This window comes from Gossypium raimondii, chromosome 4 (genome assembly GCF_025698545.1).
Source record: "Gossypium raimondii isolate GPD5lz chromosome 4, ASM2569854v1, whole genome shotgun sequence".
NCBI classification, from domain to species: Eukaryota; Viridiplantae; Streptophyta; class Magnoliopsida; order Malvales; family Malvaceae; genus Gossypium; species Gossypium raimondii.
In genome coordinates, this window is record NC_068568.1 from 44,671,172 (window position 1) to 44,815,350 (window position 144,179).

General features: G+C 33.3%; 8 protein-coding genes, 2 long non-coding RNA genes, 2 other non-coding genes and 1 pseudogene across 23 annotated transcripts; 6 read left to right on the forward strand and 7 right to left on the reverse strand.

Annotated features, from left to right (window-relative positions):
* Nucleotides 1–2,398: 2,398 nt before the first annotated feature.
* Nucleotides 2,399–4,564, reverse strand: LOC105780821 (probable microtubule-binding protein TANGLED; annotated as a pseudogene).
* Nucleotides 4,565–21,369: 16,805 nt separating this feature from the next.
* LOC105779664 (lysine-specific histone demethylase 1 homolog 3) lies at nucleotides 21,370–29,922 on the forward strand. Of its 4 annotated transcripts, none has more exons than XM_012603518.2 (9): nucleotides 21,370–21,516; nucleotides 21,650–23,576; nucleotides 23,915–24,056; nucleotides 24,196–26,496; nucleotides 26,625–26,718; nucleotides 26,843–27,210; nucleotides 27,711–28,391; nucleotides 28,480–28,554; nucleotides 28,910–29,922. In XM_012603518.2, the coding sequence occupies exons 2-9, from the start codon at nucleotides 21,880–21,882 to the stop codon at nucleotides 28,988–28,990; spliced, it is 5,439 nt and encodes a 1,812-aa protein (XP_012458972.1). In that variant the 5' UTR covers nucleotides 21,370–21,516; nucleotides 21,650–21,879; the 3' UTR covers nucleotides 28,991–29,922. The 4 variants fall into 4 exon arrangements, 3 of the variants coding, with proteins under 3 accessions (XP_012458972.1, XP_052485660.1, XP_012458971.1); XR_001129096.2 differs by having other exon boundaries at nucleotides 21,414–23,576; nucleotides 28,910–29,399; nucleotides 29,492–29,922; XM_012603517.2 differs by having other exon boundaries at nucleotides 21,414–23,576.
* A 2,522-nt stretch (nucleotides 29,923–32,444) lies between these two features.
* Nucleotides 32,445–46,926, reverse strand: LOC105779748 (serine/threonine-protein kinase EDR1). Of its 7 annotated transcripts, none has more exons than XM_012603660.2 (17): nucleotides 46,776–46,926; nucleotides 46,590–46,686; nucleotides 45,448–45,846; nucleotides 43,068–43,271; nucleotides 41,900–42,088; nucleotides 41,433–41,692; nucleotides 40,565–40,654; nucleotides 39,890–39,985; nucleotides 39,223–39,321; nucleotides 37,136–37,250; nucleotides 35,531–35,831; nucleotides 34,233–34,356; nucleotides 34,110–34,129; nucleotides 33,718–33,874; nucleotides 33,126–33,414; nucleotides 32,937–33,009; nucleotides 32,445–32,836 (listed from the first exon to the last, which is right to left on the reverse strand). In XM_012603660.2, the coding sequence occupies exons 3-17, from the start codon at nucleotides 45,694–45,696 to the stop codon at nucleotides 32,754–32,756; spliced, it is 2,349 nt and encodes a 782-aa protein (XP_012459114.1). In that variant the 5' UTR covers nucleotides 45,697–45,846; nucleotides 46,590–46,686; nucleotides 46,776–46,926; the 3' UTR covers nucleotides 32,445–32,753. The 7 variants fall into 7 exon arrangements, with proteins under 7 accessions (XP_012459114.1, XP_012459112.1, XP_012459115.1 ...); XM_012603658.2 differs by having other exon boundaries at nucleotides 46,587–46,686; XM_012603661.2 differs by having other exon boundaries at nucleotides 46,590–46,683; nucleotides 46,776–46,909.
* Nucleotides 46,927–68,632: 21,706 nt separating this feature from the next.
* On the reverse strand, nucleotides 68,633–70,437 carry LOC105780357 (uncharacterized). The gene is made up of 4 exons (XM_012604639.2): nucleotides 69,947–70,437; nucleotides 69,621–69,832; nucleotides 69,211–69,388; nucleotides 68,633–69,097 (listed from the first exon to the last, which is right to left on the reverse strand). The coding sequence occupies exons 1-4, from the start codon at nucleotides 69,978–69,980 to the stop codon at nucleotides 68,928–68,930; spliced, it is 594 nt and encodes a 197-aa protein (XP_012460093.1). The 5' UTR covers nucleotides 69,981–70,437; the 3' UTR covers nucleotides 68,633–68,927.
* Nucleotides 70,438–76,090: 5,653 nt separating this feature from the next.
* Nucleotides 76,091–77,347, reverse strand: LOC105778835 (uncharacterized). The gene is made up of 3 exons (XR_001128900.2): nucleotides 76,962–77,347; nucleotides 76,719–76,856; nucleotides 76,091–76,328 (listed from the first exon to the last, which is right to left on the reverse strand). It is a non-coding gene; the product is annotated as an uncharacterized LOC105778835 (long non-coding RNA).
* Nucleotides 77,348–87,283: 9,936 nt separating this feature from the next.
* On the forward strand, nucleotides 87,284–92,755 carry LOC105779509 (plant cysteine oxidase 5). 2 transcript variants are annotated; one of them, XM_012603289.2, is made up of 6 exons: nucleotides 87,284–87,572; nucleotides 88,070–88,386; nucleotides 89,633–89,778; nucleotides 90,012–90,159; nucleotides 91,772–91,975; nucleotides 92,469–92,755. In XM_012603289.2, the coding sequence occupies exons 2-6, from the start codon at nucleotides 88,284–88,286 to the stop codon at nucleotides 92,534–92,536; spliced, it is 669 nt and encodes a 222-aa protein (XP_012458743.1). In that variant the 5' UTR covers nucleotides 87,284–87,572; nucleotides 88,070–88,283; the 3' UTR covers nucleotides 92,537–92,755. The 2 variants fall into 2 exon arrangements, with proteins under 2 accessions (XP_012458743.1, XP_012458741.1); XM_012603287.2 differs by lacking the exon at nucleotides 92,469–92,755 and adding an exon at nucleotides 92,089–92,451 and having other exon boundaries at nucleotides 87,287–87,572.
* Nucleotides 92,756–115,317: 22,562 nt separating this feature from the next.
* On the forward strand, nucleotides 115,318–117,054 carry LOC105779505 (peroxidase 47). The gene is made up of 4 exons (XM_012603283.2): nucleotides 115,318–115,610; nucleotides 115,727–115,915; nucleotides 116,279–116,441; nucleotides 116,547–117,054. Exons 1-4 carry the CDS (start codon nucleotides 115,371–115,373, stop codon nucleotides 116,924–116,926), a joined length of 972 nt encoding a protein of 323 aa, XP_012458737.1. The 5' UTR covers nucleotides 115,318–115,370; the 3' UTR covers nucleotides 116,927–117,054.
* A 3,187-nt stretch (nucleotides 117,055–120,241) lies between these two features.
* Nucleotides 120,242–121,029, reverse strand: LOC128040593 (uncharacterized). The gene is made up of 2 exons (XR_008195371.1): nucleotides 120,966–121,029; nucleotides 120,242–120,596 (listed from the first exon to the last, which is right to left on the reverse strand). It is a non-coding gene; the product is annotated as an uncharacterized LOC128040593 (long non-coding RNA).
* LOC128040849 (small nucleolar RNA Z199) lies at nucleotides 120,801–120,883 on the reverse strand. The gene has a single exon (XR_008195655.1). It is a non-coding gene; the product is annotated as a small nucleolar RNA Z199 (small nucleolar RNA).
* Nucleotides 121,030–121,624: 595 nt separating the features above from the next.
* Nucleotides 121,625–121,698, forward strand: TRNAI-AAU (transfer RNA isoleucine (anticodon AAU)). Its single transcript has one exon. It is a non-coding gene; the product is annotated as a tRNA-Ile (tRNA).
* Nucleotides 121,699–123,853: 2,155 nt separating this feature from the next.
* On the forward strand, nucleotides 123,854–124,755 carry LOC105779510 (zinc-finger homeodomain protein 4). The gene has a single exon (XM_012603290.2). It carries the CDS (start codon nucleotides 124,077–124,079, stop codon nucleotides 124,665–124,667), a length of 591 nt encoding a protein of 196 aa, XP_012458744.1. The 5' UTR covers nucleotides 123,854–124,076; the 3' UTR covers nucleotides 124,668–124,755.
* Nucleotides 124,756–127,258: 2,503 nt separating this feature from the next.
* On the reverse strand, nucleotides 127,259–129,525 carry LOC105779506 (extradiol ring-cleavage dioxygenase). The gene is made up of 3 exons (XM_012603284.2): nucleotides 129,109–129,525; nucleotides 128,211–128,578; nucleotides 127,259–127,645 (listed from the first exon to the last, which is right to left on the reverse strand). The coding sequence occupies exons 1-3, from the start codon at nucleotides 129,346–129,348 to the stop codon at nucleotides 127,453–127,455; spliced, it is 801 nt and encodes a 266-aa protein (XP_012458738.1). The 5' UTR covers nucleotides 129,349–129,525; the 3' UTR covers nucleotides 127,259–127,452.
* A 6,701-nt stretch (nucleotides 129,526–136,226) lies between these two features.
* Nucleotides 136,227–141,178, forward strand: LOC105779508 (plant cysteine oxidase 4). Of its 2 annotated transcripts, XM_012603286.2 has the most exons (7): nucleotides 136,228–136,500; nucleotides 137,010–137,112; nucleotides 137,262–137,326; nucleotides 138,584–138,729; nucleotides 138,962–139,109; nucleotides 140,503–140,706; nucleotides 140,820–141,178. In XM_012603286.2, the coding sequence occupies exons 3-7, from the start codon at nucleotides 137,320–137,322 to the stop codon at nucleotides 140,936–140,938; spliced, it is 624 nt and encodes a 207-aa protein (XP_012458740.1). In that variant the 5' UTR covers nucleotides 136,228–136,500; nucleotides 137,010–137,112; nucleotides 137,262–137,319; the 3' UTR covers nucleotides 140,939–141,178. The 2 variants fall into 2 exon arrangements, with proteins under 2 accessions (XP_012458739.1, XP_012458740.1); XM_012603285.2 differs by having other exon boundaries at nucleotides 136,227–136,500; nucleotides 137,010–137,326.
* The last annotated feature ends 3,001 nt before the right edge of the window (nucleotides 141,179–144,179 follow it).

Consider the following 144,179-nt stretch of genomic DNA (forward strand, 5'->3'; position numbering starts at 1 on the left):
ACCCGTACCTTAGTTTTTGAAATTGACAAAGATTTTAAATGTTGCCATTGATGAATCCTTGTTACTTTGGATGTTAAATGATAAAATTGAAGTGTTAGTTGTTGATTAAAATTAGTTTATTAAGTAATTTTGTTAGTTTTTAAATAAAGGATTAATTTGATTAAATATTAAAATTGACATGAAATTCTTATGAATTTTGAATAATTAAGGATTTTTCTAGTTTAGAATAAAATTTGGCTAGCTTGGGATATTTGGGAATTTTATTAAAATTGAAATTTTGTGTTTAGGGACTAAATTGTGATAAATGTAAAATTTAGAGAAATGTGTAATTAATGAAAATTTAAGGATCATGTACATTAAATTGAGTGTGAAATGTATGTGAAATTAATAGATTGTATCTAATTATTATATAGATCAAGACTTGAGTCAAAAAGACAATAATTAGTGAAAATGGAAAATCGCTAAGTAGTCCCTGCTTTGCAATCGGAAGTAATCGTAGGTAAGTTCATAGTGAGTTGGTATATAAATGTAAGTTAATTGTGATTATACTATTGTTTTCTATTTAGTTGTTGGTATATATGTGAAATTCTTTTAGTTATTTATATATATTGGAGTATTGCAAATTAGTACATATGAAGTCGATAAATTAATAGTAGTTCTTCTTGAGGTTGCATATTATAGATATGAAAGTAATGAATTTATGGTATGTGTACAGAAATAATGAAGTGCCTCTGGTTGATGGAAATGTATTTAAGTAATGAATTTAAGTGTAATGCCTGGTTGAACTTAGTAATCGCGTAAGATACAATTGGCATGCCAATAGGGTTAATATGCGCTCTTGTTCGGGAGTTGCACTTTGGTGCCTTTGTTTGTACTTCAGTGCCTCTGATCGCACATTAGTGCCTCTATCTGCACTTTGGTGCCTCTGTTATGCATCTATAATGCCTCTAGTGTGGTGTAGTTACCCAGGTATCCGAGTCGAGTTATTTAGTTCATCGGGCTAAATGTTAATGGAATTCATGGTTTACTTATGTGCTTAATTGTTTATGCATATTCAAGATATTAGGAAGTGTTAAATGTTCAATGAACTACTTGTTTATATGAATTATCATGGTATGTTTTGAAATGTGAATAAGAACTAATATGGTTTGTGATTGTGTTTGATTATTAGGAATTGTAAATTATATATTTAGATTTTGATGTCAAGTAAGGTAAGTTAGTTTAATGTTTTAAACTATGAACTTACTAAGCTTTATTAGCTTACTTGTTTCATTTTTGGTTCTTTGGTAGTAACCAAATTTGCGGATTGACCGAACGGATCGATAGGAAGCTCACATTATCCAACCATTTTGGTAGTTTTTATTTTTCATTTTGGAATGTGGCATGTATATAGGTGTTTTGTTGTGAATATGTAAATGCTATGTTATAAAGGCATATTTAGTGAAATGATTGATTTGAATGTGTATGGTTGATGTGTTTTACTTTGGTATTCTTAGGGCACGTTTGGTTCGCTGTAATGGAATAGAGATGTAATTGAATAGAGCTGTAATGGAATAGAGCTGTAATAAGTAATTCAATTGTTTGGTTGAATGGAATGGAATAGAGCTGTAATAATATTCTTGTGTTTGGTTAATGGAATGATGTTGTAATAGCATAAGGAAAAAAACTAAAATGACTAGAATACCCTTAGCAAAATTTTTTTAGGTAGATGATTATTGTTATTATTATTAAATTTTAATAAGATTATTATTAAAAATAATTTAATAAAATAATATATAATTTAATAAAATCCTTAATATAATTATTATTATATGAATTAAAAAATCATAATATATAATACTATAAAAATAATATATAATCTACTTTAATTTCTTATTAATAAAATTTGAAACATTGAACTCATCCTCTTCTTCAACATCAAAACCGCACCAATTATAACAATAATCCAAATTGATTTCAAATTTTTTTGCATTTAAACCATTCCCTCTTACTAAACCTGATTTCACCATGAATTCGTCAAACTCTTTGTTTCATCTGGGGCAAATTATAGGTTTAATTTTCGTCCTTTTTCTCTTCAATTCTGAGGAGGAATCTCACATTTTTTTTCTTCAGTTTTATTATGAAGAAAATTTAATAAATAAATTTGATGAATTTTATTAGATTTGGAAAATGGTGCTTTAAAAAATTAAATGATACACTTTTAGACTCCACAAATAGAGTCAAAAGATTGACAAGTGTTCTATAGAGGTATAATAAAATATTAACCTAGTAAGATTAAAAAAGAAAAAATGTGAAATTGTTTTCTGGTAGAATCTAAATAGAATTGAAGAAGAAATAAAAGGGAAATGTTACAGGCTAAATTAACCAAAATGGTAAAGATTGAGGGTTGTATCTATGGTTATACAATAATATAGGGATTGTGCTTAAAATTTACGCCATAAGTTAATAGGCCTTAAAACGTTTGAGATAATATCCAAAATCTTGTCCCTATAAAACTGGGTGATGATGTTACACAAACCATGCTGGCTTTTAGAGACCTGAGTGCTAATACCTATCAAAATTCACTCAGTCCCATATACATATATATAACACACTCCATCTAATCCAATTTTACCTCATATACAAACACTTTTGTCTCTCAAGTCTCTACAGTCTCGTTTTTCACTTGCGTCCTTTGGATCGCTGCTTCCGAGTTGTTTTCAAACCATTCAAACCTTCTTTTATTGGCTTCATATCACCATTGCTTAATTGGTAGTCAAATGTTTTAACATTCGTAACAATTGCATGAACTATGGTCTCACTTTTCGGGACTAATACGGTTTTCCTCTCCACCACCGCATTCTGCCCGCATTTCGAATAATCCTTTTCCATCAGAGACTAGAAGCACCAGGAACAATATATTTTAGCAGAACAGGGAATATATCATGGTACGACCAGAAAAAAAACAACGGAAAAATTTGAGTTTTAACTCAATTGGTTCATGCAATTACCTTTAAAAATTGATATCTTTGCTTCCTGTGTTCAATAAATGGAGTTTTAGGATCCTTAGAAGTATTCTTGGTTTTGTTATCAACAACAGCTAGGATCTGTCTTGCAAATTGATTTGCTTGAAGTATTTCACCCACCGTTTCCCCTACTAACATTGCTGGTAATGACATTCTCCTACATTCACCTGCATCAAAAAGGTTGGATAAATCCAATTATTTTCCATCTTAGCTTGCTCAACGAAGTTGAACTTTGAAAAAGATCATTTCATCAAAAATTAGCTTATAAAGGAAAGCTAGTCTAATTGGGTTTAGGGTATATATGTATCTAACCACACTCAAGTGCAAGAGAGTACAAGAGGTAGACAAATATGGCATTCTAAAAGTTACCTTGTAGTGGATATTTATATAGGAAATTCAAAATGAATGATAAATTCAAGAAACAATGCTCAAGAGAGGGAAACTAGGCCACAAAATTTAAAAATATAAAGAAAATAATAGGGATATACCTCCTACAGTGGCTGGAAACTTCCCGACTGGTGATTTCCTTGGAGAAGAGTTCTTCATCCTTCAAATTGAAAACCACCTAATTTAGTATGCAAAACAAAAAGATTGAACCTTTTGGCACAGTTGAAGACAAACCAAAATTTGATCTTACCTCAAGGACTCTTGCTTGCATCTGAGACTAGTCCTCGTATAACCCCTAGTACTTCTTGGACTTAAACTCACCCTGATATAACCTTAGACCCTCCTGCAACTGTTAACTGCAACTTTTGCAATCTTGCCATACATTTCTCCACCTTCAAAATCCCAATAATAATTTAAAAAAAAAACCATATAAGTAAAAAAAAAAAACACTTTTTTTTTCTCATGATTTGATTAGAAAATGAAGTGCCCAAATTTACAATATGGGGGAGGATTCGTTAACATATACGTTAAATACACAGAGATTCATTTTCTAAAATAAGATTTTGTGTTTTTAAACCATAACATACATTGCACATTGACTCGATGTCCGGATTCTGCTCTTGAAATTCCTTACGAAAATCCTCCCTTCAGTATAAGAAAATGAAAAAAATCTGTTAGTTTAATGTCTCTCACAGGACATTCAATTTCTGCAACAAAACTAGTAGGCAAAATCCTTTGATTTAAGAACCAAAGCTCACTTTTCAGAACACACAGGCACATACATATATATATGTATATATATTGCATATACATTTGCTCCATTACAGGCAAGGAAACACAATCCATTTGCAAGCCTAAAAAACCAACTAAAATTTTACATAAAAAAGATAGTCAAGAAATAAGCAGATAGATTTTAGCTTTTACACGACAAGGGCACACGAATAAAAGCATGAAATTTCCAGGTAGGGGAATGTTATAATCAACAAAATTACTATGAACAAAAAACGATTCATAAGCAATACTCACAAGAAGTAAAAGAAAGCAGTGGAGGGTTTCTTAGGCATTTTATCTTTGATTTTTGTTTTCTTCTTCAGCTTCGATTTGAGTCTTGACTTTGACTCGGGTCTCTTTTCTCTCTCGCTAACAACACCCTCTTCAGCTGTCTTCTTCATGTTCTCACTTGATTTTACCCTTAACGCCGTTTGACTAACAATTTTTTTCAAGCAAAAGTGTCTATTGTTAACCCCAAAAATTCCTTACAAGCAAAACAAACTAAGAAAGCCATAATTTATTCTGCAAAAAAATACTATAAAGCAAAGGGGTAAGAGAGAAATACTGATTGGAGGCTGTTGATGGGTTATTAGCGAAAGTAACGTAGGTTGAAGATCAACGATCATTTTTTGACTTTGAAGCTTTCTTCGCCATTTTTTTCGCCTTTCTATTTCTAAGACAGGTAGGAGATGGAGACAAAGACCCAGTGTTGGCTGGCTCTCACCAGTGAAGCAGATGCCACCATAACTCGACTGTTTCCAGTGGGAAGGTGCTGGGATTTAGACTTCCACGGGAAAGGGTCAATGTCAAATTGCTAACGTATTGCTCTCAGAGGAAATGGGAAGAAAAATGAGAAAGAGGAAAGCTTCAGATGTGAGAAAGAAAGGGTTATCAGAGGAAATTTTTCACCCACCCATTCGTTGAATAGATACTCCCAACCCAGACCACTGAATTGTAAACGACACTTTTGCCCTGAATAAACCCGTTTGGAATAGGGCTGTAATAACTCATTACAGCCAACCAAACAATGGAATAGGCATGGGCCACTGAATTGGGGGAAATACATTCCTATTCCCTCCAACCAAACATGATGTTAATGTTAAGAATAAGGTTACAATTCTTGGATTGGTATTTGGATATGTGTGTTCATATTTGGTCATTTTGGTTGAGGACTGAGTATGAATTGTTAAATAATGATATGTACCTTTATAGTTGAATAGTTGGTTTGAATGGCATATTGGTTAGGTCTTATAGGTGGATTGAAATGGTATATTTTGAGCATGAAGTTATGTAGTTTTGGTATGTTAAGACTTATGGAAGTAGGATGTCTTGGTATGCAAGGGTTGGATTTGTTTTGGCCTATTTTAGTGGTAATTATAAATATACACGGCTTGGGACACGGACTGTCACACTACCGTGCGCCACACACGGTCACCACACACAGCCGTGTATATTTATTGATTTTAGGTGCAATATCTACACAGTCTAGCACACGGCCTGCGACACAACCGTGTGAGCCAAAATAGTTTGTCACACGGCTTGCGACATGGTCGTGTGACCCTATTTCAAATATTCACACGGGTGGACCTGGTACATGGCCCTGTGTCCTTATTTCAAATGTTTGCACGATCTGGGCTATGTCACACGGCTATTTTGATTCGATTTGACCCTGAATTGTTCCTAAACTATTTTTAGGGGCCACGTAAGCCCAATTTTAAGCCCATAAGTGTATTTATACCATAAATTGAATTTGTTTGCAATATGTTTATTAATTATTTGTTTAACTATTTTGAAATGAAATGAAATGTCATGTTTTGCTCAGTAACATTTCGTAACCCTAATTTGGTAAAGGAGACAAGTTAGGGGTGTTACATTTAATGGTATTAGAGCTATAATTTAATCGATTATAGGACTAACGTAACGTGTAATGAATCTAGGATATACGTGCCATATATACCCTGTGATAGTTTGATGCTTTTGATCCGTTCTAACATTATATTTTCTTATATATAAAAGATGTCGGTCGAATCAAATCGGGCTGTAGTTAATGAAGCTGAGAGTAATGTTCAAGCCTTCAACCCGGAAGCAAGTCCAAGTGAGTCAGTTTCGTAATCATTTGGTGATGAGATTAAAAGCGTATTTTTTGGTATGATGAACCAATGATTCAATGAGTTTAAACGAGCCAATACTCCGCAACCTCCACCCCCTACTGTGCCTCCTCCAACACCTCCATGTCCTCAAAATCTTGTGACTACAACTACTATTTGCCCTTCAATGGATAAGATTCAAAAATTTGGAGCTGAGGAATTTAGAGGTAAAGTTAACGATGGTCCTGCAAAAGCCGAGTACTGGTTAGTGAATACGAAGTGGGTCTTTACGAAATTTATATGTACACTTGAAGGTTGTCTAAGATGTGGGATTTTATTGTTGAAAAACGAAGAATACTCGTGGTGGTATACTTTAACTACAATGACATCCAATGATCGTATTAACTGGGACTTTTTTCAGACAGAATTCAGGAAGAAATATGTTAGTCAGTTGTATCTCGACAAGAAAAAAAAAGTTTCTTGAATTGAAACAGGGAAATCGATCAATAGCTAAGTATAAACGGGAGTTCGTATAGTTGAACAAGTATGCTCATAATATCGTATCAAATAAGGAAGAGATGTGCGTTAGATTTGAAGATAGTTTGAATGATGAAATTCGGATGTCTATTGTAGCATTGAAATTACGTGAATTTGTTGAACTATCAAAACGAGCTCAAAAGTTGAAAAAATATATAAGAGTAAACATCAGTTTGATTTGAGATCTCGAGATTTCAACAAAAGAGGACCATTTAAATCAGTTCAGACTTTTCCATTGAAGAATTTCAGAAATGATGCAAATTGATCAAGTGCTTCTTCAAAGTTCACTGACAGAGATAGAATGAGGCAGAGTAACTTGAAGTTTGTTAATTCTCCGACAGCTAGTGTTGGTAGTGTGAGAAATGTTGAAAAGACTGTTTTTGATGAACACGGAAAAAAGGTATTTTGGCGAATGTCGATCTAAGTTAAGAACTTGCTTTCAATGTGGATCTCCTAATCATTTTCTCTAAGATTGTCCAAAATGACATGGTGATTTGGAGGAATTGTTTACAGATAAGGTACGGAATATTTGGATGACGTCATCAGGAGATTTGCTAAATAAAATGGAAAATTTAAGGAAATGTCTAGTGAGATGGGCTATGTGAGTTAGGAGAGGTAGATAGGGTCAAAAAGGGCACTTGACGAATAAACTGCAAGGCTTGTTGGATAAGGAGATGGATGATGATAATTTGGCTGAAATTATTGATACTAAGTTATAGTTGAATATTGAGATTGAGAAGGATAAACGATACTGGGAACAGAGGGCTCGCGTGAATTGGCTGAAGCTGGAAGATAGAAATACTACTTTTTTTTACAGTTAAGCATTTCAACATAGGAAAGGTAACTTTATAAGTAAGTTGAAGTATGACAATGGAAGAGAAACGAGTGTGGAGGGTAAAATAGAAGAAATAACTCGATCTTATTTTCAGAAGCTATTTTTATCAGGAGGTATGAGGAATTATGAGCATCTTCTATTGGGCATTGGAAGGTGTGTTTCAAATGAAGACAACCAGAGGTTAATAGAGAAGTATACGAAAGAAGAGGTGAGAGTGGCGTTTAACGACATGGAGCCTACTAAGGCTCCCGATGGTAATGGATTTCTTGCTCTATTTTCCAAAAATGTTGGCTCATAGTTGGATGAGATGCCACATCTTTTTGTTTGAGTATTTTAAACGAAGGTATGAATTTCGATTCGTTAAATATTACCAATATTGTGCTAATTCTAAAGATTGCGCATCCTTCGAATATAGGAAATTTCAGGCCTATTAGCTCATGCAATGTGCTTTATAAATTGATAGCTAAGGTGATAGTGAATCATTTTAAAGAAGTTTTAGAAGTTTGCATTGATAGTTTGCAAATCGCTTTTGTTCCTGGAAGGTTAATTTCAGATAATGTGCTGTTGGCTTATGAAATTCTACATACATTTAGACAAAAAAAAAGGTGGGGAAAAAAGGTTTTATGGCGGTGAAACTTGACATGAGTAAAGCTTATGATAGGGCCGAATAAAATTTTTTAAAAGAAATGATGTTACGGATGGGATTCGATTTGGGCTGGGTTTCATCTATAATAAAGTGTGTTACTGCCGTCACATATTCAGTGATCATAAATGGGAAGGTTGGTAAAGTTTTTTCACCATCTAGAGGACTTAGACAAGGTAACCCTTTAAGCCCATTTTTATTTTTAATTTGCAGTGAGGGACTTTTTGCTCTTATGAGACTACCAATGAGGGATGGTTTATTAAGAGGGCTAAAGCAAGAAGAAATAGCCCACAAGTTTTTCATTTATTATTTGACAATGATTGCATCATCTTTGTAGAGGCTACTGCCAGAGAGGCCCACACTTTGGGAACAATTCTAAGGGAGTATGAGAATTATTCAGGCCAGTGTGTTAATTATGATATATCAACCATCTATTTTAGCTCTAACACATTGGAAGGGGAGAGGCAGACTGTTTCAAGCTCTAGTGATCCTGAAAGGTACATTGGTCTTCCAAACATGGTGGGGAGAAATAAAAAAGTATCTTTTCAGGTTTTGAAGGATAGATTTAAGAGGTGCATCGATAATTGGAGTGTTAGGTTTTATCTTAATGAGGAAAGGAAGTTTTTATTAAGGCTATTATTCAAGCCATCCCAACTTACACAATGGCATGTTTTTTACTCTCTATGTCTTTTTGCGGTGAATTGGAAAGCATAATTGCTAATTTTTAATGGCAGAAGGGATATCGTAAAAGGGGCATTCATTGGTGCATGTGGAAGCATTTGTGTGACCTTAAAGAGAATAGGGGTTTAGGTTTTAGGAGCCTTGATAAATTTAATGTTGCTTTGTTAGCGAAACAAGGGTGGCGAGTCATTAATTATCCAGATTCTTTATTAGCTCGTGTGTTGAAAGCAAAGTACTATCTGAATTCAAATTTTTAAATGCAGAGTTAGGAAATATACCTTTGTATACCTGGAAGAGTGTGGGGGCAGCAAAAGGTCTCTTAAAAAATGGATTGTGCTGGAGAGTGGGGTTGGGAGAAAGGATATCTGTTTGGGGAGACTTGTGGATTTCGGGGTTTATGAAAGAAAGGTTGAGTAACAACAACAATAAGGAAGACACTCAATTAGTCTCAGATTTAATTGATGCAACAGATAGAACATGGAAAGCATATTTAATTAACAATACATTAAATGTGTGGATGCCGCAAGGAAAATTTTGTAGATTACCTTGGCGAGGGCAATTCATGAGGATATCCAAATCTGAAGATGCGAGTATTCTAGAGAATTTACAGTTAGAAGCGCTAAACTATTACAAGAGGGTAATTTTGCTTCTAATAATAACTTTATACAGGTCGAGCTAAAAGGAATTTTATAGGAAATTATGGAATCTAGAAATTCCCTAAAAAATTAAAATTATAGTATGGAGGATTTCTTGGAATTACATTCCTACATTAACTACTCTCAGATACAAGAGAACCGTAGTGGCAGTATCTTATCCTAAATGCCGCGGGCCAAAGGAGGATAGGAACCATATTTTTTGAAATTGTCCTACAACAAAAGAGGTGTGCCAAATGAGGGTTTTGTGCAGAGAAAAATGGTAGCAGAAAGGTTTTGAGAGTTTTGGAAACGGCTACTTTTTCGATAGCTGGAACATTAAAGGGGGAAATGAATGCTGTCATGATTGACTGGATATTTGTGTTAGAGTTTCTTTAATCTATTTTGTTTTTAAGGACCTCGGGCTGAGCCCATTTTGTTTGTTTGGGCCAGCCTTTGTTTTTTGTTTTTTACTGTTATTTACTTAAGATATTGGGTTGCGCCTAGTTACTTATAGGGCCAGCCTTTTTTTTTCTTTCTTTTTTGTAATAAAATATCCAGTTCACTATTTATCAAAAAATATATAAATTACATAAAATAATTATATACCCTAAACTTTAAACTTTCATATCAATAATATTACAAACTAATATATATAATTTATCTAAAATTATTATCATTAAAAATTTTTAACACTTACTTAAATATTATTATAAATTAAAAACATTTACAGAAACAATAAAAACATTAAATATATAATAATTATAATAATTTATTTCCAAAACTCTATCATATAAATTAAAATAAAATGAAAAACAAAAATAGAAATAACCCTAATTATATATATAAAGGAGTGGAATTGGACCCATCAAAGGTGGAAGAGACGTTGATAGAATTAAAACCAAGCTTTGATGATTGGATCTGCTAGAGTTTTGCATTGATCAAATCAAGTTTTTTGGGCCGAGATTTTTCCTTAATTTTTTGACAATAGTACCCTTGTCAAGTTATTTTTTTTACAATGATACCCTATTAATTCCTAATGCCTCATGCATTCTGAAGTTAATTTTATATATTATATCAATTTACTTTGGAAATGACGGGTTTTTACCTAAATAATATTAAAAAAATACTAAAATGGCATGTTTCAAAAATTATGTACCAAAATAGTACATTCTAAGGGGTGGAGGGTGGTGCATAGGCAGCACCACCTTGGTATTCTGACAGAATTTACATGAAAACAAAAAAAAAATGGTGGAGGCAGCTTAATAGGCGGCACACTGGGTCAAAATGGGTCGTATATGGTAAAAATCAGACCCAAAACCTGACCCGCTATCACAGATAGGATAGCACACTGGGTCATGCCTAGGGAAGAGGCGGCACCTTGGTCACGCCTTTGGCAGAGGTAGCATCACCGGTGTCAGGCGGTGGGTGGGATGGGACGGGTCATGCAGGCGGTGTGTTTGATATGTGTGTTTGGGGACCTTTCCCCAATGCTCATTTTTGGCCAAAAGAGAGAATTTTTGAAGAAAGAAAAGAAGAGAAGGAGAAGGAGATTGAGAGGGCGGGAAAGGAAGGGAAGGGAAAAAGAAAGAAAAAAAAAAAGAGAAGGAGAAAAAGAAGGTAAAAAAAATAAATAGAAAAGGGAATGAGAGTTTGTTGTTTAAGGAAGATTAGGTGTTTAAGAAAAGGTAATTTTTTTGTTATAAATTAATGGATTACTGTTAACTTAATTTGTTTTTGTTGTTATTATTGTTGATTTAATTCGGATTTAATTTTTAATGTTATTTTGTAAGGTATGTTACTATTAAGGTATTCGGATTTAATAAATTAATGCTTATTGAAGTAAAAAGCCTATTTATGTTATGTACAAAAATGTTTTATTTTTTATGTAATTTATTTGTTATTTGTGTTTTAGGTTGATTAGATTTATTTTTATGTAATTTATTTGGCATGTTATTTTATTATTTTAATATTATTTTTATTTTTATGTAGGTAAAAGATGAGACCATTGATATGGAATTTGGAATTTATAAGATAAATTAGGAATTAGTTTATATGTTCTAATTTTTAAGATTTTATAATTGAGAAAAGAGTTTATGTTTTTAAATTTTATTTCATGTTTTTATAAATATTATAAATGAAATTTCTTTTGAAGTTCAATGCAAAAAAATTATATTTTTGACAATAATTAAGTTGGCATGTTATTATATATATATATATATATATATATATATATATTAAACCAATACATTTTACTTATTATAATTTTAAAATAATATTAAAATATTCATATTTATTATGTATCATTTATGTTATGTTTTTGTTATATTTTTTATTGGCATGTTATTTTATTATTTTAATATAATTTTTTATTTTTATGTAGGTAAAAGATTAAACCATTGAGATGAAATTTGTGAATGGGACCATTGAGTTGGAGTTTGAGTTGGAATTTATGAGATATAATTATTTTGTTAATATAGTATAGCAAAAGATATGATGTGGACAAAACTGTTTGGTATTTTTTTGTAATTAAAAGTAATATATAAAATTTAGGTATTTTGATAAATATTTAAAATCCATCAAACTTTGAAATTAATAAGCGAAATTTGTTTTGAAATTGCAGGTATCGCAATGGGTTCATTAATTAAGAACGATAGTCACATATCAAACATAGTTAATAATATGGTAATATATTGTTATTTGTTAATCACAGGTTCCCTTAAAAAAAGATCTACGTAATTTACGGAAATAAATTATGTTATTATACCTATTTTCTGTAATTTAATACTGTCAGGGTCCATATCGCGCATTAAGAGGTCGATGAATGGTTTAGGATATTCCTTGGATGAACGACTGATGTCATACTTGGAGTTAGCTGGATTTGGGTCAGCAGCGTTGATCCAGACGTTTGATTTGCAGTACGATTTAATATCCGCATTGGTCGAGCATTGGCGCCCAAAGACCCACACTTTTCATTTGCCGTGTGGAGAGTGCACTGTCACTCTGGAGGATGTTGCATTGCAACTTGGGCTCCTAATTGATGGAAGTGTCGTAACGGGTGTAAGTATGATAGCTAAGTCGGCTGCCCTTTATTATAGCCTACTAGGAGTCTCTCCCGACAATGCTAAGTCCAAATTTACGGGTTTGAGATTTTCATGGGTGAAAGCCAATTTTGAACATTTATCAATTAATGCTACTGAGCAGGAGATGATGTGCACAGCTCGAGCATACATTATGCATATCATAGAGGGTGTACTGATGCCGGATGCGAATAACAGTAGGGTTCATTTGATGTATTTACCCCTATTAGTTGATTTGCAGACGACAAAGCCTGATGCCGTAGACATAGGCGGATGCCTTTTATTGTTGCAATCATGGGCTCTTTATCGGATGTCATTCTTAGCATCGGTTAGGCACCAACCATACATATTTCCACTAGTGAACAGGTGATAAAATTTAACTTGTTATTAATTGAAAATTTTTTTGTAATGATACTATTCTAACGATACTATTCTAACATGTAATTTATTTTCGTAGATGGAGTTTTTATCCGGGTATCGAGAGGTCGTACACTGTCCCGATATATCGTTTGATGATTGAACAACATGCCGGGGAAGGGGTAAACTATTCCAATATTCATGACATGTAATTACTTTATATATCTTACTCGAACAGTGTTAAATTTTAACCATGTTATTAATCTTACAGTTTATTTGGATGTCGTATCGGAGATAAAAAATTGCAGCTGTTATACCCTCGTCTGCCCACATTCATTCTCACCTGTGGTGATTAACGCACCAATTATCAATTTCCAGATAGTCGAGTGGTATAACGGGGATCGAGTACTATGGCAGTTTGGTTGCATCCAGTATATCCTAGATCTGCCAATGTAGTTGGGGAAGATTCACGGGATCAACAAGAGAGGAAAACATGGAAATAATTGGGGGGTTGTGCACCAGAAATATATTGCAGTGTGGGATAATCGGATGGCGCGGAGACCTTAGATGGATATTTCTTCCGATTTGCAACCATTGTTAGAGTACATACAATGGTATTCTAGTACGAGAAAACCATATTTACTTGGTGGGCAGTCGACTGTAGTCCCCCATACATGCATCGACTTGGGGCATACGAGCCAGTGCCCGATATAGAGTCCGAGCCAGAGCCAGAGCCCGAGCCACAGTCGGAGCCTAAGCCTGAGTGGTCGTATACACATTTTGTTGATAGTTCTTATCATCCGGAGTTACGAGTCAATGACTATTTCTCGGGATCGTTAGGACACGGATATCATTCTGGGTTTGATATATTTAGCCCAGTACCACCGCAGTATAGCACTCCTCCTGGCCCGTATCCACCGCATTACTCCACTCCTCCCGGGTCGTATCCATCGAAGTACAACACTCCTCCCAGTTCAAGTTCATCGATGGCCTTTGGGGCATATGATTTTTCTTCCATGTTTCGCACACCCTTAGCTGCGACTGAAAAGGATGTTGATCGCGGCAATTACTCACAACGTGAATGTCGACCCCCGCAGAAATATACCCCTAGGACCACACCATTAAACCATCAATTTTAGGAGTTTCTTTCAATTTAAATATTACAAAGTTTGTACTTTCTTATTCTAAAAAATATATAAATCAAGAAAAATACAATCTTTGTATTTATTTAATTAGATTAATTACAACATTAAAACTTGGAACAAACTTTGTGGTCATAAATTAGATTAATTGCAACATTACAACATTAAAACACTAAAACTTGGAACAAACTTTATAATATAAATTTTGTAATATAAATTAAATACATTACAACATTAAAAATTGGAACAAACTTTGTAATATAATTTTTTTATATAAATTAAATACATCACAACATTAAAAATTAGAACAAACTTTGTAATATAAATTTTGCTATATAAATTAAATACATTACAACATTAAAAATTGGAACAAACTTTGTAATATAAATTAGGTACATTGGATTACATAAGCTCAATTCCTACCCGATCGTGACGATTGTCCAATATGGTTGTTTCTCTGCGGGCGTTTACTCCGATTATGACCATCTAATCTGCATAATCCATAATGCTTACCGTCGAATTTCTCCCTAATATCCATTTCATTACGAATTCTGAATGATTGTGGACGACCTTTCGAATTCCTACGCAACCATTTGTCTGGGACAAGCTCAAAAGTCGTCGGAGGCACCTCCCACGTAGACAGGTCAGGCAGGACGAGGGACTTATTCTCCCATACACGCAACGTGCGCTCGAGGGTGTATACTTCATCGACAAATTGTTCAACATTGAGCGAGACTTTAGTACACGCTGCCACGACATGCGCACATGGATAATGAAGTGTTTGAAACCTCCTGCAATCACACCATCTGTTTCGGAGATCAACTCCATAGGACCTAGGTGGTATACTGGGTCGACGACCGATGGTCTCTGTAACTCGAAATGTTTTAACACGTCGTAAATATACTTCTACATTCATCGACCTCGCCATCTGACGGTTTACAACCATTGCATCCCTGACATCTTCGACAAATACGCGTCCCTCCTCTATCTGGTTGACTTGTTGCTGACTCATTCTTGACATCAAGGTAGCAAACATGTAGAATGTAGCCGAGAAGACAGATGAAATCGAAAGATGTCGTGTTTTCAACAACACATCGTTAATCCTCTCCACCAAGTTTGTGGTTATTTGACTATAATAAAAGTCCTCGTCAAAACTTTAAGCCCATTGCCACGGCTCCATGGTACCCAACCACTGTCGAAAAGATGTGTTCGTTTGAACCTCCATGTCAGTCTCAAGTCGAGTAATTCTTTGGCAGAAAATGTGTGGCTCTAACTCGTGTGTTGTATATGTATTAAAAAAAGATAAGTTACAGTATTGCCCTAAAACATTAAAACTTATATTGAAAAAATAATGTTATCCTTTACCCATTCTCACAACTTGTCTCCGCTAGTCTGCATTATTCTAATCTCGATGGAAGTTAGCAGCGATGTGCCAGATGCAGTAAACGGATCTCCATGGCACACCGGAACACCTAATGGCGGTAATTAATCATTTTTCTCTATCGGAGATGATACAAACATTAGTGTTGCTAATAACATACCTCTGCAGGTTAGTAAGGAAGAATTCTCATGATTCCATTTTCTCCTTATCTACGATGGAAAATGCTATCGGGAGCACGTTCTTGTTGTCGTCTTGAGCAACTGCAAGAAGTAGGATCTGTGTATATTTTTTGTATAGCTGAGTCTCATCTACTTGCACAAACGACTTGCAGTGGGGAAATGCGCGCACACATGGATCAAGCGTCCAGAACATCTGATGGAAAATTCTTTTTCTCGATTGTAGTTGGTTATTCGGGCCGTAATAAGGTCGTGTCTGTAACTTAATAACAGTCCCCGATACTTACTCCCGCATAACGGCTATCCATCCCTGTAGCTCATTATATGACGCATCAAAATCCCCGTACAATTGCTCAATTGCCATCTGTTTAGCTATCCACACCTTTCGGTATGATACTCGATACTGGAATTGTGACTGCATTTCGGCAATCAGTATCGAAACTTTGATGGTCGGCATGTTCTTCACCATTGGCATGATACACGTACAGATAGTTTTGGAATCAAGTTTTCAATGATATTTTGTCATACGTGTTGATATGCATGTGTGAGGCCTAACAAATTTTCGTATCTCTCACATCTGCGAATTTTGAATAAATACAGCTCGTACCCGCCAATTGCAGCCTTCCGCCGACTTTCAACACTCCCCAATATATAATGTCAGTTTAGACACTATGACTTTGTAGTCTACTGATATATTCATGCTATACAACTTAATAGCAAATACGCACTCTTCCTTACTTTCGAATCTCTAGCCTACGAACAACTTCTCGGGATTAGAATTTACAGCCAACTGGTGTGCAAGTAGTATTTCAGGGTACTCCGGGAACTCGACTATGTGCGCCGCGTCAGGGTCTATGAGCGACATGTGTAGCCCAAGATTATTGTGTATCATAATACGTCGAATCTGGTTCCTGACTGAAGACGAGTTAATGTTTCCATTGTCATTCACATCTTCATCGTCAATATCATGGGGGACCTCATCCACATCGGGATCACTATCACTATCGACTTCTTAATCACAAAGATCACTATTATCGTATCCATCATCACCAACCACATCAATATTAGGTGCAACTTTAAGATCGATATCGGTCTCACGTATAGTCAATTCACTATCAACGTACAATATTGGAGCCACCTTATACGGTTCTTGAGCTCCATGTTCTTCACCATATGCAGTGAGATCTTCAGTTGGCTCCACACCAGCTAACTCAGAAAATAAGTGAATCACTGCATTTTGGTCACTCCGATTCCCACAATAAAGAGCGATCATTGTCTCCACGTCTTCATCGTCTACAAGTTTCATTTTGGTGAATTTGATGGGATCTGCCGAAACTGGAAACTTGTAGAAAAGTTTTGAGATCCTTCTCTCACAACGTCTAATAATTTTTGCGCTAATCATTTCCTTCATATCATCGAACGAGACATTTCTATTAAATCTCATTACTATTTGTTGCCGACATTCAAATATACATCCAATGGTTGTTGTCAAGATGATTCCATCAAAATAAACGCATACGAAAAACTGATTATCCATCTTCAATACTCAATCTATTAAAAAATAAATAAAAATTCTCAAAACAATTTGAACAACATAAAAATACTTACATGAAAATTTTAATGAATGAAAAGAGACCATTTCTAACAATATTAAATTTATTGTCATTTCTAACAATATCTATGACAAAATATTTTCAAGATTTATCTATTTTTCTGTTGTTATCACTAACTAACAATTACTTTATAATAGTTACTAACATAAAACTTTCAAATATATTAAATAAATTTAAAACATAACATTCACAATAAACATGCCATTAATCTAAACACAAAACTTACTAGCAAATCACAATAAAACAAAATAATTTTAAAACAAAACATAAAAATAACACTAAACAAACTATATAATACTAACAAAATATTTTTTTTCTTATCATAATCTATTATATTTGAAAATAACAATAAAAATAATAATACATTTTCTTTCGTCTCTTTTCTTTCTTTCTTCTTTTCTCCCTCTCTTGTTCTTTTTTTTTTAACTAATACTTTAAAATGAGCCAGATGGGAGAGTGGGGGAGGAAATGTTAGGTGTGCCGCCTATCAGATAGACACCATACCCCCATACCCTTTCCGTATTTTTATACCACGTATATACCATAATGAAAAAGTGGTGACGCCTATCACTTTGGCACCACTACTAAAATATTATTATATTTAACTAAATTCTGTCAGAATCCAGGGTGGTGCCGCCTATGCACCACCCTCTACCCCTTTGAATGTACCATTTTGGTACATAATTTTTGGAACATGCCATTTACGTATTTTTTTAAATATTATATAGGTAAAAACCCCCCAAAAATGACGACCATCAACCAAAAATTATGTACAAATAACCAACTTAGATTTACTTTGTTTATCGTCCACTGAAAGTATGAATGGATTATACAGTGAAAAGTTGTACAATGAGATTTTCAGCATTTTTTTTTAGAAATTTATGAATATTTAATATATTTTTTCTACATGATTATAATTTGAAAAGTAATTTTCATAATATAAAAAAATTTTAAATTTTCTTTCAAAAAAATCCGATAATTTAAAGATTCTAAAATTGCCAAATTGATATTTTAATTACAATTTAGTGACTAAATTAACTATTAAACTTTTGAGTTAATGCAATCGTGTGTTCAACTCGTTAGTAAGTAATTTGTAATTTTCATAGTTAAATGATTGGAAAACGAACTTACTAATAATTAGGTAATTATTATATCCATGAGTCAATGTCCACTTTAAAAGAAACCAGTCTCAAGCTTGAGCTAGCTTGGTTCTCCCATAAAACTCATTTATAATTTAAGAATAATTAAAAACATATAATTTTAACATTAATGTTTATATATTTTTATAATTAATTTTAAATAAAAAATATTATTTAATTTAAATTCGGAGCTCAATCGACTCGAAGATAAAAAAGTTGTTGTCCAAACCCAAACCAAAGTCAAGTCAAGCGGAAGGAGCCGAGTGGGAACAAGACTATTGGTATAGAGCTTATCTAAATATATTTTAGGAATACTAATTTAATGGTTCATGTGAATGTGTATTTAGGTAAAAGTATTAGGGAAGCCTATGTACTTAGTGGTGGATTGCATTTCGGTTCTTCTATTGAAAAAATGGACAAATTAATCTTTATACATGTAAACTAACCCATTCGTTAAAATTTTCTATTAAACGATAACGTGGAACGTTAATTTAAATGATTAATTACTAATTTAGTTCTTGAACTATAGCTAAAATATCATTTTGAAACTTTCTTTAAAAATTCTTAACAATAATTCTAAAAATTAAAAAATCTTAAAATAAAAAATGATTAAAAATATTAAATAGAACACATTTTAGGTTACAGGCGCCTTTCATGGTGGTTCTACAACATTTTTAAGGGGATCTATTGGAAATGCAGTATCTTTTTAGTGTGTATGAATATGTTCGCTATTATATGCACTTACAGCTAAATATGTGGTTCATCTGACCATAACAATTTGGAAGATATGGGAATTGGAATTCTGGGTGATGTAGCTGTAAACATTCTAACATTTTTGTATATTGATTTTTCAATTTTGAGTTACAATATGGTCTATTTGTATTTAGTCTTACTTTTATTTTTATTTTTTTTAGTTCTGATCAACTATTTTAACTTCAAACGTAACAAAAATCATTATTGAGATCACTTTAAAAAAAAGTCTCCGACAATTATTTTTCAAGATTTAAATTTGATAAGATGTTATAAATTAGCACAAAAGGATAGATAGCAACATGGTGGAGGTTTTATAACAATCAAAATAATATTGAAAGTAGAGTAGGATATTCAAATTGTTTCCTCTACAGGTAGGGGTGAGCATTCGATCGAATCGAATCGAAAATTTTCGAGTTAATCGAGTTTTCAAATCTCATTTTATCATCCTAACTTTATTTGAAGTTTTCTCGAATCGAGTCGAGTGAGATGGAATTCGAATCGAATCGAATCGAATATATTTGTTCGAGTTAAATTTTTAAAAATAATTTTAGGTCCTTGTAACCATTGTCACCCATCGTAATAAAATTTGTCCACCTTAATCAAATTTTTATTAACTTTCATCACTTCATAATTTATTTATTAATTTTTTATATACTGGTTAGCTTCTTTGCTTGCTTAGTTGTTTCAATTATCTTGATTCTTATCACTATGTATTTTAGAATTAAAAATATATTAAATGTAAAAATATGATTTTTAATAAAAGTTATTTTAAAATAAAATGTGAAATTGATATCAATATACAATTTTAACACGAATATTTTATGGCATAATTAATAATTCAATTTTAATATAAATATTCAATATGACTAAACAATTCAATAATATAAATAATATAAAATGTAAAATTTAATTTAATAATATAAATAGTAGATATAAATAAAATTATTACTATTTATGTTTAGTGATTTTTATTTGGATATTTTGATTTTTATTTGGGAGTAAAGGGTGAGAAGTAAAAGTTTAGAGGAAAAATAAAAGTTTTGGGGAATAAAAGTTTGAGGAAAGTAAATAGGGGAGTAAAATTTTGGAGGAAAATATTAAAAAAATTGGAGGGGGGAGGGTTTGGGATAGATGGGAGATGAGATGGGAAGAGAATAAAAGTTTTAGGGGAAAAGTGGGAGGGAGTAAAAATTTTGGGGGAAAATAAAAGGTTTTAAGGGTTTTTGGGAGTAAAATTTTGAGAAAAAATAAATGGGAGAGTAAAATTTTGGTGGGAAATGGATTTTGGGTAGATCGGAGGGTTGGGAGGGGAGGGGAGTAAAAGTTTTGGGGAGAAAGTGGGAAGGAGTAAAAGTTTTGGGGAGAAAGTGGGAAGGAGTAAAAGTTTTGAGGAAAAAGTAAAAAGGTTTGGGAGTTTGGGGTAAAAATGTAAAATATTATAGTTTGATATTCGAATTATTCGAATTATTCGAGTTATTTGAATTCGAAAACTCAACTCGATTCGAACTCGAAATTCGAAAAAAAAATTCGAATTGATTCAAATAACCCAATTAACTCGAATAACTCGATCGTTTAACTCGAAATTCAAATTTTTTTTCGATTTTTTGGAGTCGAATCGAGTTTTGTTCACCCCTATCTACAGGATGCCTGGACTTAGAGGATGCTACGCACGCCTGGGTCCTACTATAGTAAAGAGCTTTTCTTGCTAATGCAGTTGTGATTGTCACTTGAGAGCTTTTCCTACTATACTAAGGAAGCTAATAATTAATTCATCTAATCACAACAAACTTTTTAACATTTTTGAAGTTATATAATTAGTCACCACATAATTTTTAATAATTTTTAAGTTTTTTAGTTGTTTAGAATTATTATTAAGAATTTTTTAAAAAATAGAAAATGATATTTTAATTATAATTCAGGGACAAAATTAATAAGTAACTATTAAAATTAACATTTTACGTCATTATTAAGAAAATTTTAATGGAGTGGTTAGTTTACACGTTTTTAAATGTATAAAAATTAATTAATTTATTTTTTAATAAAAGGGTCAATTATAATTTACTCTTTCTCGATACTTTTAAGTGTATATTTACAATGTGACTCAAATGGTTAATTTTAAATAGTTACATGATTAAATTGTAACTTTTTAGAATAGCGATGAATGCGTAAATTTATAAAGGAATGAGCATGGGTGTCTAAAAGTCTAATTCCAACAACAGCGACCGTTAACTTGCGCCTCTCAGTCTCCTCGACAAATTCCATTATCGCCAACATTTTCACTGCTATTCGTCCCTCAGGTCTGGTTTATTCTCCAATCTCTGTATCTTTACATATTTCTTCAGGCCATATTAGTTATTTTGAAAACCCTAGATTGTCCTTTTCTTTTATTCTTTTTGAAATCTTATTTCCTCATTGGGTTACGTGCACTAGAGGGAGAGTAGGGCCTAGGCATTGAGGATACTTTGTGGAAAACTCATTAATCGGAGGAAACTCTATCCATATTTAGCTGTAAATAGAACATTTTGGTGAATATTTAAGGATTTGCTGAGGCTTGGAACTTTTTGGTTTTGGCTTCGGGACTTTTGGCTTATGGCTTTAGTTGCTTGAATGAAGGAATTTTTATTCGAAATTATGAGCTTCGGGCTTTTGGTTATTGAGACATGGAAAGTGATGACGGTTCAAACTCCAAGGCAGGTCCACAATTGCAATTTGATTTGGGGAATAATGTTGAGCTAGGGCTAGAAAAGGTTACATTACAGAATTCTTTGAAACTTAGGAACAAGAAAATGGACGGTGGTGGGGGCTCTAAGAAAAGACTAAAAGTAACAGCGGTTGAGGTTGATGTTGATTCAGATGATGATGAGCCCATTTTGTCCTTGTTGAAGTTAAGAAAATCTAAGAATCCTAAAAAGGATAAGGCTGGATTGGAAGGCAGCGCTGGGAAGTGCAAGAAGGTTGAAGTTAAAGCAGTTAAAACTGAGGGCAAGAATGAGGAGGATTTGGGGGGAATGAATGATACGTTGGCCAGCTTTAGAAAGAAGCTAAAGGATCCCAAGAAAGATGTTGATCTAGGAGCAAAGAGGGAAAGGGATTATTCTTTGAATAAGTCTGTGGAGGGTGGTGGAGTTTTGGATGGGAAATCTGTGTTGAACACTGGTGTGAAAGGTCAGGATATTGGTGAAGACAGGTCTGATGTGGTTACTGATACAGTTGTCGAAAGAAAGCATAGAGGGAAAGTAAGGAGAGCCAAGTTTGATTCAAAATCCAAGCCCATCGAGGTTGATGATGAATCCAGAGCTAAGCTAGAGGAAGATCAGAATGAGGGAGGTTTGTCGCCTGAGAGTGGTTTGAATCAACATTCTCACGAGGCACAATCTGATTCAGTGAGGAAATCTTGCCCAATTTCGAGTTTGAAACGTAATTGCAAGGGTTCCTATCATGCTTCTGCTTCAAAGAATCCTAGCAGAAATTATGGTGATAAGTCTCATTCAGATTCTAGTTCAAGCTTCTCACATTCATCCTCCAAAGAATGCAACACAGCTGAGAATCAAGGATTTGACCATAGTGTGTGTCAACAAGAAAGCATTTTGGAACCAGGTGACTTAAATGTTGAAAAGGGTCCTACAGAGGACCCATGTAGGTCACCTAAAGTTTGTGACAAAGAAAAATATGGGCATTCCAACATTGAGCTCAGGGACAATTGTTCAGCAGTTGACCAGAGGAATAAGCCAGAAAGTGAAGGTTCACGACAAGCTAAACATAATCTGTTACCGTCTGTTGTTGATTCACTGAAGATGGAAGAGACTTGCACTGATGTTCCAAATGCTTGCGCTGAGGAAAACTCTTTAGAAAACTCTGTTCATCCCAATGAATTTGTTGCCTCCATTCAGAGGTGCAACTCTGCTCTCCGTCAACCTTCTGAAGATGCATGCCATGGTGCTTGTGGTCCCACCCATGATACCCTTTTCATCAGCAAAGAGGCCAATGTTGATTCTCCCACATCAACACCTGATGAAAATGAAAGTTTTCATGAAGATGCAGTCTCTCTCCCCAGTTCTGAAATCAAAGACAGTATGTCATCAGCTGTCCAGCGAGGTGGGCGCAGTATTAAAAAGCGTAGACATGGAGATATGGCTTATGAAGGGGATGCTGATTGGGAGAATTTGCTAAATGAGCAAGGGTTTTTTGGAAATCAACAGTTTGCAGACAGTGATCGTTCCTTTAGAGCAAAAGAGAAGTTTGATGAGGCAGCAGTATCATCTGGACTGAAAGCTCGTGCTGTGGGGCCAGTTGAGAAGATCAAATTTAAGGAGGTCTTGAAGGGTAGAGGTGGGCTACAGGAATACTTGGAATGCAGGTTTGTGAATATTTATATAATTTTGTTTGCTGTTTGTAATTGTTATGAATGTTTATGAGTATGGATTCCTTTTTATGCTCTCATTCTGTTTTTGTTTTAAACTATAACCATTAATTACATTGAGACCCTGGGTGCCAGGTAGCATCTTTTTGTAGTAATTTTATTTTTTGTGATCTGCCGTTTGGCATCTATAATATTCATAAACTTTAAGGATTTGTACTGGTCACTTTCTTTGATAGGAGCTGGTATGATCGCTAGTTTCCATTGTGCTGCATTCAGATTTTCTGTTTTAAAAAATTATGTTTTCTTCTATGGAATTTAATTTCTTGATGCTGCAGGAATCATATCTTAGGTCTTTGGAGTAAAGATGTTAACCGCATTTTGCCTCTTGCTGAGTGCGGTGTTAGTGACACTCCTTCAGAGGGTGAACCACCCCGAGCTTCCCTAATCAGGGAGATATATGCATTTCTTGATCAGGGTGTAAGTGTTTGCTCTTGAATGAGTGAAAATTTATCCATATGTTTGTTGATGGATACTTTTTTTTTTTTTTGAATTTCTCTTATTTTAGTACCTTTGCAAAGTATGTTGATCTTGAAGTTTGGATAACCTCTCTTTGCAGGGTTACATAAACTTTGGAATTGCTTCAAAGAAAGAAAAAGCTGAGCTTAGGGTTAAGGATAACCACAAGCTTCTCAAGGAAAGAAAAAATTATGGCAATTCTGTGGCCTCTGTTGCTGATTCAGAGGATGGAGTTGCCTTCATCCTTGGCCAGGTCAAGAATTCTGAAGCCTCTTTGGATGCAAAGGTCGGTGTTAGAGTTGATGATGAAAACCAGGCTTCTGAAGCCACAATACCTGAAGTGTTGGTTGATTCGATCACATCAGAATTACCTTGCGGAAAAGAACAAAAGGAACACCCAAGTGATAATTGCCAGCAAAATGGCAGCATCAGTGCAAAACTAAACCCTTTATTGATTAGTTCGCAGGTTCCAAGTGCAGATCTATCTTGTGATGCTATTGACATGGGAATAGCCCCTGTAATAACTCCAGAAGAAAGAAATGACTCACATTATGTTCAGTCTGCAACTTATGATAAACCTGATGGGAATCATCAACTGCAGGGTGATTCAGAGGTCAGAAAGAACATCATAATTGTTGGAGCTGGTCCTGCTGGATTGACTGCTGCACGCCACTTGAAACGTCAGGGATTTTCTGTAGTTGTACTTGAGGCTAGGGATAGGATAGGAGGTCGTGTTTATACTGATTGCTTCTCTCTTTCAGTACCCGTGGACCTTGGGGCTAGCATTATTACTGGAGTTGAGGCCGATGTGTCAACTAATAGAAGACCAGATCCATCCTCATTGATTTGTGCACAGTTGGGGCTAGAGTTGACCGTGTTGAATAGTTCCTGTCCTCTTTATGACATTGTATCTGGTCAAAAGGTTCCTGCTGATCTGGATGATGCTCTGGAAGCTGAATACAATAGTCTTCTTGATGATATGGTGTTTCTTGTTGCTCAAAAAGGTCAAAAAGCAATGACAATTTCTCTTGAGGATGGTTTAGAATATGCCCTAAAAAGGCATCGGATGGAAGAAATAGGAGCTGATATTGAAGAAATAGAATCACATTCTTCAGTGGATGCTGTCTATGACTTGAAAGCAAGCAATGGAAAAAAATGTTCTGAAGGGGAGATTTTGAGTCCTCTTGAGAGAAGGGTTATGAATTGGCACTATGCCCACTTGGAGTATGGCTGTGCTGCTCCGCTTAAGGAAGTGTCTCTTCCCAATTGGAATCAAGATGATGTTTATGGCGGCTTTGGAGGAGCCCATTGTATGATTAAAGGAGGTTACAGTAAGGTGGTTGAGTCTCTTGGAGAAGGACTTCTGATCCACTTGAACCATGTAGTCACAAATATTTCATACGGCCCAAAGGACCCTGGGATTGATAATAGTCATCATAGGCAGGTCAAAGTTTCCACATCAAATGGCAGTGAGTTTTCAGGAGATGCTGTGCTGATCACTGTGCCACTTGGTTGCTTGAAAGCAGAAGCCATAAAGTTTTCTCCTCCATTGCCCCAATGGAAACATTCTTCCATACAGCAACTTGGTTTTGGAGTACTTAATAAAGTTGTTTTGGAATTTCCAGAAGTTTTTTGGGATGATACTGTGGATTACTTTGGAGTGACTGCTGAGGAAACAGATAGTAGAGGCCATTGCTTTATGTTTTGGAATGTCCAAAAAACTGTTGGGGCTCCTGTTCTTATAGCCTTAGTGGCTGGTAAGGCAGCTATTGATGGTCAAACTATGAGCTCATCAGATCATGTAAACCATGCTGTACTTATTCTCCGAAAACTTTTTGGTGAGGCTTCAGTTCCTGATCCTGTTGCCTCAGTTGTGACTGATTGGGGGAGGGATCCTTTCAGTTACGGTGCTTACTCCTATGTTGCCATTGGAGCATCTGGAGAAGACTATGATATGTTGGGCAGGCCTGTTGAGAACTGCTTGTTTTTCGCTGGAGAAGCTACCTGCAAGGAGCATCCTGACACAGTTGGTGGTGCAATGTTGAGTGGACTTCGGGAGGCTGTGCGATTAATTGACATATTTACCACTGGAAATGATTATACAGCTGAAGTAGAGGCAATGGAGGCTGCACAGAGACGGTCAGAATCAGGAAGGGATGAAGTTGGGGACATAATTAAGAGACTTGAAGCAGTTGAACTTTCTAATGTCTTGTACAAAAACTCTTTGGATCGTGCTTGGGTTTTGAGCAGGGAAGCTTTACTACGGGACATGTTCTTTAATGTGAAAACCACTTCAGGACGATTGCATCTAGCCAAAAAGTTGTTGGGTCTCCCAGTTGAATCCTTGAAATCCTTTGCTGGGACAAAGGAAGGGCTTAGCACACTCAACTCATGGATGCTGGTATTATTGCTTTTCATGATTTATTATCCATCCTTGGGTCCTAATATGAATTTGTTCTACTAATGCATATATTTAGTGGCACTAAATAATGGCTTTGATGTTTATTGTGTCCATATTGAAATTTATAGGATTCGATGGGGAAAGATGGGACTCAGCTGTTGCGCCATTGTGTTCGTCTTCTTGTGCTTGTTTCAACTGATCTGCTTGCAGTTCGTTCATCAGGTACTTGTTTATTGTGCTACCGTATATATTTTTCCATAATGTACTTGCACAGTATGTGTGAAGTTTTTCTTTGTATGTTAAATAAAAGTGGCTACAATGACTTTTTTATTAATAATTTTTCTAGGCATAGGGAAAACTGTGAAGGAAAAAATTTGTGTGCATACAAGTCGTGATATACGTGCTATAGCAAGCCAGCTGGTTAGTGTTTGGCTTGAAGTTTTCCGTAAGGCAAAAGCTTCTTCAAAGAGAAAATCCCTTAAAGATACTGCTTCAGGAAAGCCGCCTCTACACTCACAACATGGTGCTTTTGAGAGTAAAGCAAGCTTGCAGGATCCGTTTCCTGCTGGAAAGCAGTATCCTTTCTATGCGAAAGAGAATGGCAAATCAGTTGATATGGAGGTGGAATCTGTCAACCAAGGGATGTCAGAGGAAGAGCAGGCTGCCTTTGCTGCTGAAGCAGCTGCCCGAGCTGCAGCAAAAGCAGCTGCAGAGGTAGGTCTTTCTTGTACCCTTTCTACAGTGGCATATTAATATTGATGCATTGTCCTTAAACAACTGTTACTTGAATACCACCTTGTAGAAGGCTTATCTGTGTTTTCGGATGTTTGGTTTTATCTTGTTTCTCTTCAACACCAAAAGATTTATAGAGCTTATACCTGTTTTGGTGTTAGCTTTTTCAGCATCAGCCTTCTCATATAACCTTTTAAGAGTATGTCATGAAGGCTTTTCTACTGTTAAAGAATTGAATGAATGCGTTTTTTTCACTTTTGATCAAGTTGATATCAAAAGTTGATAGACTGATAAAATATGGGATAACTTGTGATAGTATTTGACATCAATTTGAAAATGCAAAGAGTTGCCCAGCGGTGTAGTATAATCATATTATTCATGTAAATTTTGATTTTCATCTTCAATAAAAAAAATTCCTTCTTTCTTCCCTACTTTGTTCATGGACTTGTGCTCATAAAGAGATTAACTATAGTACTTCGCAGGCACTTGCATCCACAGAAGCCAACTGCAACAAATTGCTTCAGCTTCCTAAAATTCCTTCTTTTCACAAATTTGCCAGAAGGGAGCAATACGCACAAATGGATGAAGGGAAATGGCCTGGTGGTGTTTTTGGAAGACAAGATTGTATATCAGAAATAGATTCTAGGAATTGCAGAGTTAGGGACTGGTCTGTTGATTTCTCTGCTGCTTGTGTCAACCTTGACAGTTCCAGAATGTCAGTAGATAACCTGTCTCAGAGGAGCCACTTGAAACTTAGAGAACACTCTGGAGAAAGTTTGGCTGTGGACAGCAGTATCTTCACAAAAGCATGGGTTGATAATGCTGGTAGTGAGGGGATTAAGGATTGTCATGCCATTGAGAGATGGCAGTCTCAAGCAGTTGCTGCTGATCCAGATTTCTTCCATCCTACAAATTTCAAGGATGAGGAAGATTCAAATGCTAGTTCAAGGCAAACAACCTGGAAGCATGATGGACGAGCAAATGAGAGCTCCATCTCCCAAGTTTCTGTAAACAAGGAGCGATTTGAAAATCATCCCCATGGTACTGATCGTATTAAGCAGGCTGTCGTTGATTATGTTGCATCATTGCTAATGCCCCTTTATAAGGCAAGAAAAATTGATAAGGAGGGATACAAATCGATAATGAAGAAAACTGCGACAAAGGTTTTTCTTCTCTTTTCTTTTCACTCATTAGTTCTCAACTTTTTTTGCCTCTTTCTAGCCTGGTCATAGGCTTTTGTTCTTGTACCAGGTAATGGAGCAGGCAACCGACGCAGAGAAAAACATGGCTGTTTCTGAATTTCTTGATTTCAAGCGCAAAAATAAGGTATGCATATGCATTTCAAATGTTCTGTTTTAGGTTTATTATTTACCCCGTCTGCCTATAGACCTGTTGGTTCATCTTTTCTTTTTTGTTTTCCTCCCCAATTTCAAAGATTCTCTGAGACACGCTACTGGCTTTATAATTGCTATTGAGATGATACAACCAGGGATTTATTGCTTTTGTTAGGCTTCATTTGTACATTATATTTGATTTATGATTCTTATTATTCTGATTTTCTTTTTCACATCACTTTAACAGACTTCCTAACAAAGTTGCTAAACTAAATAGTTCTTGCTTCCCCTCTTTTAGATAGCTAACCTTGATGCATCATTCTTAAATAAATGCTTTTGACATGCAGATTCGCCCCTTTGTAGACAAATTGATTGAGAGGCACATGGCAATGAAGCCAATCATGAAACATGATGGTGTTAAGGATTGACTGACTGGTTATGCTTTATTGGTTGCTTCTCTGCAAGACCTATAAAAGCCTCTCTCTGCTCAAGTTCACTGCCTTAAATTATGATGATGCTGGAAAAGAGTTATACAATCCACAGTTCATGATTCAGGTGTCCCTGGAACCAAAAAACATGATTCAGTGTTTTACAATCTGGATTGACCCTCAAAGGAAAGAAAAAGTCGCCCAAATTAAAGCCTTGCTGCAAACTAGATCAGAAGCGGTACCAGAATATGGTAGAAGCATTTTGGATGCTGAATTGGTTTCTTTATTGTAAATGAGATCAATGAAAGTATTATGGCCATCATCTCTTCTGGATTGTGGGAAAACTTAGTGGCGTCGAAGATGACATCAAGATCCTTGTATTATTGGCACAAAGACATAACTTCAAAGGGTGGTAGTCAAGATTCGAAATTTTATTATTGGATTCCCACAGATTAGATATTACTTGTCTTACTCGTCTCTTTTTTATTTTGATGTTTACAGCTTAGAATGATGACAAGGATACAGAGATCGTCTATCTGGGAAATACTTCAACATTATCCTGATTTTTTAATTAAGCATCAGTTGCTAACTTCAATTTCTTTCTTCAATTCTTTGTTGAAGGAATGATGTTTACATGGATGGAATGAATCTGAGGGGCAGTTGAACTGCATGCCATCAGCACACATGAAATATATATATTTTCTTCATTCCATGATAGAAGCCTTGGAGCTATTTCCTATATGACATTTACATTGAAAATTGCTTGTATCATCAGTTTTGAAAGTGTAAAGCAATTAGCATATTAATATTGTATAGCGATCGACTGCTGGGTAAGTTATTAGTTAGAGAAATGCCCAATGGAATGCTATAGCTGGCTGTTTCAATTGATATACGTTGTATGCAGAAGGTGAATGGAACATCCTTTCCGTTTCTGGGTTACTTGTTCATTGAATGCATTTCAGTTGCTCATGCAAGCCTTAGATTCTGGTTTTCGCGGCTACATCAACAACAAATACTGCTCTCTCACTGCAGAAAGGTTTCTTCCCAACCGGGTATGGTTGTAGCCAAGGCCAGCCTTGTTCGATCCTCATCATCATTTCGACAGAGGATGCTTTATTTTCACCGCAAACTTTGGCAAAACCTGCTTAAATGTGTCTTCCCCGTTGCTTCTTTCAATATTTAACACAAACCCTATTGCTGAAAGCAAGTAAATCTTACTGAAAAAATCGATTTCAATAGCAGGATGAAACATCAAGGGAGGTTCTCGCCTTTTATTATTTGGCTTCATTTTCTGTTTCCTTCATTAATTTTTCTTAAATTACTACCCTGAAAATTGTTAACAATTGATTTCTACTTTCAAAAAAGAATATTTATATGAGCTTGCTTCTCTTTTGCCTCATGCTTGTGAAATCCGTCTCCTTTTTTGAGGTGAATCATCTGTCTTTTATGAGCCCATTGTTTTGTTTTCAATCTCTGTAGTAGAAGAACAAGTGTTATTTCTTTTAGGGTCTGGGTCTATTCTTTCACTATACATTTTTTAAAGTTTAACATCCTTCCTATTAACTTTATTTTAATAATAGATAAAATTCATAATCGAGTCCAACTTTAAATCAAAATAAATTCTCTTAACATTATTTTCTCTATCCACAAAATTTGTTGAAGTCTTAAGAGCACTAAATTTCTTACCCATTTGACACAAGAAGAATCCACAATCCTCCTTAATTATGATTTGCTTTCATACCCAACATTATTGGCAAACCATTAAGGTTAGTCTATATTTTGAAGTATTAATTATGGTGGGATTTTTAATTCTATAATCTAATCTAAAATAATAATATATGTAAATGAGAATTGAGTTTTTCACTCAATTACATTTTGGTCTATTATTATCCAATACATGTTTAACTTGATGATTATTGTATTTGATAGAAATAGATGAAAAGGTAAGAAGTAAAACTCAACTCATAACAATCATGGTGTTTTCCTTGACTTATTTCTGAAGTTATATTAAATAATAATCCTTAAATAAATTAAATTATAAAATAAATAAACAGGAGATACAATTCTAGTACATATATATTATAAAATAAGCAACTGCTAAATTGTAAGAAGAAAAGGAAATGATATAGTAAAAAAAAAAAAACACAGTGCACTAGAATATCTGCAAAGGAGGCTATTCGTTCTATGAAGCTGCTTTTTCCAACACTGACACTCTCTTTCATCATTTTCCTCTTCTTCAACACCACCCTGACCCTCCATGCATTCCTTCTTCCTCCAACCAACTTTGATGCTTTTGAGTTGCTCACAAGCAAATGCAAGCCTCAACGCCTCCCCTACTGATTCAGGTTTTGGAGGAATTATCCACTCCTGAAATTCCTCCTCAGTCCATCAACAAATATGTCTTTCATGAAAATTTCTGAGATCCCACGGTCAGGCCATCTCTGTAAAAGCGCCATTGCAGTCTTAGGAAATACAGGCGAACACACTCCTCACTGCCTTGATTCATCATGGCAAGTTCATTCCTCAACTGCTCTTTCACTTGGGTTTTACGATACGCCTTCAGAAAAGATGCCTTGATTTCTTCCCAACCCAGTGAAGGGTATGGTTCTATGTGTAGATCATACCAAAGGCCAGCCTCGTTGTGTAGGGTGACTGGGAAGACCCTCATCCTCATTGCAACAGATGATGCATTATTTGCACGGCAAACCTGCTTAAATGAGTCAACGAGCATTGCTCGGGACTGCCATGAGACCTTAAAATATGAAGTGCCGGAATTGGAGAATGAATTCAAAGAGGGGTAATCTTATTGGCGTTAGTAATGGATTGTGATTTAAAGTCGGAAGCATGATCATCATAGTCATAGACACAGTTCTCATTCTCTGGTTGTTCCAACTCATCTTCAGTGGGAGAATTGTTGTGTGGTGGGTACAAGTGGCCTAGAGTTGGGTTGTTGTTTTCTGAGGCAATTTGGTTTTGCAGACGGAAAAAAGTAGTAACTGCCTGTTTCAGTTGGCAAAAAAGGCAACTTCTAATTGTGAGGATCTCTATCTATTTTCCTCTTATCAATTCAGTTTAACGTTTAATTTACTATATAAAAATATACTAATATTTAAGAAGAATGTTATCTTTTAAGGAAAATTTATTTGGCATTGCAGTCTTTTAAAGAAAACAAATTGCATTTTGCATCATGTGCAAAAGATTGTAGATTCTTATAAGATATCAAAGTAGAATTGTGAGGAGTTCCTTTTTTTCTTTTACTACTATAATACATATTCAAATAAAACCCAAACTAAAATTTTAAAATTGAAACCTCACTCACATGATATTTAAACACATTTGGATACTCAAGTGCAGGGCCGCCAGCCATTGAAATCATATAAGGATCAGAAACTGAACCCACATTATGCCCAGTACTGCAGGATTACTTTCAACAGTCGCCGCAAAGCATAGCATGTACCCAAACAAACAAAAACTAATTATAAGAAAATGGCAGAGATTCATAGCTGGTCTGGATTTCATCTTTGTATACTGCCAACCCTCTCTACCGGCAGGAGAAGATGTAAATTACAAAGTTTTTGACTTTCCTCTTCTTTTTTTACCACACCACATGAGAATGAAAAACTCTAAAAGAAAATCTTGTTTTTAGAATGACCGGGAAAATTATAGAAAGAACAAAAAGAAAAAAGTATAATACAACCAGAAAAGCCGACAACACTGTTAACACCTCTACCAGGTTTTCTATACAAACAGAATGGTAATGGTATCAGCAGAGAGAGTACTCGCAATCGAGCAAGCGCGATAGTATTTCCCCACAACTCGGCCGCTCTTCCGGTTCTGCCCAACAATCTGTGTACCCAACAAATTCAACCACCCCCCAAATGTGGTCCATGAAATCAATAAGTAAAAAAAATCCGGTAAAAATGAATGAAAACATTGTCTTGTGTACCTGAAATTAGCCTGCCTAGTGGACCTTCGGGAATCTCCAACCGTGATCCTTCGTTTGCAACAGCATAAACTACCTGAACCAGTATAGCAAAATGAATAAGTATATATCTTCCAATATTGGAAATATATATATATTTAAGGTAAACTCATGTTTTGAGAATGACCGAGTAACAAGCATACAGCATCATACCCTTTCTGGTGGTACACCTTCCCATGGCCTATTTAAAGTACAAAGTTCCCACATTATCACTCCAAGGCTAAAAATATCACATTTTTCAGTGAAAGGTTCATTTCGAATGAGCTCAGGAGCCATCCATTCAGGCGTTCCAGCAGATGCGGAGTCTCTCATAGGTCGGCTGGTCATTATTCTGGACAGACCAAAATCACATATCTTAACAGTCCAGTGCTTATTCACAAGGCAATTTGCACTTTTCAGATCACGATGAACAATTTTCATCCGATGCATACACATCAACCCCCTATATAAACAAAGAGAAAAATCTAGTCAGCATCACATTTTTTGTTTTACTTAAAAAAATTTATTCATGCAAATACCATCAGTTCATTCCTCCCAACATGACCAATTAACCTAATTATACAGGTCCAAATATATTTGAAAATAAATTGTTTTGCTACGAACTCAACAAGCTTGAGTACTTGAATGTTCAGACTCTAGGTGTAAATATAAAATTTCTGAAAAAATCTTCTTAATTGCACTATATTCCTTTCAAATATGAAGGAAAAGAAAGGAACTTTGTAATTGATGCACAGGCCTAACAAACCTGCAGATATCACGCAACATTTTCAGTCTCCTCCGCCAGCTCAATCGTTTTTTCTGACCACTCAGATGGATCAAAAAGTACAACGATCCTATCTCCATGTATTCAGTAATCATCGACAACTGTGGTGGCTTTGTGCATGCACCCAGAAACAAGATAACTGCAACAAGCAGAACTCCTTGATTTACTTAATGATGAAACAGAGCAAACTTGCCAATGTTTCTTATGGTTCAATAGGAATCTTGCATATATGAGGTAACTTACTAAAGACACACTGCCAGTGTTCATCTATTTATTTTACTTCATTTTCCGTTTGTTTTATTTCCGGTTGGACTACAAGACAATCCCAGACAAACCTAAAAATTAAAATTCTAGAGAAGGCCATAGAAATGTACCATTGGGATGTCGAAGTCGGCTTGAATCACAAACATGTAGAAACACAGTTGAATCAAGGATTATCAGAAAGATATTTAAACAGGAAAACATTAATAACTTTGAACATACGGACAAAAGGATACCTAAGAATGGATATCTCATTGCAGAAATCTTCCATGTTTTCTGCAGTAAGATCTTGCTCCAAAAACACCTTGATTGCAACATCTGTTCCATTCCATACACCCCGAAAGACTTCTCCAAAAAACCCTGGACGATAAACACAACAAAATGTTGATAGAAATACAACCTGCTCAGTGAGAGTTTTCTAGAAAGATGGTATTTCTATGCATGATTAAGCACAAAATATTAATGCTTTGTCAGGCAAATCAATAAAAGCAGTGTCCAATGGCTTTTCATATGGTTTTCTGATATGGTTTGCAGAGGCTATTAAAGCATATGATTAAAATTTGCTGTTTATATGGTCTCATATTATAACCTTCACAACTGACACCTCAAAAAAGGGGGTAAACAAAATGAACAGAAAAAATTAGATGACACTCTCTTTTTTGTCCAAAAGCATACAAAAATTAAAAATACATACATGCATAAATATACAAAGACAAAACCCAATTTGAAAATTAATGATGTACAAAATAGCCTCTCTTATGCATTCAACTGGAGAAAACAATTGACAATAGATGAGAAGGCCCAACTTGAATAAAAAAAGCAACCAGAAAGAAAAGAAGAGGTTCAGGACTCAGGATACCACCACATAAGATTCAAGTTCAAGTGCAATACCAATTGAACAACTAACCTAACTAGCGAAAAAACAAAAAAGGTCACATATTAAACAATTGAGAGGTTAACAAAGACCATGTACTTAAATATCATACTAAGCATCCAACCTAAAATGAAGAGTGGAGATGTCCTATATAAATATAAGGCAAAAAAGATTAAACTTCACTAAAGTGAGGTAACAGCATTTAGCCTATAACTCTGAAACATGATAAAACCATCAGTCTAATGGTTTCTCTAATATTCGTCTGATTCAAATGCCTAGTATTTATAAGTTTAATTCCTGACCATTCTCGTGAAATTGATTTTGACAATCAGTATCTTCTCAATCTAATTTTCTGTAAGCATCATATCAATGTCACCATTCATTTCAAAGTTAAACTAAAGAAACCTTTAATTGGCATTATCGTCTGATTCAAATGCTGCTGCATTTAAAGTAGCATTTAGGACAGCCAGTGCTTTAGCATTTTGTTCTATACCAGTCCCCCACAAACAACCCAACAGAAAGAAAGAAAGAAAGAAAAAAGAAAAAGAGGCAACTGTTCTGCGAAATATGAGAAAGAAAATGTAATGCATTAATCTAAATGAAGCAGGAGCAGATAAGTTCATAGCAATTATACCATAGAAAGTTGAGAAGAGTGCTTACCTATCCCAACACGAGTTCCGACAGTTAATTCGGAGAAATCAATATTCCATTCAGTGTAAGGTAATAAAGGGTTATTGTTGAACATCGGAGATTCAAGAATTTTATTCCATGTTGCTACCATTTCATCATTCGCTACATAGCCTGAAACTCCAATTCTCTCTGAAGTTCGACTCCTATAGCCATGCGGAGATGATGGCAGTGATATAGCTCTTTGAGAATCTATTTCGTCCCTAGAAAGGTTATACAATGCAGAGCTCCCGCCAGCAATTTTATTGTGGCCATCAAGATGGAAGTTTGATGCCTAAGAGAACAAGAAGAAAACTTCAATGACCTATTAATTGTATTAGGCAACCACATCCTCTCAAAAGGAAAGCATGTTCCACTTTTCTGTTTTAAAGCCTTGCCACTAAACAAAGATTTTGTGGAATTAAGACCAAAAAAAAAAGAAAATAACAAAAGTTAATGTAACTATTTTATGGCAATTTGCATATAATCTGTGCATAGATTAGTTCTATTGCAATCACTTCGTTTATGGAATATTCGCACTGTGCAAATGGTAAAACAGAGTAAAACTTTCTTATTTTAAAACCAGTAGCACAAATTTATGACATTAGGGAAATAAACATGTGCAAGAGGAAAAAGTTTCCTGTGTTGATGTTCTAACTTTACAAACATTAGAAACAGATAAGAAACAAACAAAAATCAGGTAAGGCATCAGAGCAACAATCATCAAAATGTGACTCTTAACAGAGAAGATAAAAAGCACTTCTTGTCCCTCTCCACATTTTAAGGTAATATAATTCATGTCGAAAGGAATTTTCCAACATCTATAGCAGCAAAAGTAACTGCAAGCTTCCCTATAACTAAGGAGTCCCAAACTGATTAGAGGTCTAAGCTAATACAGTCAATTTCTTTTATATGTGCGTGTGTGTGTCTATATATATACAGAGAGAGAGAGAGAGAGAAAAGAGATCCATTTACACTAATATGAAACTGTACTTGTTTTACACACCTTCATAACTTTTATACGATTAATATTTTAACAAATCAACTGCTGGATTTAGATATTTATCATGCATGTAAATTTCAAATCAATTAGATAACTCCATAATATTGATTGAGAAAACTACATATACTTAATGGTAGGAATCTATTACATCAAACACAGACATTTTATTTACTCAAAACTCGACATGCATAATCAATGTTAATAAAACATGATTCATATAATCAATTATGAGAATGTGTAAAACTACTTCAATTTTACACTAATGTCAAAGGATCCCACCAGTCATATATAAAATTCTAAACCCGAAATGATTATATCAGAAAATAGAAACAAATACAATATAACAATAGATACAATCCCCAAAAAAATGCAATTATTTAAAACAAAACCAAAACTGTAATTATCAAGTGAGATTCATATTATGTCCATTAAACAACATCTCCTGAAATGATTGACCGTGGTGCGAAATAAATGTAACTGTATGGGCATAAATGGTGAAAGGCATGTTTGCCTTCTTGAAGGGCTAGGGAAAAAGACTTGTGCAAGAGCAGAACATCCCACCATGATAAAGTAAATTTTTTGTAAAAAAGACGTACATTTTCCTGAAGATCTGGACTCCTATCAGTTGAAGAATGGGAAAAAGATCTATCTTCCTTGCGCTCTTGCAAAAGACGATTTTGCTTCAAGGTTTCATTCATAGCTCTTACAGCCCTGAAACAATACAGACATAATTCAAGTTAAATAACTACATAACAGAATGCATGCCCTGCCACAAAAAATATCTCAAAAGTTTCAGAAAATATGCAGCAAAATGCACGTTCAGGTAACACCAAGGAGCAAACAAATAAATATAGGCATCACTTGGTATGCTTTATCAAAATATATTAGTGGATTGAAAACTAAAAGTCTACTAAGGTAAACAGCTAGACAAGGTCATTTTAAATATTAATTGTTCAGTTCAATATCTAAAATTAATATGAACAAAAGCAAGAAGCAACCTTCATATGAAGCCTATAAGAGACTAGTTTTTTGGTTCATTTGATAATAGGGGTTAGGGATGCTAGGGTTTGAACCCAAGCTCTCATGCCACACAAGCCTCTCGCTACTAGAACAAAAGGTTGTTGACAAGGATAATTATGATTAATTCCAAAGCTATTACCCATGAATAACTTTTTAAAAGAAAAAGATAAACTAGATTTTTCTATCCATTACATAGGGTTCAAAGCAATAAAAATACTTGATGCAATTGACAAATTAATATCTTCTATATAAAAGAAGAGAATAAAGGAGAAAAAAAAAATAGGAAGATTAGAGTCTGTTTAGAAAATGTTTTCCCTTTGACATCTCCAGTTTTACCCAAGAAATAAATCAAATAAGGGTATAATAACCAAATATGAAAATTTTTGTTTACCAATTTTCTGCAAAAGAGGAGATTTACATAAATTTGCTCCAACTATTTGACCATGTTGGAAAACCAATGTTCCAATTTGCCAAATGTAGTTATCTACCTTATCTTGTTGACCAATGATCATACTAGTCTAACGGGAAACAGAAAGTAGAAAACACTTTCTAAAGCTAAAGGAACCCTAAGGTAAGAAGGTTTATGACAAGAGCGAACTGGAAAACATGAAGAGATAAATTCAAAGTTCATAGCATTAAATTGGTTGAATATTTTCAAGGGCTCAAAAGTTGGAGAATAACTTGTTTAACTGGCATAATTTAAAACAACTCTAGCTGTAGAAAGTAAAAATTATGCAAATTGAAGGGTCAATCTAAAGAGATTGGTAGCACTAGATTTAATACTTAGTAGACACATTGCATAAAAAGAAACTGTGTAACTTGCATGATAATTACGTAGGCCATAACAGCAAGACCCATGTGCCTCATTATACTACTAATTTTGTTTGTAACATAAGCCTGAGCTAATGCAATACGCAAAGCAAATATGTTCCCAATACACTGGTTTAAGACTGCAAGAAATCAGCAATCAATTAGATTTTTATTTGATCAAATGGATACATACTATTTTTCTTTTTCTACATTTTGGAGAAAAAAGAAAGAAGGGTCAAAGGCAGGATGGCTTAAATTTTAAGATTTATCACTGAACCATCTCTCACAATTGTAGACAAGCAAACCAGAGTTAAGGAAATTTGTGCTCCCTCCCCACTAACAAAAGAATTGTATATCCACATTTTTTTCACTGTCCCCACCTTTTTTTGGCTGTAAGAAAAATGTCCAAGAGATTTCCAGTTTGCACAAACTATATGACCCGGAAACTCTAGGGTACATGTTAGAACCTGACAACCTTAATCACATCTAATTACTCACAGCAAGAATCCTGAGTACATCAATTTATGCAGTTCAGATGAAGTTCATTTAAAAGATTTCCAACATATTAGCACCTTTAAGGAAGTTATTGATATTCAAGGCTCCAAAGAAACTTCTATCTGTTGGCCCTTCTTTTTAGTGAATTGTAAATTAAAAATCCATTTTAATTAAGGCCCAGAATGGTTGAGCTAAACTAAAAAGAAAATCTGGGAAGGCACCTTGGAAATAGAAATGAGTTATCTTAATACTAGAACCAGAAGAAAAACAGAAATGCTAGGAAAATGAGTGGGAGAAAGAAAGTAGATCAGTCAAGCATAAGACAAAGTCATAACTCTTAACAAGAAAAATAATCAACCTTACGATATCATCACTGATCTCCGGAGTCATGCTAATGCTTCTTCTTCTTATTCTACGAGCTTCAGATGTTGATGCACCATCTGATCTATAGCTAGATCTACAGTTCAAAGATAGCACTAAAATTTGTCAACAATTTGACTTTTAATTCTAAAGTTAATTTACAGAACACGGGAAAGGGAATGAAAAGAGATTAACATTAGACCAGAACATTCTTTTCATTAAAGCAAAGGTAAGCATGTTAAACTAAAAACAGACATTTGAATTCAGAACATCACCAGCTTGCAAAGCAAGATAACACTACCAGATTACCTGAACAAATGCCTCTACACAGAGCACAAGTATTTATCTTGAAATACTGGTATGATGAATAAAAATACAGTTATGGTAAGAAATCTGTTTGAAGGAAACTCCAAACTCAGCTCCACATCCTCTCTACATCCAACTCTAACACCCAAATGAAAGAAGTTTTGCAGCAACGGAAGAGTTTGGGGGAGGGAGGATGGAGGATGGAGATTTGCATGTTTTGACATCAAAGACACAAGCATACTGCAGCCTTATCATCACTACTGATGGCAAATATATGTTTTTTAGGAAACATGAGAACCAATTTCTGAATATAAAAAAGTAGATTATATTTAATGAAAAAGAATCCAATCAAAAGGAACCTTGATGCAGCAATATCATCACCAAAATCTCTATGTGAATTCCTATCGCCGCTTAGCTTGGACCTTGCACGTGCTCGAAAAGATGGATGCTCTGGACTGCAAAGCCATTAAAAATTTAAAAGAGCAAGAATTACTTAACACATACTCTAATACAACTTACTGCCAACATGATGCAGGAGAAAACATGAATTAGCCTCAAATTCTGTTATAAACGTTCAGTTCTATTGTCCTCCTTATATAGATTTAGGTTACCTTGTCTATTTATATAGTTATTAGTTTTAATTATTTTCCAAGTATCAGGATTTTAGGGTGATATTGGTATTCTGCTTTGTAATAGGGTCAATTAGGTTTACCATGACCAATGTTGAGATATTCTCCTATTGAGTTTCTTCCCTATTCTCTAATTCTTCTATTCCTCTCCCATTCCATTCATTTCACCTGATTTGTTGCCACATACCTCCGATTTTCCCTATACATTACTATTGTATTCTCTTTCTCCAACCTGTTCTACACCACTGCATTGCTATGGCATCCCATCTATAACTATTTAATAAAAAGTGCAGGGACCAACAAGAATATCCGGTCATAATAAAACACAAACCATATAATAATAAGATTACACCATTCACTTTTAGCATATATCAAATCCAAAACACAAAAGGGCATGAGAGGAACCTGGAACTGGCGGTCCGCTGTTCAGCAATAACCTTTCTTCGGCTTCGACGCCAGAAAGTAGTAGCAATGTTCGGTTCACTATGTGACAGACTAAGGAAGAAAAATAAGTAAATATATAAAATTAGAAATTATCAGAAATGCTATGGCACATAAAATATTCAATCAAGCAGGTATCTTATCTTGTGAGCTTGGAAGCAAAGGCACACAGATAAAACGGGTATGACATGACACAACATAGAAACAGCAATATTGCAATTTCTAAAAATTTAAGACACAGGTATGACAAGACTCGGAAGTAATTTTTTTTATCTAATATTATACAATAAAATAGTAAAATTGATATTTTTCAATTAAACATTAATATGCAAATAGCTTTTCAAAAATTTTAAATTAAATTCCTTCAGAAAAAATTGCTCATTGTAGTTCCAAATTTGGGAAAATTGCAAAAAGAAAAAGATTTTCATCACATTTCTAGGCATGTCAAGCCAAGTCCAAACAAGTCCAATTGTATCCTGACATGTTTCTGCCATTTATTTTATTTTTATTTTTTGATGTGTCCTCGCATCTGATATGTATTCTATCATGCTGTTGACAATGTGTCCGATACTTGGATGCTCACTTGACAGAAGTTTCTGTGCTTCATAGATTGTGAGATGTCACAAGACCTGATCTAATTTTGAATGGAACTGAAGGTTCTCAATTTTTCAGCACTGCAGCAACCCAAACTAGAATTATAATATTTTACTTATCAAAATATATTATCTTTCTAAACAATCTCACAAACACTTCTGACCTAGTACATTATGTCAAACACGCTCAAAAGGATAGTATGTGCAATATTGGAATGTGTCAAATGTCATCTGCTGACCTGTCAGGCTCAACTTTCTCAGAAAGTCCATAGAGAGGACTATTTGGCTCCAATGGTGAATCACAGGAATCATTTTCAGCAGAATCACTCTCCCCTGCTGCTGAAATATGGGTCATAAAAATAGCCTTTGTTGATCTAGGTATCAACTGACCCGGAAACCGCATAAGATCAACTAATAGCTCCACAGAATTTAACACAACTATCACAGACATGTGTTTATAAGAATCTGCGCACTCAATAACCCCATCATTTGGCAAACCCTGAAAGAATGACACAGGAAATTGGCACAGCCTTTCAGTCAAAGATCTGACAACCAACAATCAAGAATGCCTTGGAAAATCTTCTATATTATTCAACCTAATTTCACACAGTCTGAAACTTGAAACTGATATATGGTATATATGGAAGAGGAAATAAATCATTTAATCTAACCAGACAATTGAGAGGGAGGAAAGAGAAGAGCTTACCATCATGAGCTTACTTTCAAGCCCTACAGTATCTGCTAAAACTTTAAACAAAATGGCTCGTGGGCGACACAAACCATGTTTTATTTGCCCCAGCAACTGGACACCTTGATTTTCAAGCATGTGGGAGGTTTCATCTAGTACAGCTTTTGCTGGACTCTCCACAGTGGTACGTTTATAAAAATCAGAAACCTAGGTAAATAGCAGGAATCATTATAAACAACCAAATTAAAACTGAAAAGAATAGGAATACGCTATGTTGCTCTAACTCTTCATTTTTCCCAACATATATACACATCCAACATCCATATCTGACACATATCTGGACATGGGTATGGGTATGATTCTAACTATGTGGAGAAACTTAGAAAAAAAAAAAAAGCATTTTTGTATCGGATGCATACCCATATCCGACATTCACCTCCAAGTCAGAATAACATAGGGAATATGAGTACAGAAGACAGATTAACAAAGAACATGACATTATTACCTTGTCCCATTGTTCAAGGGCAAAACTGGCCAGCATTGACTATAGGTTTTATCCTATTTATTTCTCATGTTAACGCAGAGAACTGAAATTAAACTATATAAAGACCTACGAAGGTACTTTATCAACATCTGGAATTACTGAAATTTCAAATTTAGAAATTTGATTCCATGGGCAAGCACAAACAGAAACAGGCATTTTGTTATGTACCTTCTAGCCTACAAATTCCCTTACAAAATCTTTTCATGCATGTTACAGGCCATATTTATTTCAGACTACTTAACATTTAGCAAATATCAGTAGCAAATTGCATGCAGTGCAAGGGATATAACACTTCTTTTTGTTACCAATATCACTAGAAGAAGCTGAAATATGTTAAAAGTGGTACAGTAGGAAACTTTTGTACATAATATGTCAAATAGCAGGCACCTTAAAAGCTCACAAGATAAAGGTCATTCATGAATGACTGACATAGTGTGCTTCCAAAAAGAAACTTTATTTTCAAAAGCAAAGAAAAGAAAATTTATCTGATAACAAGAACAGCATTAAATAGATGCATCTAGCCATATATTGCTATTGACAAGGCAACAAAACAATCTGAAATACAGTCAATGAGAACACTAGGTGTCGTCGGCCAGAGGAAGATCGGCTAAAGAAGAAATGAAATAATAAAACTATTCTCACCAGTCCGGCGATCTTTTTAATCATTGCAGCTGGATTTGAATTCAATCCTTTAACCAGTGCCACAATCAACTGCTTCAGCATGGATAGCTTTTTATCTTTCTCAGTATCCACAAGAATAATATCAGCTCTATAACCTTCTCCACCCAATGCCTGAAGCTCTTCCAATGTAGGAATAGTGTCAAAATGCTCCTTAAGTCTTTTATCCTGTGAGTAGTAATACTTGAACTTTAAGAACAATCATATGAAACAAGACCAAATGAAAATCTAAGTGCAGAAATCGTGCATTTGTTATTGCCAGTATACCATATGAACCATATATCATCCAAGTAACAGCATTAAACAGGCACAAAATATATTCTGATTTTACATTTCAAGGAATTTACAGAATCCTTTGTGGAGATTCCTAGCCAGATTTCTTTGCCAGGATAAAAAGCATTTCCTGAGTAGTGTAAAGAAAATATCTGCTAACGGAACAATAAAGGACAAAGAGGTAGCTACTCTTTTTTCCTTCAATAACAAGTTTTTATCCAATAAACCAATTGCAATTAATTTCTATCTTTATGCCATTACCTTTTCCTCGGCAGAGTACAGTTACAAGTAAATAACCATCAAATCTACAAAAAGAAATAATTTCCTTTCTTCAAAATTCCATCACATTTCTCGGCATAGAAGCATTGAAGTGCTCTGTTTCATTATTTGATGATGCAAATGCGCTCTTTCATTCTTAAGAAAAACGAAACCTATTATCATCACACACTAACAAGATTTTGATATTAACATGTGCTCTGAAAATGCTTACAGCCCTCCATATTCTAGTCTATCCAATGTTGGGCATACAAGGACCTGAAAAATTATCTTTTCCTTCTGTGTATCTTAAGGTGTATGATTCATGTTTGATTTTTTTCATTAGAGTGATGGAGACTCAGTTGATCTAGGCCAGAAGCTGACCTACATCACAAGACGCCTTCTTTGAAACACTTCGGAAGTGGCCCAGTATCAATAATGAATCAGAAAACACAAACCCATCTTATTTTACTCGAGAAAAAATGGTAATCCAATCAAATCCATCCTGTTCCTCATAAATAAAGTTTAAATCCTTATAGATGAAAACACTTGAGATCAAAGGTACCATAATAATTTTGAAAAAGCTGTTATACTTTTCTTCATTATCGGAAATTCTTTAGAGATTAATTATCAGATATAGATGGCTCTTCATAAACTTTGAAGCAAATGTCACATCAGCCCCCCCTTATCTTTTCCTTCTGTGTATCTTAAGGTGTATGATTCATGTTTGATTTTTTTCATTAGAGTGATGGAGACTCAGTTGATCTAGGCCAGAAGCTGACCTACATCACAAAACTTTCTTTGAAACACTTCGGAAGTGGCCCAGTATCAATAATGAATCAGAAAACACAAAACCATCTTATTTTACTCGAGATCAAAGGTACCATAAAAATTTCGAAAAAGCTGTTATACTTCATTATCTGAAATTCTTTAGAGATTAATTATCAAATATGGATGGCTCTTCATAAACTTTGAAGCAAATGTCACATCAGCCCCCCCTTACCTCAATTGATCCTCACAACATAAAAACCAGAGTGGGGAAACTTGCAGCAAAAGCCTTCTTCGTTAATGAATGAATTTTAACCACCTCAGTTAAAAGTCAAAAACCTTACTTGAGTCAACCTCTCTTTTACATCTCACCTAACCCAAAATCTTTATATCATTGCTCTGTCATTTTAACACAGCATATTCCTATTCCAAAACATCAGCAAACAACATCACTAAATCAACTTGTGTCAACTAGACAAACAAGTGGTTAATACTTGAGTAAATGTATCTATAGTGATAATCACTAAGCATTCCCACAAATAAGTGGTAATACCTTAATGAATCTATCAATCAAAAAAATCCATTCATTTCAAATTATATCATTGACTCATCATGATATGCTTGAGGAAATTTGTTGAATCCAACAATAGATATCCTAAATAAGCCCATCAAATGTCATCATAATATCCTAAATAAGACACAAAATGAAGATGAACATCTATCTTTGAACAAGGAGGGTGGAGAGCAATAGAAAGCGCTTTCAAATTAACAAATAGATTAAAGTGAAAATATCTACAAAAGAAACAACTATTAAAAATCAAAATAGATAAGAAGCAAATAATGAGGGGGAAGAAAGCAAGAGCCGTTATCATATGAAAATATCTACAAAAAAAAAATTAACTATCAAACATCAGTATAAATAAGAAGAAAATAAACATGGGGAAGAAAGCAAGAAGCCATTATCATATGAAACTCAATTTCAATCAAAGAACAAGAAGAGTTGAGCAGCTAGTACAGTGCAATTAATCACAAAGTACCATATCCTCACCGGAATGACAGAATAGAAGCCGTTTGGAATTGGTTCAGAAAGCACTCCAGAGCTCCACAAAATCTGTGATGCTGTCTGAGATGACAATCCATCTTGCTCAAAAGTTCTAGGCGATTCCCTATTACTTGAACTCTCTTCATGAGAACCTAAAGAAACAGAACCAAATTTTTCAATAAAATCTGAAGACCACCATGTTGCATTAGAATGCCCTTGCTCTTCGGGACCAGCATCATCTCGTGTCTCTTCCATGTCCTTAAGTATTTAAAATGCAAAACCATATTCGCCCCTACTTCTCAACCCATAAAAGATATTTTAAATCTAGGAATAGTTCGCAGGAAACAAATCATATGATGACAAGCTTCTTTTGTACTGACTTGCTCAAGCTGGAGGCCATCAGACCTGAAGAGAACAGATCATTAGACGAAATGGGCAAAATTCTTTGCTTCTGAATTCAATAAACATGCAAGATGTAGCACCTATTATTAAAGGGGAAACACCTACAAGCAAATGAAGCCAAGACAAAGCAGAGTACAATGATAATGTCTTCAAACTTCCCTTAAAAGGCCTTTGGTCTTATTAAAATCCAAAAAATTATTATTTCACAAGCATATCAGCCAGCCTATCCAATAAATCATTTTATACCAATATAAAGATCACCAACCAACAAATATTCAGCATAAAATAGTCGATCCCCACTAATTCCTACCCACTAAAAAAAAAATATTCATTCCAACTTGGGAAAGCAATTGGAGTTCTCAAATGATTAATAATCTGATAAACAAAAATACAAATAAAGCTGATTAACGAAGAAAAATTATAAATCAAATTAGAAGATCTACTAACAGAAAAACCCAATTAGACATATACTTGAAACGAATCAAAATAAGCATCGCATTCTCAAAAAAAAAAAATTACACTTGAATCCGACTCTCTTTTATCACCGATAATCGATAATACCAAACGGTTGGTCTTTCCCTAATCGACTACAAAATCTAATCCAGCTCCAGCCCAAACACGGAAAAAATAGATTATTCAATCGCAAATAGCTCGCGTCTAAATCTGTAAAACTAAGAAAATAAAAACAGAAACTGAACGGATGTGAAATGAAAGGAAGGAAGAAATTGAAATGACGAAGTTACCACCAGCAGATCCCTGCATTTGAATCGGACACCGACGGCATTTGAATCTCAACCCATCCGTTTGTGAATTAGCCCCATCTTTTTCGAATCACGCATTCTTCTACACAAACTCAGCACCAGCCAGAAAGATACTGATAATTTATTTATTATATGTATAAAATAATAGAGGGTGAGAATAAGAATGCAAACCTAAAGGAGAAGGGAACGAGGAAATGAAAGAGAGAGAAATGAAAGAGCGATGGATGGGATTTTTTGGATTTTAATATTAAATAAGCGATGTGTAGTCGTTTATTAATTATTTCTTCTTCCTTGCTTTTGTTTGATCTATTGAAGAAACCAATGGCTTTTTTTCTTCTGAGTTTTTAGGGTAGGAGGAGAGAGGGTGGGGGAGGTGGTCAGTCACGTGCTGGGAATCTGGTGACCCCTCCCCGACAGCCAGCTGGCAATGGGGTTGGCTCTCATCTTCCTCCGCGTGAATCACCCCCTCCTTTTTACCTTTTCTTTATTTATTTCTACTCAAATTCCTAACATAGTCCCTTTACTTATCAATTTCTTCCTATTTAATCTCCTTCTTTTATTTGCTTAAATTTATTACTTCAAAAGTCATAAGGAGATGGCTTTCTCGTTTGGTTGTTAGTGTAATAATATTAGAAAAAAATTATTGCATATTATTATAACAGTTAGACATAAAATATAGAATAATCTATATAAATTTAAATTTAAAATTAAAATATTAGTAAAAACTCTTATAAAAATAAGATCTCTTCAAAGTAGAATTTTCTCTCTTTGTTAAAAATAAGTCATGAGAGTAGTTAAATATTACCAATTGCATTAGTTTATTGTAAACGCATATATTAAAACATGCGTAAAAATAATACTCCTACCAAACCTAAAATAAATGTTATAAGTAGTTTAAGAACTGTATAAAGAAATTACTTCTAGAAATTGAAACCCTATTAAAATCCTTGAATCACTCGTCCATGGAAACTTCCATATCAACCCATCCATTGAACCTCTTATAAAGTTATTAATTTTCTCTCAACATTGTAATGTTTACCCCATTTATAATTTTGTAAAGAGTTAAATATAATATTAGTACCCCAACTTATCCACTTCTCTTAGATGTATTTGGTTTATCATTTCCCCTTTATGGCATCTTACTTAATATGTTTGTTAGTGGATTCTATATTTAAGATTAGAATTTGAATGTTAAAGAAAGCCAAACATGTTTTTTTTAAGCTCGATTTCATGGAGTAAACTAGGGATTTGGAAAAAAAAAATTGGGGGTGGGGGTTGACAGAAGAAAGATGTAGAAGAATACCCAAAAAAAGAATAAAAAAGAAACGAAAATGAGAGAATAAAAATAATAAAAATGAGGTATAATAGGATGCCACATGGCAAGGCGCAATTGGCCAGTGCTACCACGTCATCAAAAATTTAACGGCGTTAGTGTCAAGTACCAATATAGTGGACGGAAAAAAGTTCGAGTATCAATCTGGGACAAAAAAAATCATAAATACCAATCTGGGAGAAGTGAACAAGTTCAGGTACTAATCTTATATTTAACCCTTTTGTAAATTACCTTTTTTTTTTACAAAATTGTTGAATTTCTTATAAAATTGTTGAATCCTTACATAATTAATGAATTTCTTAAAAAACAAGGTGCTACATCATCATCGATAAGAGTTGTAACTTGTGGAACAACATAGAGTTTTCCAAGTATCCTTGATGGAGTATTCATGAAGGTTGAAATTTTTTATTATGATTTATACATGTTATAACCTTATAGTTCACTCGAGCATCAATCTTTTGTTGGTCTTCATAACTGATATGTGATTGATCTTTTCTTACCCACACTTTCTTATAAGTTGTTCTACTTGTGGGTTGCCTTGTTGGAACACCTTATGCAACATTTAAATTTTGCTTCAATCTCAAATCATTGAGGAGCTTATAACATATAGGTCTAGTGTGTCCTATAACACCACTATAATGACATACAAAATTACCATTCTTCTTGCTCCATACTTATTGTTGTCAAGATATTATTATTATTTAAGATGTGTCAACATGAGATGGGACATCCCTGGTATTTCTCCCTCTTCGATCATTATTCAACCTATAGTAATGCAGTCTAATATGCCCAGCCTTTCCATAACAGTGGCATGTAGGCTTTCAAGATTTCTTTAGTCTTAACGAAAAATAGTTGCGGAAGAAATTTTCTCACCATTATCAATATATCCTAAACCTCTATCTCCATTTCCCATCTTACAATAACTAAGATCTCATCAAGTTTCTCACTCTTATAACTCATTTTCTTTATGATGGTTTAAGCTTCTATAAAATCCTTCTAAACAACAATCAATTTTTTCTTTGTGTTTCAAATTGACTTCATAATCAATAATAATGGCATCAATCTCTTTGAAAGCCTCATCGAGCTTCACATTTGTCTTTTCAAAATTACCAACCACAACATCTTTTTCTTTAACAAGCTTCATGTAACACCCATTGCCTGGTCCAGTCACCAAACCAAAGCTATAGGGAGTTACACAATTAATGGAACAATTACTTGCAAATTTTAAATCCAAAATTTAAAATTAGAGTATCGAATAAACTCACACAACCTTCTAATAAAACAAAGACTTTACATATAGTTGGGCGATTTAACCTCATACATTCAAAACACTAGTTTAACTAAGATTATAAGAGTTATTCCCAAGTACAATATGAGAATTTAAACCCAATGGGTCCCCTGATATCTATACATGTTACAACAAAAGGTTTTAGGCTCACGCTAGGCTTGAAGACTCTGGCTTAGTCTCTCTGAACATCGCACAACGATGTTGATTTCCTAAAACCAAAGAAGAGAATCATGGTAAGTTCATAAGGAACTTAGTGAGTTCAAAATAAGTTATTTTTTTATGGCTAGCTTTAAGAGTCTGCCACGGTTTATACTCAGATAAAACTTGCGCATACATATGGCGTTCATGGAAATACAACATGTAAAACAATTATCACAATTAAAACTTGGACTTTATTTTATAACTACATAGTACACGACGCATGAGTGTTCCTTCCACTTATGATTAGAGCGCTCATAGTCTCTACGTACAGACTTGTTGTGAATAACCTTGACAGATAACCCACCATGTGGATGGATACATTTCGGATTCACTTGGTGAATAGTCTTGCGGATTCTTACAAGTAGATTCGTAAATGCAAATTTATATATGTGGATTCGTACACCTGAGTTATCCCGTAAATTTTCATATGGCGGAGTCCCACGTAAAGCTTTAATATGAAAACTTGAAGACAAGCCCACTTGACTGTCCTAACTTGTGTATGCCCATGCATTTACATCTCTACTCTGCCATAACTCCTTTGTTTTTATCATTATTCTTCTAAACAACTTTTTTAAAGTTCCTTGTAAGAAGAGGCAATTGTTCTTACAACCAATCAATACAGGCCATGGTGTCATCAGATGTGTTGATATCGACTTTCACATTAAAGGTTATATTATTATTTGGCTTGATTTTGGCTTTTTGAACTTCCTTTAGATTCTTTTTTAAAAGTTTGTAATGAACCTGATCAACACACATAGTGTTGGTGTCCTTAGCCTCTTCAATGGTTGTCGCATTGACTACAAACTTCTCAGGCAACGAACGTAGTATTTTTTGAACTCAGTTTTCCTCAGAATATTCCTCACCAAAAGTAGAAGCTTCATTAGTTATGTTACAAGTCTAGCATAAAACTCAAAAATATATTCATTTTCACATATTCTTACAATTTTAAACTTGGTAGCATCTGAAGTCTTTTTCTCTAGAGGTTCCTTTGCGAGTAGTTTCCAAAATGTTCTAGGCCTCTTGTGTTGAGACACATCTAGAAATTCTTCTAAACTCTTGTGAATATACACCAATAAAGATAACATGCAAAGCTTTAAGTTTTAGTTTGCATTGCAACTTTATCTTTTTTAGCTGTCCAGCTTGCTTCAGGTTTTAGCGTTTTTTCAGTAGTTTGAGGATGATTCCATCCATTCAAAACGACTTTCCATGCTTTTTCATCAATTGATTTGATCAAAGTTCTCTTTTGAGCTTTTTAATAAACATAATTAGATACATCCAATAGTGGTGGATGTATAGTTGTGTCGCATTCTTTCATAGACTCTATTATCGATTACTAGACACAATATCTCAGTAGTTATATTAGGTGGGAAACTTTGATACCAATTGAAAAAATGTCTAGCTAGATTGTGATATGAGATACGACCATAAGCTTTGGTATAAGTATTGACACAACTACACAAACAAAGCAAAAAATACTAGAATGAACACAAGCAAATTGGTAACTTAGTTTGGCACAAGTTTTGTGATTTAAATTTTTATTTTATAGTGAGAGTTAATGAATTAAATAAAAAAGATTTTGAGAAATTTTGAAAAAAACACAAAATTAGTTGTTTTTCTTTTGAAATTTCATATAATTTTAAAATTTTGTTTTATTTTTACACAAAGAAGTAAATTCGTTTTGGAACTTTGAAAAACTTAATAGAAATGAAATTCCTCTCCCAAATCGCTTTTAGACATAACAATAAGAAATTTAAAATGAAGGGTTTTTTTCAAAATACTAGTATTTCTATTTATTTTGTTTGAACAAATAATTTTAAAAGAAAATTTAAGTTATTGAAAATTAATGAAATAAAAACAATAATAAAAGAAGCATAATAATATATAAAAATATAAAATGAAAAAAAATAAGTGGGTACATCAGATTTAAAAATATATCAATAAATTTTAATGATAATATGGGAAATAAATGTTAAATTTAATAAAATATTATTATGTATAATGGAACCATGTAAATTAATGACTTTTTTATTTAATTATTTATTTTTCCCAAAAATATGAAACAACACCATAATTATTTATCGAAATGTATTTTAACGATCTCAACTTTCATTAGTGTCAAGTTTACTTTAAAATTTAATGAAAATAAATTCCAAGCCCTCACCATATGAAACCACGTAAAGAGAGTCAAGATTTAACTAAATTCAAGATTTTTTTAATTGCTAGAATCAATGTATATGGATTGACATCAACATTGTATAAATGAGATCATTTGTACTGCAAGCTATTCAAATTTTCTAAAAAAATCTTCACCAAATTCGTTAATTATCAAGCTAATCTCTATCTCAAGCAGTTCAAATACTATAATACATTATTCAAACGACTCATAAGACTAATAAGCTTTTCAATTTTATATATATTTGAAATATCTTTATATTATTAAATTATATATTACCCTTATCATTCGAAATTTTGTTCTTCTTTTCTCAAACTTCATCTTTACCCATTCAATTCAGTCTATGCCTTATCGTTTTTCCCTTTCAAGTTTAAGGGTTTTTAATATTGTTTTCACAACAAATTTAGTTTTTTCCAAAATCTCTTTAGTTACAATTTTCATACAGTTGATTTGGGTTTTCTTACTAGTTTTTGAGTAAATTTATTTAATGCTTAACTCGAAAATATATTTGAAAAATGAGAGGGTTTAGATAAAATTATAGGCTCGAAAATTAGACTTCAATAAAAAAAAATACTCTTTTTTAAATGGGCTCTGATAGTTTTTTTGCTAAGTTAAATTCAGATTTAAACAAAAATTTAGGCTCATTTTTCGGGACAAGCCCGAGCCTATCACTAAAATCTAAAATTCTGTTATGGTCTTGCCATCCCTATTTTTTAGGAGATTTTAACCTTGGACCTTAAAGAACCCAAGGTGGTTTGGCTTCCTTGCTTGAGGACGAACACTAGAAGCAGTAGCTATAGTGCATCAGATACACATATTATTACAAATTTTTGGTTTCTAATTCTTTTTACAGTATTATTGGTGAATTCTTCTATTGTAGCTGTGAAAATTTTAGCTTTTTGAGAACAATATCAATGAAAGTAGTGAAGGAAAGGGAGGGAGTTTCAGTGGAGTATTGAAGAAAAATATAATAAAAATGGAGTATTTGGAGTGTCCTCCTCTTCAAAAGGGGTTTTTAGAAAAAATAAATATAATATATATATAGGGGGGTCATTGGGTCAGATTCCAAATTGAATTTCGGGTCAAAGGTCAAATTATAATATATTTTATTTTATTACAATTATCTAACAATTTGTCTCCCACCTTGTCCAAAAAGAGTTATAAATTAACTCTACTAAGATAAATTTACATGCATGGGATGTGTAATTGGGAGCTTACTATATAAGTTTTAATTTAAAACTTTAATGAGCAAATTTTGTTGTCCAATAATGTAATTCAGGAACTAAAAACTGTATTATAGAATACCGTGAACCGTACTTCTCGCAAGTAAAAATTTGTCCCTCACTTTATCGAAAAAATTAACGAGCTTTAAAAATGATGACAGTTGCGATATTAAATCAAGCTAACTCTTAGATTGCAATTTTAAATGAAGTGAACAGTAAAAATGACAGTAACATATTAAATCAAGTGAACTGTTAAAATATCCAACGTCGCAAAGGTCGTGATCGTATCTTCTCTACATGGTTATGATATGCTGAAGGCAATTGATGGGATAAGAACTATCTGGCTTAAGCATCAATGATCTACAGAACAAAAATCACCGAAGTTGGGGTGATTGTTCCATTCATTGCAATTTTCAAAGTTTTTTTATGGCTATGTTGGCCAGAAAACCTCGACCGCCGCTTCTTAACAGAGCCATCTGAATCCCAACCTTCTGTCCTATCAAATTTCCATATTGGATCTTCATCCTATCATTAGCCATTTCTGAAAGCCTGCGACCTCACTTTTTCAATGGTCTAACTAAAACCATAGACTTCTTCTATAATCAGAGCTTGAAATGAAATAGTTATCGGTATTGAAGAGAAAGGTTTCTCAAAGCTCTTTTTTGTTTCAGCTTGCTTTTGATGCATTGGACATCTTACGTAACTCCTTAATCATATGCATGTGGAAGTTTAAAGTAGCTTATTCCGAACATAGCAGCAACTAGCTGTTATCGACTTAAAAGGATATGCCAAAATGCAATTATACACATTACTTCAGTGTCCAAGCAACATCATGACTGCCCTTTGAAGCTCATCTATCATACATCAAACTACCTAATCATCAGCTTTCAAAATCAGAACAGACTGAACATCTAAAGAGCTCATCATTGAGCTAGACCGGAAAGATGAACGCCGAGCTAAGGTCGCAATAGCCCGAGACTTTAAGGGGGGCGGAGAATGAGGTAAAGGTCTCTGTTTCTCCTCACAGGTCATGGCAACAAATTCCATTTCCTACATATATACAAGACAAGCAAGATACACCTCGATAATGATAAAAGTAGTCTGTCAATCAGAAGTAAGAAGTCAATGCAAACAATTGTATAGCTTTTGAGTTCAAAACTATAAATATGAACATGTAAAGGTACTCCAAAAGTCGAGGACAGATAGTGAGGAAAAGACACTTCAGCATTCCTATATAATCTGAAACTGTTCGTCCAAAATCATAATACTTAAATGACAGTAAAAAAAAAAACTTATGTCAATTATAGCATGTTTTCACACGGCAGCTTAATGACAGGATGACAGTTTTGTAGCATGACATGGGAAAACATTATGTACCTTAAGAGAGCAAAATGCAGGCCAAGATATCATAAAGCAAATACACAGTCCTTATACTCCACATGATAGTATAGGGGGAAAACATTGATGAAAAGTGTGCTGGGAAATTATATTGTTTGGTTCATAACGACAGTTATTTATATGGAGATGATAACAAATATATCACCTGGTAGTAGCTCAGTTGCTCAGATATCCAGATATGCACCCTGCAGCCATTCATGCCTCTCTTACTAGCGATAGATATGAAACCGAAAAAGCTTCAACTATAGTTCACATCATTCTATACTCGAACACTTCTAAAGTGTTCCTACTACATCCTTAAACAGGGAAGAATATAGAAGTGGTAATGAAATAAACCAAAATGAAACAACATCCAAAAACAGTTTTCTTGCCCCATGTATTAAAACATCTGTAATACTCTGGTTCAAGCAAAACAATCTCTATCCAAAATTAAGCAAAAATTCCAAGCCTAGGGCCAAATTCTAAAGGCTAATGCAAAACAAAGATAAAAAACCAGACTAGCTGATGTAATAACCACCCACACAAATATGGTCCACCAAGCCATAAACAAGGATGCTTCTTTAATAAAAGCAGAACAAGCATAAACCTAGAACTCCAATGTGACTATAGCTCAGCTATTAGACTTGGACTTGCATTTAGTCTACTAAAAGTTACCATAAAATTGCTTTATCTTCCTTTTTATTATTTTATTTTGGTTAAGGGAGATTCGAAAACTGCTCTTAGCACACCGAAATCATGCACCGACTGAGCCCAGCCAAGAACAATATCAATACTAAGACACACCTATCTTAATATCTTACACAACAGGATCAAGAAAATTAAGAGATACATGCACAAACAATTCCACAAGTATTAAGGCTCCAAAGCTGCATACCTTAGTTGGTTGTCGAGTGCTTCTTTCATCCAAGCCAGCAAATCAGTCGATTTGAAGCTGAACCACATCCTTTCCTCCTCACCGTTCTTCACCTCAGCTTTCCCGAAAATTCCGCCAATAAATGGCGAACCCCATAACACGGATGATAGGAACCAAAATCACAAATGTATCCATAAATAGCTATGAAGCACTAAAGAGGCAGAAGTATGTGTTGGATATAGTATTGCCGGAGCCCTTCCCCTTGCTTGGCGCGGCTCTTGGTCGGTGCATGTCTCTTCTGCCGATGCCGCTCGCTTCCTCTCGATATCCACCGTTGCCATTGAATACTACTGCTTCTCAGCTATTGCTTTTGAACCAGAGCTGGAAAACCCAAAGAATTTGTCAGTACTGGAGAAAATGATGACAAGAACCTTAGCATCACAGAGAACGGCAAACTCTTTTGACGGGTTCAATCAACGCTCACTGCACCATTGTTGATACACAGTATCAATGAAAGTGAAGAAGGAGGGGAGGGAGTTCTGGGAGAGAAGAAAAAGATACTATTAATGTTTTTTCATTAGAACTGATACATGATGATACCAATTCATTTCAAATTTATCAATATGTTTTTAAAATATTTAATATATAATATTAATTAGATTAGATAAACTTTAAACATAAAATATTTATAATTTATTAGCTTATTAAAAATGTTCAAATTTAAATATTTTGTATAATCCATTTAATTATAATAGGTAAGGCAATAAATTTATTCTTATAAAATATATTACCATTATTTTTCCCAGGTTTTATTTTTATTGATGAATGATAATTTTAGAAATCCTAAAATGTAGTTTGGCAGGTCACTTTTAATTTGTTTAAACATATTTATTTAGTAGTTTTATACATTTCATTACTACTAACTTGTTTATTAGTTTATTTCTCTTCTATTGGGAAAATATATATTCATATATCATTTTTTTCACAACTTACCAAAAGCTGAGTTAATTTCCTACAAATTTATTGTAATTAAGATGGAATTTTAGGGCAAAACACCATTAAAGGCCCCTTTTTTTTAAATTTACCAAAATGAGCCCGGTATTTTATTATTTACCGGAATGGCCCTTTTTCCCGAAAGCGCATCCACGTCAGCGCGATGTCAGGGGACGTGGCAGAAAAACGCGTCCCTGAGGGCGTGCTTTGCCTACGTGGACATAAATCGCTCCCTCAAGGGCGCGTTTTGCTGCCACATAAGCGCTCCCCTGGGGACGCGTTTTGCCCGTTTCTCCCACGTTAGGTTTTGGATTTTTAGGATTAGGGTTAGGGTTTAGGGTTTAGGGTTTTTAGGGTTTTTAAAGAAAAAATTAAATGAATAAGGGATTAGGGTTTAGGGTTTCTTAATTAAATTAATTATAATTTTTTCAAAATTGGATTAGGTTTCATGTTTATGGTTTTTTAAGAAAAATCAATTAAATTAGGGTTTAAGGTTACGTGAGTAATTTAATTAAAAATTTATTAAGGAAATCGCTCCAACGTGGACAGGTTTTTGATACAGTAGGTCCTGAAAAAATAATTTCGAATTGACGTTTCTAAATAAAAACGCTTCATGCAGGATGCTTTATCAGAAGAATTTTTGAAATCGCTCCCACATGGACGCGCTTTTGCTACAGTAGGTCCTGAAAAAATAATTTCGAGTTGACGTTTCTAAGCAAATAGTATAAAAAACGCTTCAAGCAGGATGCTTTATCAGAAGAATTTTTGAAATCGCTCCCACGTGGACGCACTTTTGCTACAGTAGCATGTTTGGGCTGAGGCTATAAATGAGGCAAAAAAGTTCTCAGATTGCATAAGTTACAGCAAAAACAATTTAGAGAGGCTAAGAAGGTTAGAAATTAAAGATGAGTGAACGTATTAGTGCTGTTATTTACTATGATGGTGAGGTTTGCCACACCGAGAACGGTGTTGTTTTTTTATCGGAGAATACAGTGCGACTGGTTTTTAACCAGAACTTAGATTTGACAGAACTTCGTAAAGGAATTAGGCGTAAAATTTTCGGAACGACGCCAATGAAAGTTCTGTCTATTACGTATCGATTTTGTTCTTCTGTTGATCTGTTGACATATGACTCGTTCGACATAAAATGTGCTCGTAGCTTAGAGGCAATGGTACAAACCCATCTTGCTAGTGGCACCTTATATTGAGTTATATGTACAATTTACATCGCCAAATGATGTACTTGCGACTGGTGTTCGAGAGGTATACACGACCCCTGGCCGACACTTGGTTAGCGGGTTTGGTAGCGGTATGGAATGCACATCCCTTGTAAGACACTCTATCGGTGGATGGGACATGTACGTCGGTGGCTCGATGTATGATGCTGGAAATACGTACTGGGAAACGGCATCAAGTTCTAGTGGTTGGCAATCTACATCTAATTGATGACATTATGAAATGCCCAGAAGAAGGGATGATGTACTCCCTACGACGTCTACTAGTGAGGGGACCTCGTACGTTGCAGATCATGCTGGTTCAGAAGATGACTCCGATGTAGATCCACCTTAAGAGCCCGGGCCCGATGGTGCAGAAGTTGGCTTATTTTCTGAACCGGAGCCTATTCCAATAGAACCTGAAGATGCTGAAAGGAGTTCAGATGAAGAAGAAATTCCATGATTCAGAGCATACTCACCTCCAGCCCACATGCATAATGTCGATCTGTCTACAGATAATGCGTTGGAGTTTCCAGAGCTACCATACCGGTTACATGATCTTACAAGTTCGGGGCTGGATTCGGGTGAATTTGAAATTGGTAATCAGTTTTCCAACAAGGATAGTTTTATTGGTGCTTTGAAACAACATAGCATCACCAACGGCGTTAACTACCACGTGGTTAAATCCAAATCTGATAAGTTTGAGGCAAAATGTGTTGTGCAAGACGGCACATCTTCATGGAAAATCTACGCCTCGTTGAGGAAAAAGACAGGGTTGTGGGAGATAAAAAAGTACAAAGGTCTATATACATGTGTTGCAGGTACAGTATTGACGGCTTCTAAATAATACTGTTATTATGTAATGTTGCATTATTTAATGTACTCCATTTATAGGTGTTTCACAAGATCATCCTAAGATGGATTCAGCTATATTAGCTAGCTTGATACTACCCACGATGAAGGCAGATCCCAAGACTTCAGTCTCGGTCTTAATTGCCAATATTCGTAGCCAAATGGGGTACACGCCCTCTTACCGCAAGGCTTGGATAGCTAAGTAGAAGGCGTTGGAGAAGATGCATAGCGAGTGAGAAGCTTCATATAATGAAATATGGCAGTGGTGTCAAGTGCTAGAGAGATACGTCCTAGGTTGCATCACAGACCTTGAAACGGAAAATGCATACTACAACGACCGATTGCTACGTGGATGCCAAGTGTTCAAACGCCTGTTTTAGACCTTTAAGCAATGCCGAGATGTATTTCCATACTGCAAGCCATTAGTACAAATTGACGGTATATTTATGTTTGGTAGGTATACTCATCGGCTATTGCTTGTAGTGGTACAGGATGGCGGTGGGAGAATTCTTCCAATTACGTTTGCAATAACACTGGGGGAGTCATCTGATGACTGATATTTCTTTCTATCTAGGTTAAGGAGGCATGTGTGCCCCTAACCTGGTATCTGTGTTATTTTAGATCAGGGTACAGGTATACTAGCTGCATTTGATCGACAGGAAAGCTTATTGCAGCGCATACACCATCGATATTGCCTAAGGCACGTTGCTTCCAACTACTACAAGCAATATCCATCTAAGAGCGAATGACGACAAGTGACCAACATGGGTATTTAGTCTCTATTAATATTATTTTGTTTGTCATTTTAAATTTATTGTAAACGAAAAAGTGGTATGTAATATTCGCTATGAACTTATATTGGCAGGGTATGAAATAAATAAAGACCGTTTTCACGAGATGTTGGCAGTTTTGCGTTCAAGTAATAGTGAAGGCGCGGACTACCTTTGCAACATACGTTTCAAACAGTGGGCACAAGCATACGACGGCGACCTACGATATGGTCCTATGACCTCAAACCTGGCTGAATGCATAAAATCTATTCTAAAAGGAACGCGTCATTTACCGATAACATCAGTTGTGCGAGAGACATATTTTTGTTTGGCGGCGCTATTTCCAAAACAAGCAGCGAGTTATGCAGGCCAGATGCAGGGAGGCCATGTATGGTGCAGTAAGGTAGTGCAAGAAATTAACAAGGCCAAGGCATGGACAAATACCATGCACACAGTGGGACGATGAGCCACCTTGATAGAATAATGAATGTGGAGGTGTTTGCATCACCAACGGCGAAGGTGTTTGAAACCCATACGGTGATGGTGTTTGGTAAAAGGAAGAGCTCTCCGATGGCCCCTCATGCGATCCCTCCTACGACGATGACCTATACATCGACAATCCAATCGGCGTAGTCAAAAATGAAGATGAACTGGGACATTGACTCCAACCTGCCATGGGACTAGAAAAAAGAAACATATAAGGGTTATGATACATAAAAGGGCTAGGATATGCACCTGGCATCATCTGAAAAGGTTGTGCCGTGGTTATCGTCGGTTGAACTACTGGGCGGGTGATTGTATTGGTACTGTTGCTGGGCCTAATGAAGTTATGGGTGCTGATGATGGGCCGGGTGAATTTTTGGGCCTCGTTGATGGGTCTGCGTCGTCATCCCTTCTTCTTGGATTTAAAGGGCCACGTCGTTCCCTTTGGACACGCAATTGCCACAGTCTCTTCTCTGGCGAGAGTAAATTTGGCTTCCCATTGATCCTAAACCATGGCATGTATTCTGGCACGCACGCTAATTTTGGAACGATGATCGGTTCCCGAGTAGGTATATAGTCATACCAATCTTTCCATATTTGGATATAGTATGACCAGAATCTCGGCCAATCCGTATGCAATTACTGTAGATCAATTTTGTGATGATCATCCAACACCTCAGGTGCCACGGGAATTGGTTATCGAAATCCAAATTACCGTAATACTCTATCCGACTGGTGCATCTCCACAGTCGCAAAGTTGACCAATGGGACTTTCACATGCCAATCGTTTCGATTTTGGAAGTACTTATCCGGAATTACTGCCCGAATTACCGGATCCTTGTATGGTGTACATTCAAACTATATGACCATGATCGAAATATTAGTTATGTACTAAATACTAAATACCAACCGACTATCTCATTATGGAAATATCTATTTTATTTAATACTTATTTGTGCTTCTGACCGTTGGTCCAATAGAAGCCGTATATCTTCAAGAGAGGTAGGTAATCGAGCATAACTTGCCTGATTGTTCCACCTAATTAAATAAAATTTTTAGCATACTATTATTTTTAAAAATCTATGTAATAATTGTAAAATCTAATATAAAATTTACCTCGTTATGAGTGAGAATATATATGGGTGGTCCATTCGAGGACATAAAAATGGAAAGCGAAACCGTGCCCATGACTGCAGTAGTGACAGGCAACCTGCGATTTTCACTTTACTCGGTCGCGTCACCCCGCACATCTCCCGATATAATGTTGTCAACACGGTAGACCCCCAACTCAATTCACCAGCTGCTCTAAAATTAACGAGTTTCAGCAGCCATCTTAGATGTACGAGGTTCCGTGACAAGTCCGACATCAGATAACCTCTAATTATCTGAAGAATGTATGCCCGAGCATATCAGATTCTTTCTACTTCGGTTGAATCATCATCCGGATCCGGAATATGTCTCGTAACCAGCCCATCTCGATCCGACCTCCGTTAATTTTCTCCGGAATAGCGCCCAAAAGCTCGTAGCACACTGCTCCCCAATCACCAGATTAAACAGACTCGGTGACTGGTACTCGTCCACCGGTAATCTCAATTGCAGATTGACATCTTCCAAAGTGATAGTGCACTCTCCACATGGAAGATGAAATGTGTGCGTCTCGGGTCTCCACCTTTCAACCAACGCACTGATAAGTTTCGGGTCCAACTTGCATCCCCAGCCTACCGTCTCCACGTGCCAAAAACTTGCTTTCCGCAGGTAAACGGTGATGGAGGACCATGTATATTCCGGATATAGCATTCCAATATCCGATCTACAGACTTTTATAACAAATAATAAATTAATAATTATTTAAAAATGCATAAATAAAAAAATCTTAAATAATATTTAAAAATTATATTAAGACTTACCATTTTTATTTGTTCGACGGATATGTGCTTGTTATCAAGACGAATCAATTCTCCGGCCATTGCTAAATTCGTACAAATTTTTACGATTTAAAAAAAAATTAAAAAAATTAATTTTTTTTAAAAATAATTAAAAATAGGGATTTAATAGGAAATTGAGAGCAAATTGAGATTAAATATGGATTTGAGAGAAATTTGAAAGGAAATTGAGAGCAATTTGAAAGGAAATTGAGAGGAAATTGATAAAATAATTGAGAAATGATTAATTTGTGAAAAAATATGAAGGGGTGGGGGGTTTTATATTTTTTTACCGTTGGGGGGCCAACGGTAAGAAAAATGATTTATTAGCCTTATTCACGCTGGGGAAAACGCGTCCCCAGGACGCTATTGATGTAGAACGAAACGCGTCCACGTCAGCATGCTTTTTGTCCACGTTGACAAAGCGCGCCCTTGAGGACGCGTTTTCTTGTCACGTACCCTGGCATCGCGCTGACGTAGACGCGTTTTCGGGGAAAATGACCCATTCCGGTAAATAATTATTTACTGACCCCATTTCGGTAAATTTTGAAAAAAAAGGGCTTTTAATTGTATTTTGCCCTGAATTTTATTCTCTGAAATAAGATTATTTTCCCGGCTTATTAACTTTATAGTTAAAATTTAAACTATCAAATTAATTTTTTTTTAAAATTCTATGATTTATAATTGTTATATATCAGTAATCACCAATTCGAGTTTTATTAGGGATCCGGATTTCTGACCAATGACCCGGATAGGTCCCACCAGAAGATTAAGTGTAAAGCGAGCCACGATAGGACAACAAGGCGAGTTTGCCAACCCTGCTTGCAGAGCAAGCTCACAAATTTAGCTCGCAAGGCAAAGCCAATGACCTAGCTTATAACACAAGGCCATAGATTCAGCTCGCAATGGCCCAAAGAGCCCACAGAAAGGGGCCGCATGCTCCGCAGGCCACTCTGACACGTGTTCAGCAGGTACAGAACCCGCCCAAAATGACAGTCTCAGGAACAGAAAGGATTGCGTGTTCCATAGACACGTGCCCAACAAACTTGGAGTTCGCAGATAATGTCAGTATTAGAGACAGCAGAGCTAAGACAAAATAGTAAGGCCCTATCATGAGCTGTAATAACATCTGTAATATCATGTATAAATACCCAAACACTCCTGTCAATAATATACGAGAAAATATTACTCAACAAGAATAGTTGTTGATATGATATGTTAAGTGCATTTTAGTTTTAAATTTTTAATTTTATATTACATGCACAAACTACTTTTTAGTATTATTTACATAATTTATAAATAATGAAATATTTATAATTCAATTTTGTTTTATTATTATTATTTTTGAGTATAAATATGATTATTTTAAAATAATATTAAGTATCATCAAATTTATCATTGATTAACATATATCTTAAAATTAATTTGATTTTATTCTCAATGCCATATGACTTATTTCACCATCTCTCCAAAAAAAAACTAACCAAATTAACTAGAAATTAGCCTTGAAGAAGTGGCACAAAATTTGCCTTTGATGCTTTGGTCACAAATTGGAATTTGAGGATCAACACAATCATATCGATTCTGCTTCTTCACCTGCTTGAAGACATGAAGAAGTTAGTACACATTTAACCAAAATAAATCTAGTTTGGGATGTACTTGAATTAGACATAATAATTACATAATTATAATTTCAAAACGTATTTGATCGATAAAGTATAATTACATCTTAATTTCTTGTATTGATAATATAATTGTAATTAAATGTATAATTCTCTTAATTCTTAAATTAAAATAAATAATTAAAATGCTCAAACTACACTATAGTTATAAAAAATATTACAAAAATACTTGAATAAAGATGAATGAGTATAACATGAGTAAAAGACATATTGTCTACATCTAATGATCACCTATAACATATAAGCAAATTGAGCATCTAAGAACATAACAATCATTTATCAACAATACACTACCAAATTGAGGATAGAGTATTTGAGTTAATCATTTCCCGTGTTTGGAATTTGAAGCTGGGCAAACAATCAAACGATAATTATTTTTACTAAATTTCCAATCAACTCAGAGTGAGATATTATGACTAAAGGTGATTATGAGTTACGTTTGGGTCGAGTCGTAATAAAATTTTAAATTCGTTTGATAGGTTCAGGTTCGGCTTGAAAAATGGGTCTAAAATTTTGTTCAAGTCCAGTTCAACCCACCCGTATTAAAAAAATTTATTTAAAAATAAATTTAAAAGATATAATACATCAAATACACTTAAAAATATTAAAATAAATATTTCCCAACACAGTGGAAATAAATTAAAAAATTTATACTTAAATAACACTTAGATAGATACAACTTAATAAGCAAATGCCTCTAAAATAGTAGCAAAATTAACAATAAAATAAGAGTTATACAATATACAAATAATAACAACAAAAGAATGATAATACACTAGTGAAAAAACATCAAAGCAGTGAAAAAAATAACAGCAAAACAATAGCAATTTTTTTTGATAAATTCAAGCCGAGCCAAAAAAAAAAGCTTAGCTGAGGTCTGATCATTTTCTAAATGAGCTCTATTTTTTTTTCTCTAAGTTCATTTTTCAGACCTATATTTTTACCCAAACCTTCCCACTTTTCGAGTGAACCTTGAAGCCAGACTAAATAACCTAACCTATGATCAGATATAATTACGACAAAGTTAATCCATTAATATAAGGTAAGTGAGAAGCAACAAACAAGCTTCATCAATCCATAATTGCGCCACAGCCTTTTTTAGACTTATTAAGTTAGTTTTGACTCGCATCCAAATTAAAAAAAAAAAAAAAACTATTCAACCCGAACTTAAATTAATCAAATAAAAAGTATTTAAATTAAAATGATTCCAAGAAGTAAATTAGATAATCAAACTGGGATTACCTTAACCAATAAAAATCACCCATGAAATTAAAATCCCAAATTAATTACATCCAATTGAAGGTTCAAGCCCTCTACCCTTTCCTCGGTTTAGAGTTGGAATGAGTAAATAATTCAAAATATGGTGACAGAAAAACAATACCATTTTAGAAACTCTTTTAAAAACATTACATTCAAATTAATTTTAAACTCAATTTTGAAATATATTAAATATAAAGTCTTGTATCGATGTTTCTGTTTTGAATTTTAGTAATTTTATATTACTATTTTCATTAACGTAATAAATTTAACATTATAAATAATATTTATGATTTTACTAAAACTAATAAAATGTTCTACTAATAAATGTATTTTTAATATTTCATTTAAATGTTAAATTAGTATTATAATTGTTGATACACAATATCAACATAAAGGGAGTTTTCAAGAGTAAAGAGGAAGGGATCTAAAAAATGGTTGTTCGACCTTTTTTTTTTTTTTTTTTTCCGGTCATGAAGATGGATTTCTTTTTTAGTACTTGGGTCATGAGTATATTGGGTCAGATTATTTTATTATAATTATATATAACAATTTATTCCCCAGCTTGTCAAAGAAGAGTTATAAAGTGACTCTTCTGGGTACAAACTCACACGTGTGAAGCGTATAATTGTGAGCTTACCACATGAGTTTTAATTTGAAATTTTATTGAACAAATTTTTTTGCCCAATAATGTGGTACATGAGTCAAGGATTGTATTGCAGAATACTACAAACTATATTTTCCGTAAGACAAAAATTGTAAATTAGCGAACTCAAAGAAAATTGTTTGATATCAGTTGTGATCTTAAATCAATGAGCTATTCGGAGGCTGCGATCTCAAATCACGAGCTTTAGTAATATCAACTCTGAACGTATGTCAGCAAGTTGTTAGGAATTGCGATCTTAAATCAACTAACTCAAATAATCGGAAACTGCAATATTAAATCAGCGAGCCTTAGTAACATCAGTTGTGAACATAAATCAGCGAGTTGTTAGCAGTTGCGTTCTTAAATCAGCGAACTCAAATAATTGGAGGTTGCCATCTTAAATCAACGAGCCTTAGTAATATCAGCTGTGAACGTAGGTTAGTAAGTTGTTAAGAGTTGCGATCTTAAATCAGTGAACTTAAATAATCGGAGATTGCGATCTTAATTCAGTAAACCTTAGTAGAATGAGCTGGGAACGTAGGTTTGTGAGCTGTTTTGAAGTTACGAGCTTAACTCAGCTAACTTGAATAATTTGGAGGTTGTGAGCTTTAGCTTAACTAACCTTTAAACATCAGCAGGGAACGTAGGTCCGCGAGCTATTTTGAGGTTGCGAGCTTGACTCAACTAACTTAAATAATCTTGAGGCCAGCTAACCTTTAAACATTAGCTGAGAATGTAGGTCTGCGAGTTGTTTCGAATTTGCGAACTTGACTTAGCTGACTCGAATGATCTGGAGACTACGAGCTTAACTCAGCTAACCTTTAAACATCAACTAGGAACATAGGTTAGCGAGCTATTAAGAGTTGCGATCTTAAATCAGCGAACTCAAACAGTTGGAGATAAATCAGCTCGCCTTAGTAGAATCAACTGGGAACATAGGTTCGCGAGCTGTTTCAGAGTTGTGAGCTTAATTCAGCTAACTTGAATAATTTGGAGGCTGCGAGCTTAACTCAACTAACCTTTAAACATCAGTTGGAAACGTAAGTTTGCGAGTTGTTTTAGAGTTACAAGCTTAACTAAGTTAACTCGAATAATCTAGAGGTTGCGAACTTAATGCAACTAACCTTTAAACATCAACTGAGAACATAAGTCTGCGAGCTGTTTCGTAGTTGCGAGCATAACTTTACTAACTCGAATAATCTGGAGATTATAAGCTTAAGTCAACTAACATTTAAGGCAAGCTGTTTCAGAGTTACACTTTAAAATATTTAGAAATAAATGATTTCTTGATTGAAAATATTTACAGCAATAAAGCAATACTATAAATAAACTGAAATGTTATAATTTTAGAATTCAAAATATTATAAACTATGAAAATTTTACTAATTTTAGTACTCTATTTTGTTAATATTTTAATCTGTTTGTCTAAAAGGAAAAAATGAACATATAGTTATGACTACCATGTTACACATATTTCGGAAATTCTAATAATACATCATATTTTCCCGGTATATAATATTTTGGATAATTTTTTAATAATGGTTTTGGAAGTACACGACATGATGCTTTAGAATGCTATTTATTTTATAATTTTTCAAAATCCTTTCTTTGTTTTTTTTCTTAATACTATCAATGTACATCTAATTCAAACTCACCCTTCTCTAAACCATTGATATACATCAACACACTTTAATTTTTCTAAAAAATAAAATTGAAAGGAAAATCTCTAAAATTGTACGAATCAACTTCAACGGACAATATTATAAATTTTTTGATAAAGTTTCAATTTTGATTCAAATGGATTGAAAACAATTTTCTCAATTCTTTTAATAAAAAACTGAGGTAGAACTAAAAAAGTTTTATCTAAAATTTCGCCCGTAAACACACCAAGCCATTTAAAAAATAAATTATATCACCATTTTCTTATTAAATATAACCAATTTAAAGCAATTGGTGGTGTTTGAAAAATAATCAGAATAAAAATTCCACACGTAAAATTACACCAAATTATAGTGCAGGTGTCGAATCAAAATTCAAATTTGACCCTGCCAAAGATCAATTCCTACAAGAAAAAGAAAGGAAGAAAAATTAATGCATGCATTCTGGCCATGAATTTTGGTACCTAATTTTTAGTTTTTAGCATATATTTATATGTTTTTATAAATTCTTATAATTTATGTTTTATATATATTTTTTATATATTTCAGAATATTATAGGCTCTTTACATATTTTTAATTATATTTTAAAATTTAAATTTTATATGTTTTTCAAAATAACGATAACCTAGAAAACTGATAAAAAAAATGAACATGTAAACTAAACTATGATAAATTCCAACCAACAAATGACTGTCCAAATCTAAATATTTCTGCTCAAGTTAGTTCTTAATGTGAAATTTTGTGAACTTTTTTTATGAGACTGACATGTTATAATCGAATTTACCATGCCACATCATCACAAATGTCATATCATCACAAACTAACCACGTTAATGCATAAATACCAAACAGTGATTTTACTTGAACAAAGAGTCTGATTACGACTCAAACTCTCCTAAACCACAGTTGTTGAGTTAAACAAGGACAAAAGAAGTTGATTGAGGATCAAAACCTTCTCTCCTTCGGTCAAAGTGTCAATGAATGTGGACATGATATTAGATAAGTTTGGTCATAGTTTTAACTGTTAAAGATCTGGTTTAATGAAGTAGAACTAGAGTCGAGCTACCACCCATATTCCAAAGTCCATCTAAAATTTGAGAGAATTTCAATAAAAATATTAAACCCGAAAAATGATCTTGGACAAAAAAATTAAACTCGATATAAGCTGAACTTAAGCTTTTAACATTCAATGCTCAAACCCAACCCAACCCGTTTTTAATATAATACTTTGTATTATGTAATTTATAATACATTAAAAAATAAACCTATATTAAATGTATAATACCACTCTAATATAAACATTAAAATAATGTTAAGATACCTATATAAAAAATTTCAATGAATAAAAAATATAAAAAATATTAAATATTAAATAAAAATAATATGAATATTTTTAAAAAATTCTAAAATAACATAAGCGGACTTAAAATAAACTTGGGTTAATCTTTTGCAAATAAAAGCAGGCATGGACAAAATTTTAAGTCCATATTTCAGGTCAAGCAGGGATTGGACAAATATAAAATATATTAATATCATGTTTAAACTCGGCCTAGCCCATGAACACCTTTATGAAAGAGTTTCTCCTCAACTAGGATTTTCATCTTAAACAAACTCCTAACATGATTATCCTTGGTAGTAAGATGTGATCTTCATATTGGGAAGGTTTGACCAAGCTTTTAGAATTAGAAGTTGAGGCAATGCTTGACAAGTATCCAAAGCAATTAAAATTATTACCTTAAACCATTTAGTGAAAAAATGAGGCCGAAATTCGACACCCTTTGCCAGCAAGAAAAACTAAAATAAATAATGACTAAAAACATCCCATCAGTTACCAAGCACCTACAAGAAAACTGAATATCTAATGCACCTCTAAAATCATTCTTGCTCACTAAGTCACTATAGATTATAAGTTTATAACTAAAAGAAAGAAAACAAAATTAAAAAGAACCACATGCTCCAAGAGTAAGAGTAACATATTATATATGAGACTCCAATTCCTTCTACTCAAAAGGAAGGATATATATATATATATATATATATATATAAGATTCACATCCCACTTGTGTGAACTTTTTCAGTGAATTCAGCCAAGAAAATAATCTGCCATTCAGTTTCAATCTACTAGCAAATATGCAGTCATAACCATACAAAAATACAATATTTGAAAGGTTGTGAAAATATGAAATAGCACCACACAATGAAATTGTAGTATGATAAACAAACAATGCTGGGCCCAAAGAAATAACTTACAAAAAATCCTAGCTTTACCCCTTCTGACTAACAACTCTACAGCCTATCTTGTTTGAATAACTACAACAGTCCAATTTTAAGTGCATCATGTAAGAATTTTACCCTCATGTAGCTGTCATAATAAATATCAGTAAAAGGGATATGAAATTGGGTCACTTGTGTCATAGCGACGTGACCTAGGGCGACTAATGCTATCCCATGTTGCCCCAAAAACCCTTCGACTGTATTCATAATCGATATCATTGATATGTGATCCATACCCATTAAAGTGGTGAGAAACACCAGGAGGAGGTGGCGCTGGATCAAAACAAACTTTTCAGCACTCAGGGAACTAAATAGTTCAATCAAGTGACATATCTAAAAAACATACTGAGATAATAAAATAAACAAACAATAGAAGACATAATCACCTTGGCTGTAACGCGCAGGATAATCCGGAATCCTAGAAGGGGTTGAAGACTTCTTTGGCTGCTGAGAGGTTTCCATGTGGTTAACTACTCCATGGTAATGCCTTGATTTGTAGGATGAATTTGTAGCAGGCATGGCTGCATTGGCAGGGTTTTGAGAAGACTTGTCTTGCCCGGAGATCTGTTGGGATTACAGTCAATATTAGATTCTTATACAAACGAACTCGGAAGTTGGACATTATGAATCACGGAGGAAGGCAAATATTTCCATTTACACAGCTTAATTGCCAATATGTAGTATATTTGGTATGTGCTTGTTCAGAATAAGAAAACAAGTGAAACTTTACCCTCCGGCTATAGAAGAGGTCGCATAAATTCATAATAACAATAATAAAACAGGGAAAAGAGCTTACCGCAAATTTCAAGGTTCGGTTATAAAGAGTAACAAGGCCAGAAAAGAGCCTGACAGCATAATCAGCAACGTCCTCGGTTTCGTATTCAACAAAGGCAAATCCTTTGGGCTTATCGGTTTCCTTATCTCGAGGGATGTACAGGTCTACTACTCTTCCTGCTTGGATAAGAATATCGTACAGAACTCTGTCGCTTACCCTCTCATCCAAATTACCTTTTATTTCAATAATTAAGAAAAAATCAGATCAGAGAACAATCTAAACTAAACAATTCCAATCATACATAAATAAAAAAGAACAGAGATATTGATTGTTAAAGCACAACCGACCTATGTAGACACTGCAACTAGAATTCCCTGACATAGTTGCTGTTAATACCTACAGAATCGACGGCAAGCAATTTCCAACAACAACAAAAAATAATTATACTTCAGCCAGCAATTTTCAATCCCAACCTCGATCAAAGAAAATCCCGTAATAAAAAATCCCAAACCAGAAAAGCCAAGAAGGTTTAGCAGCTAGGAGATGATTTCCAAAAGGAAACGTAGCCTTGAGGAGGTGGCAGTACCAATTTTTCAATCTAGATCGAGGGCTTCTTAGGGTTTTTGTTTGGGGAAAATTTATCTAGGTAATGTGAAAAGAGAAGGAAACGGGATCCCCTAGATGGATTGGGATAAAGATTTCAGCTAGGGGCGCCCCAAGACGGAGAACAGCGGTAGACGGCGGTTCCGGTGGCCGGTCTATGGGATTTTGGGCTGGTTTTAGCTAGGACGAGACTAGAACGAGTGAGATAAATAAAAATAGAAAAACGAAACCGTCGTGTTTTAATGTTTCTAGAGATATCTGCGTATATATAATTTCCTTATTTTATTATTTTGTTACTAAATTTAAAATTAATTGTTGGGCCTAACAAAATAACTAAAATATATTTTTATAAATCTATAATTTTATAAATATTTTTATTAGTGTATACATTAAAAATTAGGTATTGAAAATATAAATATGGATATAAATAAATAAAAAGCAAAGTTTGAAACTATAGCACATATCTAATATTTACGAAATAAAAATAAAAATAAAAATAAAAATAAAAATTAATTTAAATTAATAAGTAAATATTTTTAATTTATAGTATTAAATGCATTGCAATAGTTTATCATTACGTTAATTTGTGAGAGTAGTATAATCCACGACATTATTGAGATATGCAAATAAAATGGGCAAAACAATTTGTGTAATAGAAATGTATAAATATATTTAAAGAAAATTTTGGTTAAAGTGATGAAAAAAGGATTCTATTGGTAGCATGGGTTCAAATATTAATATTTGTAAATTATTTATTTATTCTTTTTAAATAATAAATAGACATAAATACCCTCATAACAATATAACTTATTTAAAATATGTAAGATTATTTTATTAATTTTCTCAACTGATTGAGAAAAGAAATCGAAAATTATTTCAAATTGTTTTAAAATGAACTAAATTCTAATTTTTATCTAATTTATAATTTATTTTATTTTTATAATGTAAAAATAAATATTTTATTTTAAAATAATGAAAATAACTTAAAAATAATATATAAAATGTTATTTTCAGAAAATACTATTGGAATGTTATTGATTATTTTTATTTATTTGAAAAATTAAAATTTATTAAATAATATCTATAAGTCATAAAATAAAACTTATTCTGTCAAAAATAAAATTAAAACATCAAAATTAAAATGAAAAATCGAAAACCAAATTAAATTATCACAACTAATTCAAAAATTCAAATATCCTGAATGAATTTGACTAAATTTAACTTTATATTTATTTTTTAATTTATATTTAAATCTTATATTTAAAAATATAAAACTTAAAGTAGCATTGTAAATATGAAATAGGGTTAATTTATTAAATAGGGTTCATTTAATCAATTTAAACTTGTCTAATTTAAAGAATAAGTGACGAAACCCATCTACTTGAAGTCTTGGTTGCCCAACGAAGCACTCATGGAAAATTAAGGCTACTTTAGTAAATAGAGAAAGTAATCTCGGAAAATTTGTAATTGTAGATATGCTTCAATCTCGTTTTTCGATATAAAGCTAGTTGTACCATTGGATTTGAAAGAGTTCAACTATAAATAGAGGGTCTCCCCCTTATTTGCAATCATCTATTGTATCCTATTTTTTTGAGTTAAAGGAAGTATTGAGAATATTTACTCAAATACTTAGCGTGCTTTGCGTTTCTGTGGCTATTCTGGTTTTTTGAGCTTTCTTTTATCTTTGAATTGCTTTTGTTTATTTTCGGTGCATTGGAGAATTTCTATAAATAATTCTCACTTTGTGAGAGTTAGGTGAACTTAAGTACATTTGAAGCAAAAAAATCGCTTAAAGTCGTACGAATTGCGAGACGAAAAGTTTAGCCTCGTGATACAAGAACAATAGTAAGGAGCAACTTTTTAACGAAACAATAGTGCGATGAGGGAGGGAGGGAGATGATGATAAAACATGGGGAAGAGAGAGAAGAGAATAATTACATTTATTTAATATTAAATTTATTTGTTTTAGTTTAATTAAAATTAACATGTGGAAATTTTTTAAACGAAGCAATTAGTATGGACTTAAAGTAATAACTGAATCAAAATTTAGGTACCACTTCTTAAAAGAAAAAAACTTAGATACCTAAATAGTAAAATTTCTATAAATTGAGAGCCAATTTTAATTTAAGCCATTATTTATATATAATCTAATATATATAATATTCTATAACTAGTAACCAAAAAGGTAAACTTATTCTGTTGGCTTAGTTCTTTTATTGCCATTTGTCACAAAGTATGTGACACGTTTGACAGATTTTTATGCGTAATATTTGCAAAGTAAATATTTACTTCTTTATACATAGGAGTGACAACCATTTTTATAAATATATATATATATTTATATACAGCCTGATTATAAGTTTTAATAATATCTGCTATTTTTGACATAATACTTAGAATTATTCATAACGCATTTTCAACTTATAAATAGGAGGAGGATAATATGTTTCAGCATGCTCGAACTCATGTTCTCCTGTATTTTTAACAATGCCTATACTAATCGAGCCAAAACTCAATCAACAATTATAATCAATTTTTATTCTTATTTTACATTGATTATATCAAACTCATATCATATAATAATAACAATAATAAAGTAGAGTTTTTGAGCAATTTAGGTAAGTTAAAGTTCTAAGTTAGTCCTCTACTTGCCACTTGATACCAATTAAAATATGTCGCTTCATCAAACTAGATTTAAGCAACAAGTCAAAATACAAAAATTTATTCAGTGTAAAATAATTTTTTTTTAAAAACCTTAGTCTTAAATATTTTAACAGTATATAATAAAGCATGACAAAAATTTTGTATTGATATAATAGAGTGTTTTTATTAATTATCTAATATATTTTGATAGGTTATGCGTCAAGTGGTCGAGTGGTGAGAAACCATCTTGGGAATGGATTATGGGGTTTAATCATTTCTTGAGAACTTGCTGTGTTTTTGATGCCGAATTTTAGAGTATTTTGGATGGTCTTACCCTTCTAAAAGAACATCTATTGGAGAGAATTTTGATTACTATAGATAATCTCGAGGTGGCCTAGCATTAAGAACGGATACTGTAGCTATATCAACTTCCACTCTGGTGAGGCGAATACGAAAGCTTCTACAACATAAAGAACATTGGGTGATTAAACACATCTCAAGGGAGGCTAATTGTGTTGCCGCAAGATTGCTAAATTGGCTCTACTAATAAGGTGGGAGTTAACATATTGACAACAACTCTTACAGATTTATTAGATCTCATTGATAGAGACAAATAAATTAGGACCAATTTGAGTCCTAATTTTTGTTTTACCAAAAAGAATTAGTCGAAAAAATTTAAAAAAATAAACTTTACAACCCAATTTTTGAATGATAAAATGAAAATTAAATTGTATATATCATATATATATATATAATGTATAACAAAGTTTTACATAAATATGGTAACATTTAATTTTAAATCAGTTCTAAGTTGAACAATTGACACCAATAATGTGTTGGAAAATTAACAATCACTTTCAATTTTCAATTATTAATGCATGGTAATTTGTTATTTTTAAAAATTATTTTAGGGAAAAATATGAAAAATTAATTTTCTCTGGGTTGGTGTTATATGGTGTTATAGGAAAAATATTTTATGGAACTTATATAGATCTTACATGTGATAAAAAACATATTTAAAATTTTTTAACCATATTTCCATAATAGGATATCAGATCTAAAAAATTTCCCTTAGGGAAGAAACAATAATAAATTAATTTTAAGATTAAATAAAAATGAGTACAACACTTGAAAATGATAGACGATTAAGGAACCTTGCATATAAATCAGAAAAATCTCTAAACTATTAAAAAATTATTATGTATGTTTTTGGATAATACTTTAGATCAAAATTTGATGACTCTCAAATTCATCAAAAATAAATTCTACACCTAAAAATAGAATATAAAATTCGTAATATAAGGAATAGGGTTGATCCACAGGGATGGGTCTGATAGTATTCGAATTTCTCACAGGACATTTCGTGAGCAATTTTGTGCTCACAACTATTGCAGTAAATAAAGGAGAATTAAAGTAACACAAAATTAAATAAATAAAACTTGAAGAACAATAAATAAAAAACAATAAATAAAAATTGTTTTCAAAATAAAATAAAATAAACCCAATTAATGAATGTTTCAACCTTAGGTACGACGTCAGTCTCGATCTCAGAGTTGATTATGGATTATGGATGTCTTCTCGCTCATTGGTAAGCCAGTTATAGTGATCGATGATGCCTCAACCACCAATTCTTCCTTAATCGTAAATTAACTACGGGAACAACCCAACAATTAACCTTTACCTTACCAAACGAATAATTCTAAAAGACGCTTCCACGATTTAACTTGTCGGCAGCCTTACAAATTAAAAGAACCTGACTCTAATTAATGATCTCAACCGCACGAATCATTTAAATTAGATCACTTAATCCCATGGCGTCACCAAATTGCACTCTCACACCAACTTGTTCTTCAGTAAAGTATTTCGACGCCAAATTAATTGTACCAATTATGTATTGTTCCCAACACCATACAAAGGATCCTTCTTGAAATGACACTAAAAACAATACTATGAAATGATCCTATCTATCTCTTGAGCTGGAGAAAAAACGAATACACAAATGAAAAAATTTTAAGTATACTTTTGTATCTCATAAATGAAATAAAATAAAAAAAATAAAGAAATTAATGGAATTTGGCAATAGTCTTTACAATTCAAAGCTAAAGGGGCGTCTATGTCTCTCTTAATTTTAGCTTTGAAGCTAATCTTTTTCTTAGTATTCTACTTCTAAAAAAACTTGTTTGCTGATGATAGCATTATTTTCAGCGAGACCAATGTCATTGGTGCACGTAATGTTCAATCCATTTTTAGTGAATATGAGGCATTCTCGGACAAAAAGTTAATTTTGATTAGTCTCTGAAATATTTTAGTGCAAATGTTGGTGATGCAGATTGTTCTCGGACTGGCATTGTTTTAGGGGTTCAGATTACTTCTAATTCTGAAAAATATCTGGGGCTTCCGACTATGGTGGGGAGGCTTAAAAAGGAAGCTTTTTAGCATTTTAAAGATCGTTTCAAAAGGTGTATTGACAGTTGGAATGTTCGATTTCTATACCAAGGAGGTAAGGAAGTTTTTATTAAGTCAATGTTGCAAACAATTCCAACTTATGCGATGCAGTGTTTTTTATTACCGTCCTTGTGCAAAGAATTAGAGTCTATCGTGTACAAGTTTTTGTGGCAGAAAATTGGGGGAATGGGAGGTATGCATTGGTGTTCTTGGGCAGCTCTTTGTAATTCGAAGTTGAATGGGGGTATGGGGTTTCAGGATTTGGCTAAATTCAATATTGCTCTCTTAGCTAAATAGTGTTGGCGTATCTTGTCTAATCCTGATTGCCTTAAGAGTCGAGTAATCAAAGCTAAATATTTTCCTTATTCGGGTATTTTATGTGCTAGAGTGGGATCTTATCCATCTTTTTCCTGGCGTAGCATCTGGAGTTCGCGAGGATTACTGGAAAAAGGATTGGGTTGGCGTGTTGGAAACGAGAATTCTATCTCCACCTGGAATGACTGCTGGCTTCCGGGAGCTGGTAGATGTAAGGTTGTAGACACGAATGTTAATGGTTCTGTTTCTTGGGTTAAGGACCTTCTGTAGCTAGGTTTGAATAAATGGGATATAGATAGGGTTCGTACTCTTTTTGTGGACGGTGAAGCTGACAAAATTCTGTCCATATCGTTATCTGAATTTGCTCATGAAGATGAACTTGTTTGGAAGGGTGATCCAACTGGTGTATACACAGTGTGTAGTGGATATCCATTACTGTTCTCATCTACGGATATGGACCATTCCCATGGTTTACATGATGCACATAACCCAAATAATGTTTCTATACAAAATTGTGGAAAGCAACAATGCCTCTTAAAACCCGTATTACAAACTGGAGATTCTGTCAAAACTATATTCCTGCTCTTTCTAATCTCTTCAACAAAAGGATTTCTTTTACTATGTTTTGTCCTAAATGCAGTATAATTCTAGAAACTATTACCCATGTAGTTCGCGATTGTATAATGGTAGCTGCGGTGTGGCAATCTCTAAATATTTCTTTGCCTGCGATACACAACAATACTGATGTTATTGATTGGTTATCATTTCTGTTCAACAAACATTCTACGATTATTGTTAATCTCATTCTAATTGCGATCCAGGCTTTATAGTTGTCGTAGAACAAAGGTTATCATGAAGGGATTGTTCAAACGACCTCAGCTTTGGTGGCTCTGATCTATTCCTATTACAGAGAAGTTCAAGTTTTGGGTGAAACTTGTAGTCTTAGTGTTGGACATCACGAAAGGAAATGGCGTCCGCCGGCAGAACCGTATGTTAAGGTTAATTTCGATGCAACCTACAGGGTTCATTCCTGGCAGTCTTGCTCAGGAGTTGTGGTGACAAATCGAAATGGCCTAATTTTAGGGGCAAGTAAACAACTCCATCATTACGTACCTAATGCTTTTGTTGCGGAAGTAAAGGCGTTTATCCAAACAGTTTCTTTTGCCGATGATCTGGGCTTAAGGTACGTGGTGTTTGAGGGCAACACTTTGATTGTAATCAAGAATATTTGCTCCACGCATGAGGACCGGTCTGAAATCGCGGCTCTCATAAAAGAAGGTAAGCATAAATTAACGATTTTTTTTCTCATATTTTATTGTCAAACACTGTTATAGAGAAGAGAACATGGTTTCTCACCTTCTTGCTGTCGTAGGTTTTAATTTGGGGATGTATCATTTCTGTGTGGAGGAGATTCTGGTGGAGGTCGAAGTTGTTGTTGCTGCCAACATATGATGGGTGGATCCGCCGGATTAATCTGTCCTCGGGTTGGCTTTTGGAAGCAGGAGTTTATCGATTTTATCCTGCTTAGCATTATGTTTTTCTCCTTTGGTGTTCGCTCAATGTCATATAATCCAAATTAGGAGATTTTCCTGGCTTTAGTGTTGTGATTTTCAGTAGGGAGAGGCTGTGAGTTTTTTCTTGGTTCTTCTAGCGTTTAGTTTGCTTTCTCACCAATTGATTTTGGTAGGCTTTTAATTTTCTTTTGTTTGTTCTCTGTTTGCTTTTATTTCACATTTATTGTTGTTGTCTCCAATAGTTGTATGTTCTTTCCCCTTTTTTTATTGAATGCCAACTTTCATAAAAAATTATTTTAATTCTATTTTAACTCCTAATAAATATATTTACAAATAATATTTAAATAAAATAAAAAATCCTAAATTCTAATAAGCCTTGTACTTCAAATTAATACTCTTATACTCAAATCTTCCACGTCACTTCATATTTTCACTTATTCTTCAATTTTTTTGGACTTGCACTGCACCTACATATAAATTAAGCAATAAACAACAAAATTAGTAGTATCGTGCCCAAACATTCATCAAAATAAAGCACATAAATATGTCAGTTTGACACACTATCAAATTCTCCCTACTTAGTCCATGCTTGTCCTTAAGCATTTCATGCATTTATCATTCCAATCATACTACGATCATTCAAGTCAATGAAATCACTACAATCCTCAATCCGATCAACCAAATATACATTACTAAAATCTTGATCACATAACCGTCTCTCTCAAGCTAACACGTCGATTCACAATTCAGTTAAGCACACAATTATCAAATATTCTCATAATAAGGCTCCATAAAATCAATTCATGCTAAATTGTCAAAGCACCAAAATTAAACAAAAAAATTGCAACCATAAATAACCATTTGTCCCATTTCTTATCTTCGATTTTTTTCTTTTTTCTTTTTTTAAAATAAATCTTTTTTTCTAGAGTGTCACTAAATATTTCTATGCGAAGAAGGATAACAACTCAAGCACCCCACCCCAGTTACTCAATTCATCACATATCTAGATGGCTACTAGCTCCACTCATAAATTTTAAAATTAGCGGAGTAAGTGAATAGCTTAGAACGCCACTCAATCTTTTGACGCAAAAACAGATGACAACCCAAGCACCTGACTCCAGTTACTCAACTAGTCACAATTCTAAGACTTTACTTATAATCTAAAACAATTATTGGAGTATTTATTGAATTTTTTTTTCTTTTTTTCTTCAAACACAAGATAAAACAAAAGTTTATTTACGGCAAAAAAAATCATGCAAATAAGGTGTGTTGACCAATTTAGCGCAAAATTAACATCATCTCACGTTCAATTTTGCACACACATTTATCTCAAATAATTAAGTGAATCTGTAATGACCTAAAATTCACGGGCATCGAAAAAGTGTAGTATCGGGCCTCCGTCTTAAAAAATTGAACCTGTAGATAATTATTAGAAATACCTATGCTTTTAGTAGTGTGTTTAATTAGGTTTTAATTGAGTGAATTTAGCTTAATTAGGGGTAATTAGTAGAAAGGACTGAATTGAATAAAGTGAAAAAGTTAAATTATAGATTAAAAGAAAATAGGAAGGACCAAAATGACAATTTTCCAATTGTCCTAATTGAGGTGGCATAAGATTGTAAACTTTTTACAATGATTTAAATTTATAAATATATAAATTAATTATAAAGTATATTATTAAATTAATTATATTATAAATATTATATTAATAAATAAATTGAATTATGAAAATGTAGGGTGATGATAAAACACATGTGTAATAATTATATTTGTACAATTGTAATATATTTATTTAATTACTTTTTATTTAAGTAAATAGATTTTTATTATATTAAAATGATGATAATAGATAAGTGTATGGTAATAATAATTACATGTGTAAAAATAATATACATATATATTAATAAAACATGTATTACTTAATATTTAAGTATATATGTATAATATTATATTATTATAATAATAACTAAAAGAATAAACAAAATAAATAAAAGAAAAAGAAACAATGAAACAAAACAGAGAACGAAACAGGGAGAAAAGAAAGGAAAGAAAGAAAAGAAAGAAAGAAAGGAAAAACTAAAGTTTAAAGGTTTAAAGCTTTAATAGGTAAGTCAATCAAGTCCTTTTCTTTTAATTTTGATGTTTTAGAAGTCTTAAAACAAAGTTTTGTTGAATTTAAGTTAAAATTTTGAAAGTTTTAGATTTTTGAACATGATTCATGTTGAACAAATTGTGGAATTAGGGGTTTGATTGATAGAATTTCTAGTTAGAATTGATAAAAGAATTAAATTGTAAACTAGGTTATAAGTTTTACATAGTAGGGATTAAATTGAAAGAAGTTTAAAATTTGAGTTTTATTATGAACATTGAATGGTTAAGTTGAATATGGCAAGATATTAAGTAGAAATGAAGTGTGAATTGAGTTAGAAAATTAAATGAGTTAATTAGGATTAAATTGGAATTAGGGTATAAATTGAAAAGAAAATTCAATTAATTATGGTAAATTAGTGCTATAATTAATAATGTAAATTATTATTATTATTTTCGTGGCTAACAAAGAACCCGAGGCATTAGCATCGAAAGGAAAGGAGAAAGCTATTGAGGACTAAAACAGGAGATTTACGGTTTGTATTACTATAATTCAAATTACTTATTATTAAATGCTATATTTAAATTTATATGTATGGTAAATGAAATATAAGGTAAGTATTATTATTAAGTTGAAAGAAATTCAATTGAATGATGAATATATGTGTGGAATTGAAATGAATATTGACTTGAAAATGGAAAAGTGAATTTTGAATTGAATTGTGATTGAAAGTGAAAAAGTGAAATTGAATTGAAATGTGATTTTGGAGACCCTATTAACTAATCGGGCTGAGTCGGATATAGTTGGCATGCCATAGGATTGGAAGAGTTCAAGGATACTTCGACCTTGAGTTGATGAGACACTGGGTGTCACTATATTTCTTCGGATATATTCGATGAAATACTGGGTACCAACTTTCTTCGGCTTTACCGATGAGACACTAGGTGTCACCTATTGCTTCGAACTATCCGATGAGGCACTGGGTGCCATACTGGAGTGTTTGGCTGGATCCATGTATCCGCCAAGGTCCGAGTTTTGTTAATAGGGGTAAATAATGAAATGATAAACCGAATGAGTTGATCAATCGAGCTACTGAAATGAGATGAAAAAGTTGAATTGTGAATTGAAATGTTATATGAGATTGAGGAATGAACCTAAGGTTCATGATGTGTCCAAGTTCAAATTGTGGATATATGATACCAATTGAAGAATTGTTATTGTTGAAATATGAAATTTGAGTTCAAATTTGTATGTATGATTTATGCATTACATGTTTATTATTGTTATAATTTAGATTATGGTAATACCACTGAGTATGAAATACTCGGCGTACGGTTATTTCCGTGCGCAGGTCGATAGAAGTCAAAGGTCTCGGTTCAGCATTCAGATCAGTCCCAACAACAACATAACTTTGGTGATGTATTTTTCTTTTGGTAAATGTGGCATGTACTTTGGTCTTATTAAAGAGCCTTTTAAGTTTTGGTTGAAAATAATAAAAACGAAGTCAATTAGTAAAACAAATATTTATATGAATTTATGATTGTATTATAATATGTTTGTTATTTATTTAAGAATTATTTGTAAATTGTCTGATATGTTCGGTAATGCCTCGTAACCCTATTTCGATGACGATTTAGGGTTAGGGGGTGTTACAGAATCTACATGTTTTTTTATCATAATCTAATTATAGAATCAACATTTTCCTAACATCTAGATGCATCAAAGAATTGACAAAGTAATTTTTGAATTTTTCCGAATAAAGTTAGCATGCAAGAGCGAAAACACAATTACTACTTAAGGACAAAGCAAACAACAGCACAATTTACCACAAACAATTAGAATATATCAATTAACGATTCAATTTAAACTCTCCTACTTAATTCATACATTATCCTTAATGTATCACAATAAAATTAAATGAATGAATCAAGTATGAAGAGGAAACTTCCCTGTGGCTGTGTAATGTGATGGGACGGTTATGCAAGGGATCACATGAATCCAATCCTATTGAAGAAAAGAAAATAAATTAGAAATAACTAGAACCAAAAACAAAAATAAAGATAAAGAAGATTAATGAAACAAATAAGAAAATAAAATAAAATTGGGTTGCTCCCAAAAGAGCATTTGTTTAATGTTGTTGACTTAATATTTTTTATTTTTCAACTCAAGTAAGATATTTAATCCAAATTTCTTCCAATCTTGAGGTAAAAGATTTTGATGAACTCTTGACAAGAGGTAGTTGAGATAATCACGTATCAATGCCTTTTCAAAACCAACCTGCTTCTTTCTTATAGTGCACAATCCCTTTAAAAATTCTGCATGGCGAGGTACTTGTTTAATGACGTCTAGTAACGGTATCTTTACCTCTACCTTGTGAAGAGTTTAGAGGTTCTCATTTTCTTCCTTCATTTTCTCGTTTCTAAATGGCCCTTCAGGAGATGGAGATGGTACAAAAATAAATTTTGGTAGTCCAGATTCTTTCTTAGTCGCTAGTTCGTCTTTCTACTTTTTTCGCCGAACGTCATGCCCACGACTCTTGCTAGGTGCAGGTTCCAAAACTGTTCCGCTTCGTAAAGCCATTGTGCTTGCATTTTGCCTTGAGTTTGGTTTTGTTTGGGATAACAATTTGCCTTGGGATTCGAGTCCACCAACCATCACGGAAAGCTTGCTCACTTGATTTTCCAAATTTTGAAGTGTTGCTTTTGTGTCCTGTCATTATTGAAGAGTATTAGAAGCAAGTTTATTGGCAGTGTCTTCTAGAGACATACTAGAAGGTTTAGGTAGTTGAGGAGGAGGCCTCAGTTGGTAATCTAATTCACACATTGAGATGAAAAGCTGACTCATTAGGGTTCCCAATTTCACCATACTCGTCTTTTTTTCCTAATAGAATTCAAGAGTGTTTGCTGCTAAGGCATTGACAAGTTATTTTAAAGATATACCTAAAGATTGTGGTTGCTGCATTAGTGGATTAGATTGATAATATGGATTGAATTAGGGTCTTATTCCATAGCCTAAATCAGAGTGATCTCTCCACCCATAGTTGTATGTCTCGGAGAATGAGTTGTATCGTCCTTGAGGTGGTTCATAGAAATTTCCAAAGGTGCTAAATTGTCCAGGATAATCGTCCTCCCAGACAAGACACGATTCTGTCGTATGGTTGGGTGCAATACATATACCACACACCATGATCAGTGTCGTAATTTTCGTACAAATATGATGAAAAATATTAGCAATATTAATAAGTTTATTTCCATGGAAGATACATTTACCTATTATGTTTTCATTGGGTAGTTAGGCATAAACCCAAATAGTTGATAATTCGTAGCAATAGTAGAATCCATTCGATCGTTCATCAAATTTTTTTTAGCCTTCTCTATTTCTAGATCATGCTCGAGCAGTCGGTATGTCTAGACCTGGTTATAAAGAGAAAAAAAATTCGAGTTAAGCCTATGTTTAATATGCTTTACAAACAAATCCGAGTATCAAACAAGCTTACGAAAGCCCTTAAACTGACTTGAAACCAAATTGGGACCATTTTGAAACTTTTACAAAAAAAAAGGATAGACAAAAAAGTAAAACATGGGTCACACGGCTGTGTGGCCTGGATGTATGACAGTTTGAAGTTATGCGGGGTTGTATTACACAACTGTGTCCCCAAACCGTGTAATAGATTAATGTTGTGTTATCCAAGATCACATGACCATGTAACTAATTCTGGCCATGTGAAACCAAAACCAACCTGAATAAACATAGCACACGATCGTGTCACCTACTCGTGTGGGACACACAGCCGTGTGGTAGACCATGTGCAGCATAATTGACCATTTTGTGCAAGTTTCATACCATCCATTCAAAATGACCTATAATGTCATTTTATACCATTCAAAGCTACTCCAAAACATACACATTTCAAGGCCAAAACATCATTTCATATTCCTAATTAAACATACAACCAATATGCCCTCATTAACACCATTAAAACATTAAACTCAAATCAAATCAAATACAAATCATGTTTTAACCATCGCATACCACAACTAATTCATATGAATAACATCATTCAAACTTGTCAATTTCATTAACTTTATTAACACTATTTAGCAACCAACCAACATCATTTGACAAACCACTGACATGAGCTTATATACAAGGCTATTATACCAAAACACATTATATTAGATAAGTTCATCCATCCTATGTGCATGCCACAAGTAACCAAGTTGAAACATTAAAAGTTTACCGAATTGAGAGACTGTAGGTGTGTGCTTCTCATTGATCCGATCGACACGTTCTGGACGTCCAAAATATATAGAAAAGTAGTAACACAAGTATTTCTTAGTAAGCTCATACAATATAAATATTTACTTACCTCAATCACTTGCGATAACTTTTTGGATGAGATTCAGGTATTTATGGGTTGAGATGTTTTCATGGTGTTTAGAAGATCTATCTTTTAGCTTCGAAACGCACTTTAAATCACTCAATTTTGAGTTTGAGAGCTCAAGTTATGACCGTTTTAGTGAAGACTGCACGAGCATAATTTATGGATGGGATTATGAATTACGAGTTTCGAGCTTTTAATTCAAGTTTAAGGCTTAATTTTTATTATATATGAGTCTAATATTGTATTTATCATCTCTTATTATTTTATTATTCCGACTTTTTAATAATTATTAAGTAGTTTAAGTTATTTAGAAGTTTTATGTCAACTACTTAAACTACTTAATAATTATTAAAAATTCGAAATAATAAAATAATAAGAGATGATAAATATAACATTGGGCTCTTATATAATAAAAATTAAGCCCAAAACCCGAACCCAATATAATTTAAACTCGAATTAAAAGCTCAAAACTCGTAATTTTCATCGTAATTCCCGTTATAATTCCGTCCAAAAATTTTGCTCGCGCAGTACTTGAGCTCCCAAACTCAAAATTGAGTGATTCAAGGTACGTTTCGAAGATAAGAGATAGATAGATCTTTGAACACCATGAAGACATCTCAACCCAGAAATGCCTAGATCCCATTGATAAAGTTGTCGTAAGTTTGGTAATTTCCCAAACTTGAAAATTGGCAACTTCGGTGAATGGAATTTAAGAAATTTCACCTTTTCCGTGCATGTATCATTCCCCCTTTGCTTTAAAAGATTCGTTCCCAAATATTTTCTTTGATCGAATGTTGGTTTGATTTGCTTAGCCTTTAACATTGTTGTTGGGCCTTGAAGTAGTGTGAGCCCATCACATTGCATCATGAAAAATTCATCTTTGATATTTAATATCAATGTACATATCATTCCACCAATACCTCCTCACTCTGGTTTAAATACAGAGCTTATGCACCAAGGAAGGAGTACTCATACTTTATATATATACTAGGTCATTAAGTCCTTTTTATTGTGTTTGACCATGCATGAAACTAACTCTATGAACATATTCCTCTGGAAATGAACACCAGTGACAAGGGACAATGCCACTTACCTTGTTGAACGACGAAAATTGTTAATTGAGACAATACAAACTATAACTTTAAATACGGAGAAACTCACCAGAATACTTTATTCTAAAGCTTTATCTACTATATTGGTTCCTTGCCCTTTGTACTAGGGCCTTCTTTCGTGTCTTTAGCTTAAAAAATGAAACAACTCCTTTAATTATCAAGAACTACTACCAAAAAGGCTATGACCTAGCAAGAATCTATAGACATGCAAATAGTAGAAGTTTCTGTCATACCCAGTATTCAAAATATACTACCACCTTTTTTATGTTAGCATCTATCTATCTATTTGGTAAAAATTAAAGAAAGGTTTAAGAATGTACCAGTAAACAACTATCGTAAAAGTTATCTTAAGCTTTAAAAGTTAACACCTTAGTCAGTAATGAAGAATTCTAGTTTCTTTGATGATAATAAGGTCTAGTGGAGAAGATGATTCAGAAGTCTTCTCTCCACTACTACTTTGTCCTATTTATAGCTAACTCACAGACTAATACTAATCAAGATTATCTCCAATCATCATTAACTTTCAAACGCTTTCACTAATTAATCACATCCTACGTTACCTCCAATAGGACGTTAAATGAATTAAACGTGTTCTTCAGGCTATTTTACTTACTCTTGCTACTATGTAAAAACACGGGTGGTGATCTTATTAGCAAAAATGTTCGCTTAATAAGGTCTCTGTCGTAATCTCTACCTCGCCATTACACCAATATACCCGTCGTATTAGCGAAGTTCTACGAAGTACTTCTCCATACAGTCACCAACTTTCATTGGGCTAAGTCCAGCAACCTAGGCATTCTTTACTGGCATAGTCTTCCCAATCTAACCCAGTTCACCAAATTACAGTGTTACATTGATAATAGTAAATGAATAATCATATGTGCCTATAGATGACAATGTGAATTGATTAAGTTGTATAAATTTGAATGAAAACGAGATTAAACCTCATATTGGTATATAAATGAATATGCAAGTAATTGAATTAGATATGTTACATCTTTGCTAATAGAATGGATGATATAAATGTGATTATCAAATAGAATATTGTAGGAGAATGATATTCTTGTATTGAATATGCAAATTGATTTAGTTGATTTGTAGCATTTTTGGATTGAATTCTTATATTGCTTATGCTTATTTTGTGACTTGTAATATGGAATTACCATTGAGCGTAATTGCTCAGCATACTGTTTGATTACCATTGAGCATAATTGCTCAACGTACGATTTGTTTTCTTTGTGGTAGGTATAGTAGTTTCCAGGTAGTTCGAGCAGTTGGTCCAACGTCCAGCAAGCGATCATTGACTTACCAAAGTTTGTAAATTCCTTTTTGTTTTAAGTATGATATGTACTTAGGTTGAGTTAAATTTTGGTATTGTATGATACTTATAAACCTTAGGAATTGGAATTGGTATTTTGAAAGTGAACATATGCTTGAATTGTGCAAATTAAGTTGTCATAATATTTGCTAAGGTATAAAGTGTGGGATGTTGCTAGTGTATATGGTAATGTATGTATATATGCATATATACTTATGTCAAGTAGATTATTGGTTAGTCAATGAAGTTGCTCGTGTTTGGATGAAAATGATTAAATGAATGGAATATATACATGTATGAAATGTATTATGATTCAAATATGAACTCATTGGGGATGTATGTTTGGTTGAAAAATGTGTTTGGGTATGTATATTGGTTGTTTGGAACTTGTAAGTTGATATCTATTTAACACTATTCAAAAATAATGTGTTATGTTAGGACGTCAAGTAAATGTCGTCGCGACAAGATCAGGTCACCATGCCACGACGTGTCGTCGAGCAAGGGTCGTTGCAACGATGAGCCAAATCAGCATGTTGTGTCGCAATGAGAAACCTCTTGACGTCGCGGTGTCAACTTGAAATTTTTTAAACATTACAGTTTAGTCCTCATTCAACTTCGGGTTAGCATTAGAGCTTTCATAACCTCGTATAAGACTTGGAAATGGTTATGTATAATCGTATATACTTGTTTTTACTTATAATTAAATGTTTAATTTTGTGATAAAATTATGATTTGATCGTAGTTGCTCTGGCAACGAATGTGATACCTTATAACTCGGACTCGAAAATTGGGCTGAGTAATCGGTGTTACATTTGAACTGGTTAAATTGATTGTTCTGAGAACCAATTGACTAGACCAATTCAAAATCGGTTCAAACGATTTTTAGCTTGGTTCAATCAATCTGTATCGATTCATGGGTCAACCATTTTTTACCTCTCATCGGATCAATGCCCTAGTTGGTTCCTAGTCCAATCAATTTGATTTAGAGAACAATGAATATTGGAATTTTTTAATTTTTTTGAATTGTAATTTTTTTATTTTCTATACTTTTTGAAATTATAAATTTTTATGTTTTAATCTAAAATATGGAAAAATAATTTTTAAAATTTTTAATATGTTTTTAAAGGGAAAGGACCAAATTGATAAAAAAAAATGTAAATATTAAGGGTTGAAAAAGTTAATTTACCTTTGACATAAAATTAGACGGAGAGAAACTCAATGTAGAGATTAAATTTTAGAACTTGAAAGATTACAACCTTTAAAAAATAGCGTATCGAAGATTTAGGTGAAAAAAGAAGCAAAAAAGCACGAGAATTTTAGGCAAAGGGCAATTTATGTAAAATCAAGCTGATATTCATTCATATAAGCTAAGCGCAGCCCCCCAAACTCCCCCACGATCCTCTTCCTTCCTATTTCTCACTGTTGTGTTGCTTTCAGCGATCCCTTTCTCTCCTTACTCTGTTTTCTTTAAACGAAATAAATCCCTCCTTTGTTCTTTATTTTGACTCTTTCGAACATTTCTATCATCAGTTTGATGGATCTCAAATTGGGTTAGTTCCTTTTTTATCCGATTCTCCATCTTTTCTGGTTTTTTCTTTTAATTAATTGCACACATATTTTTCATTTTATATTTTTGTTATCCTATCCTATTTTATGTTTATCGTAATTTGGATTCCTTATTGTTTTTTGTTTTCATTTTCTGCATATCTAAACCCCAGAAATTTAGATTCAACTGTAGAAAATTAAAAACCGAGAACTAATGGGAAATTTTTCAATGTTTTAGCATTTGTTGTATTTGCTTGCATTTTCTGTTTTGAGTTAGCTAATGTTATACTAGTAGCAATATTACTGGCAAATAATTTGTGTTGCTTTAGTCATTGTTGATATCAAGTTTTGGGTTCGATAAAAAAAAGTAATATTAGCAATAAAACTGTGCATTGAACTATTGAAATTCGTAAGAAGGGAGGCTGTGATTTTTATATTCATTTAGTCTCTGTTTTTGTTGTAAATGAATTATGTTGATTTACTTTGGGTTCTACCTTGTCAGGTGGGGTGGTTGTATGTGAGATTAGCAGGGAGGGATGATGAAATAATTGCCATGCAGATATACTACCGTCGGGTTACTTCGCAGATCCAGTTGTCTCCGAATTGTATCTTTTATCGTACTATCAATTAGTACCTTACTTGCAAAAAGGCGTTATCAGCTTACTGATATAGAGGCTTTTGGTCCATTCAGTTAAGTTGGTATCGTCTTTTCAAACATGCCATATTATATACAGAGGCTTTATAACACTTGCAAAGCGGCATTTTCGACTAATGGCCCTGTTTCTGATGAAGCTCTTGAAAGAGTTCGTACTATGCTAGGTATTCACTATTTGATTCTTCTTTCTTCATGTTTGTTCTTTGAGCGTATAGTTGAACCAAGTCTGCTATGCTTTATTAGTATTATAATTGAGATAAAATCATGTTGAAAGTAATACTTAATTTTCTGCTTGTTTTCGAAATTAGTAGTTAGTAAATACTATGGAAGCTCTTTTTTGTAGAATTTAGCTGTTATTTATTTTTCAATCAAAATTGAAACATATGAATTTACTCTTAGGTTAATTAATTTAAATAAGTTGTATCTTTCTTCGGATGACATCAGCTATTGGAAGTTGCCTCATGCTACTCCTATTATGTTAGTTTCTTGGCAAGTGCATGATCTACCAATAAATAGTGCCATGCCTTTTGGCTGATCTGAAAACCAAGTTTCCAAGTGGCCTGATTGTTAAATCTGAAAGAAGAAGAAAAATTATTATCCTTCATTGTTTGGGATGTAAAGCTCATTTTTGTTTAAGTTCAACTTTTTGTCCTGTAGGAAGAGACCCTGACATTATTTAATTGGCAAAAATTTTCCAGATTTCCACCAGCTTTAATTACAAAAGCAAGAACTTCTTTTTACAAAGTGAGTTTTAGTAGAACAAGAAATTTGTTATCTGGCTCACCAAGACCTATTTCAGTACTTCATTATGCTAGTTGCCCAATGCCTTTAGCCTTTAAAAATCAACCTTCAAAATAATAGCTACTAGTCATCTTTGAAGCACTTTTATCTTGAGCATAAAAGCTTGCTGTATGATGAGTTAAAAGTTCAAATTGTTCTGCTTTCTCCCCATTGAGCTGTTGCTCCATTGTTGTGGAACAGTCTATGTTTTTTACTCGCTGGATGCCTTTATAAGTCTTTAGCATTTGGATGCCTTCTAGATATAAAATAGAAACCAATGATTGGGTTTCTGTATTTTCCCTTTTTTCTTATGTGGTCTTAGAATCTATCTACACTAATTCCAATTCTTTTTTCCTATCCTCGTGAGTATTGAAACCTATTGGTATTCTAATGGTTTCGGATCAACATATCATTGTGAGTGGTTACAACTATTCTAATTTAGAGTACTTAGTACAAGGGTATACCATAACATTGAGAAAGTGCTTTTCTTGGTAGAGGTGATCATTACAACTTTGGTGTTATTTGATTAACCATGCAAAATTTTAAACCACTGTTTTCACGTGAAGTGAAGAAACCAAGTTTCATAGCATGTTTGCTGCATTTTAACACAAAATGTCAATTTTATTTCAGAGAAAATGAAGCCTTCTGATGTAGGTCTGGAGCAGGAGGCACAAGTGGTACGTAATTGGTCTGGTCCTGTAAATGAGCAGAATGGAACCCATCATTCATTGCCACCAATTAAGTATCTGCACTTGCATGAGTGCGTCAGCTTCTCTGTAAGCAAAAACTTTATATAACCTGTCATTTTTATTACTAAAGATATCACCTATCTTGAGGACCTAAAATTTTAGAGTTTTAAAGCAAGGATGTTGAATTTTTAGCTGAAAGTCTCCTAGAATTTATTAAAATAAACACTTCCATTGAAATCAAATTTGAACTTTTGAAAATTGTAGTTACATTACCAGCTACCATCAGGCCTTCATTTTTCTGATTTCCTCTTTCTCTGCAGATAGGAATTTTTTGCTTGCCACCTTCCTCTCTCATACCTCTGCACAATCATCCTGGAATGACAGTGCTGAGCAGGCTTATCTATGGCTCATTACACGTTAAGTCATATGATTGGCTTGACCCAACAGAGCCTGAAGATCCACTACAAGGTGTGTTTTAACATTTCCACATTTCTTTGATGAATGCTAACTAAACCATAATAAGGATGTTCATAGAAAAATATGTTCTTCCGTATAAATTTTATAACAAATCAATATATTTGTATCCTATTGAACCAGTAATGGGATCATCCTTGTTCCTTGAAACCTCATGAGTCCCATTTTTAATTATTTTCTTTTCCTAATACCTTTCTTTCAGGAGTTTTCTCTTTTAATTTGTTCCAGAAGATCTAGTACCTTTATAGAGTTCTGTTAATCTTCTGATGTTAGAAATCCTATGCAACTGCTGTTCTTGCCATTTATATTATAGGATTAGCATTCTTGTAAGACAGAGAGAAACGGACCTCCTTTTAAATTTATATTTGCTTTGTGACATACAGTTTTTTGTGTTACTGCATTTAATTTTGTTATGAATGTGCTGGTGGTTTGTTTAAAAATGACAGAAAATACTTTTAGTATGAATTTACTTGATCGAAAGTTGATGAGAATGGGACAAAGAAGACCTAGGTAATACTAAATGTACTCATTGGTGGATGTCTCTATGTTACAGCTAATGACTCTTTCAATAGGGTAGATGTAAAGAACCTTTTGGCTAGCATCTGAGGAAGTGAGGTCTGTTCAATTTCTCATCTTGTGTGGATGTAGTTTAGGTTATCGAGAATGCTTGGGACATAACTGATTTGCTGAAATATTTGGAGACTACTGTACTTAGCTAGGGAAATGCACAGTTAAATTTGAATGGAACTTTTGTCACCAAAAAAAAAAAAAAGTTTGAAAGCAAACCAGACAAAATGAATGGTCATAGAAGCCAAGCATATCTTTTGACCTTTGATGAGATTTTAATCGAGTTCAGCTTGGGGTTTTATAATAACATAATAACAAATTTTTATTGGAATTTGATCCCATCCAAATATTTTGACCCTCATTCAAATAGGAATTATTCAGGGAAACAGGGATACAGACTTGTTAATGAAATAAAGTAACTATACAATCTAGGGGTTTTATGGTAAATTTAGGGATCATTCAAATAGGAACCATTAACTGTAAATTTAGAACCGAAGAATTGTTCATGGGGTATAATTATTTGATTTCAACTTGGTGCTCACAAAGTAAGTGGAGGAAGTTAATCAACAAACTTGTTAATGAAATAAAGTAACTATACAATCTAGGGGTTTTATGGTGTAATCTGACGTTTCAGGGGTGTGCTAAGGAGGCTGCTCAGTGAATGCTTCTTTTATTTTTTTATTTTTATTTTTATGCATTATGTCTGGCTTGCCTGTAGCATGAGCAATGAAAAGGAAGCTATTGCACATATGAGGTCAGATAAATACGACTTACTAAATGTGGATTAGATTTTTTCTGATTAACAGAAGTGATTTTTGGTGGCCTATGGCAGATAAACCTGCCTATCTGTCACCAATCACAACTGAAGTAGTTGCTTGTTCAACAGATGTAATAGTATTGATAATTTATTCATAGACAAAGTGGTGATGTATCAGATTTTAAATAATGCATTTTCTCTTCACCCTTCCTAGGGTATAGGGCTCTTATTATATATTCTTCGATCTTTGACTTTGATTTGCTTATTCTTGGTGGTTTGTAGCAAGAGCTGCAAAACTTGTCAAGGATACTGAGATGACAGCCCCTTGTGCAACAACAGTACTTTATCCCACAAGTGGAGGCAACATCCATTGTTTCAGGGCACGGACTCCCTGTGCTATTTTTGATATTTTATCACCACCTTACTCCTCAGAGCATGGACGACACTGCACTTACTTCCGGAGGTCCCCAGGAAGGGATTTACCTGGTAAGAAATGTAATTTTGAACCTAGTATTAGATGGTAGCTTCTATGATATGTTGTAACCTGAAGAGAAATACTGCATGCTATTTTCTTATTCGTTTCCTCATTTAAAATGAAGGTGAGATTGAAATGAATGGAGAAATGTTCTCGGAAGTGACTTGGTTAGAAGATTTTCAGCCCCCTGATGACTTTGTGATTCGGAGAGGGCTGTACAAGGGTCCTGTTATTAGAAGATGAAATATTCTTGTAGCATCCATCCAATATTCTAATGAATAACAAGGAACATGCATGGGGTTGTAGAAGTTAGGCATTTGGCGTTGTACATATTACTACACCAATGTAATCCTGTGATTTTACTAACCTCACATTTTATTAGTGGGATAGAGAGTGGGAATTGAGAGGAACTACTCGCATAATGACTTACTTTTCATTTTGTTCTTTTGGATTTTGTTTGCTGAATGAAAATTGGGAATTCATAATATCTTGTTTGTTGCCCAGGTGTGGTAATTTTGGATACTTTATTCATTGTGGAGCTTTTATTTTCCTGCAATGTGTCAATGGCATAGCCGCTGCCTAGGAAATGTAAATGCTTGTCAAAATGCAAAAGATTGGGTTATATCTATTTATTGTTCAAGAGTTGCCAATTTATTATTGGGGAATTTTAGATCCATTCAATGGGATTAAATGCCGATTTGAGGGCATGTGAAGGATATTCTTGAGTTTGTAGCACTTTGTGCCAATTTTGATGCCCCAAGTAAAGCAAATTGCATAGTCTTTAAATATCATCAAGGGTTTTTTTATTTTGTTTTGCATTGTTGGCAACAAGGATTTTTAAAGCTGAGTTTTATTGCCTCATCCTGGCCATGGTAGAGGATGTCAGTTACAAAAAAGATGTGAAATTCAACAGATAAGCAACCACTGACACGCCAATTAAGATTGAATCTTCTTTTAAATCTAAGTAAATTTTAGACCCAAAGGGACTTGTATGTGTGTCCAATTAACTTTAGTTGGTGTGTTCCAAGAAAAAAAGTCTCTTGATGAAATTACGCAACTAGTCTTTTTATTTGTTTTCATTTTTATTTTTATAATCCTTTTAGATACAAACGTAGCTATGTTAACAGCTCTTAATGCAAAATTCCCCTCAATTGAGTTTTAATATGCTGTTTGAATATAGCAATTGAGGTGAGACTAATGCAATGCGGCGTTTATTTTTTTCACTGAAGTTGAAGCCTCGGTGGATGTTCAATTGGTTTATCAGTTTTGGCTCGTCTTTTCTTTGATATAAGAGTTTTTATTTTTTAATTAGCAAATTAGTAGACTTTCTCATTTATTTAGCAAATTAGTAAGTTTGTAGATGGTAAAGTGTAGTCAGCACCTTGAAGAATCGACTATTGTCATGGGTTGCGGATCAAAGTTTGTGACGAATGCATATAGAACTCCCCATGGAGTCTATTGATTAAATGAGGCTCATTCAATCCATTTGAACTGACCCGATTCGTGAAATATATGGAGAAATTCATCCGCTTGAAGCTTTGGTGGCCTAGTAAAACACACCAGTAAAATTAGAATTATTATAGTTCATATAAATCCTAAGGGATAAGATTGTATGGAGTTTAAATCTGTTAGGACTCTTATATAATAGATAGACATTAATCCTAATCGTTGATGTAATTTGGTCTGTACCGTTGGATTTGGGAGAGCTCAGCTATAAACAGATGCATTCTCCTTTATTTGTAATCATTCGGTTGCAATATTTGAAAGTAATACTTTTGAGAGCACTTACTCAAACACTTGGTTTGTGCTATTTTTCTGTGACTTTTCTATTTGTTCGTGGCTTCTTTCCATTTCAAGTTTGTTTCTGCTTTACTTTGGTGCTTTAGAGAATTTCTACGAGAATTCTCATTTTTCAAGAGTAAGGTTGACTTAGGCGGATTTGAACCCAAAAAATCGCCTAAGGTTGTGCGGTTTGCTAAACTAAAGCTCTAGCTCCGTGACAGTTGGTATCCGAGCTATTATTTGAAAGCATTGATTGAGATGTTGAAAAGAGGAGATGAGCAATTGAGCCGATGGAGACCTATGGGAAAACTAGGAAAAAATAACTAATTGGGGGATATGTTGTCGGCTTTAAAAGGTCGGGTGATCAATCTCGAAGAATCCATGAGTGGTGTAAAGGAAACACTTGATGTAGTTGAGGGACAAACCAATGAGTTAGATTCAAAGAGAGAGCAACTCAAGGACTATGTGGCAAAGGTTTTCAATTCTAATCGGGATGTAATGAGAGAGACCTTCAATGCTGCCATGAATGACAAGACCAAGAAGCTGACTAAGAAGAATAATGCTCTCGAAGTTGTGGTCGTGGCTTTGAAGGAGGAAACTGATGGCATGATGTCAAAAATTGAGAAGCTTGAGGGAGAGCTCGCTGTGTGTAGATCTGCTGTGGGAAAGTAGATGTTGGCTTTGGTCCCTAAGCAATGTAAAATGGATGTCTTAAAGCCGAAAGAGTTCAAGGGAAGGAGGTCCGTAAGGGATGTGCATAATGTTTTTTGGGAGATGGAATAATACTTTTGTGCGATAGGCATCGAGGATGATGCCACCAAGCTAAACACTATTGTAGTTTATTTTATTGACGTTGCTATTTTGTGGTGTTGTTGTAGGTCCACTAACGAGGTGAGATCGCAATAGTTCTAAAAGCATTTTTTTTCTACAGTATGCCGAAGAGGAGGCTCGGGCTAAGTTGCGTCGGCTTACTTAGTAAGGCATTGTTCGAGAGTATGTCAAAGACTTAAGTAAATTGATATTTCAAATCTCCGACTCGAGTGAGGAAAAAGCATTTTACTCGTTTGAAGATAGGTTGAAGTTGTGGGCAAAACAGGAGTTGTGTTGACAAGGTACCACTGAACTTACCATAGCCATTGCCGATAAGGGGTCTTTCGTCGAGCTTGATTCGAGAAAAGACAAGTTCTAGTCTTCCAAGCTCAAAGAGACTGATAATTGTGGGGAAACCATGATGAAGAGGGGCAAGTTAAAAATGACAATATGGGAAATGGTAAAAATGGTGATAATGAGAAACCACATAATGGGAAATGAAAACCCAACAAACCAAAAGGGCCAGTGAAATGCTTCCTTTGTGATGGTCCGCATTTAGTGAGGGATTGTAAAAAAAATCTACATTTTTATCCATTGAAGGGGATGATGTGTAACGTCCTGAATAATTTAAGTTTGCTTTTGGTGAAATTTGACGCAAGTGAGTATTTGCTTTAGTGGCTAAGTGTGTTGAGTGTATGTGAGAGGTCTTAGGTTCAAGTCCCATTTATGAAAAATTTTGTTATTTTTATCCTAGCCTTATCCCTACTGGGCAGACTTATTTGATATTGTTTGTAACTTATATCAGAATGAGCCTGCTAGTTTGAATGGTAAGGAGTTAGCTTGTTGAAGGTTTTGTGTTCGAATCCCGACGTAAGCATGAGTGTTAATTTTTGCTTTAGTTGTCAGAGAGAGTTTGGATGGGTTTGGAAGTCTGTATGAGTGAATGAGAGAGTGGGTAGGTGAGATTGGGTTAGTAGGAGATCAATGCCTAGATTTATCAAAATTTGTTTCTTTTACTTTCAAAAAAACTGACGTTAGTTGTGCTCCCATTTTCTCTGCAGTTTTGTTTTTTTTCTTTCCGCTTTTTCCTTTCTATTCTTTTTGGTTTCGGTGGTGAATTCTTCGTCCAATCGTTGCTGCTAGGATTTCAAGTTCTCTATTTTAATTTGGTATGTAGAGTTTTTCTCGTCGTTAACGTTTAGTTTTTGGAGATGTTAGCGATGTTTAATCATAGTTATTAATTGATGGAATCTGTGTTTAGGTGAAGGTGGTGAGGTAGGAAATTTCACTTTAACGGCTTAGTACGCGTTAGCGGGGGTTTTTCGTTGGCAGTAAGCTCTTGGAAATTGTTGAATTCTATTGTGAATTTGTATTATGGTAATTAAATCGATGTTTGGGGTATTGGTTTTTAGGTTTGGAAGAGCTCGGGATTGTTTTCGCATCAAAATTAAACCAGGTGTGTACCCTAAACACGAAAAATTAAGGTTCGGTGAAAGCAGAAAATGGACAATATCAACGCCACACGGGTATGTGCCTGGCCGTGTATGAGACATGACTGTGTAAATGTCGTAGTTGTGGCCGTGTGCAAGATACAGCTATGTGGGCCACACGGGTTAGGCCAGATTAGGCGTGTGAGCCCACACGGGCATGCCACACAGGCGTATGGATTTTTGGCCAAGCTATGTGGGCCACACGGGTATGTGGGCCCAGAATTTTAAAATTTCCCCTAGGGTCGCACGGGTCGTTCTGATCGACTGTGGGCCTATCGCAGGGTCGGTAAGGGGCTAACCAACCCTAATTCATGTGATCTGATATTCTGATAGTCTAATCTAAGTAGGACATTGATAGATATGTCTGACTGTTCTGTTTGAGCATATATGTTATCTGTATACGAGCATGTTAATTCTGTATTTGTGTTTGGGGTGGGATTTGCATATGTAGAGGAAGTGATCTCTACGGCGACCTTTTGCCTGAATTATGGAAGCTTAACTACATATTATTTTGTTACGTGTCGCATCGACACTATATGGTGTGTTAGGATGGGTGGTGTTTTTAACCCTATATGGTGTGTTGGGATGGGTGGTGTCGCATCTGTTATGGACTTAGGTCCGAATCTATATCTGATTGTATATAAAATTTTGTGTATGTTGCATGACTATTTCTGTTGGGTTACACATTGAGTTTACGAAACTCACATCTGTTTGTCTGTTCTGTTCAGGTAATCCACAGACTTAGGCGGGTCGGTACGATGGAGGCTCAGCGGTGACCACTGGACAGAGAACTGTTTTTATTTAGTAATAATGGTTTAACTTTAAAATTTGGTTTTTCTTGAGAGTTTGTAATTTTTGGGACTCTCTGGATTGTTTGGTTTTAACTTTGGATTTGGATTTTTTTTTCTTTCTTTTTTGCAACATCAACAAAAACACTTTACGCAAACAAATGGGCTTTTGGAAACACGAGCTTGGTTTTGGTTTTAAAAGAATTTCAAACTTCCACTGCGAAATAAATGGTTAACTTTAAAGAACATTATCAGTAATGTATATGTATAAATGAATATGTTTTATAATACGTGGACGTTTTATCAAATAACTAAACATGGTTTTATCGAAGTATCATCGGTTTCAAAACTCTTCTTCGTAATACTCTTAAATTCGACCATAACGTCTAGGCCGTGTTTGGGGTGTTACATGATGAGCTAGTCAAAGCATCGATAAAACTTGGTTTGATCTTGAGTTTTGTCGAAGCTAAGAGGGTTAGAGAAAATAAAATAAAAACTAAAGAAGTGTTTCTTATGTTGTGGCTCGCATAGGATACGGGACTGTCCAGATCAATCTAAGCTATCCACGATCTGTAGAGAAGATGAAATAGAGCCAAAAAGTGAGGCGTTAAAGCTTGTGTGAATAATACTCAATTTTGAAAAAGTGAATAGAGATCACAAGTATGAAAGGTTCATGTTTGTGGACATCAACATCGCAAGCCGAAAAAGGAATGCTCTTGTTGATACATAGGCGTCAGACTTGTTCATATTGAAGAAAATTGTCGGTAAACTTGGTCTCCTAGTTAGTAGATCAACTAAGATCAAGATGCTAAATTCCAATGAGATCCTAACTGTGGGAGTAACATAATGAGTTGAGAAGCAAGTTAGAAAAAAAAAGACAAAAAAGACTTTGAGGTAATTCAGTTGGATGATTACAAATTTTTGCTTGACTTGAATTTTCTTGACAAGATTAATGATCAAATAGTTCTTTTTTCTGACTTTATATGTATCTTGGATACTCGACAACAACAATGTGTTGTGCTGGTAAGTCGGTACATGAGAGGTGGAACCAAGATATTGTCTATAATCCATCTAACTAAGGATGTTCATTGTGGTAACAACATTGACTTGGTAGATGAGAGTGCTACAAAGATCCCCTTGAAAATGCTAGAGGGGTAGGTAATTGATATGAAGCCTGGTGAATTATTAGTGGGCACTTATAAGAAAGGTGGATTATGCATCAGACTTTATGGGAAAATTAGTGATGCAAATTGGACAATTAAATTGAGTAAATGCTACAAACAAGGTACATCTCAAACACTTTCTTAGTGTTTTACATTGTGACATACCATTGTCTTGGCAAAGACACAAGGGTCCTTTTAGAATTATAAAGTGGGTAAGTCGAGAGGCTTACAAACCAGAGTTAGTGGCAATACCCAAGGTTAACCTGGTGTTCAATATGCGTGTGTCAAAGCCTATTTGTGAGGATCAAGGGGATCTCGATCTAGGAAAATCACAATGAGGGCAAGTAAGAGCAGTGACCTCTTACGATTGAGATGTACAACAGAAATACAATTCAAGTTAAGCGACAACGGAGACATAAGTCGAGGTAAAAGTTTCGAGGGAGAAAAACTACCTAACAGAGAGACTAGTTGGGAACCTGTCGAGGCATTATGATAGTTTCTAGATGAGTCAAACTAGTGTCATTCCGAGGACGCAATAAGGGCGTCGTGACAATGGATGGGGGAGAATGTCACGGGCTGCGGATCAAAGCTAGTGAAGGATGCGCACAAAGCGTTCCATGGAGGTCAATTGATTAAATGGGGCTCATTCGTGAAACACATGGAGAAGCCCATGTACTTGAAGCATTGATGGCCTAGTGAAACACTCCAGTAAAATTAAAGTTACCATGGTTAATGTAAATCCTAAGGGATAAGATTGTATAGAGTTTAAATCCCTTAGGACTCTCATATTGTAAATAGGCACTAATCTCAGTCGTTGATATAATTCAATCTGTATCGTTGGATCTAGGGGAGCTCAATAGAGGTCTTCCCCCTCATTTGTAACCATTTAGCTGTAATAAAATACTTTTGAGAGCATTTACTCAAACACTTAGTGTGCGTTATTTTTTGTGGCTTTTTTGTTCGTTCATGGTTTTTTTCCTTTTCGAGTTTGTTTTTTATTTGCTTCAGTGCCTTAGAGAATTCTCATTTTTCAAGAGTAAGGTTGACTTAAGCAGATTTGAACCCTAGAAATAGCTTAAGGTCGCGTGGTTTGTCAGACTAAAGTTCTAGTCCTGTGACACTATAAAGTCATTACTAGAAGGTGTTGACTTTGAAATCGGACTCTCAAGTGCAAATTTCACATTGTATAATTTCTTTTTTGAATTTCAGTCCCCAAATGACATGCATGCAGATTGCATGGATTCACATGAGTATTGTAAAATTAGTTCAAATTATGTTAAAGTAGGTTTCGAGTGATTAACCAAGAGATGTGGTGTTGTGGTTCTCACCTTATCCCTTAGCCACAAGGTCGAGGGTTCGATCCCCACCCATGAGAATGGAGTCGTTTACCTCTTCAAAGAGCACATACAGTGTAGGGATTAGTAAATGTCAAAATGAGTTTATGACACATTTAGTTAAGTAAGTTTAAGATTTTTTCAATTAAGTCTCTTTATTTTGTGTGTAGATATAGTCACACGCAACCTCTCATTCTCTTTTTCTATAAAGCTAATTTTATTCTTTAAAAATCCATCCATAATTTTCAACAACCTCTTAGCAAACAGAGCATGCATTCATTTTGAAACTATTTTAGATAATTAAGTTTATTTTCTTTAAATTGAGAGTTATGTTTTTAATTTCATGTATGATTTATTTATTTTATTATTTTTCACATGTAATTATCTTATTGGGTTACGTAAGTAATAAATTACATCTCATTAAAAATATTCCACGTATGAAATTCCACATTATCCCGTTAACTTTTTAATGGTATTTTCATCAAATCGGTTAAAAAAGCAACTTGAAAAAAAGAACAAAAGTTGATGGCTAAAAAAGGCTCAAAAATACAATTAAGACCATTTTGACAAAATATATAAACGTTAGTGGCCAAATTTATCATTAAGCGAACTAAATCTATAACAATCTACCAATATAATATTTAAACAGACAATAATCTAAAAAGTTTACTAATACTTTAAGAAAAATAACAAAATACTAACATTTAAGCAAACAATAAACTAAAATTTTACACACCTACAAATATTATAACAATATACTAACCTTTAAACAAGCAATATACTAAAATATGTCGATATAACAAAGTAATGTTCTAAAAAGAAGCTCAAGATCATATATGTTTTTTTTTATACAATGCTTAAAATTATCCATAGCCCCTCTCCAACCCATAAATAGAAGGATAATGCATTTCAGCGTACTTGAACCCACATTCTCATGTATTGGAAGCAATGTTTATGCCAATCAAGTTAAAACTCAATCGACAAACTAACTCTTGTACTTGAAGAAAACTTGCATATATTTTATTAAAACACTTTAATAAAACTACAAATTTAACCGAGTAATAAATTATAAAAATTAATAATATTTAAACTAATAATAAATTAAAATTTTACAAATCTAAAATCTAAACTTACTTTAATGATTTAAGGAGGTTGAATATTATGGATGAGAGAATAACAAAAAAAATTTGATTCAAGAGTTTTATGTGCCGTTATGAAATGCTAAAGCACTTATATATATCATACTTTTGGGGAGTAAACTGGTTAACATATGAAACTAACTTGTCCAATTTTTTAATTAATACTTTCACAAGTTTGCACATACTTATCAGGCTTCTTTTAAATTCATTTGTTGTTTCTCGATAGCATTTACAAATTGATTTGATTTATGCATGGCAAAGGGTAGGGGTGTAGCTAGGGGGCTGGTAGGCGCCCTGTGCCCCCTAAATAGAAATTTAGGTCTTTTAAAATTTTTAAAATTTTAAATTAGTGAAGGTAAAATTGTACTTTGACCCCCTAAAAATGATAAAATTATATTTCTACTATTATAAAAATTACAATTTAATTTCGACTCCTAAAATTCTGATTTCACCTCTGACAAAGGAAGATGTGCCATAGCTGCAAGTGTTGAAGTCATTGTTGTTTCCCAATAGCATTTTAGGTCGCCAAAGCCATTGAGAGGGACTGAGATTGCCAATGGAGAAGTTGGCACCTAGGAATCAACTTCAAAGTCAACACTTTTAACTAATGGCTTTTATTGAATTCGATTCTTAAAGACGCCAACTTTGAAGTCAATCTCTCAAAGTACCGACTTCAACTCGATAACTAATTAAACAACAAAATTAACTAATTTGTTATTTTTTTTTAAATTAAAATTTTCTAGTGAAAAAGTTGTGTTTTAAAGGTTTACTGGAAGATCATGAAGGGACCTTATTTCCATGCTCAAGTAGTTTCACTAAATAATTAATAATTTTATATTTTGCCTAATACATGTCTTCATCTTTCTATCTAATCATTGTTAAAATTCTTTTAACTGTGTTATATCCCTTTAATTTTGAATTTTTTTAATTAACATGATATCATTAGAAATTTATATATTAATGTAAATAATTATTTTTATACAAATTTAAAGAATTATTTAAATAAAATAAATAATTACATATTATTATTTCATTAATAAAATAATATTTTGATATATTTTAATAATTTCATAAAATAAATAATTTAAAACCTCTATTCGATACAACTTTTAGTCTAATATCCTTAGTAGTATTTTTTTTATTTTTACATTAATTTTACAATTGTTTCGAATCTAAACACTTTTTTTACTATTTATTTCAATCTTATCACTATAATAATTAATTTTACCATTTCCTCGAAATTAATCTCAAACATTAAACTTTTATTGGATTAAAAGAAAACCTATAGTGAAAGAATATACCTCCTGCTATTATTTTTCACTTCACTAGAGATTGAAATCTTGACATCAATCATATAGGTTGGATATGTAACAGCCCGTTTTCAATGAAATCGGAACAGTGGTTTCGGGACCACAAATTCGAGTCTGTAATAATTTTTTTTAATATTATTTTATTGTCTGAATTATGATAGAAATATCGTATAAAAAATTCGTAAAGAAAATTTTACCGATTATATGCTTAATTTAATAGAAATAACCAAATTGCATAAAGTGCAAAAGTTGGATTCTAGTATCTATAAGTATCAAATAGCTATGAAATTCAAAATTTGAGGTCCTTATATGGAAAATAGACCATTAAGAGGAGTTAGTGGATAAGTATGTTTAGTCATCCATGGAAAATTAAATAAAGGAAATGACTAAATTGGAAAGTAAAAATAATAAAAGATGACAAATGATTAAATAAAAGAAAATATCATCATATTATTATCTTTACCAAATGAAAATCCATGGAAACCCTAGCTATGGGTATTGAGTTCTAGCAAGCTTATTTTACTCAATTAGGTATGTTTTCTTGTCTTTTTTAGTAATTTTTATATTTTCGAGATCTTAATAGCTTAATTTAGCTATCTCAAGATTAATTTGTAAAGTTATCAAAGTATTAGGGTTTTTCCATGGATGAGTATGTATGACTTATGAAATTTATGGTAGAAAATGAAAGGTTGTTGATAGATAAACAACTTTTGTAATGTGAATTTTGATGAAATTATGATTTAGGGACTAAATTGAAAAGTTGTAAAATTTATGGAAAAATTCTAAATTTTATGAAACACATGGGCTGCTATTGTGACATGTAAAAATCGACTAGGCTTGGAACAATGATTAAATTGCATGAATTTCATTTTTCGAGCCTAAGGATAAAATCGTAATTAAATAAAAGTATAGGGGCAAAATAGTAATTTTTCCTAAGATGTAAATTGGATTGGATTGAATATGAATTGTATTAAATTGAGTTAAATTCATTCGTATAGATCCGGATAACTCAAATACGAAGTTAGATCGTGGAAAAGAAAAAGTTTCGAATTAGTAAATTTTACGTACATAAACAGTTGTCAAGGTAAGTTCATGTAACTAAATTATGCATATTTATATGTTTGAATTAAACGTTGTATATGTGAATTTTTTAATTGATATTTATATGAAATTGATTACATGTCCGACAAATCCCGATAACGGTTAAGTCCCATTTGAATAAATGAAATTCGATGGATACATGATTTCTCGTATTGGTTGTAGTCCTGCATATGTTACGGACACATCATAGCTCGAAAGAGTGACCCTATATTAGTCCTCTCGAGCTTCCCGTTAATAGCTCTTCGAAGCATCCCAATCGGTTGTGATCTTGCATGTGTTGTGGACACATCGCAGCTTTTATGAGCGTCCCGTTATATGGTTCTTCGTGAGCTTCATGATTAAGGGCTCTTTGTGAGCTTCCTGATTAAAGGCTCTCCGGAGCTTCCCAATATATGATTGTCCAGAGCTTTCCAATTAATGGCTCTTTGGAGCTATCCATTATTGGCTCGCATGAGCTTCCTGATTATGGCTCTTATGAGCTTCCCGCTATATAGTCCGGATAAGCTTCTCGTTTCATGGCTCACATGAGCTTTCTGTTATATAGCTCGAGAGAGGACTTTCCGGTAATGTGCTCTAAGGAGCACTCTCGAATATTAATTGATAGATTATGGATTAGTACACTTCATGTGTATTACCCGTGTGTCCATCTATATTTCAAATAAATTCATCAGGCAAAGTTCCGACATGGAATTATTTGAGCTTGAGATGAATTGTTATGGAAATATATATGTTATATGAATATGTGATGAGGAAAAACATATGTATATGGAAATTGTTACATGATGAGCTCATCCTGGTTTCTTGATATTCACATGAATTACATGACTAACATGTTTCTTGAGATTATATGTGTTTAGGAAAATTGACAAATTTCTTTGGATGAATTTTGCATGCTTACTTTAAATGTAAATGAATGGTAAGTTGAATTCCCGTTATACAAACTTACTAATCATAATATGCTTACCCTGTATTATTTTTCCTATTTTATAGTAATTTGGAAGCTCAAAGTGGTTAGAAGCTAGTCGGAGTATTATCACACTATCCTACGGCTCAATTCGGTATATGTAACGAACTAAATTTTGGTATAGTGGCATGTATAGGTTCAATTGGGCCATTGATGGAAAATATGTGTTTGGTTATAAATAGCCATTGGAATGGCTTGAGTTGGACATATTTTTGTTAAGTATATATATGTGTGGTTTCTTCATGTTTGTTGTGTTTGATGTGGTTGAGTGTTGGATAAGTTATGGGCATATTGATGTATGAGATGAGATAGTATAGTTGATATAATTATGCAAATAGATGTTTTCATTAATATAGTAAATTTGAATGATGAGAAATGAGGATATATGACATGTTTATGACTTGATTTTGGTTAGTTTAAATGTCTTGGATTGGTTGTTGAATGTGTTAAAATGTTAGTGTAGGTGGAAGACAAGTTTGGGTGAGAAATAAGGCTTGGAAATGACCTTATTTTGTTCACACGGTCAGAGACATGAGCATGTCTCTCAGCTGTGTGTGACAAATGGCCTAGCACACAGGCGTGTGACGCCGTGTGACCCAAGTCACAGTTACACGGGTAAGAGCACGAACTAAGAGACGGCAGTGTACGCTATTTCAAATGCCTACACGGCCTGAGACATGGGCATGTCACTTGGCCGTGTGAGCTATACAGCCTGACCACACGGGCGTGTGTACCCTGCATCTAGGAAAAATTTTAAAATTTCACAAAAAATTCTTTGAGTACCCGGTTTAGTCCCGACTTATTTCTTTTACTTATTTTGAGCCTGAGGGCTCATATGAAGGACAATATGATTGAATATGATCGATTTATGATGTGAATGCTAAGTGACATGAAATATCTGTGTTTGATCTGTAAATCTCGGTAATGCTCCATAACCCTGTTTCGACGATGAATTTGGGTTAGAGGTGTTGCATTCATTGGTATCAGAGTTAATGTTTAGTCGATTCTTGGACTAACATAACAAGTACGAGTCTAGCTAAACATGTCATTATATAACCTATGATAGTGTGATATCTCCTGACCATTTTAAACATGTTTTTCATATAGTAATGTCATCCAACCGAGTTGAATCTGAAGAAGCTGAGAGCAATGCTCAAGCTTCAGTTCAAATAGCAGTATCTAGTAGTAGAAGGCTCGTATCTGAGGGTCGAGGAGGAGAGGCTAAACAAGCCTTCTTTCAAATGATGAACGAGTGGTTTACAGAATATGAAATAACAAACCAGGTTGTACAACAACCTCCACCCCCTCTTGTCTCTCAATCGGTTCCCAATATGCCACAAGGTACAGAACTTGTTAGAACTGGTAAGCCTCTTGTAGATAAAATCCGTAAATATGGGGCAGAAGAATTCTGAGCTACAGCTGAAGATGATCCTGAAAGAGTTGAGTTCTGGTTAGAAAACACTATCAGAGTTCTTGACGAACTATCTTGTACACCAACTGAATGCCTGAAATGTACTGTATCTTTCTAAAATACTCAGCATAGCAATGATGGAATACACTGATTTCTGTTGTACCGAATGAAAGATTCACATGGGAATATTTCCAAACTGAATTAAAAAAGAAGTATATCAGTCAGAGATTCCTTAATCAGAAGCGGAATGAATTTTTAGAGCTTAAACATGGGCATATGACAGTATCTGAATATGAAAGAGAATTTGTTCGACTAAGCAAATAGGCCAAAGAATGTGTCCCGACTGAAATCGCAATGTGCAAGTGGTTTGAAAAGGGTTTAAATGAATACATAAAGTTGTTAGTTGGGATTCTAGAATTAAAATAATTTGTGGTACTGGTCGACCGAGCTCATAAAGCTGAAGAACTGAGTAAAGGATAGAGACAGGCTGAGATGGAAGTCAGAACTTCAAGTAAAAGATTTACGGGAAAGTCACAACAATTGGCTTCAAAGAAATTGAAGAAATATCATGACCGTTTTACCACTTCTACGGGGTATTCTGGGAAAGACAAAAGTATTCAACGCTTTAATTCTAGATCTTAAGCTACATTTGTAGCGAGTCCAGGTAGTGCCGCATGAGAAGTAGGTCATATTTTAGATGTGGTTCTTTTGACCACTATCTTAGAGAATGCCCAGAAAAGCCTGAAAAAGATACTGTACAAACTACAAAGCCAAGTAACTCCGCTATAAGAGGTTGACCACCTCGTAACCCCCACAATATTAGTTGTAGTCGAGGTACGATAAAAGATTTAACTGTCAAATTTGAAGCACAAGCACCAGTAAGGACATATGCTATTCGTGCACGTGAGGATGCCTCTGCACCCGATGTTATTACTGGTACTTTTTCTCTTCTTGATACTGATATAATTGTTTTAATTGATCTTGGTTCAACACATTCATGCATTTGCACGAATTTAGTGAATAATAAAAATTTACCTGTTGAGTCCACTGAATTCGTGCTTAAAGTATCGAACCCCTTGGGCCAGTATGTGATGGTGGATAAAATTTGTAAGAACTGTCCGTTAATAATATGGGGTTTTTATTTTGTGACTGATTTAATGTTATTGCCATTTGATGAATTTGATGTGATTCTGGGTATGGATTGGTTAACTCAGCATGATGCCGTGGTAAATTGTAAACAAAAGTATATTGTATTGAAATGTCAGAATGGTGAATTGTTCTGTATTGAATCTGATAATTTGGATGGGTTGTCTAATGTGTTATCAGCCATGTCAGCACAGAAATATGTCAGAAAAGGGTATGATGCTTACCTTGCCTATGTGTTGGATACTAAAGTATTTGAATCAAATATTAAATCAGTGCTAGTAGTCTGTGAGTATCCTGATGTGTTCTCAGAAGAATTACCTCGATTACCACTAGCCAGAGAAGTGGAATTTTCTATAGATCTTGTTTCGGGGACGACATCGATATCAATAACACCCTACAGAATTGCTCCGACAGAATTAAAGGAGCTAAAAGCACAGTTGCAAGAATTGATTGACAGAGGCTTTGCTCGACCTAGTTCTTCACCTTGGGGTGCACTAGTTCTGTTTGTTAAGGAGAAAGATGGATCCATGAGGTTATGTATTGATTATCGATAACTCAATAAGGTTACAATTAAAAATAAATATGCACTACCTTGCATTCATGACTTGTTTGACCAGTTAAAAGGTGCTACGATATTTTCAAAGATTGATATTTGTTCTGGCTATTATCAGTTACGAGTGAAAGATTCGGATGTGCCAAAAACAACTTTCAGAACTAGGTACGGACATTATGAATTTCTTGTGATGTCGTTTGGCTTAACAAATGCACTTACGGTATTTATGGATTTGATGAACAAAATTTTCAGACCGTATCTAGATAGAGTTGTTGTATTCATTGATGATATTCTGGTATATTCCCGAGATGAAAATGAGCATGCTGATCATTTGAGAATTGTTCTGCAAACTCTGCGTGAAAAACAGTTGTATGCTAAATTTACCAAATGTGAATTTTTGCTTCGAAAAGTTGGTTTTTTTAGACATATAGTATCTGCTGAAGGCATCAGGGTGGATCCAAATAAAATTTTAGCAATTGTTAATTGGAAACCACGAAAAATGTGTCTGAAGTCAGAAGTTTTCTGGGATTAGCCGATTATTATCGGATATTTGTACTAGGGTTTTCGATGATAGCTTATCTGATGACAAAGCTACTATAAAAAGATGTAAAATTTGAATGGACTGATAAATGTCAGAAAAGTTTTGATCAGTTGAAAGCCCTATTAACCGAAGCGCTAGTTCTGGTTCAACCTGAATCGGGTAAGGAATTTTTTTTTTACAATGATGCATCAATGAATGAATTAGGTTGTGTTTTGATGGAAGAAGGGAAATTAATAGCCTATGCTTCAAGACAACTAAAGAATTACCCGATACATGATCTTGAATTAGCAGCTATTGTATTTGCTTTGAAAATTTGGCGACACTACTTGTTTGGTGAAAAGTGTCATATATTCACTGATCATAAAAGTTTAAAGTATCTAATGTCGCAAAAAGATTTGAATCTGAGACAACGCAAGTGGCTTGAATTGTTGAAAGATTATGAACTGATTATCGACTATCATCCGAAAAGCAAATGTAGTTGCAAATGCTCTGAGTAGAAATTCTTTGTTTGCTTTCCAAGCAATGAATACTCGATTGTCATTGTCTGATGATGGTTCAATATTGGCTAAGCTAAAAGCTAAACCGATGTTTCTGCAACAGATCTGTGAAGCTTAGAAAAGTGATAGTGAGTTGCAAGCTAAACGAGTACAGTGTGAATCGACTTTTGATTCAGAGGCAGAGTTTGTGTACCGAAGAATTCAGAGCTTGTATAGAAGATTTTGCACGAAGCTCATAATGGTACTATGTCTGTTCATCCGGGGAGTAAAAAAATGTACAATGATTTGAAACAAATGTATTGGTGGTCGGGAATGAAACATGACATTTTTGAATTTGTATCTAGATGTTTGATATGTCAACAAGTTAAAGTTGAACATCAGGTACCTTCGGGACTTTTACAGCCAGTAACGGTACCGAAATGGAAATGGGAAAAAGTTACTATGGATTTTGTATCGGGGTTGCCCCTATTTCTGAAAAAAGAAAGATACTATTTGGGTAATCATTGATCGTTTGACAAAATCCGAACACTTTATTCCAGTATGTATGGATTACTCTCGAGACAGAATGGCAGAATTATATGTTTCTGAGATTGTCAGATTAAACGGTGTGCCAGTTTCTATTATTTCTAATAAAGATCCGCAATTCATATCCCGATTCTGGAACAAGTTACAAGATGCCTTGGGTACACAATTATATTTCAGTACCGCATTCCATCATCAGACTCATGGTCAGTCAGAATGGGTAATTCAGATTCTTGAAGATATGCTTCGATGTTCTATTTTAGAATTCGAAGGCAGTTGGGAGAAATATTTGTCGTTAGTCGAATTCGCATATAATAATAGTTATTAGTCAAGCATAAAGATGGCACCGTATGAGGCTCTGTGTGGTCGTAAATGTAGAACCCCATTGTATTAGACCGAGCTTAAGTGAGAAAAATTTTAAAATTTCGCGAAAAATTCTCTGAGTACCCAGTTTAGTCCCGACTTATTTCTATTGCTTATTTTGAGCCTCGAGGGCTCATATAAGGGACAATATGATTGAATATGATCAATATATAGTGTGAATGCTAAGTGACATGAAATATCTGTATTTGATCTGTAAATTCCGGTAATGCTCTGTAACCATGTTCCGATGATAGATTTGGGTTAGGGGTGTTACAGGATATAGAGCTCATAATGGACCGGGTCAGGACTCAACATAATTTTAGTCTTGTTTTTTAAGTTCAGGCTCGGTTTGATCTAAAAAATGGGTTTAAAATTTTATCCAATCTCGACCCGGATAAAAATGTTAAAACCTAACCCAGCTTGCCCATATTAATTTTTTATATTATTATTTTTATATAAAAATAAATTTAAAAATATAATACATCAAATACACTAAAAATATTAAAATAAATATTTCTCAACAAATTAAAAATAAATTAAAAAGTATTGAAAATAAATGTTATTGTTTGGATATTGTATAACTATTTTTTATTGTTAATTTTGCTACTTTTTAGAGACATTTGTTGGGAATATAATAGAAAAATTAACAGTAAAAAAGGGATAAATACCAAAACTATACATGAATTTTGATTTTGTGAAATTTTATACATGGGATTTTGATTTGTAAATTATTAACACAATTATTAATATAACATCATTTTATGTTTATATATTTCATACATAAATAATTATATTTATCCCATATAAAATAAATTGATGTATTCATTTCTTTAAATGTGAATGATTAAATCAAAATTAAAGTTTCAAGTATACATTTGAACCACAATTAGAGTTTCATGTGTATAATTGCACTAAATTAAAATTAATGTATACAATTGCAAATTAAATCAATATTCATGTATAATTTTAAGATTTATCCCATAAAAGAATAGTTATACAATATCCAAACAATAACAAACAAAATAGTAACAATGTAATAGCGAAATGACAGTAAAACAATAATAAAACAACACCAAAAAAGTGGAAAAGGCAACAGTTGTTTCTTTTTTTTTTCTTTTTTCTTTTTTTTTTGCAAATTTAGGTTAGGGCAGGTGTGGGTAAAAAACTTACGTGAGGCCTGGTCCGTTTAGAAAATGTGCCTCGTTTTTTTTGCTCAAGCCCATTTTTTAAACTTATATTTTTGCTCAAACATTCTCACTTTTCGAACAGACTTTCGGGTTAGACAAGATAACCCACCCTATGATCAGGTCTAGTTGAATAGAAATTTAGGAATTTTTTTATTCCCCTTTTAGCTATCGTATTATTGTTTCTTTCTTACTCTTCAGTCAACGTTTCTTCCTTCTCCTTTTTGTTATTTTAGGATTTTGTATAAAAACTTTTAATACTATAAATAAAATTATAATTTATAATAAAAATGACTTTATGTATAATTATTTTATCAACAAATTTATTAATTTACATAAAAATAATTTTGATAAAAAATTAATTATCCATTATATAATTATTTGATATAAATATAATTTTAAGGAAGAATGTTTGATGCTTTGTTAGTGTATAAGTTTCATGTGCTATCGGTGAATAATAATATAATACATCACTATTAAATAAAACAAAAAATAAAGGAAGACTTATAAATAAATATTAATAATTTTATTTAAACATAATTAAATATTAATTAATTATAAATAAATACTAAACCCTTAAATCTTAAACATTTAAACCCAATATCTTAAATTCGGAGATATTAATATTTATTTATAATAGTTATGATTAATGTTTAAATAAAATTATTAGTATTTATTTACAAGTCCCCCAATTTTTTTCAACTTAATGATGACGTGTTATATTATTATTCATTGATGGTGCATGAGACTTATACACCAACAGTGCATCAAATATTTTTCCTAACTTTAACAACATATAATTTATTGAGCCCCATGTAATAACCTGATGGTCAAGGGTGTTCATTGCCCCAGATGTGACCTGAGTTCGAGTTGTGCTAATCGCGTTTATTGTTCAAGATTTACTTTGTTATTATACTTAAAAAAACATATAATTTATTTATTAATTTCATAAATAAATTAAAATACAAATTGTTATATATTTACACGTTTTGAGTAATGTTTGATGTTTTCATTGTTATCTTCATCGTATTCTAAATCTCAACGATCCATCTCTTCATATTCTTTTATAATTATGTTTATATAATTTTTTTTTTACATAATGTCTAAAATTAGGGGTAAGTAAAATTCGATTTAATTCGAAAACTCGATAAAAATAGTTCAAGTTATTCGGATCAACTCGAATAAAAAAACTAAAATTTATGGTTTAACTCGAATATGAATTACACAATTCGAGTTATCCGAAAATCCGAATAAGAAAAAGCAAAACTATGTCATTTTGATAAATGTTTACCCATCAACCTTACTTATGTAGTTAAATAATCGGTTCATGCAAATGCAACATTTAGTATAAATAATAAGATTCATTAACTCGACTCGACTTGATTCGAATTTTTTTTACTCAATTCGACTTGATCGAATGCTCACCCATAATCAAAACTACTCATAACCCCTCCCCCGACATTTAAAATAGAAAGATAATGCGCCTTAAACACACTCGAACCTATATCTTTTTACATTAGTAATAATATCGATACCAATCAAACTGAGTCTATTGGAATTTAAAACAAATGAAATCCAAAAAGGAATACTAAAATCCAAAAGGAGGTAGATGGAATTTTTGGCGCAATGATAAGGCCGTAGAGTCGGTAAACGCGTACAAACCACTCAATGGGACAATGGAATGCACGCGCATTTTCCTTAATTCCTTTCCTATAAATTCAAATTAAATTATTTATTTCATATAATTATTAGTCTCTACCAATAAAATTTAAATAATAGAATTTAATGACGATATATTTATTTTTTAAAATAAAAAAATACATATAATAATATTTAATTTTTAAATAAAAATTTTCCAATCAAATACTACATACCAAACTCCTCAAAACTCAAAAGGATGAATGGAAACCAGCTGCATGCCAATTTCCATGCACTTCCCCACTTTAGTTGACTCTCTTTGTATTAACAATAATTGTTCTTACATTTTTAACAAAAAGAATTTCTTTTACAACCTTTTATCTTTCTTTATTAGTTATTTATTTCTATTCTTTTTAATCTTCATCGTTTTAATTTTCTTAAATTTATTTTTCTTTAGTTGACGTGCGAACGTTTGAACTAGAAATATTGCAGTAAAAATATAAATAATAAAGTGCGATAACTACAAGTATACGGGTCAAATTATAATATTGTATAATGTTACAATGAAACATTCGAGAAATATTCCGAGAATCATACCTAAGGGATTATGGATTGGAGAAATTTTATTATTAAATTAATTATAAAAATAATTACTAATCTAATTGAATCACAAATCAGTAGCGTTGATGCGGAAAAATATTAATTAAACTAATTAAATTTATTAACCTAAAATAACTTAATGGAATTTTCTATTCCTAGTGTCGATGATGCGAGTTTCTAGCCTATGATCAATTAAATCTCTAATTATTAATTAAATCGCTAATTACCTTCAATTGAGTTATTTACCACCATTAGCTAAGAATACGCTTTCGGTCTCATCTTCACTAAGGATTACCACCTAAGTTACCCTTTCGGTCTCTTCCTAGGCATACAGATACCCTTTCGGTCTCACCACTTGACACAAGTTATACTCGACAAGATACCCTATTGGTCTCACCTGTTTAGATATTCTACTAGGGGCTTCACTCACTAATATACTAAGTACTCTTGAATAAACAACTAATTTTAGATAAATAATTATTTAATCAATAAATTAATTCCATAACCGAATCATGCAAGATATAAAATACGCACAAGATTTTATCCCAATATTTATACAAATGTTAGTTGATCAAGTTAACAAAATAAAAGAATAAAGAAAAGAGAATGCTCATTAATAATTAATGGAAGCGCGGTTTCAGAACAATCTTTGCCCACAATCGTCTTCACATCGGAATAGAACAATTCTGATTAAGCGAACATAAGAAAAACTAAAATAAAAACTAAAGAGAATTGAAAATTAAAAAAATATGAAAATATTGTTTGACGGCTCCCTAGGGCAAATCCCTAGGTTGACTCCCCCAACCTAACGAGGTTATAAGGTTGTTTATATAGACAAAAAAAACTAGGTAAAAATCCAAAAGGTTAAAGTGCCCATTCAATTATAATGTCAATTAGTGTTTTTGGTTAGAAAAATACACTTAATTGCTCTAAAAATCGTAGCCATCGCACGCAGGAATTTTTGGCTACACAAAAGTTAGTGTTGCGACACTAGGTTTCGGTGTCGCAACACCGATGCCTTTTTTGTTCCAGAATTTTGTTTTTTTGCTTCAATCTTCGGTGTCACGACATTGGGTGCTTGTGTCGCGACATGACTCTCGTCCTTTGTGTTTTTGGACTAGAAATGACACTCTGCACACTCAAATAGCATATTAGTCATTCCTGAGGCTTAAGTTGGCCTAACGGGTTGTTGAAATGCTAGAAAATGCGTAAAAACGCTTATTTTGCTAATAAGTAGGTCTAAGTTACTAAAACGGAAAACGAAACAAAATGATATAAAACTACTTAAGATCAAGCTCATTAAGTATGGAAAAGACTCTAATTTGCCACAACAAATTGTGACAGATACAATTCAAAAATATAATTTAAATGAGCTTAATACATTCACCATTAGTTTATTAAAATAAACATTAATTGTAGAAAAGGTGATGAACTAATTAAAAATGTGCAACAATAATTTTGTTTTAGCAAACTTAACCATACTAAATTAGGAAAGAAAAGTTGTAATTCTAACATGCATTTCAATAGTTAAGTTTGCTTCACGTATCTACTTCTATGCTTTAAACACTTAAATGGCACTTGATATCCACAATATGTATGGTGTATTTCCTAAAGATGTTAAATGGTGTTATCTTGCCTGTGTTAAATATTAAAATTTAATCTCTTCTAATTGGACGCTTAATAGAGAAAAGTTAACAACATACCAAATGGGAATTGAGAAAATTAACTAATTAAATGCATGATGAAACATTTAAATTTTATGGTAAATTACACCATTAATTACTATGTGTAAGTTTTCGTTTTAGTCACTTTATTAAAAAAAAGTTACAATTTGATCACTGAATTCTTTAAAAGTTTTCATTTACGTCACTAGGCTATTAAAATTGAGGTTATGTGACTTTCTTTGTTCGCACTTCCAGCATCAATCAAAAGCTCTCTTTTCCCTTTTCTTTTATAGTTCAGTTTTTTTTTCTCATGAAACAACTTTGGATGGTACAAATCTCGAACCAAAATTCAAACAATTTCTTTCTACCATCTCCAACACTAACCTCCAAATTGACTTGGATTTAAAGTATGTTTTTCTACTTGTCGATGGGTACTAATCCACCGCACCAATCATCGAATGATTGCTTGGAACTTTCTAGCGGAATATTTTTGAGAAAAAGAAAACTTAACAGTCCGGTCACTTAAATAAAATTTTTTGAATATTTCAACAATTTAAATAAAAACTTTCAAATAATTCAGTGGCCAAATTATAATTTTTTCTAGTTAAATGAACAAAATTTTAAATGGAAATTACATGATATATATACACAAATGGGTCAAAACGAAGGGCAAACTTCAAAGGGAAGAATATGTAAATCACCACAATGTTTTTATATGATAAATATATAAAATGGGACAAGAGTCCAGTCTTTTAGGTGAAAAAAGAAAAAGCAAAGAGAAAGGACAATGATTTGGTGGAGTCGTTTGAGTGTTATATATGTAGGCCATTTGCAGCCGCCCACCCCCACTAAACCATAGAGAAATAGGAATTGTGTGGACGATGAGGTTAATCATGTCTTCTCACAAATTTTCCGCTCAGCATATGATTTGTTTGGAAAGTGGGATTTTGATTTGGATCATGCATATATGTTTCTCTAATTAATTACTTGTTGATTTTGTAAAACATTAATGTTTGACTTTAGTTTCCATGTTTGACAATCTTCAACCTATCTAGTTATTACATGAGTCCTGTTGTTGCCAGCCGTCATTAATTTTGGCTAAGTTGGATTTCACAATCAATTTAGTGAATTTGTCTACGTGTCCCTCTTACGTGCAAATCAACATGCAATTAACCCATGTAAAGATTAGATTATCATATTCATTAATGAAGAAATTTGGTGGATGAAGTGATAGACCACCACTATCTTCAACAAAGTTAAAAAAAGTTTTGCCGATTCATATGTGGACCAACTTTATGTATATACATCTTATCATGCATGTGTGTATATATATATATGTATCTCCAGCTAGCCTTGTAGCAAGCTAAGTGATCTCTCTTGTAGTAGTTGGTCATTGTATATACATAATGGTGTTGAACTTAGTGAAGATGATAACGATGGCTAATCTGCTAAGTATGTTTATATTAATGGAGGTGGTGGCGGGTGGGTTTCGATTTGGAGTTGATGGTCTTCGCATGGACTACTACATAATGAGTTGCCCATTTGCTGAATCCATAGTGAAGAACACTGTTAATAGAGCTTTGCAAGATGACCCAACGTTGGCAGCAGCTTTGGTTAGGATGCATTTCCATGATTGCTTCGTTGAGGTATCTCTTTTCTTCCTTGCTTTTCAACTTTCTTTTTTTTTCCCAATTTATAGTAAAGTTTCAGCTTAAATGGCATGGTATAAATGTGTTTAATATTGGTATTTTGGTGGGATTAGGGATGTGATGGCTCCATTCTGATTGACTCGACCAAGGACAACACAGCAGAAAAAGACTCACCTGGAAACTTAAGCTTGCGAGGCTATGAAGTTATTGATGATGCAAAGGAGCAGCTGGAAGATCAGTGCCCTGGCATTGTCTCCTGCGCTGATATTGTTGCAATGGCTGCCAGAGATGCCATTTTCTGGGTAACAATATATCTATATAAATTTATGGATACTAAAGTATTAATAGTAAAATTGTATTCTTTTGTCCCCTCTAATAAAAAATAGATAAATTAGTTACTGAATGTTAAATCGAAGAGTAAATTGGTTATTTTTTATTAAAAATTTTATCTATTTGCATTGTTAAAAACTGACGTACTTGACGAAATAATGTGGTTTCGTGTACTTCGTGCTACCAATTTACTCTTTCATCAAAGATTAATTTGCTTATTTTTTGAATAAAAGGATTAAAATGTAATTCGACTCTTAATAGAGGTGTTTATGATACTTTTACTCATTATCAACATGATGGTGTTTGAGTTAATTATAATTATAATTATATGACAGTCAGAGGGACCTGTGTATGATATACCAAAAGGAAGAAAAGATGGAAGGAGGTCCAAGATAGAAGACACCATAAACCTGCCATTCCCCACCTTCAACACCTCAGAGCTCATCAGCGCCTTCGGCAAGCGAGGTTTCAGTGCTCAAGAAATGGTTGCTTTATCTGGTAACTAAATTGTGTCATATAAAAATTAATTTAAGTGTGGTTATCGCACTTGATACACAGCTAAGACATCCATCCAACTCGAGAGTGTGATTGAATGTAATGCAGGGGCACATACGTTAGGAGTGGCAAGGTGTTCATCCTTCAAAAACAGATTGAGTAACGCAGATGCTAACCTGGATTCGAATTTCGCCAAGACGTTGTCCAAGACATGCAGTGCCGGCGACAACGCAGAGCAACCGTTCGATGCCACGCAAAACACCTTCGACAACTTCTACTTCAACGCATTGATAAGGAAAAGTGGGGTTCTTTTCTCGGATCAAGTACTGTATACGACGCCGAGAACAAGAAACATTGTGAATGGTTACGCCATGAACCAAGCTATGTTTTTCTTTGATTTCCAGCAGGCAATGGTGAAAATGGGGAAGGTTGATGTTAAGGAAGGATCTAATGGGGAAGTTCGACAGAATTGCCGCAAAATTAACTGAAGTTTATTATACTAGTTTGAGTTCTACAGCTTGATTTTCTGTAATCTAAATTGTATCAACCACAAATTCTGGCATTTCTATGTTTATGGTTACATAAAAACTAAATAATCCATAAATTACTTTACCTACTTCTCACTCTTTCACAAAACATTTTTAATTTCACCTATAGGTTACCCAACAATCGAAAATTCTTATTTTAGGTAATTATAATAAAAAGTTTACAATTTAGACACTCAATCATTTTGGTCTAAAGTCTCAAATGAAATCTGACATGATATTGTTCTTTTAAATTTTGATTATCCGCGAAATAAACAATAAAATTCATGTCATTATAATTCACTAAAAAAGATTATCATTTTCATCCCAAACTCTTAATTTAAATTAAATATGGTATAACCCTAAAAAAATTTGAGAGATCTGGGCATCTGATTTTCTAAGAGATCTACCCGATCCATCTCTATTTGTAATTGATGCTTGGACACCAGTACCTTTAATGCCCCAAGTATCTATACATATTTGACTCATACTTTATTTAATAACTAAAATCTAATAAACTTTAACAAAATTAGATCACTTTTAATTTGAGCTAACTTTTTATGATAACAAATAATAACATGTAATTGCTCTTATTGTACTTGTGATGTCTATATTTTTCAACATTGTCCCCACTCCATGGAAGGCCACCTAATAGACCAAATAAAAACAAAAGACTGAGAGCCCAGAACTCTTAAATTTTTAAGATTATACCTTATTTAAATTAAATTAAAATTTTAGGGAATAAGATGATAATATTTTAATAAATTACAATCAAAATTTAAATGAAAAACATCATGTCAATTTCCCATTTGATATTTTAAGTAGCAATCAAAATGATTAAACTATATAATATGGATATCTAAATTACAAACTTGTGTTTCTTTCATTTAGCATTTTATCGTAAGAATATATATATATATATATATATATATATGAATAATTTTATTATAGGTTCTCGTCATATTTACTTTTCTTACACAATGCTTAGAACTACCCATAACCCCTCACCAATTCATAAATAAGAGAATAATGTATTTCACCACACTCAAACCCACGTCCTCCTGTATTAATAACAATGCCTGTAACAATTAAGTTAAGACTCAATCAACATTTTACGGTAAAAATATTGAATTTAAATCAAATTTAACTTTGATCTAATGTCTACTTAACCAATTTCAATTACTGGTTTAAAAATTGAATAAATGAATTAACAACGAAAAATTGTAAGTCTAAAACAAAATGGTTAATTGAAGGGTTAAGTTATCGTTATAAATGGATGATCCTTCTATTATTAGGGTCACATACACATTAAAACTAGGTTAAAATATGCTATCTTTATCCAAAATGGTTGAATTTAAAATTTTAGTTTAATCATTATCGTTGCTTATAATTTTAGTCAAAGTTTGTTGATTTAATATATTTGTTTTATGCCAATCAAATGTAACATCATATAAGAATAATCTAATCAACATGTTAAGTTGCCCAATTTTGACAAAAAATTGGAAGGTTCTTATTCGTCATATCTCGAGATTACAAAATACTGTTGTTGATCATATGGCCAAGTCTATGGCATCATGTTTTACAGGGATCCAATGGTTTGAAGAACCCCCAAAGTCAGTTCGTGATTTAGTTGAGTTGGATTATGTTAAAAATGTGAGAGATTAATGTAATCTTTTGTTTTCGCCTTAGATTGTCTTTATCTACTAAAAAAATAATGGCAATAATAATAATTGGACCAAGGTTTTTAAGTAAGAAAAGTAAGGACTTCATTTTAAATTTTTAAAAATTTTAAGTACAGGAGCTAAATTTCAATTTTTGTCCAAATACAAAGACTAGCAACATATTTTTAACCAAACAACTAATAGAAAATTTTAATCATCAATAATTAGGGTTTGCATAACAAAAGAAAAAAGTATCAAGAGAGGAAAATCGATTTATCATAGCGTTCTTCATTGATTCTAAAGACCCGCTCTAATTTTGCAATAAGTAATTCTTTATATTTATGAAAATTATATCATTTTAAAATTATTTAAAATTTGATTGATAATAAAAATATGTCATTTTCGCTTAATTCACCTTAAAATAAATTATCTACTCTATAATGTAATTTAATCATACAATATATCCCTACAATAATATTACAAATAACAAGATGGGAAAAGTTGCCTTAGAAAGAATATGGTAAGTTTTTGGGATGATTCCACTATTTATTGTACTAAAAGATCTCCACAATTTTATGATTTTTAAATGTGGAATTGAGCTATTTCAATAACAACTTACGTGCGTGGATTGTATATTTGTGATGGGAGTTCCTATATGTTTGAATCACTTTCACTTTAGTCCCTGCTTGCTGTTTTGTTTTATCCCATTATTATTGACTACCGTTCTGATTTGTTTTATGATATGTTTGTATAAATGTGCTGAGTGTGGGTTTAAATGTACGGTGCGTTTAGCTTATTTTTTATCTTACATTATAATATTATTATCATTAAGCAATCTGACGAAATGATTTCCAAAATTACTGGAATGCAAAATTTTTGAAGAGAAGTAAAAAGAAAAAGGTTTTGGAAATTTGGGAGAAGTAAATTTTTTTGAGAAAGTAAAAAGGTTGGGGGGGGATTTGGAGGAAAGAGAAGTAAAATGGTTTGATATTTGATTTATTCAAATTCAAAAATTTAACTTTGATTTAAACTCGAAATTTGAAAAAACAAATCAAATTGATTCGATTAACTTAATTCAAATAATTCAAAATTCAAACTTTTTTTTCAAGTCAAATCAAATTTTTCTACTTGGACCTGACTTGAAAAATAGACCTGAAATTTTATCTAAACCAACCCGAATAAAAATGCTAAAACCCAAGGCAGACCTGTTCTACCAGTATTAAATTTTTTTATATAATTTTTAAAAATATATATAATACATCAAAAACACTAAAAGCATTAAAATAAATGTTCCCGAACAAATTAAAAATAAATTAAAAAATTTTTATTATCCAAACAATGACAACAAAATTGTAACAACATAATAGTGAAATGATAACAAAACAATCAAAAAAAACAGGAAAAAAACATTTGCAAATTTCAAGCATTGACCAAAAAAATTTTATCCGAGACTCAACTCATTTTCTAAACAAAACTTATTTATTTGCCTAAACCTATTTTACGAACTTATATTTTTGTCCAAATCATTTCACTTTTCAAACGGACACAAAAAGAACCTTTGGGTGGGGTCGGAAGATCAGCCTAAGTACAGATATTCTTTTTCATGTTTCCACAAATATTGTCAAGCAAATTTTTACTTAAATTAAATTCAAGCATAGTAGAACCAGCCAATCAACAAAATCCTTTTGTCGAAGCCCAACCAAGACGAGGCTGGGCCAATTGAGCGAAGTGAGCAATGGATAGCTCTAATCTCGACAACAATGTCACTCGCTACATTTCCCCCTGTTCTACCAATTAACTTTCTATTCAAACAATCAAAAGATAAAAGTTGCATAGATTCAAAATAGAAAATGAAATCAAGCATTCCAGCTAATTCACCCTCCTCAGAGCCTCTACTTGTAACAATAACAAAGATCATATTCAATAAAAAAAATGGCCTCTCACAAGTCCTTTTTCCAAAACAATCTCAGCAGCTATTACGTACCAACATTCAAAGCATGTTCATCAATAAGCAACATCTTAATAGAAAAAAGAAGAGCAATCAATGTAAAGAAAAGAACATCGTTCTCTGGTTATTTTTAAAAAATTTAAAGAATTAGAAAAGAAAATCAAGATATCTTTATTATTTTGCTAAAACTAGAAAAAATAATTTGGCATCTGAAATCAAAAGAAGAAGAGATCATCAGAGACTTAAAAACGAGGAGGAATCATGGGAATGAATCCATCATGTTGTTGGTCTTTCAGTCTCATCATTTGATCCTTTTTTTTTTTATCATCCAATCACTAAAAACCATGTAAAACGCTATCTTCTTCTTCCGAAAAGAACAAATATAATAGCTTACCCAATGGGGAAAATGCGATTGGAGTGCATTTATAGACTCGAAGCCGACGGCCGCACCCTAAAACCCTGGAACTTTTGGAAAAGATGGAAACCCTAGCATTTATTCATTTAGATACCACTAAACGCAGCGTTCCGTTCCCACTCAATAGTCTAAAAGAGTAGGTCAAATTTTAGTTTTGGTCCTTCTATTAAGCACAAAGTATAGATTTAGTCCTTATACTTTAATTTTGTATAAATTGATTTTCCAACTGTTATAATGTAGTTAGTTAGTCCAAACAGTTATTTTTCTTAATTCTTTTTTCAACTGACATGGATTCTTTTAATCGAAATTGTTTTCGTGCACTCGAACTCATATCCTCCTGCATTGACAATAATGCCCATGCCAGTTGAGTTAATACTCAATCGAAATATCATAAAATATTTTAATTAAGTTTTGCATGTATTTATTTTGTGTCTTAATTAAATTTTTTTAATTATTTTGAAAATTATGAACTAAGCACGAGTGATAACATTTAACAAATCGCAATTTACTTACAAACTCCCCATCTCTGTGAAGCAGAAATAAGTAGAATTGAACAATTTGCCAATACGCAACTTTGTTTTCCATTACCTTTTTTTTTATTTCTACATATAAAGCATAAATTCAAAAGGGTCGCAAATGGCCTATTAGCTCAGTTGGTTAGAGCGTCGTGCTAATAACGCGAAGGTCGCAGGTTCGAAACCTGCATGGGCCACTGTTATTTGTTTTTCCCTTTTACGATTTTTTAAATACATATATTTATTCCGCTTTCTGCTCATTCGATACCTGCATGGGCCACTGCACATTTCACTTGGGCTTGGTGGACTATTTTGCTGTCAAAATCTAATTTTAAATTTTAAAAATAAATGACATTTATAGGATAAGAAAATATTATTATTTTGTTATTTAATGTCATCTCTCTCTCAGTCACAGACATTTATATATATATACCAATCACAAATTGAGACATTCCCAAAAATTTGTGTGGTATATATGTTTTGAAAATGTTCAATGTGGTACTTAAATTATCAATTTATATATTATTTGATACTTTTACGGTTGAAGTTTTTGACTAACTTACGTTCTATTTGAACAAGAATGAATTTTCATCTTGGCCACAGGAGCATTTGGTCTCTTTGATGTTAGTTGTTTATGGCCTACAAAATTATGACATATTTGACAAAATAACAATTTGATTCAGTTATGACTCTCAAGTGTTTCAATCGATCTTTGTGATTGGTTATGAGTTTATTGGATAAGGATTGAGTTCTTATCCTTATATTTTAAAGTATTTCAAATTGTTGAGGAACTTGTTTATGAAAGCTATTGTAAGATAAATATTAAAGATAATTAATGAATAAAATCAGTCTCCTTTAGCCTATCAAACCATTAGTGGATGATCACTTGAAGAGACCTATAAATAGGTTGTTGATCATGTGGGGTGTCTTAGACGCTCCCTATTTAGAGATCTGTTATGAAGAGAGTGATTTGTCAATACTAGGATTGCAATTACTTCTTTGTATAAAGGTAGATTAGATTTAAGCTAATAGGTGATCTGGACAATTAGTAAATAAAATCATTCTCTAAGCAAGGCTCCGTAGATATAGGATTGTTGAATCCGTAGATATAGGATTGAGGAATCCGAACTGTGTTAACAAATGTCATATGTCAAATCTCTCTTTGACTCACTTGCACTTTGGACTGATTGCGCAAACTCTCTAATTCTGTCCAGATTCTATTCTAACAGTAGTCAAGTTAATTTAGTTTGGTTAGTTTTATCAATGAAAGTATGTTGAGTCGATTTTGATGTGTTCAAGCTGATTAAGCCGATTGTAAAAAAATTGATTGAACTGACCAACTAAACCAACTGCTCTAGAGTTGTGATTGAATTCAAATACCTATTTTTTTTTTCTTTTAGAACTATATCATCCTCTAAAGTTTTTACATTAAAAATTACTTCTATGTCTATTCTATCAACCCTCTCCAACATAAATTATCACCTCATCAATTATGTTTATATTTTAATATTGGAGTTTATTTGGGTTTTAATTTATAATATTTTTATATTTAATATTACAATTTATTCAAAATATTTTGTATTTATATTTAAAGTCAATTTAAATTTTTGATTTTTCTAAAATAATCTATAATATATTCAAAAAGTAAGAATAAAACATAAAATATAATTTAAATTTTATATTTATCAAATAATTTAATTATATTCTTTACATAATTTAAACTAATATGCTAAATATATTCTATAATTTAATTTACTAATTAATTTTTCAATCTTTGATATTCCACACTTAATTCAACTAAACCCTAACTAATTATATTACTATTACTATTGTTGAGTATTTTTCTCTGTCTCATTTGGATAGTGGTATTTCCCTATTTATATGATATAAGTATCGTTTATTGATATGACGTGTTAGGTAGGTTCCATGCAAATCAACACTTACTCTACTTTAGACTTAACACATGTTAATGTAGTCTCATGTGTGACTTCGCAGGAGAACATATGTACCTAGTCTACGAACTTGATCTGTGAGGTCGATGATCCAAGGTAGATCCTAAGTTTGCAAGACTGCCCATTATTATAAATAATTTTATTTTCACCATCTCTTAATAATATATATATATATACCATGCAGATGCAGTGGACAGAAAAGCTCAAAGCACTGAACAGTTGAAAGAATAAGAAATGGATTTAATTGAAAAAGGTGCATTAGCTATCCTCCTGAGCTAAGCTAAGCTAAGTGATTGATTGTGCAAGCAAAGCAAGCCCTACCCATATTATAATTATCCTTAAATTTGGTGTCTCCATGTTAGATTCTCTCTTTGTCACTCTTAGGCTTTAATTTTTATAAGCTACTACTGGTTGTTCCTCTACTACTTCTTTATGTCTTCGCCCACCACTTCCCTCTTAATTTATAAATTTATTTCCCTTTATTTGTTGCTTCACTTGTAAAACTAACCATATAAAAAGCTGTCTCTTTGCTTGTAATGTTCTTCCTCTAATTTGTGAGGAAAGGTAGTCCCCATATTTATACTTGTTAAGTTTGTCATTAATTTGCAGGTTTTTTTAGAGAGATGAGTGATAATAAGCCAATCTCAACAAGCGGCGATGGAGGAGATAACTGCAACAAAGTGGTGGTGAGGTACAAGGAATGCCTAAAGAACCATGCAGTAGCCATTGGAGGGAACGCCACAGATGGGTGCGGGGAGTTCATGGCAAATGGGAAAGAAGGCTCCCTCGAGGCGCTCATCTGCTCGGCTTGCAACTGCCATAGGAACTTCCATCAAAAAGAGACAGAATGCAGTGGTTGCTGCCCCTCTGATTATGGGCGAAAACTCATGTTGGGTCATCTTCAAAGTTACATGTTGAGGTCCTCACCGCAACCGATGACACTGTCGTACAAAGGTGGAGGGTCGATCCCATCAGAAACAAATGAGAAAGATGATGGGAAAGTGAGGAAAAGGTTTAGGACCAAGTTCAGCCAAGCACAAAAGGAAAAGATGTTGAGCTTTGCAGAGAAGGCTGGTTGGAGAATTCAAAAGCTGGATGAGAATGCGGTGCAGCAGTTTTGCCAAGAGATTGGAATCAAGAGGAGAGTCCTTAAGGTGTGGATGCACAATAATAAACAAAGCTTTGCAAACAAAAACAATATCTCTGCTGCTTGAATTTATTTCAGCATTATCTACATCTTTCTTACTATATTCTTATAATTTCATCTTAGGGTTTCTCTTCTTACAACTATAATTTCCCATCTATTCTTGATTTTAATATTTTTTTATACATCCTACCAACCTATCAAATATACAACTACTGATGACTAAACAAAAATGGTTTTAAGAAGTAGAGTTAGTTCATAATTAATACCACCATAAATTTCAAACACCTATACAGGTATGATTGGTAGCATTCATTAATAGGCCAAACTAAGATAAGCATCTTGGTTCATCTTCATAAAGTTTTGCATTAAAACCAAACAACTAATTTAGAAATTATATTTTCCGGAAAAAAATAGATTATAAATCAAAGCTCAATAAATAGCACAAACGCAATTAGTACGAGTTAAACCTAAATTATATTTGGAACGATGAACGCTTAACTATCAGTCCAACATGCAAAGTTAGAATAAATTAAAACTTTGATAGAAAGAATAACAAGTGTTGCAACTATTGAATAGCATTAATTTAAAGTTATTCATTGGATTATTTCTGAAGGCCTGTCAAGGAAGTGTTCCAGCAAAAATATTAGGTAAAAAAATGGATTTAAGAAGCAAACTATTGAGGAAGCTATTTTGCTGAGCATGAAATTGATTCTCTCCTTGAAAACAATGGTTTAATAGGATCTATAAGCTTTGTAAAGTCCTATGTTAGACAAATGGTACTTTTAGCTTTATGCTAATATGTTGAGAAGCATCAATGATGGTCAAAACAAGGTATACATCAAAGGAAGAGGGTATGACTCTAATCTTGAATTGATTAGGAAGGTGATGAATTGCTACTACCAGAACATGGTTGAACTGGATGAGTATTTGGATAAATTACTTCGATCATCACCAACAGTGTTCACCTCTCATGGCCAACAAAGGGTAACATTCATTTATCGTCCCTTGCCACAAGGAACTGACTGCCAAACAGTCAAAGGGATGTTGTCAGCAGGAAAGCTATTGTGTTGATCAGAAAGGTCGTAGAAATGGTGGAGTTACCACATTTGTCTATGAAGAGGCGGTCAAACACGCTAAAAATGTTCATGCTAGGTACCTTCAAGTATTTGTGAAGCAAAATCCAAAACTAATTAGAGCCACTAAACATCCTAGAAGAGCTATTGCAGAGCTCAAATTTCCCCCAAAATGGCTCGAGGAAAAGCACACATCGACTAACCTTGCAGATCAACCTGATGAGGATAAAGAAGAACCTGCTGGTGAGCTTGCATCAGTGGCTCCCAAAGTGCCCACTGTCACAAGCCTTTCGAGTAACCTTGAAGGGTTCAAAAAAAGGATGGTTGATCATATCACTGCTTCCATTGAATCTCACAATCGAGTCATAGCAAAGCTTCAAGAGAGATTAAGGTTATCCAGCAAATCAGGGACTGCAAGATAGCTTTGCCCGACAATTTGCTCAGCTGGTGTAGGTGCCGAGATGACGGTGTTGCTGCTTGATTTTTTTGTTACCCCTTCTTATAGGAGTTATTTTGTTTTGTTTACTTTGTTATTATAGAATTTTAGTTACTTCTTTATTACAAGCTTTGTAACTAATGGATATTGGAGATTTTATTGGTGATTGGTTTTACTCTACGGCACATTTTCGTATCATCTTACATAGATATAAGTATAGTATTTTTGTTGATAATGCAAATTCAAACAAGGCATTAATGTTTAATTTTCTTAGCTAAGTTTGATGGATTAAGGAAATTGTGCTGAGGGTAACCATAATTGTTATGATGATAAGTTTCTTTATTTGTTTGATTTTGTTCAAAAATTCTCAAAGATCACAATTGTTGAGGCAAATGTTTTGAAATGACTATCTTCAATAGAAGTGACCATTACAATTATCACTATGACAGGTCACTTTATTTGATATATTTGAAGTTGATAATTTTAAAGCATTATCTTTGAATTTTAAATGATATTAATATTATGGAAGTCTATAAACTCGACTACGAAGAATAATTCATTTGAAGTAACTTAACTTGAATATTGAATTGGATTAGATTAGATCAATTAATCGGACCCTTTATATTGTGGAGATTGAATCGAGATAACATTAAAGACATATCTCTAACTGTCCATTTTATATTGGTTTTATTGTTATATATTGTTTCTTGCTATTTAAGCCGTTGTTTAATAGGAGATTGAATTGTAATTGATCTTCAATATGTTAACAAATCTGAAACTCTTATATATTAAGCAACTTATATATGCTTTGTAACTGAGTATTGAAAGCTCTTATCTGTTCATTGTTGAACGATTTTTTTAAGAATGCATTTGAGAGGGGAAACTTCTATTCAAGCACTTTGTTTTCTAAGCAATTAGCAAATATCCATTTTAACATATGTATATATATGTCTATGTGTATATATATATAAATCTCTTTCATGGTGTTTCTTCAATGAAAAAACTCCATGATACTCCTGAAAAACGTATTCTGAATAATAATATTTGAAGATGTTTAGTTTGAGAAATAATATAAAAATTGCCCCGACTTGTGCTGCAACCAAGTCTTTGCCCACAAGGACATAACACCAACAGAACAAAAGCAGGCTGTTGTAAAACAAACTTTTCATGATTCAAATTTAATTGGAACAAAATGAACACAATTCAAGTCGTTAAAGGTGTAGATATACATACTGCACAGATTGAACAAAGGGCTTGCATTTTATCTTTCTTGTATTACTTTATTTGAGATAAAGTAGATTGAATAAATAGGTGATATTGCAGCACACTTGTTAAATGAAACATCAGCTGGCTGACTTGAACTGGTAAGAAGCATAGGAAAGAGCACCATGTTGCCAGCTGTGATGGATAAGTTTGGCCTTTGCATTTTCACCAGCAGCACCCATGGCTACATGCAATGGATAGAAGTGGTCCGGCCATGGGTGAGCCATCTTCGCATGCGGTGCCTTCTCTTGATAGCAGTTCACATCTTCATATCTATAAAAAGAATCAAACGAAGAGGCAACAATAAAGAACAAACAGAAAACATTCATCAGAAACATTAAATGCCAATTGCTATCATTGTTGCCCCAAAGAACAGAGTAATAGTAAGTTGGAGATAAAAGGAATGTCAGCCTTGGTTCATTAATAGCAATCCCTTTCTTTTATGTGCAATTTGCAATCATGAGCCATGAATCTTCTCAAACAATATACTTCCTTCTCAGTTAAAGATACATTTGAGGAGGGCATATATTTAGGATCAGAACCATAATCCAATCAAATCCATAACCTTTACACATACTATGTGAATTCTACTGCCAGTCATAGGCCTTTGACAGTCTGATTATTGAAGTAGAAAGGCGAAGAGTCACTAAACAACCTAAACATTTTTTCAGCTTTCCAATGATACCATTGTCTAAATCGATTTGCTAGTTTTATCATCACTTGTTAGAAGTTACATCAGTCACTATGTTTAAACACCAATTGCACATTGTTGTCAATCTAACGTGTAAAAATATAGAAAAAGAAAAACGAAGTTACAAGAAAAGAAAGAATGATTTACCTTCCCTGAAGGAGAGCATCTTTAAGCCAAGTATCAAACTCCAAAGCCCATGGAACAATACCATCTACCATTCTAAGGGCCCTCAAGTTATGAGTGGCGGATCCAGAACCCATTATAAGAACACCTTCATCCTTGAGAGGGGCCAAAGCCTTTCCCAAGTTGTAGTGGTAACTACCATCCCTTTTTGACTGAACAGAGAGTTGGCAAACTGGAATATCAGCCTCTGGATACATGAGCATGAGTGGAACCCAAGCACCATGGTCCAGCCCACGTTCTCTATCTTCATCAACACGCTTGAAACCGGATGCCATCAGCAATTCCTTCACTCTTAGTGCCAACTCTGGCGCCCCTGGTGCCGGATATTTCAGCTGTTAACCGAAAAGGAAAAGAAACCGATTACGACTACCATTTTTTTCCCTAAGAAGTTAGAAGCATAATTTCAATTACAACCGCTACACATCCGAATAACTACAATCTGAATCAATTATTACGATATTTGATCAGATTGATAACTAGAATATCTTGATCTAAACTAGAATAAATCCGGATTGGCTCCACAAACAGTAAGACTTAAACCAGAATAAATCTAGTGAGAAGCCGGCCTCAAAGCAGGGTTCTCAGACTACCATTTTTTGCTCAAATTAACAACACCCAATGGCCGAAATTACTTTTATATTGAAGAATCTCATTAAAAAACAATCATTTCCATAGCTGCTATATAGAACACCTCATTCAAATGAATAAAACATAATGGCCTAAATTCCAGTTATATTGAAGAACCCCATTCAAATTAACTTCCCCAGTCCCTTGCTTTTAATTGTCAGAATTGAAATACGATCAACCATAGTCCGAATTAAACAAAAAAAAATAGAAAAGTTAGGAGGGTTAGGAAAGGCACCTTGTACATAGAGTCAGGGAAACCATAGAAATCATAGATTGTATCATTGCGGTGAACGATGTTAACGGCGGGAAAGGAAGTGTCCCAGTGACCAGAAATGACGAGGATGGCTTTGGGTTTTTGGGGGAACACTTTGTCCTTCCATGACTGCAAGAAATGCCTGGCGGGAATCGACTTGTCTATGGCCAGCGTCGGTGCTCCGTGTGATATATAGAAAGTATCCTTCATCGTCAACGCCATCTTTACCGATATCCGTATTTCTTAAGCAATTAAAACGGATTTGCAGATCCCAATTCCGAGTCTGACATTGATATTATATATAGCTCATGGTTTTTAGTTTGTACCTAACCCCTCCCTCTCGTGGTTGGTGAAGGAAAGGAAAAGCAGGGCCGTTACCCTGTTTTCCATTGCACCTGTCTCTAATTTGACTCGCGGAAATTAAATTTTACGTTGAAATCCATTACAAGTCTCTCCTATATTTGCAAGTTAGTCCCTTTATTTTTTATATTTCAACTTTCCAATTTAAAAATACAAGTGTAATTGGTAATATTGTTAAAATTCTTTTGTTAAATTCAAGTTAATTATAATGTTACTTTTTACTGTTTTAAAATGTCACGCCAAATAATTTAAATAAAAACTTTAACCGTGTTAACAATTAGACTTAAATTTCAAATTTGATAAGTAAATGGACTAAATTTAAATGTGTGGATACTATAGAGACTTAGAGCATATTATAACCTAAAATTTATGACTATATTTTATATGATAAATCTTAAATTTACACACAAAAATATATATATACACATAACATATATGAATTTTGATTCGATACAATTATATAAATAAACTTTTAATTTTGGTTAATGTATGATACATTTAAAAAATAAATATATCAATTTATTTTCGTGTTAGATCATTATAATTATTTGTACATGCAATATGTAAATGTAAAATAATCCTATGTTAATCTTGGTGTTAGTAGTTTGACAAAAAATTTAAATTAAATGATGTTTTAATGTATAATTACACAAAGTTAAAGTTCATATATTGGACCGAAGCTCAGTGTAATTTTGATATTTATCAATATTTATATTAGGTATAATGACTTGTTTGGGCCTCCAAATTTATAAAAAAAATCATTTTAGCCCTTCATTTATTTTTTGCCTCTTTTAGCCCTTAAACTTACATTATTTTTCAAATCACCCAAAATGGATAGAAAAGTTATCATTTGTTAACTTTGCTTAAAAGAATTGCACTATGGAGCAAATTTAATATATAAATTTGATATTTATCCTATTTAAAATTGCATATAAAAAGTGAGGGCATTTTTAAAATAAGACTTAAAAAAATATTTTGCTAAAGAGTAGGTATAACTAATATAATTTTATTTATAAAATAATAAAATTTAAAGAATATTTAAGAAGAAAAGAAAGGGTAAATACACATTTTGGTACTTGAACTTAGCTTCAACGTTCAAATTGGTACCTAAGATTTTTTTGTCCATTTACATACTTGAACTAGACTTTAAGGTTTGATTTGGTATCTAAAGTTAATTTTGATCCAATTAGATATCTAAAGTTTATTTTGGTCCAATTTGAACTATGAAGCCAAATTCATGCACCAATTTGAGCCAAAAAGTCGAGTTGGGATACTTAATTGGACCAAAAAGAAGTTTAGATATCAAATTGAATATTAAGAACAAATTCAAGTACCAAAACATATATTTACCCAAAGAAGGTGGAGTGCCGTTTAGTGTCTTACCATCTTTTATGATTAATAGAATCCTTCGGTTTTCGTCCAATCCACCAATAACTTATAATTTACTCTTAATAAAATATTTTGTAATTAAAATTAACTAAATTTTTTGCTTTTTTAGAAATTTATTTTTATTACATAAAGTTAATTAATAATATATTTATTTTAATATTTATTTATTATATAGTGATCTTAACATTATTTTAATGTTTAGATTAGAGTAGTATTATATATTGAGTATAGATTTATTTTTTTAATGTGTTCTAAATTACATAATATAAAGTATTATAAACCCAAAAACAGGCCTGGTCGGTCTGGGCTCGGGCCTTAATGTTCAAATTTAAGCTCGATCCATATTTTAAATGAGCCTAATTTTTTTGTCCAAACTCATTTTTCGAGCCTAATATTTTTACTTACACCGTCTCACATTTAGGTGAACCTTCGAGATTAGACAAATAACTTGACCCACGAAAAAATTAAAAAGCAATTTGTTAAGTCCTACAAGCCCATACCCCCTTGCTTAGTAGCCTATTGAATTTTGTAATTACCAAAGATTATTTTTGCCAAAATTTGTTAATTGAAAATTGATCAAAAGATTAAAAAAGCATGCTTCAAATTTCTTAGGATGTTTTTGGATAGGCGGTGTATTTACCTCCAGTAAAGTTAAAAATAGAGGTGATGATGAGATTAATTACTGTAACTGTGAGATAAAATATTTCACTTCACCATAGTCATTGCTCATCCAAAGACACCCTTAGTTAAATTATAAGGTTTAGGGTTTGAAACTTTACGATTTCAACTTTGATTCATCCTATGTATAAATTTTATGCAGGATCTCTCTAGACATATAATTATTTAAGTTTTATTATTTGTAAATTTTGTCTAGATATTTTTTTTTCTAATTTTCAATACATTTTATTATCAAATTGATTGTGCTTCATAATGATTAATTCTGACTTAATTATTCATATGTTTTATTTATAATTACAATTATGATTGTACTGTAATTTTTTAAAATTACTACAATAAAAAGGTATTGATTTTCCAAAAACTACAATAAAGAACTTTACAAACCAAATTGAGGAAAAAGGGTTCAAATAACATTGAACTAGTCCAAAAAAATTAATGAAGCCCCTCGTAACCTCTTCAATTGAACCCTTGAACTGGTGAATTTTATCAAAAAAGCTTTTTGATCATTTTTAGCAGTTACTTTTCTAACATGATCGTTAATGGTGCTAACATGGCTCTCCATGTTAACAATAGTTGTTAATGTGGTACTAGTTGTCACATCAACAAAAATAAATAAAAATTATTTTTTACTGGAATGAACCTCAACAAATGGAAGTTCATTTTAAAGTTAATTTTTATAATTTTATAAAATATTATTAAATATTTTAAAAATTCAAAAAATTAATAAAAACTATTTAAAAGTTAAGTCTATGATGAAAAATATTTCCACTTAAAAAAACTTTACACATGCAATTAATAAAATTAAACTTTATTTATATATGTTTTCTATTTTTTATTTTTACAAAAGAAAAAGAAATTCAATAATTAGATATTTAATCATTTAAAAATTTAATTTTTATAATTTTTTAAATAAATTTGAAACAAATATGAACAATAAATTGTTCAAGTTCATTCCAAAAAAAAATTACTTTTTTATTTAATATTTTGAATTTTTTATTTTTACTGATGTGGCACAACCATGTTAGTGTGTTAACAGCCACATCAGCGAAGTAACGATCAAAGACGATCAAAGGGTTTTTTTGATGGAATTCACCAGTTCGAGGGCTCAATTGAATGCAAAAGATTATGGGAGGTTAATTTTTTTTTTTTTGGAATAGTTCAAGGGCTATCATGGGGGGAAGTGCTTGAAAATACCCTCTTGTTAGTTAAGAAAAAAATTGGTCACTTGAAGAATACAGAAGCAAGGGAAAGAAAAATCATCCTTCTGGAAGTCTATCAGTTTTATTTGCTATCCCACTTATTGTATGATCATACCTCTTTCAACTTGAGGTATTTCTTTGAAAGGAGTAACAAGGATAGTTATGCTATTTTCTAGTCTTAAATAAGCAACTAAAAGCCTCTCACTAAAGGACTCTACTCAATAAGTCACCTACCTTTGCTTATTATAATAGTCAAGATAATAATCGGTTACACTCAATAGGTATTGGGAGAAGTTTTCATACATCATTTTTTTTTCAATCTAATTTAGCTCTTCCTGCATGGTTTGAATCTAATTTTCATTTTTGAGAGCTCTTAACCTTTTTTGGACTTTATGGAGGAAGTATAGCATGCCAATCTGACAATATCTTGATAATTAAACTTAAACTTATGTTTGGTATTGACTCCTTCAATATCACCAACAAAATCATCCAATGAATGATTCTTCTTTACTTTTAAGGATGGTTAAGGTTGAGAAACATCATCCTCATGCTAATTTTTGACATATTTGTAGCTATTGCGATATGCCAAAAGAAGTGACCACTTCCTTCACCACTGCGACAAAACAACAACTTACCATTTCTGGAAGATTAACAATTTATTCAACCAAAATTTTAAACTGTGCTGATATCGTAGAATGATTCAAGCCAATCAATGAAAAGCAATTCACTTGGAGAAACATATATTGAATATCGGATTGGATTGAATCGAGTATATTAAATCCTTTGGATCAAGGAAATTGGATCAGTCGAAACTTGATGTCTTATCTACCATAAATCCATTTTACTTTGGTCATTAATATTATATTGTATTTATCTATTTTAGCTATTGTTTAGAAGGGATTGTGATTGATCTTCCTTATGTTAGCAAGTCTCGAAAAAATTTATATAATCGAGAGTCTTGTATAGGTTGCACTAATTATTAATAGTACTTATCTATTTAGTGAGGAATATTATTTATAAGAGTGCACTTGAATTGTAAAAACCTGTTTATAAGTGGTTTTACAAGCTAAGTTTTCGGAGGGAGAATTTATTAGTGAGAGATCTAGTCTTTGAGATATAAGTGTGGAGATTCTTTACTGGGGTGTGTTAGAACTAAGATCACTCGTTGTATTTGTTTCGAAGATAGTGGATTCATCTCACTAAGCTATGCTTTGCAGACTAAGGGAAACTAGATTGCATAAACAACTTTGTTGCCCCTATTTTCGTTGTGGTTGTCACAATTATTGTAGAAGTGCCCACTTTCACAGTCACTTCTGCTCGTACTATGTTTCATGTAACATAACAATTGGTTCAAGTCAACAATTGGTATAAGAGCTTCCACTTAACATAGCTAGTAGAGAATTTTGGTATTGTTAATTGCAAGTTATGAAAGGATCATTAACCACTAGTCCCCCAATGTTAGATTGTAGCAATTATGCTTACTAGAAGGCACTCATGAAAGCTGTAAAAATCCTCACCCATCCTTGTCGATGAAATCGAGTTACGAGATGCTACAACAAATAACAAAATAAGAGCTTACAACTTTAAATAAAAAATTATTTAAAACAATCATTTAACCTCATACATCATGCTCTAAAATCATTTAAATTGAACTTATGAAAGCTCTAAAATCAACCCAAAATCAAACAATGGCTGATTTGAAACTTTTAACAAAAGAAAGGCAAAAGTGCAAAACAGGGGTCACATGACCATGTGATAGGTTGAAACCATGTAGCATTAGAGTCACACAACCATGTAACTCATTGATGTCATGTGGATCAAAGTGCAAAAATTTAACAAAAGTCACACGGCCGTGTGACTGGATCGTGTAACTAATTGTGATCGTGTGACAATTTAAGTTACGAAAACTATAGTACTTACACGAGTGTGTGGACAGCCCATGTGACAATCAAAAACCATGTGACCTAAATGCAACCTATTTCCCAATGGCAGACGACCATGTCACAATCTCATGTGTGACACACAGTCGTGTGGCTAACCGTGTGACACCACAATATGCCATTTTGGTAATTGAATCAAGCCAAACATTAAGGTAGCTTTCAAGTACACATAGACAACTTGAAACCTTATTCTAAACATTGCAAAACCAAGCTAAAACATGTCACATAACATCCTAATAGTGCCTAACCAATATGCCACATTGGCACCATCACAAACAAGTTATAAACAATTTAATAACTATCTTTGTAGCCCTATAATGTTTCAATTTATGCTCCTACCCATTATTTGGATATACCAGGAAAGATGTACAGTCTAATAAGGCTACTACGAAATATTTACTCATGAGTGGGGCAAGCTATTCTATTCTAGTTCATGGTTTCCCTTGGCTATATGGTTCATTCGGGGGAGAGATCGAGCTTTAAGAAATAATGAATGGTCTTATCAATACACAAATCCATAACTCCCCATGAATTTCAATTGTGCTTATATTCATCACTGTTGAAATTGGGTTCAAACTTTCCCCAGCCCTTTCTCAAGACTTTCAAGATCATGTTGGGGAAATGGGAGCATGTATGTGATGTGAATGCCTATTGTTATAAAAAAATGGTCATTTGAAAGAAGAAAATTCAAGGCTGGTCAAGCAAAATGAAGCTAAAGAATACTACTTGTTAAAGAACTTAACAACCTAGTGAAGACCTAGAAGGAGCTTGTTGCAATCAAGCTTATGCTTATAAAATTCAATTTCAGCAGTAGCAAGCTTAATGAAATCCTTACCATAGGAAAAAGAGATTCAGGCAAGGGAGGCATTAGATATGTAGACAAAGGAAAGGTTATCATCAAGAGTCTCACTGTTTTTGTGAAAGCTTCAAATCATGAAGAACTTGGTGAATGTTCCACCAAGCCTGTGTTAATCGGGGTTGTTAAGAAGGTAAAAACTTTCATAGAGTGATTTGTCATTATTGTGGTGCCTCCGAACATATTAGACCTCAATGTTTTAAGATGTTTCATTATCTGAGATGGAGATGCACAGTGCCAACAGAAGTTTCCACTTCTTGTGACACATTGCTTTTAAAGAAGCTGAAAAATGTTTGGATGAAAAAAAGAGCCAAAACGTGCTTGTTGCACGTTGATCCTTGAAGTTAACCATGAATGATGTATGGTATTTCATTGCAAAGGGACGGTGGGGATGGTAGAAAAGTTTTTTTTTCAATAATAATAATTTTTATTTTTATTTTTATTTAATATTAATATTAATATTAATATATTGACACTTTTGATTGGTTGATATGAGTTTTTTTTAACGAAGTAGAACAATAAAATTTAATTTTAATTACGGAATAAAGTTTAGATACTCGCTCCTAAAAAAAAATTAAAATTTCTAAAACAAATGGTATAATTTAAGGTCTCTTGTTCAATTAACCCTTTAAAAAATAGCCTACTCAAACTTTTATGATTAAACGGAAAAAAGAAAGCCAAAAAAAAGTACGAGGATTTTAGGCGAAGGGCAAATTATGTAAAATCAAGCTGATATCCATTCATATAAGCTAATCGCAATTCGCAGCCCCCAAAACTCCCCCACCCAACAAAGATCCTCCTATTCCTTCCTCTTTCTCACTGTTGTGTTGCTTTCAGCGATCCCTTTCTCTCCTCTCTCTCTCTCTCTTTTAAACGAAATAAATCCCTCCTTCGTTCTTTATTTCTACTCTTGCGAACATTTCTATAATCAGTTTGATGGATCTCAAATTGGGTTAGTTCCTTTTTTATTCGATTCTCCATCTTTTCTGGTTTTTGCTTTTAATTAATTGCACGCATTTTTTTCATTTTATATTTTTGTTATCCTATCCTGTTTCATGTTTATCGCAAATTGGATTCCTTATTGTTTCTTGTTCCTTTTCTGCACATCTAAACCTCGGAAATTTAGATTCAATTGTAGAAATTAAAAAAAAAAAAAGGAAAAAATCATGGAAAAGTTGTTCAATATTTTAGTATTTGTTGTATTTGCTTGCATTTTCTCTTTTGGGCGAGCTAATGTTATACTAGTAGCAATATTACTGGCAAATGACTTGTGTTGCTTAAGTCATCGTTCATATCAATTTCTGGGTGCGATCAACAAAAGTAATATTTCCAATGAAATTGTGCATTGAACTTTTGAAATTCGTAATAAGGGAGGCTGTGTTTTTTATATTTATTTAGTCTCTGTTTTTGTTGTAAATGAATTATGTTGATTTACTTTGGGCTCAATGCGTACCTTGTCAGGTGGGGTGGTTGTATGTGAAATTAGCAGGGAGGAATGATGAAATAATTGCCATGCAGATCTATTACCGGCGGGTTACACTGCAGATCCAGTTGTCACCGAATTGTATCTTTTATCGCACTATCAATTAGTACATTACTTGCAAAAAGGCGTTATCAGCTTGCTGATATAGAGGCTTTTGGTCCATTCAGTTAAGTTGGTATCGTCTTTACAAACATGCCATATTATATACAGAGACTTTATAACACTTGCAGAGCGGCGTTCTCGCCCAATGGCCCTGTTTCTGATGAAGCTCTTGAAAGAGTTCGTACTATGCTAGGTATTCACTATTTGATTCTTTCTTTCTTCATGTTTGTTCTTTGAGCTTATAGTTGAACCAAGTCTGCTATGTTTTATTAGTATTATAATTGAGACAAAATCATGTTGAAAGTAATACTTAATTTTCTGCATGTTTTCAGAATTAGTAGTTAGTAAGTACTATGGAAGCTCCTTTTTCTAACATTTAGCTGTTATTTATTTTTCAATCAAAATTGAAACATATGAATTTACTCTTAGGTTAATTAATTTAAGTAAGTTGGATCTTTCTTGGGATGGCATTGGCTATTGGAAGTTGCTTAATGCTACTCCTACTATTTTAGTTTCTTGGCAAGTGCATGATCTACCAATAAATAGTGCCACGCCTTTTGGCTGATCTGAAAACCTAGTTTCCATGTGGCTTGATAGTTAAACAGAAAGAAGAAGAAGAAGAAATATTATCCTTCATTGTTTAGGATGTAAAGCTCATTTTTGTTTAAGTTCAAACTTTTGTCCTGTAGGAAGAGGTCCTGACATTATTTAATTGGCAAAACTTTTCCAGATTTTCACCAGCATTAATTACAAAAACAAGAAAATTTTTAGGCAAAGTGAATTTCAGTAGAATGAGAAATTTGTTATCCAGCTCACCAACCTATATCAGTTCTTCATTGCTAGTTGCCTTTGGCCTTTAAAAATCAACCTTCAAAATAATAGCTACTAGTTATCTCTGAAGCACTTTTATCTTGAGCATAAAAGCTTGTTGTATGACGAGTTAAAAGTCCAAATTGTTCTGCTTTCTCCACATTGAGCTGCTGCTCCATTGTTGTGGAACTGTATGTTTTCTACTCGCTGGATGCCTTGATAATTCTTTAGCATTTGGATGCTTCTAGATATAAAATAGAAAAACGATTGGGGTTTTCTGTACTTTCCCTTTTTTCTTATGTGGTCTTAGAATCTATCTACACTAATTCCAATTTTTTTTCGTATCAATGTGAGTTTTGAAATCTGTTGGTATTTTAATGGTTTTGGATCAACATATCATCGTGAGTGGTTGCAACTATTCTAATTTAGAGTACAAAGTATAAGGGTATACCATAACATTGAGAAAGTGCTTTTCTTGGTAGAGTTGATCATTACAACTTTTCTATTATTTGATTAACCATGCAAATTTTTAAACCGCCACATATGTAACTCCACGTTTTTTGGTTTCCCCATGAAGTGATGAAACCAAGTTTCATAGCATATTCGTTGTATTTTAACACAAAATGTCACTTTATTTCAGAGAAAATGAAGCCTTCTGATGTAGGTTTGGAACAGGAGGCACAGGTGGTACGTAATTGGTCTGGTCCTGTAAGTGAGCGGAATGGAACCCATCAGTCATTGCCACCTATCAAGTATCTGCACTTGCATGAGTGCGACAGCTTCTCTGTAAGCACAAACTTTATATAACCTATCGTTTTTATTATTTAAGATATCACCTATTATTGAGAACCTAAAATTTTAGAGTTTTAAAGTGAGGAAGATGCATTTAGTTGAAAGTCTCCTAGAATTTATTAAAATAAACACTTCCGTTGAAATTAAATTTGAACTTTTGCAAATAGTAGTTGCATTACCAGCTACCATCAGGCCTTCATTTTTCTGATTTCCTTTTTCTCTGCAGATAGGAATTTTTTGTATGCCACCTTCCTCTCTCATACCTCTGCACAATCATCCTGGAATGACAGTGTTGAGCAGGCTTATCTATGGCTCATTACACGTTAAGTCATATGATTGGCTTGACCCAACAGAGCCTGAAGATCCGCTACAAGGTATGTATTTAACATTTCCATATTTCTTCGATGAATGCTAGCTAAACCATAATAAGGATGTTCATAGAATAATATGTTCTTGCGTATAAATTTGGTAACAAATTAATATATTTATATTCAATTGACTCGGTACTGATATCATCCTTTGTATTCCTTGAAACCTCATCAGTCCCATTTTTAATTATTATTCTTTTCCAAATACCTTTGCTTCGGGAGTTTTCTCTTTTAATTTGTTCCAGAAGATCTAGTACCTTTATAGAGTTCTGTTTCTGATGTTAGAAATCCTATGTAACCGCTGTTCTTTCCATTTATATTATAGAATTAGTATTCTTGAAGGACAGAGAGAAATGGACCTCCTTTTAAATTTATATTTGCTTTGTGATATACAGTTCTTTGTGTTACTGCATGTGCTGGTGGTTTGGTTAAAAATGACAGAAAATACTTTTAGAACGAAACTTACTTGATCGAAAGTTGATTGGAATAGGAGGAAGAAGGCCTAGGTAATACTAAATGTATTAATTGGTGGATGTCTCTTTGTTACAGCTAATGACTCTTTCAATAGGGTAGATGTAAAGAGCCTTTTGGCTAGCATCTAAGTGAAAGGCCTGTTCAATTTCTCTTCTCGTATGGATGTAGTTTAGGTTATGGAGAATGCTTATGACATAACTTCTTAACTGATTTGGTGAAATATTTGGAGACCACTGGGCTTAGCTAGGGAAATGCATGGTTAAATTAGAATGAAACTTTTGTCACCAAAAAGAAAATGTTTGAAAGCAAACCAGACAAAATGAATGGTTATAGAAGCCAACAAAAGCAGAGACCTTATGAGATTTTGACTTCAACTTGGGTTTATAATAACAAATTTTAACTGGAATTTGATCCCATCTAAATATTTTGACCACCAATTCAAATCGGAATCATTCATGGAAACAGGGATACAGAGCTGTGTTAGTGGTAAATTTAGAACCAAAGAATTTCTTCTTAGGGTACATTAGTTTGATTTCAAGTTGGTGCTTGCAAAGTAAGTGTAAGGAAGTTGATGAACAAACTTGTTAACGAAATAAAGTAACTAGACAATCTAGGGGTTTTATGTTGTAATCTGACGTTTCAGATAAATAGGACTTACTAAATCTGGATTAGATCTTTTTTCTGATTAACAGAAATGATTATTGGTGGCCTATGGCAGCTAAACCTGCCTATCTGTCACCAATCGCAACTGAAGTAGTTGCTTGTTCAACTGATGTAATGGTATTGATAATTTATTCATGGACAAAGTGGTGATGTATCTTATTTTAAATAATGCGTTTTCTCCTCACCCTTCCTAGGGTATAGGGCACTTATTGTATATTCTTCAGTCTTTGACTCTGATTTGCTTATTTTTGGTGGTTTGTAGCAAGAGCTGCAAAACTTGTCAAGGATACTGAGATGACAGCCCCTTGTGCAACAACAGTACTTTATCCCACAAGTGGAGGCAACATCCATTGTTTCAGGGCACGGACTCCCTGTGCTATTTTTGATATTTTATCACCACCTTACTCCTCAGAGCATGGAAGACACTGCACTTACTTCCGGAGGTCCCCAAGAAGGGATTTACCTGGTAAGAAATATAATTTTGAACCTAGTATTAGATGGTAGCTTCTATGATATGTTGTAACCTGAAGACAAATTCTGCATGCTATTTTCTTATTCGTTTCCTCATTTAAAATGAAGGTGAGATTGAAATGAATGGAGAAACGTTCTCGGAAGTGACATGGTTAGAAGAGTTTCAGCCCCCTGATGACTTTGTGATTCGGAGAGGGCTGTACAAGGGTCCTGTTATTAGAAGATGAAATATTCTTGTAGCATCCATCTAATATTCTAATGAATAACAAGGAACATGCATGGGGTTGTAGAAGTTAGGCATTTGGCGTTGTACATATTACTACACCAATGTAATCCTGTGATTTTACTGACCTCACATTTTATTAGTGGGACAGAGAGTGGGAATAGAGAGGAACTACTCGCTTAATGACTTTTCTTTTGTTCTTTTGGGTTTTGTTTGCTGAATGACAATTGAGAATTCATGATTATCTTGCTTGTTGCCTTGGTGTGGTAATTTTGGATACTTTATTCATTGTGGAGCTCAATTTTCTGCAATGGACAATGGTAAGTTTGTAGCGCTTTGTGCCTATTCTGATGCCCAAGTAAAGCTAGTTTCTTAGTCTTTAAATATCCTCAAGGGGATTTGCAGCATTGTTGGCAGCAAAGATCATGAAAGCTGAGTTTTATTGCCTCATTCTGGCCATGGTAGAGATGTGAGAAAAATATACTTGAATATATATTGTAATAAGAAGATGTCAGTTTTCACTGAAGCTGAAGCCTTTAGTGATCCAACAGATAAGCAATCACCGAACGGACTTGTTTGAGTATCCAATTAACTTGAGTTGGTGTGTTACAAGAAAAAAAAGTCTCTTGATGAAATTTGCTATCAAGTCGATTTATTTGTTTTTATTTCATTACTTAGAATCCCTTCAGATACAAATGTAGCTACGTTCACAGCTTTCAATGCAAAATTTTAGCCCTAATATGTTGATCGGATATCACCATTGAGGTGAGGTGAGTTTGATTAAATGCATTGTGAAATTTTCACTGAAGCCCTCAATGGGTCTTCAATTGGTTTATTGGCTTCTCTAGTATGTGGTTTTAGAGTAAAAATACCATAGAGGCCTTTGTATTATTAGTTAAATTGTATTTTACCTTCCTCACAAAAAAAATGTGTAATTTAGTCCTCATTCATTTTTACTTTAAAAAAATAACATAGTTGATAGAATTATCAAATAGTTTTTAATAGCAAAATTATATTAAATTTTAACAGAAGAGTCAATTTATTTTTGATCAAATATGATAAGACTAATTTATTCATTTTTAATAGAAGGACAAAATTATAAATGTTAAAATTATCCTTACCTTTCGGGGTTATTTGAAGATCATGTAGGGACCTTATTTCCATGCTAAAATAGATTGATTGAATATCTCAATAATTGTGATATTTGCCTAAAATGTCTTTATCTTTCTATCTAATCATTGCGTTAAAATATTAATATTAAACATATAACATGATATTATGAGAATTTGGTATATTTAAAATCATTAAAAATTATAAAATAATGATCAAGACACTTGGATTAATATAAATAATTATTTAAGTAAACTATAAAGAATTATGTCAATGATAAAAGGTTTAATCTATTCGGAGGTATTTGAACTTTGGCGTTTTATGTAGTTCACAAGTTGATATAATTTGTTATGTACTCAAACTTGAAAGCCAGCCAACTTGGTATAATTATTGTGTTTTATGTACCTAAACTTGAAAGCCAACCAACTTGGTAATTTTTTAAGAATTTGACTAACATTGTTAAAAATATGTTGATATAACATAATAGTTTCATGTTGACACGTGATAAAATTAAAATATATCTTAAAATATATATAATTTATAATTTCTTTACACATAGGAAATGAACTTAGATAAATGGTTATCAAGGTTGATTTGATTTTTTTTATTTTTTCCACATGTCAACATGTGATGCTACCACATGTGGCCATGCTATTGGTTACTAATGCCACATCAACGTATTTTTTACAGTATTAGTGAGAAACCTAAATAAGCAAGTTAGCTTATAGTTTTCAAATTTAAGTACCAATTAGGTCAAAAAAATTTAGATACCAAAAATGTACAAAGCGCCTAGTTCAGTTAACTTCATATATATTAACCCATAATAAAACTATGAGAAGTATGTTAGAAATTTCATAAAGTCAACTTAAAACTCTTTTCCATTACCTGTTTTTTTTTTATAATATTGAGTTAAGAGCTTTATATGGCCTATTAGCTCAGTTGGTTCGTGCTAATAACGCGAAGGTCGCAGGTTCGAGACCTGCATGGGCCATTTTTACGATTTTGTTTAGATACATAAATTTATTCCGCTTTCTGCTCATTCGATACCTACATGGGCCACACAGGACGGTGGACTATTTTGCTGTCGAAATCTAATTTGAGAATTTAAAAACAAAATGTTATATCACATTTTGACTTTCTTTTTTAGATTGGAGTTTGTGATAAAAACACATTTGAGGTTTTCTTCCCAAAGTGTTTTTTTCTTGAAATATTTCATGACAAGAATTAAAATATCTGAAAAATTAGTGGACTTTGTGTGTGTTGCAAATTCTATTTCTTATTTAAATCCATTTTGCAATTAAATGCTATTCACATCCAATAAAATTCCCATCCAGTTATAATCCACCAATAACCTATAAATTACTCTACTTGAAAATTACAATAATATGTGTAGACAGATTCTTCTAAAGTTTGCTAATAATCACTGTTGACACCATTTTTTTGGATGGAAAACGGGGTCGACTTGGGTTTTTTAAAAAAGAAACGGGAGTCGCCACCAATCCTTTTTGAGGTGTGATTGGGTCACCTTGAAAAAGGTTATTTTTAATAAATAATTTGATTTTTATTAAAACAACGGTTTTGGTCTCGAAATTTAGAAAACGGGTACGGAGTCGATCACGTACGAGGAAGGATTAGCACCTCGACACGCCCAAAATTGGTACCTAGTTGATTAGCTAATGTTTTGATGTCGAAAATTGAGAACTTGACGGAATTAAAATACGATCCTTGTATTATATATAAAAAAATTGAAAAGAAGCATATTTCACGTTATTCGAGAAAGAGAGTCATATCCATGAAGTTAGAACACGATGTCTCAATTCCGATACGTGAATGAAAATGTTTATTTAAAATTTTAGCCCTCTCGGATTTAAACGAGATCACGACCAAGAAGTTAGGACGCGATTTTTTTAACCCGAGATCATTTAAAATTTGAGTTCAAAAGATTAGTACATTTAGATTTATCGTGAAAATCGAAACCCAGTAAGTTAGGGTACGACCTTCTCGAATCTAAACACGAAATATTATTTATTCAAAACAAATTTTGTTAAATCGAGTATAATAAAAACACGAAAACCGTAACAAAAAATACGAAAGCAAATTACATTTTTATGCATGGTAAAACCATAATGAATATG

What these genes read in the sequence shown, in the direction of transcription:
- LOC105779509 (XM_012603287.2), top strand. Translation starts at nt 88,284, where the DNA reads ATGCCATATTATATACAGAGGCTTTATAACACTTGCAAAGCGGCATTT. An exon ending in ATGAGTGCGTCAGCTTCTCT is followed by an intron (nt 89,779 to 90,011) that starts GTAAGCAAAAAC and finishes CTTTCTCTGCAG; the next exon opens with ATAGGAATTTTTTGCTTGCC. An exon ending in CCCAGGAAGGGATTTACCTG is followed by an intron (nt 91,976 to 92,088) that starts GTAAGAAATGTA and finishes TTTAAAATGAAG; the next exon opens with GTGAGATTGAAATGAATGGA.
- LOC105779664 (XM_012603518.2), top strand. Translation starts at nt 21,880, where the DNA reads ATGGAAAGTGATGACGGTTCAAACTCCAAGGCAGGTCCACAATTGCAA. An exon ending in CAGGAATACTTGGAATGCAG is followed by an intron (nt 23,577 to 23,914) that starts GTTTGTGAATAT and finishes TTGATGCTGCAG; the next exon opens with GAATCATATCTTAGGTCTTT. An exon ending in TGAAGAAAACTGCGACAAAG is followed by an intron (nt 28,392 to 28,479) that starts GTTTTTCTTCTC and finishes TTCTTGTACCAG; the next exon opens with GTAATGGAGCAGGCAACCGA.
- LOC105780357 (XM_012604639.2), bottom strand. Translation starts at nt 69,980, where the DNA reads ATGTCAGGGAATTCTAGTTGCAGTGTCTACATAG. An exon ending in TAGTTGCAGTGTCTACATAG is followed by an intron (nt 69,833 to 69,946) that starts GTCGGTTGTGCT and finishes TTGAAATAAAAG; the next exon opens with GTAATTTGGATGAGAGGGTA. An exon ending in ACCGAACCTTGAAATTTGCG is followed by an intron (nt 69,389 to 69,620) that starts GTAAGCTCTTTT and finishes TAATCCCAACAG; the next exon opens with ATCTCCGGGCAAGACAAGTC.
- LOC105779506 (XM_012603284.2), bottom strand. Translation starts at nt 129,348, where the DNA reads ATGGCGTTGACGATGAAGGATACTTTCTATATATCACACGGAGCACCG. An exon ending in TCCCTGACTCTATGTACAAG is followed by an intron (nt 128,579 to 129,108) that starts GTGCCTTTCCTA and finishes TTCGGTTAACAG; the next exon opens with CTGAAATATCCGGCACCAGG. An exon ending in GATGCTCTCCTTCAGGGAAG is followed by an intron (nt 127,646 to 128,210) that starts GTAAATCATTCT and finishes TTCTTTTTATAG; the next exon opens with ATATGAAGATGTGAACTGCT.
- LOC105779505 (XM_012603283.2), top strand. Translation starts at nt 115,371, where the DNA reads ATGGTGTTGAACTTAGTGAAGATGATAACGATGGCTAATCTGCTAAGT. An exon ending in CCAGAGATGCCATTTTCTGG is followed by an intron (nt 115,916 to 116,278) that starts GTAACAATATAT and finishes ATTATATGACAG; the next exon opens with TCAGAGGGACCTGTGTATGA. An exon ending in AGAAATGGTTGCTTTATCTG is followed by an intron (nt 116,442 to 116,546) that starts GTAACTAAATTG and finishes AATGTAATGCAG; the next exon opens with GGGCACATACGTTAGGAGTG.
- LOC105779508 (XM_012603285.2), top strand. Translation starts at nt 137,224, where the DNA reads ATGCCATATTATATACAGAGACTTTATAACACTTGCAGAGCGGCGTTC. An exon ending in ATGAGTGCGACAGCTTCTCT is followed by an intron (nt 138,730 to 138,961) that starts GTAAGCACAAAC and finishes TTTTCTCTGCAG; the next exon opens with ATAGGAATTTTTTGTATGCC. An exon ending in CCCAAGAAGGGATTTACCTG is followed by an intron (nt 140,707 to 140,819) that starts GTAAGAAATATA and finishes TTTAAAATGAAG; the next exon opens with GTGAGATTGAAATGAATGGA.
- LOC105779748 (XM_012603660.2), bottom strand. Translation starts at nt 45,696, where the DNA reads ATGGAAGAGACACGAGATGATGCTGGTCCCGAAGAGCAAGGGCATTCT. An exon ending in TTGAAAGTAAGCTCATGATG is followed by an intron (nt 41,693 to 41,899) that starts GTAAGCTCTTCT and finishes TCATTCTTTCAG; the next exon opens with GGTTTGCCAAATGATGGGGT. An exon ending in ATGTTGCGTGATATCTGCAG is followed by an intron (nt 33,415 to 33,717) that starts GTTTGTTAGGCC and finishes TTGTTTATATAG; the next exon opens with GGGGTTGATGTGTATGCATC.
- LOC105779510 (XM_012603290.2), top strand. Translation starts at nt 124,077, where the DNA reads ATGAGTGATAATAAGCCAATCTCAACAAGCGGCGATGGAGGAGATAAC.